General features: G+C 32.1%; 3 protein-coding genes across 5 annotated transcripts; all 3 read left to right on the top strand.

Moving 5' to 3' along the window:
- The first annotated feature begins 1,233 nt into the window (after positions 1-1,233).
- Positions 1,234-75,858, top strand: LOC139488209 (WD repeat and FYVE domain-containing protein 3-like). 3 transcript variants are annotated; one of them, XM_071273669.1, is made up of 71 exons: positions 1,234-1,362; positions 6,957-7,133; positions 8,137-8,260; positions 8,611-8,885; positions 9,478-9,670; positions 10,546-10,732; positions 11,495-11,661; positions 11,980-12,009; positions 14,218-14,273; positions 16,489-16,635; positions 17,140-17,237; positions 18,016-18,176; positions 19,201-19,296; positions 21,771-21,964; positions 22,399-22,537; positions 23,033-23,133; positions 23,484-23,629; positions 29,763-29,849; positions 30,127-30,358; positions 33,275-33,489; positions 33,844-34,238; positions 34,915-35,133; positions 35,476-35,657; positions 36,185-36,413; positions 36,749-36,888; positions 37,208-37,319; positions 37,565-37,755; positions 38,623-38,775; positions 39,353-39,426; positions 40,383-40,397; positions 43,139-43,300; positions 43,725-43,843; positions 44,146-44,254; positions 44,886-45,103; positions 45,687-45,871; positions 46,290-46,433; positions 46,855-47,058; positions 47,354-47,411; positions 48,170-48,285; positions 50,480-50,681; positions 51,306-51,377; positions 51,862-52,087; positions 53,643-53,817; positions 54,065-54,150; positions 54,833-54,938; positions 55,578-55,679; positions 56,017-56,094; positions 56,515-56,730; positions 56,904-57,066; positions 57,470-57,705; positions 58,004-58,152; positions 58,422-58,472; positions 59,035-59,181; positions 59,517-59,600; positions 60,052-60,106; positions 60,505-60,624; positions 61,087-61,204; positions 61,775-61,881; positions 62,273-62,426; positions 62,856-62,947; positions 63,404-63,616; positions 64,308-64,452; positions 65,141-65,298; positions 65,876-65,968; positions 66,354-66,587; positions 67,126-67,248; positions 67,582-67,641; positions 68,437-69,139; positions 69,425-69,536; positions 70,066-70,120; positions 71,213-75,858. In XM_071273669.1, the coding sequence occupies exons 2-71, from the start codon at positions 6,966-6,968 to the stop codon at positions 71,225-71,227; spliced, it is 10,491 nt and encodes a 3,496-aa protein (XP_071129770.1). In that variant the 5' UTR covers positions 1,234-1,362; positions 6,957-6,965; the 3' UTR covers positions 71,228-75,858. The 3 variants fall into 3 exon arrangements, with proteins under 3 accessions (XP_071129770.1, XP_071129768.1, XP_071129769.1); XM_071273667.1 differs by having other exon boundaries at positions 70,066-70,260; XM_071273668.1 differs by lacking the exon at positions 40,383-40,397 and having other exon boundaries at positions 70,066-70,260.
- Positions 75,859-81,649: 5,791 nt separating this feature from the next.
- Positions 81,650-96,692, top strand: LOC139488208 (sodium-coupled monocarboxylate transporter 2-like). The gene is made up of 15 exons (XM_071273666.1): positions 81,650-82,896; positions 84,184-84,249; positions 84,912-84,963; positions 86,341-86,408; positions 87,018-87,172; positions 88,892-89,032; positions 89,463-89,592; positions 90,528-90,616; positions 91,238-91,353; positions 92,165-92,232; positions 92,841-92,927; positions 94,243-94,475; positions 95,137-95,237; positions 95,745-95,863; positions 96,357-96,692. Exons 1-15 carry the CDS (start codon positions 82,528-82,530, stop codon positions 96,513-96,515), a joined length of 1,953 nt encoding a protein of 650 aa, XP_071129767.1. The 5' UTR covers positions 81,650-82,527; the 3' UTR covers positions 96,516-96,692.
- A 2,662-nt stretch (positions 96,693-99,354) lies between these two features.
- LOC139488207 (sodium-dependent multivitamin transporter-like) lies at positions 99,355-114,896 on the top strand. Its single transcript, XM_071273664.1, has 15 exons — positions 99,355-99,745; positions 101,454-101,519; positions 101,948-101,999; positions 102,925-102,992; positions 104,003-104,157; positions 105,302-105,442; positions 105,901-106,030; positions 106,732-106,820; positions 107,493-107,608; positions 108,896-108,963; positions 110,153-110,239; positions 110,859-111,049; positions 111,897-111,997; positions 113,185-113,303; positions 113,665-114,896. Exons 1-15 carry the CDS (start codon positions 99,404-99,406, stop codon positions 113,830-113,832), a joined length of 1,893 nt encoding a protein of 630 aa, XP_071129765.1. The 5' UTR covers positions 99,355-99,403; the 3' UTR covers positions 113,833-114,896.
- The last annotated feature ends 3,745 nt before the right edge of the window (positions 114,897-118,641 follow it).

Genomic DNA, 118,641 nt, shown 5'->3' with positions numbered 1-118,641 from the left:
AGGAGGGACGTTTTCACGATTTTAAAATTCTACCATACAGGTTTCCATTAGTAAAATTGATACCAGAATGGCAAACACCCCCATCATAACTATCAGCAATACTCTTTTCTGCAGACTCTCCAATAGTTTCTTGGCTTCCATAATTATCAGTAGAGTGAGTAACCCATATTCGCCGCATAATTAGTTCATTTCCACTTACATCCGACATACATTTGAATATTTGGAACTTTTTATGTAGGTTTCAGAAATTTAACTATATGAAAAAAATATTTGATAAAGGAATTATCTTCAAAACATTAGTTAATTGTTCTATAAATGAACGCAAACTCGAGAGGAAATCAAGTTGTTCGTGTACCATGTGAGGCACATTTTCGCCGCAATGTATGGTATGACCATCCTCATTATCCTGGTATTTTATAAAAAACGATGTTTGTAATTAGCGTGAGAGATCATTCCTATACGATTTTTCTCACAAATATTTACATTAAGACTGCCGGTGTGCATGATTGCCATATAAACCTTACATAATAGCCAAAAATTGTTTAAAAATACCTGCATATTTCTTTATATGTGCGAATAACCTTTGAAATGGGGTTAAAGAGGAATATCAACCGTTCGAACATTTCAAACAGATTTTACAATCTATTTAGGCAAGTACTGGTAAATTAAAGGCACACAAATTTTACAGAAAAAAATAGCAAAATGGCGAAAATGTGTCCATGGCGAAAATGGGCCCCCAACTCTATCATGAGTTTTTTTTGGGGGTATCCTAGCTGTTGATCCCTGACTGTTACAAGGAATGGGCAGTGGGAATGGGGATAAGTCTGGATTCAAAACATTTTTTTATCTGCTTGACCACAATTTTTCCCCCATCAAATTGGGAATCAGAAGATATTTTTTTTTGAAAAAAAACAAAACCCCCTCCCCATTATTGTATAAAAGTTGAAGTTACTGTGATGTTTTGTGAAGTTACTGTACATCACCTTGTTCTATGAAAAACTCTAGACTAAAGGCCTGAATGTACACAGTGTGTAAAATATCACAAAGGAACAAACTTTATGGTAAGTAAAACGAACATACGAAATCAACTTGTAAGATTCAATGAACAAAGGTCACAAAGGGAACTTTAATATCAGAGAGTATTATCTTATTGTTTTTTCCAAAGGATAGTTTGAATTTCGCGCATTTTATGACTTCGCCTATTTAACCGCCATCTGACGGAATTAAAAAACCGGAAATGAGATGCACGGAAGTTAACTTGCCATAATAATCAGACGCAATGGCGAAAATACACAACCCTGTATAAATATTGAATTTACCATAACATGTTCAATGACAGATTGACATTAAGATCAAATTCAAGTATGCCCACAATTTTTAGTTTTGCACATTTGATATTTAGTCTGAAACACGTCGAATTACTTCATTCAACAGTTGTACATTCCATCACTGTTCAGCTGCTGAAACAGAAAATGAAAATCGATCATACATTTGCAGATTGTAGACACATTAAAATTACAAATATTTACCACTCAATTATGAACAACTTCAGCACATTAAAACATTTACTTCTTCAGTCTTAGCATTATCAACTCACTTTTTGCAGGAGAACAACATAGTCCAAATAATTATGACGTCTTGAAAGGCTATTATAATTTTTTTCTTTGAAGCCTTAATGTAAGGCGTCAAAGAAAAAAATTATAATAGCCTTTCAAGACGTCATAATTATTTGGACTAGAGAACAACAGTGAACAGAAAAAACTTGAAAGTTTATATATTCATAAATCAAAGAAGAGTGATGTGACATTTTTGTCAGTGATTTAGCTCAAACATTATTTTAATATAATCAAACTTCACATCTTTAAAACAATATGTTATTACTACAAACCCTTAAGTAATAATATCACAAACCTAAACTGTCAAGGATGAGGGAAGTTAATGTATATAAATTTCAGAAATGTCGGAGGGCAATTCACATAGAGGATTCCCGTAGTTGAAAGAATTTGAATCAATCAAATGCAAGTAACAAGCCTAACTTAAAATTGCACAGATAAGAAGACAAATTCAGGTGTTCAACTCATCTTGTCCACTTCATGTACGCTCTGAAATTACATACTACTCATAGAATTGTTGTTTATTTCAATCTGTAGAGTGAGAATGAAAATTATCGCTAGTTTCTAAGGTCCTTAGCAACAGCGTATTAATCTAATTCATGCGCTAGAGTCTCGGCCAATCGGAAAAGATTAGCCGGAACTATAAAAAAAAATGTTATCGGATGACTGCGCTGAAATGTCAACAATAAAAGATGATTTATTCCGAGAGATATCGAGTAAATATGCAAGTCATGCAATGTCAAGGTCGTTAAAAACTTTCATTTGTTGTTGAACTGTTGACGATGAAATGTTCCATCACAGATTTTTTCCCCGCTAAGCGACACAAAGGTGTGGATTTTTATGATAAAACAATTTATAACGTTTGCATGCATTATTTTTCAATTTGTTCTGTTGTGTTTTATTAATAGTCGCGAATGAATCGATGACATAATTGTCAATTTGGTTCAAATGCACTACGCTGGATCAAAGATTCGACAGCTAGTCAATATTCCCCGATCGGGAGACAGCCTCCAGATCTAGAGATGTCTCTAAATTGGGAGACATGGAATACATTATTTGTCTCCTGATTTGATATGACCCAACAGGCCTGAATACTTCAAGCAAATACGGAAAATTTCCTACGATAAAGGAATATTTACAAATCAAATTTGCTGTCAGACAGAATCAAAAATATAATTTAATTTTGAAAAATTAAGTCACACTTAACAAGAATACATGTAATCATGACACTAAGACTTAGTAGTTAGAAAACATCAATTGAGGGGCAATACAGAATTTGAACAGTATGCTCAATTTTGTCAACGTTTAAATTATAGCAGTATTCAAACTCTTAAAATTGTGCAGACAAAATTTTTTAGAAAAAAAGTTCTGCTGGTAGTATGTCAATTTGACAAGCATGAAAAATTGTCTTAAAATTCACCAGATGCCAGGATTTTGAATCTAGATTTCAAAAAATTTTCGGGGGAAAACCCTGCTCATTTAAAGCACTTAAAAAGACACATTTTTCTAACAAAATCCATTATATTATTAATATGACAATACTTTACTTAACAGTAGTAATTATTCATGTACAAATGTACACAAATGTAGATTCATTTTGTTAATGTAGAAAATACTTTTGAAGTGACATAATCCATATGGTTCTTTCTCTCTGATGATCTTTTAGTGTTTTTTTTAATTTGAAAATAAAAAACTGTAAAGAAAAATCTTACTTTCTTGATCTTGTTTTTCAATAGCATAGGTAAATCAGTTTGTTAAAAATATTTTGTCTTTTACAATACTGATCAAAACTTAATTAAAGCACATATCTAGCAGAATGATTGGACAAAATGGATCTGATTCTATATAACTACCAGATAAAACCAACAAAAAAATACTGATAGTTTCCGCCTTCTTTCAGAATTTCGAGGGGTATAAATAATAAAGGAACAGAACTAGTTTAAATTTTGTGGCTATGAATGGAATTCTGTTAGCAACCAAACCAAAAAAATCTCAATAAGGTTTCAAGACTTCTGTTTAAGGGCATCCGATACAGTTTCTCGATATAATGTCATTTTTATAGTTTTGAAATAAGTTGTAGGCCTTGGCGAGTTATAAAATAAAACACAAAATTAAACATAGGTCACCGTGCTCGTTTTCGAAAAAATTGGGGATTTGTGCAATTTTGTAAAAAAGGTAGGCAATGTTATAAAAATTTTGGAGCAAATATTCTTCGTCGTAAATTATTAAGATCGGGTTCAATTTGAAGCTGTGATAAGTGACAATAAGGGAAAAAATAAATCCCTACACGACTGACTATACAATTATTCAAGCTTTGCTTGACATTGCGGACCAGATGTTCAAAGTGGCATTTTTTTAATCCCAAAAATATGAAAATAAAGTGTTTCTGAAAATGTCATTTTTGTCATTTTTCTGCATAAACTGCATTTTGTCATGCTTTCTCCAAATCTCAAATAAAAAATATATGTCACCGTGCTGGATTCTATGCTAAACACGATTTATCCTTAAAATTGCATCCACCCCTTTGTAACCTCAAAGTTGGTGTTAAAGTGCACGACGTCGCTGGCAGACTTTTACGACGTTATCGCTGCAAATTACCGGCGACATTTTTCAGATGTTTAAATATTGCTTGTAAAGAGCTACCTAACATGCAAAAAATTGATAGTATTGTTTTCGGAAATGAAATCAGGTAAATCATAAATACATCTCTTTGTTTGTGGTCTTAATGAGAAACATCTCAAGAAAAGTGATTAATACGGCTTTTAAAATTAAAGACTCAGCAATTTAGAACTCGACATACAGGTACATGTACTGTACACACTCGTGTATTAACTTATGTATTAATGTATACCATAGGTTGACCTCTAGATGGGTTTTTTTGTCTTGTTTTGTTTGGTGGGCTGCTGTTTCATTACAATACTTTAAATCCCCCTATTCACGTTTTAATCACTTTTTAGAATTTCACATTAACTCATGAAATTAAATTTTTATTTGGGTCAATGATAACAATTGAATAAAATTGGGAGGCTCCTAAACAGATTTTATAGCTGACTATGCGGTATGGGCTTTGCTCATGGTTGAAGACCGTACGGTGATCTATTATAGTTGTTAATTTCTGTGTGATGTTTGTCTCTTTTGGAGAGTTGTCTCATTGGCAATTATATCACATCTTCTTTTTTATGTTGTCAGAAAACAAAAACAAAATCTTATAAAGGAGAATCTTCAATATGCTAAAAGGATGTTTTTGTCCAGACAGAGAAACTATACCATAGTTTTGAAATTTTGATTTGACAAAAACGATTGAATTAATAGCGAGAGGACTGGACATATAACCTATGCGTAATTCATTGGTAAATAAATATATTTATTTTTTCACCACAGCGCGACGCATTGCGGGGTACATAAAATCTCACACGTTCATTACTCTGTCTGTCCTTCCGGATCTTATGGTTAATTAGATTTTTCAAGTGTACAATTCTTGCCAAATTTCTGTAAAACTGATAATGTATGGACACGTTCGAAAATCAGTTCATATCAACTATTCTTCAAAAGAGTTATGCCATGCGGAAATATTAATTATATTGGAAATTGCATCATATTTGCTGTCATTCCGTCATTTCTCTAATATATTTGTAAAAAAAATAAAGAACAAACTAAACAGCTGCTCTACGAGCATGCCCGTCGTGTCATGAAAAAATAATACATGTTTTTGAAATAACACGGGGTTGTACAGGAAGTCATTCGAAGTATATTCTGACTTATTCTTGCTAAAAAGGAAGTTGTATATCGCAACATGTTTCTATGATACCAAATTGAAGCTCAATAAAAAATCAATGAGAACTTAAAAATAAAAAAAAGAATCATCACGAAAGAATATACAGATCTTAAGAATAATTTAACTAACAAGAATGTGTTTTTTTTATGCAATACTTATCAATATAGTTTTTGAGATACGGCGCAACATGTGAAAAAAACCTCTTTTTTACAAGAATTCAATAACTCTAAATACAAAATTTGAATCATCCTCAAAATGTATACAGATCTTCAGATTCACATAACTAAGATTTGTGTAAAGTTTTAAGCAATAATAATAATCGTTTTTGAGATACAGCGCTGACTGTGAAAAAAACACCCGTTTTAGTTTACGACGGACAGACGGACGCCGGACATTTGTATTCCATAATATGTCCCGTCAAAATTATTGCATGAAATATTTGCCACTGGACGTTAAGCAACCAATAACCAATCAATGCATAGGGCATAGTATTGGTATTAAGCTGGCATTTATGGTAGTGCCTTCCTCATATCAAAAATGATAATTGACATGCATTATATTAGTAACACCAAAGGGGTCAGTCATCTTGAGATTACTAAATACGATATTCTGTTGAAGATCTCACAAAAACAGTTATGTGTTTTATTTCTTATGGTTTTATTAGACTGTTATCCTGTTAGAATCAAAAGCACTAATATTAATGGTGTAGAATTTAGATGCAGGAGAAACAGAAATTGGAGTATCGAAAAATCCACATTACGTTTCTTATTACAGAAAATTACATGCATTACGTCCCGCTATAAAAGTGACGTTTTGCGGGAATTCGAACGCTTAACGTCGCGAAAAGAGTTAACTCCCTTGAAACTGCATCGGATGCCCTTAAGTTTTGCGTAATCTTCGTAGGTTTGTCTGTCTGACTGCCCTTTTGCCGCCACCTATTGGTCAAACAACACATTCAGCCATTTAAGTTTGATGACCCATGTCCATAGGACTAAATATTTTTTAACCCAAATAACAAAAAATTGTAGACCATTTACCATTGTTTACCAGGGTGACTTTGTTGGCATTTTTGGAAACAATAATACTTCATCATGTTCACAGGTTCTCATTGAACCCTGATAGGATTCACAATTTCAGTATTTTCTTTCAACTGCTGGATCAATATGAACCAAACTTGGACAGATCAAAGATGGTTCTTTAAGAAAATTTCTCTTTTCATTTGGTTCAAGGATATGCATGGGTATGGTCGTGAAAAGAAATTTGTCTCTTTTTCTTTTAAATGTTTCGGCTATGATGGCCTATCAAATAAAAATAATAGTAAATTTTATTTATTGAAACAAGTCTTCTAGTTGTCTTGTGTACAATTTGGAAATTAGTATGGCGTTCATTATCACTGAACTAGTATATATTTGTTTAGGGGCCAGCTGAAGGACGCCTCCGGGTGCGGGAATTTCTCGCTACATTGAAGACCTGTTGGTGACCTACTGCTGTTGTTTTTTTCTATGGTCGGGTTGTTGTCTCTTTGGCACATTCCCCATTTCCATTCTCAATTTTAATTCTATTTTTAGGACTTAAAAATGGCTAACTTTATTAAGAAGATGATGCCAGGTAAACACCATACAGATATGAGCCTGGGATTAAATCATCTTCGAAAATTGTTTGCTGAATTCCGACACCCAAACAGAAGGGCATCTCAAGATGAACAAGAAGAAAAATTGTATACAATGATACCATTGTTTTGCAAGGTAATGTATACAACTTTTGTTTATCTGACATTTATTGCAAGTACACTGTATTCCAAACGATCCTAGAAGGAACAAGGAAATTAATTGTTGAATGATAAATTTTAGTTTCCATATGAAAGGGAACAAAGAAATACACCTAATCGCTATTCATTCCATTCCGGATAAGTTCTAAAATTACACAACTTTTTCATCCAGTTGAAGCTATCTGGGACCCTGTTTAAACAATTCACCATGCATGATATTTAAACTGTTTAAACTACCGTAAATACTATTATTACTTCAAACAAAATATTTTTTTACCTCGATTTTAATTTCGAAAAAAGTAGACCATACTCTATTAAAGTTTCTTGATGATTGCTTTCTAAAGTTTTTCCTCCCTCAGCCCACTACTGATGACCTCTATTTTCGGCGGCATGACCCAAACAGGAAGTTGTAAAATGACTGTTTTTCCCGGATTGGACTAAATAAGGATAAGGTGTATTAATTGGTGAATAATAAATGTGAATTTGCACATGAAAAAAAGTTGAAACCATTACTGTTAAATAAAGGCAATCAGACATCAGAGGTTTGAGACCAAATTAAATGATTAAAAGTCATGACTATAAAGAATCTTTTTTGGGGATACACTATCTGACAACACAAGTTTGTTGGCGCTATTAATGGAGCAGAAACTGCTTACCCTTCTGGAGCACCTGTTTTCACCATGGATTGATTTTATTCAGTATTTAGTTTTTGAAATTGTGTATTGTTATCTAATTGGATGGATATAAATTGAGGTAAATCCTATGTTTAGAATTAACTAATGATCCGAAGATATTGACAATGTTTTTGAAATGATGTTAAATGTTTGCTTAAGATTTATATATGAGTGCAGTTTCTTGTTATATGACATTTAAGTTGTAGAATTTTGAAAAACTTTAAATTGATGTGGAGAAATGCTATATTTTCTCCTACAGAAATAAATGAGGAAAAAAATCTATTAAAATGTAACATTATTTTACAGACCTTTGGAGAGGTACCATCCAGTGAAATGATGGAGAAGTTTGGTGATATTTTACAGTTTTCTAGCCACTTATCTAAATTAATGGTCACTGAGATAAGAAGGAGGGCTTCAAATCAATCTACAGGTTTGATTAACATCAGCAAGATTATCATTTATAAAATGTATCATCAAGCGTTTTGATATATTGTTCTATAAAATTAAGTTTTGATCATCTACAAAAAATTTCATTATTTTTCTGTTAAGAAATTCTATAGATATGGACGAACTAACATTCAAAGTAAAAAGATCAGACATTGCATAGGTATTTAACAACATTCCTTCTACAACAGCTGGCATTGTTGAGTAATTTGGTCTTTCCATTATAGCAAAACCATAGGCCAAACAAAAAGTTTAAAGTATTAAAAAAAGTTAAAAGGGAGCTAAATATTGTGTAATATCATCAATTAATAATGCAACATTTTTACCTTCTTACAGAAGCAGCAAGTTGTGCAATAGTGAGATTTCTAGAGATAAACTCGTCAGAAGAAGCTAGTAATGGTTGGATGTTACTTCAGGCTTTAACTCTCTTATCTTCTGGTGGACAAGCTTTGATAGACAACATGACAGGAGCTTCTCTGCCATCAACTCTTGTTAAATGTCTCTACTTATTCTTTGACCTACCAGAAATTCTTGATGGAGATGCAGTTGAACCTGGCTGCAACTTTACACACACAGAAAGAAGAATTTTATTACAGAAAGTGTTTGTTCAGGTAAACTATAATTTCAGAAATTGTTACAAATTTTTTAGTAATGCTAAAAATGCGAATGAATGAGTATGACAATAATTGAAAAATGGCAATTATAAAAAAATTGCATTCTAATATAGGATCAATATAATTGTATGCAACTATTCTGGAAATCCCAAAAATTAATCTTGCTTTTTAGTCCATTCTTTAAAATTCTCAATATTGAATGGAAGCAATAATTTCTGAATTTACTGTATCTGTTTGATAGAAGTTTTAATTAGGACTGAAAGGCTTTGTCATACTTCAGATATTACTTTGCCTTCTTTACAATTGTTTATTTACAAAATATGGCACTAGACTTTTTATATTTATTAAACTGATGCATCATCTGTTATTCACCATTGTAATACAAGGAGCTAATTCTTCTTAGAACATGTATATGGTTACTCTGTACTATCATGTCTGACTTTATTGATGCACAATCTGTTATTCACCATTGTAATACAAGGAGCTAATTCTTCTTAGAACATGTATATGGTTACTCTGCACTATCATGTCTGACTTTATTTTATGTGTTGGTATTAGGTTATGCATTTGATCTTTATCTTTTTTTCAGGTTTTGGTCAGATTATGTAATTATTCTTCCCCAGCAGAAGAACTTGCAAAAAAAGACGATCTTAGTTTACTGTTTAGTGCAATTACAAGCTGGTGCCCTCCTCATAATGTGGTATGGAGAAAAAGTGCTGGAGAAGTGTTAGTGACTCTGTCAAGACACGGACTGATCCCAAATGTAGTAAAATATATACATGGTAAATAGGATTAATAAATTTGCTTAATATTACATTAACTTTTAGACCAATTTAAAGTCATCTATTATGGGTATACACTACAATGAATTAGACAGACATCCTTCGTTGGATATATGTACAACCAACTAACAAAGTTTTAGAGGGGTATATGTTTATTGCCCTGTCTGTTGATCAGTCCGTTATTTCATCTGTCTTCCCATCTGCCTTTTAAGCACAACTTTTCCAAAAATGTGTGATGAACATTGATGAAACTTTACACAGATGCAGAACACTAGAGAATTTACATAAAGGGACATAATCCAGGTCAAACAACTGACAGGAAAAATAAACAAATATTTAATGTGTCAAGAAAAGTTGCTGCCATTTCTTGACACATTAAATCCTGACCAACAGCTGATCTGTCTTTTCTCTTACTAGAGAAGTGGACAATAGCAGTTCTGGAGTCATTGAACAGGTCTAAATACCAAAATCTCATGTTACAGTTTGTTACTACAACACTAAGTAGGTAGATGTATATAGGATTTGATTTTAAAAATGTAATTGACTTTTTACATTCATAAGCTGATATACAATGATCACTTAAGTTTCTGAATTGTCTGGAAATAAACGGGAAGTGTATTATGTTAAAAAGTTACTTTTCAGAATAGAATGGTTTCAGTTTTCCAATAGCAATTTATATAAATACAAACAGTTGACATTGTTTTTGTAATTTGATTAACATAAAAGAATGAAAAAGAAGCTGGCAACTTGTTTAAATAAACTTGCTGCTTGATATGGGCATCTAATAAAAATGTATTGTTATTTTATCTGGTAAAGGTTATTTTGTTTTACTTTTGTATTCTTATAAATTAAAATAAAAAGGTTATACTTTTCAGACAAAGGATGTGTTAGACACTGTATAGAAAACATGCAGCGTATCCAAGAGTTATCTCCCATAGAACAAGTTGAGATGTTTGTTACTGTGTTTTGTTTTCTGAAAGATTCTAGTGAAGTGTCGCAGATATTAATGGAAGACTTCAAATCTTGTCAGGGATATAACTATTTATGTGAATTTTTATTAAGGTAATTATAATTTGATCTGTTTATACATATGTAAGGTCTAAAAATAGCAACAATAAACAAACTGATTAAACAGATGATTGGTCAGCAGATGAAGTGTGTGATAATCTCCATCTTACACTAAAATATAATGTTGAATGTTATATTTTCGTTATAAAATATCTAGTTCATACTAATGAACTATTTGAGGTAAAATGTCAAACTTATAGATTAATCCTTTTATATTTCATAAGGAAGACAAAGCTAGTTTGGATGAATTGTTTTGCTGCAGATTGAAAAAAAATGCAATTATAAGAAATGAAAAACGCTGATTTTTGAAAACAGAGTTTTACTCATATTTTATGCAAAAGATTAGAAATCTCAGTTCTGTTGTCAAGTAACAATTGATTTGTTCAACCCAAGATGATATTAAACTTACTGTCTTTAGTATCCAACTGCCATGTAACAAAAGTAGTGATCATGTGAAAGTATCTTCATGACAAAAACAATGTGTTGATCTTATGCTCAAAGTAAGGTTTTCCACAGAGTAAGCATACTTAAACGATGAAGCAAATTCTGGATAGCAACACAAATTAAATATCATGTATGTCTGAGTTAAATAAATTTTCAATAAACAAAAAGAAATTAAGAAAAAGACCAACAACAACGTATGCATACTAACTGAATTGTCTAAACCACTGGATCACGGTTTTGTCCATGTTTTGAAGTAATTCAAATAATAAGGCTAAAGATGCTTTAATAACAATGTATATTTATTTACATCAGATTAGAATTGGACACTAGTATGGAATCCACACAGGCATTGAGAAATCTCTTATTACTGGTTGGTTCTTTGACAACTTGTGGCTTTGTGGAAATTAAACCAACTCAAGCTAGTTCAGGATCACTCTATCAGATGCCAGGATTTTCTCTCCCACAACCAGCAGGCAAAGGTATAGATTAGAAAAAAGATGTGATCTGTCTTTTCATTCAATATTTGTTGCAACAATATGTTAGTTATTTTTTTTTCTTTTTAGAAATATTTGTATTTAAATATTTAAGTGTAATTAATAATCTGCTTATTTCAGTTAACACACACTTTTATTTGTTTTCTTTTGTATGATGTATAATAGCACTTAATATTTTCTTGCATGAAATTTTTTTTTCAAAATATATTTATGTTTACAAGTTTTTTCAATACAAAGGCATTTTATTTTATTTTGTATAATTTGCATGTTAAGAAACCCTCAACATATTATGTGTTGTTTTAGATGTGCAAGTGAATGCAAGCCCTAGTTCCAGTTAAGTTTTGTAAAACAATATAGTCAGGGTTTTAGCTAGGATTTTGAGGGCTTTAGTCACTTTTGCGCGTGATAAAAATCAGCCTTATTTTTTTATAAAGCAAGGGATCTAGGATGTTTATCAAACTAGCTATACATATATGTCCAAGTCCTTCAAGGACTAGTCTAGGATCTTTGAAGACTTTAGGATTGCTAATGTAGGCAGTTATTTGCAATATTGAATGAATTGACTGATGTGATGCTAAGATATGAAGATAAGAACAGGGATCTGGTAATATGGTCAAAACTTCACTTCAGTTATTTTCAGGGCACACCCCTTATCAACAAAAGTTGGGTGCCTTTATTTTTAACCACTGCACAAATGAACTTGTAACGACTTTTTCACTTCACAATCATTTATATCCTTGAAAATACGTTTTAATATCTATTTGGAATCAATTTCTTTAATATTGGATAGAAGGATCTGCATCTATACTTAATGGGACAATTCTAATGACTGTAGACTGTAGATCACGTTTACTTTCGATTTTTAAACGAAATGAAATGAAAACGGGAAGTGACAATTGAATAATAATTTTAGAATAAAACCGGATTCATCTACGAACTTTTACGCATGCGCAATGCATTGAACAGGAAGCACCTGTTTGCAAGTGAAAATATTTACGTTTTGAATAAAGTTCATTCTTTTTAATCGAAGTTGTCGAAAGTTTATGATGAATATATTTATATAAAGTATGACGAAAATACGTTGAAATGACGAAACTACGACAAGCATACTGCAAATTATAATCCTAAGGGAAATATTATAATTTAAATAAAGTTGAAATGTCCGGGAAGTTTATCAATTTTGTTCAAATGACGAAAATACGACTGAACTGTGAGAAATGATTAAAATGAAATGCTGACTGACTGATTTAACTTAAATAGATTATTATGATGGTCATTTATGAGGTTTTATAATGATAATTAAGGGATTAGTGACCCATCTGATTGGCGATAAGCGGATTACTTGTCATCACAACTTTTAACACCTTTGGTAAACGTTAATTACCTGAGGGCCATAAACTTGCCAGAATCATAAAGACAGGTAGAATTCAAGTAATTTGATGTGTAAATACTTTTACAAATTTTCTAAATTTAAGTGACGAAATTGATATGAAATATTTTCGTCATTTCGAAAACCTTTTCGTAAAATACGAAAGTGACGAGCGCTAGCAAAATCACTGAATATAGTTATAGTGGCTTGTGTGGCATATAGCTTGTGATGTTATATTCTTTGTTTCATCTTTAACACTCAACGTCATAAGAAACAAAAGCTGGTCTTATTTCTCTTTCTCTAAGCTTCATGTAAACCATAAAGAATATTGCACCCATTTTGTCTAGACTTTCTCTATTTGCACAAGTAAATGCTTTAGATATTAATTTTTGGATGTGATCTTTTTATGTGTGTTATGTTTATTAAAATACACATTCATACCATTAAACCTTTTGAATCTCTAAAGAAAGAGGGGGGGGGGGGGGGTCTTTAATTCGAAAAAGAAGAAAAGGATCATTCAAAACATGACCAATTTTTTGTTTGTTTTTGGGTTTTTTGTGGTGTTTGGAGATCAGATTTGTTATTCTCTGTGTTGCATGTGTTAGATTACAAAATATCTTAACATATATAGCACTTACATGGTCAGTATGGTATTACTAGTTGAAATAGAATGTATATCTGGATAAAATGCATGTATATTATCTTTCGATTTATTATTAAATAGTGATGATAAATTACTAATACTGTATAAATTGTAGAAGGACTAAAAGTTTAAAAGATAGTTACTGTTAAGTATTAAACTATTATATTAAACACATGTGTAGTCTATATTTGGAATCAAGCTTTTTAAAAATAGTAATATATTACAGTAGTGTCTGCAATTTGGGAAGAACATTTTGGAATCAAGGACCATTTAGAACACAGCAACCAAAAACTGTGTAAAAAGTTTAATTTAAAAAAAAAATGGTTTGTTGAAAATAAAATTAGTATTGTACAGATATAGATAGATATCATTTGTTTTGTTTTACCGAAGGTTTTCTGTTTAATAAGGAAACAATTCTTCGTTATCAAAACAACTTCCTTGATCTTAAATATAAAATGACATAGAATGAATACAGGTCTAGCTAAAAATTGTAATACTATTTATTAATTATAGCTTTATTATGCTTTAGGTGTTAGTGTACGGAATATTCAAGCTTTTCAAGTGTTGCAGTCAGTTTTCCTGAAGGTTTGTAATACAATTACAGTCAAGCATCTTGATTTTCAGCTTTCAAAATTTTTTGAAATACTGTTGAAACAATATTTTGTGATAGAAGTTTGGAATAAAATTTGTTGTTAAGTCTTTACAATTAATTCATTAGTTTTGATAAAAAAAAATTCACCAACTAAGTTAGCCCTGTGCATATTTTAAAACTGATGATATTGGACATGAAATTTGACAAAATTATTTACCACCATTGAAAAGTGTTGATTTCATGTAAGCAACTTTACAATGATGATCATAACCACAAAGTTATTTGAAGTAATACATCCTTGCCTGGCCTTCTTTGATGGCTCCCATCTAAACTTTCTCTAAATGTTTTCCTGATAATTTATGGTATTAATTTTTTAGCTCACTTGGCTTTTCTCATCACTTGGCGTCCGTCGTCGTCGTCGTCCGTTAACTTTTACAAAAATCTTCTCCTCTGAAACTACTGGTCCAAATTTAACCAAACTTGGCCACAATCATTATAGGGTATCTAGTTTAAAAAATGTGTGGCGTGACCCGGCCAACCAACCAAGATGGCCACCATGGCTAAAAATAGAACATAGGGGTAAAATGCAGTTTTTGGCTTATAATTCAAAAACTAAAGTATTTAGAGCAAATCTGACATGGGGTAAAATTGTTTATCAGTTCAAGATCCATCTGGCTTTAAATTTTTAGATGAATCGGACAACCCATTGTTGGGTTGCTGCCCCTGAATTGGTAATTTTAAGGAAATTTTGCTGTGTTTGGTTATTATCTTGATTATTATTATAGATAGAGATAAACTGTAAACAGCAATAATGTTCAGCAAAGTAAGATTTACAAATAAGTCAACATGACCGAAATGGTCAGTTGACCCCTTTAAGAGTTATTGCCCTTTATAGTCAATTTTTAACTATTTTTCATAAATCTTAGTAATCTTTTACAAAAATCTTCTACTCTGAAACCACTGGGCCAAATTAATCCAAACTTGGCCACAATCATCTTTGGGGTATCTTGTTTGAAAAATGTGTCCGATGACCGGGCCATCTTACCAAGATGGCCACCACTGCTAAAAATAGAACATAGGGGTAAAATGCAGTTTTTGGCTTATAACTAAAAAAACCAAAGCATTTAGAGCAAATCTGACGGGGTTAAATAGTTTATCAGGTAAAGATCTATATGCCAGGAAATTTTCAGATTGATTGGACAACCCGTTGTTAGGTTGCTGCCCCTGAATTGGGTAATTTTAAGGAAATTTTGCTGTGTTTGGTTATTATTTTGAATATTAATATAGATAGAGATAAACTGTAAACAGCAATAATGTACAGCAAAGTAAGACCTTAAAATTAGTCAACATGACCAAAATGATCTATTGACCCCCTAAGGAGTTATTGTCCTTTATAGTCAATTTTTAACAATTTTCATAAAATTTGTAAACTTTTACTAACATTTTCCACTAAAACTACTGGGCCAAGTTCATTATAGATAGAGATAATTGTAAGCAGCAAGAATGTTCAGTTAAGTAAGATTTACATCACATCACCATCACCAAAACACAATTTTGTCATGAATCCATCTGCGTCCTTTGTTTAATATTCGCATTGGCCAAGGTGAGCGACACAGGCTCTTTAGAGCCTCTTGTTATGCCTTACCTACGATAGAAGAGGGGCATTATGTTTTCTGGTCTGTGCGTCCATACATCTGTTGGTTCGTCTGACTGTTCGTTCGTCCATTCATTCGTCCGTCTGTCCCTCTTCAGGTTAAGGTAGTTTTTGATCAACTTGAAACTTAAAACACATGTTCCTTATGACATGGTCTATCTTATTTAATGCACAATTAGATTTTTGACCACAATGTCACAGTCCACTGAACATAGTAAATGATAGTGCAAGTTTCAGGTTAAAGTTTTTGGTCAAGGTAGTTTTTGTTGAAATTGAAGTCCAATCAACTGTAAACTTAGAACACATGTACCCTGTGATATGATCTTTTTAATTTAAATGCCAAATTAGATTTTTCACTATCCATTGAATATAAAAAATGAAAGTGTGAGTGGGGCATCAATGTACTATGGGCACATTCTTGTTTATTAATTGTCCCTATTTATTAGAATATGTTGTATTATCATATGAAATAATTGGCATGTAAAATTAACTATTAATTTTCATGTTTTATTATTACATGATATAATTATTAAATAACTGAATCCCCTTTTCAGGGTTCCACAAGCTGTCTTTGTAATACCATTTTAGAGGTCATCAACAGTATATATCACCAAGACAATGCTAACTACTTCATATTAGAACCACAACATACCATGTCACAGTTTGTAGAAAAAATCTATCTGAAACCACAAGATGTTCAGGTACGTAAAAGGAAGGCTTGTTATTATTAATTTGCCTATTTATTATTTTATCTATTTATTAATTTGCCTTTTTATTAATTTATCTATTTATTAATTTGCCTATTTATTAATTTATCTATTTATTAATTTGCCTATTTATTAATTTATCTATTTATTAATTTGCCTTTTTATTAATTTATCTATTTATTAATTTGCCTTTTTATTAATTTATCTATTTATTAATTTGCCTATTTATTAATTTATCTATTTATTAATTTGCCTATTACATAAAGCTTCACAAAATACATTTAAAGGACTGTTAGACATATAGTCAGGCCAACTGCAATAATTCATCTGTCTGACCAAAAATTAATTGCAAAATATGTTATCTATAATACATTTGTATATTAAAAAGTTCTGTTTTCCTGAAGTTATAAAAATGTTTTTTCCTGAAGTCATACTGAAATACTTGTTTACTTCCCTAATATGTTCACATGTATAAATCATAAAATTCTTTTGTTACAGGAAAAGTTTTTTGAGCTCCTGGAGTTTATTGTGTATGATTTGAATTTTGTACCCTGTAAAGAACTCATCAGTATCAGCTTACTCATCAAATCTGATCAGTAAGTTTTCACATAGTTAAGTATACTCACCAAATCAGATCAGTAAGTTTTCACATAGTTAAGTATACTCATCAAATCAGATCAGTAAGTTTTCACATAGTTTAGTATACTCATCAAATCAGATCAGTAAGTTTTCCCATAGTTAAGTATACTTACAAAATCAGATCAGTAAGTTTTCACATTGTTAAGTATACTCACCAAATCAGATCAGTAAGTTTTCACATAGTTAAGAATACTCATCAAATCAGATCAGTAAGTTTTCCCATAGTTAAGTATACTCACCAAATCAGATCAGTAAGTTTTCACATTGTTAAGTATACTCACCAAATCAGATCAGTAAGTTTTCACAAAGTTCAGTATACTAAATCAGATCAGTAAGTTGTATACAGTAAGTATACTCACCAAATCAGACCAGTAAGTTTGCACATAGTTCAGTATACTAAATCAGATCAGTAAGTTGTATACAGTAAGTATACTCACCAAATCAGATCAGTAAGTTTTCACATAGTTAAGTATACTCACCAAATCAGACCAGTAAGTTTGCACATAGTTCCATTACTCTTTTGCTTTTATAACACAGTCTTCTTGCATCTCGGTCTCATGAGGTTAATAATGATGTCAAGAAATTTGGTTAAATTACCTTTTTCACAGTGTATCCACCTATTGTGGGTCACTTATTTTGAATGAAAAAATATATAAATGAAAAGATATGTAAAATTTATATACATGTACATATAAAGCACACCTCATTAATTAATTAAATAATTTTTGTTTACAGTTCCACACAGTGCAATATACTTTGTATGAAGAGTCTACTGAAGATTTTACAAACCCACACAATCTATAAAGATGTTTTCCGAGACGTTGGAATGTTAGAAGTGATGATCACATGTTTACACAGATATGCTGCTCTGTTGAAAACTCCAGATAATGATACAGGTAAATGTTTACTACAAATTACATTTTAAAGAGTTTATGCTTATTAGAATTAACATTTGTTCCAGATAAAATTACGAGATTTTAATTGATGTTGATAACATTATTTCTCAGATTACTAAGCATATAGGTTGCATTTCTGTAAATATGGACAATGCATTTTCCCATAGGAACTCCCTTTACGGCTAAAACTGTACCACTGTACTATGAGGTTTTGAAAAAATCATATCCTAGAATAGAAAGTTCATATGCACTACTATTTTTTTCAAAGGTCAAAATGTAGGGCTGTGCGGCATATTTTCAACGTTCGTATGCCCCAAAATTCTAAGAGTTTAAACTAACACTAAATTTCTTAACTATTCCTACCTCGACTGTAGGTTTACTATAGATTTCAATATAAACAATATTCACATGTATATTTTCTGGTAACTTTTCCAAGTTATGTCTTGATAAGATGCAACCTACAGATCAGAACTGGGAACCAGTATGTAAACAAAATTAATTTTCTATGAATATTCTAAATCTCCCCAAAAGAGGTGTGGTTTGAGAAACAGCTGTAATTACAAAGTGCAATCTTTAGAGATTTTGAAAATTATTTTCTTTAAATCATCAATAAATTAAAGAAAGAAACTTGTGAAAAGCATGAATACAAAAAAAAAAATAAAATCCAAATTTTGAGTCAATTGAATATAGATGCTTTGAAACACAACAAGAGCATTCTATTACCCATGCGTAAGAATTAAATTTAATTTCTGTAATGATTAAAATGTGTATTTGATGAATAAAATCAATAAAGGCAAAATTTTATATCTTTACAAATAATCCTTTGCAAACCATCTTATGATCAGAATTTATTATTTTATTTTTGTATAAAACAGTAGGACAATAAAAGCCATTATATTCCAAAGAATATGGATTAGACAAATTAAATTATGCAAAATAATCAACAAGTAATACATGCTAAAATAACTCTTGATTACTATACAACTATTATACAACGAACATTAATAATTGTATTTAATTATAGTAGAATCAGAGCCAATTGATGCTGACCAACAAGAATTAGGATCTCTGGTCATGGAGTGTCTGACAGCTCTTCTGAGTGGAAATAGTAAAAATGCTGGTGAGTCATGGCTAAACATTTATTTTAATGTTATGAAAAAAGTCACAACCTTTATTAATACTTTCATCTTCAAAACACTGAACAAAAGAAAGCTTTGCATATTTGTTTACTTCGTGTAGGGCTAATCAGTTTCATTGAATTAACTAAGTCTTAGATATTTCAGTGCTTAATGTTATAGTTATATTTCTGATTTGAAACAAAACTTTTAAAATTAACACTACTTTATATTGTCAGAGAATGCCATTCATGTTCAAAAGTGATGACAAGTCACATGTGTAAGTAATTATATTGATTATAGCTGTTTGTGTAAATAAAAAAAGCTCTGTTTTCTAATATTGATTTTCTTTTTATACGACCGCAAAAATTTTAATTTTTCGTCGTATATTGCTATCACGTTGGCGTAGTCGTCCTGCGTCGTCGTCGTTGTCCGAATACTTTTAGTTTTTCGCACTCTAATTTAAGTAAAAATGAATAGAAATCTATGAAATTTTAACACAAGGTTTATAACCACAAAAGGAAGGTTGGGATTAATTTTGGGAGTTTTGGTCCCAAAATTTTAGGAATTAGGGGCCAAAAAGGGCCCAAATAAGCATTTTCTTGGTTTTCGCACTATAACTTTAGTTTAAGTAAATCGAAATCTATGAAATTTTGACACAAGGTTTATGACCACAAAAGGAAGGTTGGGATTGATTTTGGGAGTTGAGGTCTGAACAGTTTAGGAATAAGGGGCCAAAAAAGGGCCCAAATAAGCATTAATCTTGGTTTTCGCACAATAACTTTAGTATAAGTGAAGAGAAATCAATGAAATTTAAACACAAGGTTTATGACCACAAAAGGAAGGTTGGGATTGATTTTGGGAGTTGAGGTCTGAACAGTTTAGGAATTAGGGGCCAAAAAGGGGCCCAAGTAAGCATTATTCTTGGTTTTCGCACCATAACTTTAGTATAAGTAAATAGAAATCTTTGAAATTTAAACACAAGGTTTATGACCATAAAAGGAAGGTTGGGTTTGATTTTGGGAGTTTTGGTCCAAACAGGTTTTTAGGAATAAGAGGCCCAAAGGGTCCAAAATTGAACTTTGTTTGATTTCATAAAAAATTGAATAATTGGGGTTCTTTGATATGCCGGATCTAACTGTGTATGTAGATTCTTAATTTTTGGTCCCGTTTTCCAATTGGTCTACATTAAGGTCCAAAGGGTCCAAAATTAAACTTAGTTTGATTTTAACAAAAATTGAATCCTTGGGGTTCTTTGATATGCTGAATCTAAAAATGTACTTAGATTTTTGATTATTGGCCCAGTTTTCAAGTTGGTCCAAATCGGGGTCCAAAATTAAACTTTGTTTGATTTCATCAAAAATTGAATAATTGGGGTTCTTTGATATACCAAATCTAACTGTGTATGTAGATTCTTAATTTTAAGTCCCGTTTTCAAATTGGTCTACATTAAATACCAAAGGGTCCAAAATTAAACTAAGTTTGATTTTAATAATAATTGAATTCTTTGGCTTTTTTGATATGCTGAATTTAATCATGTACTTAGATTTTTGATTATGGGCCCAGTTTTCAAGTTGGTTCAAATCAGGATCCAAAATTATTATATTAAGTATTGTGCAATAGCAAGAAATTTTCAATTGTACAGTATTCAGCAATAGCAAGAAATCTTCAATTGCACAGTATTGTGCAATAGCAAAAAATGTTCAATTGCACAGTATTGTGCAATAGCAAGAAATCTTCAATTGCACAGTATTGTGCAATAGCAAATATTTTCAATTGCACAGTATTGCGCAATAGCAAGAAATATCTAATTGCACAATATTGTGCAATAGCAAGAAATTTTCAATTGATTGGAGTTATCTTTCTTTGTCCAGAATAGTAGTTGAATCAACTTAAATCATTGTTTTATACAATGCACAATGGATATTCACTTTTACTACCAACTGATAAATTAAAACACTCTTTACCATTCAGTGATAACAAGCACTTTTTGTTACATTTTAATATTTTATGATGTATTTAAATGAGTAGTTATTGTTGCAAACTCCATTAGAAATTTGAATTTTGAGATCAGTTTTGAATAAAGGGAAAGGGGGATGTGAAAAAAATGGTGGGGGGGGGGGGGGGGTTTAATTTTTCTCATTTCAGATTTCATAAATAAATTTCTTCAAACATTTTTTTGAGAGGATTAATATTCAACAGCATAGTGATTGCTCAAAGACAAAAAAAATATTTTAAGTTCATTAGACCACATTCATTCTGTGTCCAAAACCTATGCTGTGTCAACTATTTAATCACAATCCAAATTTAGAGCTGAATCCAGCTTGAATGTTGTGTCCATACTTGCCCCAACCGTTCAGGGTTCAACCTATGCGGTCGTATAAAGCTGCGCCCTGCGGAGCATCTGGTCTTTAGATTATAATGTTCTTGAACTGCTTTATAAGATGACTTATTTTATTTCAACTTTATTGAATTTCAGATGTTTTTAGAGAGTGTGGTGGTGCTCGCTGTGCTCATACCATGATTCCACATAAGCAGTGTCGTCATCAGACTTTAAATATTGTACAACAACTAGTGCTGTCCCCTGGTGGTGATGATGACATGGGAACATTACTTGGTCTGATGCATTCTTCACCAGTGTTGTCACTTCAACTTAAAACACATATTCTAAAGGTAACTTTTAAAAAAAGATATCCAATAATAAAATTGAGAATGGAAATGGGGAATGTGCCAAAGAGACAACAACCCGACCATAGAAAAAAACAACAGCAGAAGGTCACCAACAAGTCTTCAATGTAGCGAGAAATTCCCGCAATGTATAGAATAAAAGCAAGGAAAAATATAGAAGATTTCATTTGAATAAGATTTTCTATAAAAAAAAATACTATTCTAAATCAAAGAAATATATTCCTGTCTTCTGTATTTATTTCCCACTTATTCTCAGCAAAAAGGCACTGATATTGATGTTTACATGTCTATCTTTTGTTATAATTTCTTAAACTGAAACACTGAACTATATTTTTTTTTTACAAATCTGAGATATCTCAAAATTATAATTTTTACAGTAATTCTATTGTAATTGTTTCACCAAAAACATTATGTTTTAGGCACTGCTGAATGTATTGCGAGAAAGCCACAGATCAAGAACAGTATTCCGTAGAGTAGGAGGCTTTGTGTATGTCATGTCTGTCTTAGTATCTATGGAAGGTTGTTTATGTGATCCACCTAAAGTACCCTGGGATCAAGGTAAATCTCAGTTAAAGTTAAGGTTTCCCTTTTTATGCCCCATTTATGGGCATTATGTTTTCTGGTCTGTGCTTCCGTCTGTTCGTTCGTTCGTCCGTTCGTCCGTCTGTCCCATGTCAGGTTAAAGTTTTTGGTCGAGGTAGTTTTTGATGAAGTTGAATTCCAATCAACTTGAAACTTAGTATATATGTTCTGTATGATATGATCTTTCTAATTTTAATTCCAAATTAGAGATTTAACCCCATTTTCACGGTCCACTGAACATAGAAAATGATAGTGCGGATGGGGCATCCGTGTACTGGGGACACATTCTTGTTCTTTTATATATATATTGTAAAAGTGGATATTTATTCAAATTTTATTTTCTGAGTACGATACATAAACGTTTGGTGTGGTTATTAAATTCATGAGGATTTACACTTACTAAGTATAAACTAAGATAAACTATAATGTTTATTTCCTTGTCTTATATGATTGGATTATTGAATGTTTCAGTAAGAAGAGTAGATGTATTAAGTATGTTAAAGACAGTGTTCAGTACTATAACTGTAGCCATGAGATATGAACCTGCTAATGCCAAATTCTTTGAGACTGAGGTATGTATTAAGTAAGCTGAAGACAGTTTTTTCAGTACTCTAACTGTGTGACAAATACAACAATAATGATTCTGGACATCAGCTTTATACAACTGCTTAACTATGTGAGCTTACACTTTGTTGACTTGCATTGTCGAAGTTGTCATCTATATTGTCAAACTTACATAATATATTATACCCTATTGTCTTAACATTTTTCAGTCTGTGGCAATTTAATCAAGATGACCACTAGGGCTGGTATGACACAAACATTTTGTCAATTTTGGTGTTCTAAATTTTTTAGTTTGATTTGACATAATTGAAATCATAAAATGTATTATACATTATTTTTACATTTTATTTTATAACAGGTAAGATATGATAGTCTGACAGAAGCAGTAAGATTACTAGGTTGTTTCTCCTCCACAATAGATATACAACCATCTGGTGAAGTGACGGAAGCAGAAGAACAAAAGCTACTGTTTGAAGATGTATTTGTAAATACTAAAGAAACTAAGTAAGTATTTAATTATTAAGTCCGTATCTTATGATTAGGGGTATTTTAGAATCATGTTAGGGGTTATATCACATCAATGTTGCACACATAATCAAGCGTTGTGGGTTATGGATTAAAGATTTCCTACAGTTTTAATTTTATTGGCTGTTCCTGAAAGAAAAAAAATGGAGGGTTGGGATGCATCTTTTTCACACCCACAACCCATTCATATTTAATAAGGTACCTAATTATAGAAATGGGAAGTAGTTGTATGATTGCAAATGAGATAACTCTCCACCAAAGACCAACTATATTTTACTTTTATACTTGATCAGTAATTTGATTCACTTACAAGATTTTAGATACATTTAATACATTATTATTTTTTGTACCTGTTAACTTTGCCACCAATCAAACAACTTTTCCTGATAAAATGGTACAAACATTCTTGTATACAGACATTATCATGGCAACTTTATAAATTTTATAGCTATAAATACGTTACCATCATAAATTCTGAGTGTAACCCCAATTGCGTCATAGGTCAGATGGAAAATCCCAACTAAAAATAAACGTACTCTCACTGGTCCGGACATATACCCCTGTTTGCCCATATTCTTCCATTCAATTTCCATCTGCGACATCGGTCACACGTGCACATCAAGTTTTACAGATTCAACAGAGAAGTGTTTAGTTTTTTGAATAGCTTAATTGCTTTTCATATATATTGTGTATTTTATTGGAAATATATTCCCTTGTTTTGTTTAAATTTCTAAACAAATTATTTGTGTTTTTGACTAAAGTAAAATTTATTATGGACTTTAATTTGAATAGTCCGTATGTAAGTATTCCTGGTTCGGACTATCTCTTAGATGGGTCACTACCTTTAAGTCCCCCCCAAACTACCAGTACATTGACCGGAGTTTCGACAACGGTGTCTGGTATTGCTACCTATCCGACCCTTTCACAAGGTTCGGCCATGCATTTTGGGGGGGTACCTACGTCAACTTCGGTGACTCATACTTTATCTAGGTCTGTTAATTCAGCGGGTACTATTAGTTCTGTCCCAGGTACAGCTATGGGCTTGAACTTGCCAGGTTCTAGACCCCCATTATCCTATTGTGGGTATATGCTTCCCAACACGGGCACACAACCTTTACCCTCATGGTCTCAGCCACCTTGGCCACAGTCTTACCCTTATGGTGGGTTTATGCCAAACCAACCTGGTTTTTGGCCTTATAGGGACAATTTCTATGGTCCCCCTTCTGGGGTAGCTACTGCACCACCTTTAGCTCCTGCTCTACCCGTAGCAGTATCTTTGACTTCTGCAGTAGCTCCTTCTACCACCGTACCTGACTCTCAAGCTTCTAGTTCTTCTCATGGTACTCGGGTTTCTGATCATGCATCACCTTTGGATGGTTTACAGAAGTTACTTTTAGACTTTGGTGAGTCTTTCAAGGCTGAATTTAGTACTCTATCCAGTCGTATGACTCTACTGGAAAATAGAGTTTCTTCTCATCAACCTTCTCCAGCTAAGTCTGTAGAATGTGATGAGAGGGAGGATGACGAGCTTTCTGTTTCCCCTGGGAGTCATGAAAGGGCTTTCCTCACTGATGAGGATGTTGAAAGTTCTTCTTCTCCCAAGGTATCGAAGACGGCCCCTGAGCCTTCTTCTAAGTCAGCTCAACAACCTCCCACCAAGGAGACTGAGGATCCTCCTTCCTTGAAGGATCTTAGGGATAAGGTGTATACCTTGATGAGGGATGAAGCACATATCCCTTTTCTCTCTCCTTCCAAGCCGAAGAAACCTTCTTCAACTTTTGAAGCTTCCTGTGGTATTTCTCAGGATACTGTTACTTCTCACAATTCTTTTCCTGAATCTGGCCATATGACTTTTGCTTTACAATTTATTAATGAAGGTATCGCTAATTCTGCTAGTGAAAAGGTTGCTAATAACAATATCTCAGGATTTGGAATGTCATCCTTTTCTGATCAGGTTAAGTACAAGGATTTTGATATCTTTGATTCTTCACTGGGTAGACTTGTTCCCACTTGTGACAAATCTATGTCATCTTTATTGGGAAAAAAGCCAGTAGATGGTCTTCGTCTCACTCAACCTGTTTGGTCAAAGACTGAGAATCTCCTTCGTAGTGCTTCTCAAGTTCTTGGCACAGCCGAACATTTTCTAGCTGCAACCGGACATTTGCTTAACAGCGAAGATTCGGTTGTTCCAGCAGAAGTACGATCCTTCTTACTTCAACTGGATAAAGCTTTAGGTTCATCTCAGTTGCTTTTAATGGGTTCTATTGCTAATTGCACCCTATCTAAAAGAGCAGAGTTTCTTGAAAACATTTCTATCGCTGAGCCTTTGAAAGATTCTTTACTGAAATCTCCACTCTCTGACAAGATGTTTGGTTTACCCTTACAGCGGGTTCAAGAGGAACTCAGCAAAAACCCTCCTCCAGTCAAAGTTAGTGTACAAGTTACTAATGGCAAGAGGTCGGTTAATGCTACATCTAGTTCTAATAGTACTTCTGCTTCAGGTGGTCCCCCTTCTTCTGCTAAGAAAAGGAAGAATAACTACGGCAAACCGCAGAACAAACCCAATAACTCAGGAAAAAGCTCAGGTAAGCCTTCTGGTGGTTTTAAGGGTTCCAAGAAACCTGGGTCTAGTACCTAGGTTCTTGCCCCCTCGTACGTTATTGACAGCTTCCCCAGGGGAAAATTTACAACAAGTTCCTCAAAAATCAATACCAGTAGGGGGGAGGTTAAGTTTTTTCCTAAATCAGTGGAAGAAAATTACCTCAGACTGTTATGTGCTGTCAATAATTCGAGGGGGATTAACACTTCAGTTCAAGAACCCACCTCCTCTATCTGCAGTTCCAATAAGTTTGTCTCATACACAAGACCCAGTCAAGTGTCAACTTCTATCAGTAGAAGTGGACACTATGTTACAAAAAGCTGCAATAGAGGAGGTGTCGATCTTAACTCTGTCTCCGGGATTTTATTCCCGTCTTTTTCTGGTTCCAAAGAAGACTGGAGGAATGAGGCCAGTCATAGACCTATCTATTCTGAACAAATTTCTTATTGTTCCCCACTTCAAAATGGAAACAAACAGATCCATCAGGGCTTCAATCCTTCCAGGAATGTGGACTACTTCTCTGGATCTTTCAGACGCGTATTTCCACATTCCCATTTCCAAAACTTACAGGAAATACCTTCGCTTCGTTTGGAACAACAAAGTTTTCCAGTTCAAGGCTCTCCCTTTTGGCCTGTCTACAGCCCCTTTGGCTTTTACCAAAATCATGCAGGCAGCTATAGCTCACCTACATTCCCTGTCTATTCAGATTCATTCCTATCTGGACGATTCCCTTCTCAAGGAATTTTGCCCAATCAAATTGAGGGTTCAGACAGACTTGGTCATCAATTGTTTTCTGTCCCTAGGCTTCCTTATCTCTTGGAAAAAGTCAGAGATAATTCCGTCTCAAGACTTTGTTTTCCTGGGAGAACATTTCCTAACCAGTGTAGGCCTAGTCCTCCCACCAGAGGAGAAATTTACAAAACTATGTCAGAAAATACTTTTATTCCTGACGGTTCAATCAGTCACAGCACGTCAATTCTTGCAACTTCTGGGTCTATTGAACTCTCTGGCAGATGTAATTCCATTGGGACGACTTCACATTCGTCCGCTTCAGTTTTATCTGCACAAGTTATGGATTGCAGCTTCACAAGAATGGGAAGCATTGATTCCAATCACTCAGCCTTTATTTCCACACCTTCAATGGTGGTTAGTACGGGAAAATGTAATGAGGGGCCTATGTCTGTCCCCTCAAGTTCCCAGTCTAACATTATTCACAGATGCCTCCACCCTCGGTTGGGGAGCATATCTGGAGGGGCTTACAATCTCGGGAGTCTGGAGTCCAGATCTTTTGGAAGAGCATATCAATGTATTGGAAATGAAAGCAGTTCTGTTTGCACTGAATCATTTCCAAATGTCTCTAAAGAATCAGTCTGTCATTCTGGCCACGGACAACACAACAGTTGTAGCTTATCTCAAGAATCAGGGAGGAACTCATTCACCTTCTCTTTATCAGATAGCCAGAGACATTCTCCTTCTGTGTTTTCAACTCCAGGTTCATCTAGTGGTGAGACATATTGCGGGGCACCTCAATATTCTAGCCGACACTCTATCCAGATCCCTTGCTCCAGTAAACACGGAGTGGGAACTACTTCAAGTAGTTTTCAAAGCTGTGACTCTTCATTGGGGGTCACCTCAGATAGATCTGTTTGCGACCAGTCTCAATCACAAACTTCTAACATTTGTGTCTCCGGTTCCAGATCCAAAATCTTTTGCGGTAGACGCAATGAGCCTATCTTGGAAAGGAATGTTCGGGTACGCCTTCCCTCCTTTCAGGTTTCTCTCCCCAGTACTTCAGAAAATAGCAGGGGAAAATTGCAAGATCATAGTTATTGCTCCAGCATGGCCAAAACAGTCTTGGTTTCCAGACCTTCTGCGCCTATCATGTGCTTGTCCTCTGGTTCTACCTCTGAGACCAGACCTTCTGTCTCAAATCAAGGGCAAGGTTCTTTATCAAAATCCAGAAAAACTTCAACTACACGCCTGGCTTCTCTCAGGGTTAGCCTCAGAAAGAGAGGTTTTTCTGAAGGAGCAACCAAGCATCTCACAAAGTCTGTCAGAGACTCCACTAGCATTGTCTATGATGCAAAATGGTCAATCTTCTCAGATTGGTGTAGTGAGCGGGAAATTGATCCTTTCCAAGTCACTGTACAACAATTAGCAGACTTTCTAGTTTTTCTTTTTGAATCCAAAGGATTATGTCCCTCTACTATTAAGGGATATAGATCAGCTATCTCAAGAACTATTCATATTTCTGGTGGCCCAGATTTTGGAATCAATGAGCATATTTCTCTTTTGGTTCGTAGTTTTAGTCTTGAAAGACCAAGACAAAAAACTTTAGTTCCTAAGTGGGACCTTGGACTAGTTTTATCCTTTTTAAAACTTCCTCCTTTTGAACCAGCAGAAACAATAGATTTAAGGTTTCTTTCCTATAAATGCTGTTTTCTTTTAGCTTTGGCTTCTGGACGGAGAAGGAGTGAAATCCATGCCTTCTCTATTTCTGATGCTTGCCTTCGATTTAACAGGGATAAATCTTCTGTTACTCTTTTAACGGATCCTGCTTTTTTGGCAAAGAATCAGATTCCAGATAAGGGTGCAGAACCAGTTGTGATTCCTGCACTCCCTAGCGATTCTATTTCTGTACTTTTATGTCCAGTAAGAATCCTATCTATTTATCTGGAAAGAACGTGTAGTTTACGTTCTGTTTCTAACTCAAGACTCTTTATTCCTATTAAAAAAGGAATCTCAGATCTTTCTGTTAAAACTATTTCTACTTGGATATGCAAATGCATATCTTTAGCTTATGGTTCTTCTAAGGCAGAACTTTTAAATAGTTTTAATGTTAAAGCTCATGATGTTAGGGGTATCTCTACATCCTGGGCTCTGTTTAACAGTGCATCTCTAGAAGAGGTACTGTCTGCAGGTTTCTGGAGAAATGAGAACTCTTTTTTATCTCACTACCTCCAATCTATGGCTACTTTTGCCGAAAGTTTATACTCTCTTGGACCTATAGTTTCAGCACAAAGATTGAACTTTCCTCCTGTTTCTTCTGTTACAGGGGATTCAGCTTTACGTTAGATTCTGTTACTCAGAATTTATGATGGTAACGTATTTATAGCTATAAAATATTCAAATTTTAAAGTAAATTTGGATTTTATTAGATAAATACTTACCATCATAAATTATAGGTCCCACCCACCTCCCCTTCATCCCCTTTCCTTATGTTTCTGTCTTGAGGAAATTGAATGGAAGAATATGGGCAAACAGGGGTATATGTCCGGACCAGTGAGAGTACGTTTATTTTTAGTTGGGATTTTCCATCTGACCTATGACGCAATTGGGGTTACACTCAGAATTTATGATGGTAAGTATTTATCTAATAAAATCCAAATTTACTTTAAAATTTGAATAATTTATACACTCAATGGCTCAGTGCATTTTCACAGCTCAAATAAAAAACAATGAAATTTGAAATTAAATTAAGGCTCTGCCTATCTGAAATCTTTTCTTTTACAGGGATTACAATGGCATTCCCATGACACTGTTATCTGCTTGTGTAATGTTAAAGTACTTGTACAACATGGCTCAGGATATCTTTGATAAGTAAGTGTTTTTAGTTTGCTAATAATTATAGATAGTCTGTGTGACTTGATACCTTAAACTGCAGCTAAATATGCCAAAATAGAAGAGCAGTGTTTAACCTTGAAAATTCATAATTATTGGTTAAACAGTCTGATTTAAAAGTGTATAGGAATATCAGAAAAATAATTTCATTATATCTTTCAAAAGTTAAAATATCTTTGTTTGAGATCATAGATAACAAGTTGTTGTCTCTTTGACACATTCACCATTTCCATTCTCAATTTTATCTACATTTTAGACCAACATCTAGCCAAGCTAAGACAGATTCCCCATCATTAAAGAGGTTTACAATGATTTATAATAGAGATAGTAGTGGTTCTCCCCAGTCCTCACCCAAACAGAAGCGGGCCAGTACAGGAAGTATACCAGAGGCATCACATGTCAGTGCAGATCAAATTATTGTACATCCTGGTGCTGTCTTGTCTTTGTTCCACCTACTACCTGCCATAGAACATGATGATGACAAAAAGGTCAGTACTTGATTAAAACCTTGATAAATGTTAGTTTAACATAAGAATAAAATGTGGTATGAGTGCCAATGAGACAACTCTCTATCCAAGTGACAATGTATTAAAAGTTTTCAATTATAGGTCAAAGTACGGCCTTCAACACAGAGACTTGGCTCACCCCAAACAGCAAGCTATAAAGGGCCCTAAAATGACTGGTGTAGAAGAATTCAAACAGGAAAACCAATGGTCAAATCTATAAAAAAAAAAACAACCACAAAACTCTTATGAACCATACCAATAAATAACAATCACTGAACAACAGGCTCCTGATGTAGGACAGGTACATAAAAATGCAACATGTCTTTTCCATCATGTCCATATTGTATGTTAGTACATGTATCCACACACTTCCATTTAAATTGGTTTTCATGTATTGAAACTAATTCTGTGATCTTAAGATAGCTCATTAAGAGTAGCCATGGAAGTCAGGGGTTTAATCCTCAGCTGAGTCAAACCAGAGACTTGGTTCTTAAACTTTTTATACGACCGCAAAATTTGAAAAATTTTTCTTCGTATATTGCTATCACGTTGGCGTCGTCGTCGTCGTCGTCCGAATACTTTTAGTTTTCGCACTCTAACTTTAATAAAAGTGAATGGAAATCTATGAAATTTTAACACAAGGTTTATGACTACAAAAGGAAGGTTGGTATTGATTTTGGGAGTTTTGGTCCCAACAGTTTAGGAATTAGGGGCCAAAAAGGGCCCAAATAAGCATTTTCTTGGTTTTCGCACTATAACTTTAGTTTAAGTTAATAGAAATCTATGAAATTTTGACACAAGGTTTATGACCACAAAAGAACGGTTGGGATTGATTTTGGGAGTTTTGGTTTCAACAGTTTAGGAATTAGGGGCCAAAAAAGGGCCCAAATAAGCATTATTTTTGGTTTTCGCACAATAACTTTAGTTTAAGTGAATAGAAATCAATGAAATTTAAACACAATGTTAATGACTACAAAAGGAAGGTTGGTATTGATTTTGGGAGTTTAGGTCCCAACAGTTTAGGAATTAGGGGCCAAAAAGGGACCCAAATAAGCATTTTTCTTGGTTTTCGCACCATAACGTTAGTATAAGTAAATAGAAATCTATGAAATTTAAACACAAGGTTTATTACCATAAAAGGAAGGTTGGTATTGATTTTGGGAGTTTTGGTCCCAACAGAATAAGGGGCCCAAAGGGTCCAAAATTAAACTTTGTTTGATTTCATCAAAATTGAATAATTGGGGTTCATTGATATGCCGAATCTAACTATGTATGTAGATTCTTAATTTTTGGTCCAGTTTTCAAATTGGTCTACATTAAGGTCCACAGGGTCCAAAATTAAACTTAGTTTGATTTTAACAAAAATTGAATCCTTGGGGTTCTTTGATATGCTGAATTTAAAAATGTACTTAGATTTTTAATTATTGGCCTAGTTTTCAAGTTGGTCCAAATGGGGGTCCAAAATTAAACTTTGTTTGATTTCATCAAAAATTGAATAAATGGGTTCTTTGATATGCCAAATCTAACTGTGTATGTAGATTCTTAATTTTTGGTCCAGTTTTCAAATTGGTCTACATTATAAGGTCCAAAGGGTCCAAAATTAAACTAAGTTTGATTTTAACAAAAATTAAATTCTTGGGCTTATTTGATATGCTTTATCTAAATATGTACTTTGATTTTTGATTATGGGCCCAGTTTTCAAATTGGTCCAAATCAGGATTCCATATCAAGTATTGTGCAATAGCAAGAAATTTTCAATTGCACAGTTTTGCACAATAGCAAGAAATATCTAATTGCACAATATTGTGCAATAACAATTAATTTTCAATTGGAGTTATCTTTCTTTGTATAGAATAGTAGTTGATAATATATGTTGGAAATTTGCCAGACATGACTATGATGTCATTTTCTATTTTTATTTGCCAATAACTTTATGTAAATAACTACATTGGAAATTTGCCAATATTAAATGTTGCTGATGAAGCTTTTTTTCCTTATCTTATCTAAAATGTTTTTAGATAATGTATGTTGGACATTTGCCAGACATGACTATGATGTCATTTTCTATTTTTATTTGCCAATAACTTTATGTAAATAACTTCATTGGAAATTTGCCAATATAAAATGTTGCTGATGAAGTTTTTTTTATTGTTTTATACAATAAACAATGTATATTCACTTTTACTACCAACCAATCTTTACCATTCAGTGATAACAAGCACTTTATTTTACATTTTAATATTTTATGATGTATTTAAAAGAGTAGTTATTGTTGCAAACTCCATTAGAAATTTGAATTGATATCAGTTTTGGAAAAAGGGAAACGGGGATGTAAAAAAAAAGGGGGGGGTTTAAATTTTTCTCATTTCAGATTTCATAAATAAAAACAAAATTTCTTCAAACATTTTTTTGAGGTGATTAATATTCAACAGCATAGTGAATTGCTCAAAGGCAAAAAAAAAAAAGTTCATTAGACCACATTCATTCTGTGTCAGAAACCTATGCTGTGTCAACTATTTAATTTTAGATTTAAAAAGTTTGAAGAAGAAATCTTTAATTGATTTGTAAAATCTTGACATTTGTTTTGTGTAAAAAAAACCCATGTAATGGCAAAAATTTGATCACAATCCAAATTCAGAGCTGTATCACGCTTGAATGTTTTGTCCATACTTTCCCCAACTGTTCAGGGTTCGACCTCTGCGGTCGTATAAAGCTGCGCCCTGCGGAGCACCTGGTTAATCATGTAGTATAATATAGCATTTTTGTTTCAATTTTATAATGTCTATGTAGCCTCAAACTTGTGTTACATAAAATTTCATCTACTTTATTATCTTTTATATCCCAGTTGACATAAATATGAGTCAAAACCTTACTCACAAATTATTATTTCCATTATAGCCTGCCCTAGCCCTCCAAATCAATACAGCAGAACTATTGAAAAGTCTGTTACACACAGAGAGGAACCAACAGATAATGTGTGAATATGGATATCCTCATGAACTTTTGAGTCATGGATATATAGCACTAGCTGATGAGACACACCCACTCCATCCTTCACTCAGATCTATGTTTGAAAGGCTGGCATCACAATCTCTAACACCTAGAGACTTGAGGTATTGTAGACATCAATGAAGAGATCAATAGTTTATAGAATAAGGTTTTAAGATTGTAAAATGTAAAACTTGGTATCAAAACCTACAAATTGGGAATTTAAGAATACATAAACATAATATTTTTTTTTCTTTTATTTGTTAAATTTTAAATGAGATCAGTTTTTGGTATGTGTAGGCATAAATTGTTCAAATTTGCATATGAAGAAAATCTATTGCCCTGATGAGATATTTCTACATGATATAGATGTTTCATATAGTCAAACTGGTGTGAAACAAAATTTAGTGTGGTTTAAAAAATGAATTCAGTTAAATTAGAACATCAGACTCATTAGTGTTTATGTTTAATTTTTTCAGAGATTTTTTACGATTGGGATCTCCATTGAATTGTCGGCCTATGGACAATGACTATGATATAGGTTCTAACAATTGGAGTTGTAACTGGCCAGTCAGTAGGGCCTCTAGTGTTGAGGAAAGAAAAACACCTGTTGAGGTAGAAAGAAAACTGAAAACTGCTGGTGAAGCTGTACCATTGACCAGAGTCAAATGTTTAGTTTCAATGACAACACCTAAAGATGCCAGAATGCACGGATCAGCAGTGACACCATCGTTTGTAGAGTTTGATATGACAGCTGAGGGATTTGGATGTCTATATTTACCCAGTATAGCCCCCCAGGGACCTCCAACCCCATCTGTAGTCAGTGGTGTAGTTGGAGGTAATGATCCTGCAGTTATAGGAGGAATTGGAACAGGTATTGCTTTCACTCTAAAATAACAAAAATAGGAGCAGAATACCTATCAGTGGCAAACATCCTACTTTAATCAGATTTTTTTTAAAAACCTGCCTTCCTATGCTTGAAACACATGTAGTTAAGGATGTACTTAGGTGAGGTTAGGTAAAAGTTAATAAATTAAGAAGTTAAAATTGATACTATAAGCTGGTAGAGCATCAATTAAGGATAAAAGTAAGCTAAAAATATTGATAGGTCACTTCCTTTTCGAGATAATTGAGATTTAAAATATGGCGGGAAAAGGCTGACTCCGACTTTTACCTTATATTTGCATTGATATTATTGGCTGAAATATTTACATTACAAAACATAAATCCTATAAGTTCATACATTGTAAATTCTAAAATTGTTGTGAGGTTTTTCTAAATGAAATAATGTGACTGATTGAGTATTGCAACAGTAAGAACTCACATTCTAATATCGAATAGATACATCTGAACTCAGCTTTTCCAAAAATTACAATAATTAATCTGCATTATTGTCCTTTCTTAAAAAATCGCAATAACACATGCACACACTAGATTAGAAATTACAAAAGATTATAAGCTAACTTAAAATGGTAATTTACTCAGAATATAATGAAAACACAATGTCTTTCTTGTTATGTTATTTTTGAAATTTGTTTTTCGTTTTGTAGGAGAAAGAGTATTTCCACCCCAGGCAGGGATGACATTTTCCACATGGTTTTGTGTAGATAAGTTCAGTAGTAGGTCAGATCCACATCCAGTCAGACTTCTTACACTAGTCAGGAATTTACAGGGTAGAGAAGAAAATTTGATATGTCTCAGTGTTATATTGACATCTAGGGAAAGGGCATTGATAGTGTCAACGGAGGAACATTTGTTACCTAATACAGGTAAGATCTATGGAATATATCTTGTTAATAGTAGCTAAACATGTATACTATTAGAAAGAATAATGTGTGTGTAAAAATCAATATGTTGAAGAGACAGCAAGAAAAACATGTAATTTGAAAAATATAATGTGCATTGATCGATTCAATATTCTGTAAGATTCACCAATAGCTATATATGAACTTTCTTTTGCAGTTGATTATCTTGGGCTTAGAGTTAAAACTTACTTTTACTAAGACAGCAGTAGCAAAATATGACATCAACATCAAATTCTAAATGGACAAAACATCTTTTGAAGTTGCAAACTTTATGATTTTATATTATTAACTCCTTTACTTTGTTAGTTACAGGGTCAGAAATAGATGAAGAATTATCTTTAAATGACAATAGAGTGAGATTCTGGTATCCTGAACTAACACAGGAAGGACAGTGGCACCATCTGGTGTTAATATTTCACAGAGCAGGAATAATGAAGAATAGTAGTGTTGGTCTGTTTGTTGATGGTGATCATGTGAATACTCAGAAGGTATCTCAATTAATATTGTTTAAGTAACATACATGCATCTTTCTTTTGAAAAATTATTAGGATTTTTAAAGGATATTGGGTATCTATTCATGATACAAAATCAATGCATGCACAGCAACAACAACAAAAAAACTAACAAAAAGCAAAGGAACAGTGCTTTTTTTGATGTTCTTCATCTCAAAATCACAATGAGGCGTTCTACAAATTCTCCTACTTCACTGCAAGTTTAAGACAGCCCCTAGCACCGGCTTGAGAGGAATTATTTTAAAAAATAATTTGGATAGACTTTTTATATGATTTATGTTTTTTTATTTAAAGAAAACAACCAACTCCTTCTTTTGCATTGTTTTTTGTGTGTGGATATGTAGGGAGGGATGAGGAAACTGTTGTCAAATATATGTGTTGAAGGCCGTACATTGACCTATAATGGTTTACTTTTATAAATTGTTATTTGGATGGAGAGTTGTCTCATTGGCACTCATACCACATCTTCCTATATCTATGTATGGTTGTTGTGTAATTTTCAGCTACACTATGTATCCCCTAACCTTGGAGTTGGAGGAACAGCTAGTCCCACAGCCTTTACCTCAGTTTTTGCTTACATTGGAAGTCCTCCTCAGGTCAGACGTAACTCAAGACTTACTTGGAGACAGGGTCCATGTCATCTTATGGAGGATATAGTCAGCTTCAATGTCATCAGAAATATCTACAACCTTGGACCCATTTATATAGGCAGTTTCCAAGCACCAAATATGGGTAATATGCAGTTATTAGATTACAAATTAAATATGTTTTGAGTTTTGTGACACTATATCACTGTACATGCTCTTACTAAACAATATATTTTCAACAAAAAAAACGTTGTTACTGATTAGTTTTTTCATCAAAGTATGCGTCCAATTGATCAAAAACATGTAAAACATTGTCACTTATTTCTACTGGATGGGTTCTGTATTAGAGGAGATATGTTTAAAACTTGAAACAGGTCTAGCTAAAACACTTATTTCCAGATTGTGATTTAAAAAATTCTTTCAACCATTCATTTGCTTTTAGAAAGGAAACCCTTAAAACACATATTTTATATTTCATAGATGAAGTTGACTTCCAAGGACCATATATCAACGAAGAGAAAGTAATGTATGGGGTACATGCACATACTGTACTGCAAATGACCGTATCAAAGATCAGAAAGGCTTACAACAAAATAGATAGTAAATCTATTGCCAAGCAGGTAACCGCCTTATTTCAATGGTTTAGACTTTTTTTTAAACATTAACTTTATCATAAATTTGATAAATTTTGTATTTTTAAGTTCATTTTTTCAAAATTTACAAACAGAGCTAATGCAGGAATTCGATTATTGTAATTTGAATTAAACAAAAAATGTATGTACACTGCAAATATCACTGATAACTTTGTAATGCCAAAAAACTATCTTAAAAATGAATCTTAGGTTTATCTGAAACTAATATCTTCTTTTATTTATGCATGAAAAGTTCAAACTACTGCCATACAATAACATAAAAGTAAAAGTTATATTGTGTTTTCAGCTAGCCATGTCAGCACATGATAATGCTACACCTATTAGAATCCTGCCAAATTCAGCTGGTCATATGAATGGGCCTGCCAGAAGTCTAGGAGCTATACTGATTGGATATTTAGGTAAGGAAACATAAAACATTAATCATATCATCATTATACAAATGAACTAGACCTTAATGAAACAAAGATATGAGAATTCTGGTTATTGAATTTATATAGTAGATGATAAAATTTTCTTATAAAGGGAAGTAGTCGGTGGTGGGGTGGGTGGAGGGAATGGGAAAGTTTACTTATCATTGCAAACATTGTAATATTAATGCCATTTTAGGACATGTTACAGATTATTATATAATTGTCTGTTACAGGTGTTAGGACATTTTGTCCAAAAGCTGTAGCTAAGATGTTAGAGAATGTGGGTGGAGCCTCTGCATTATTGGGGTTAATTGCCATGGCAACAGATGTAGAAGAGCTGTATGCTGCAGTTAAGGCCCTTGTGTGTGTTGTCAAGAGCAACAAAAACATTTTGAAAGACATGGACAGAATACAAGGATATCAGGTATTCATGTTTAAATTTAGAAGAACACTTGTATTCAATGAGTTATGGTGATGTACATCCACGCTGAAAACTTATTGTAAATATTTTACATTGTTAATTCTGTTCATATTTAATATGACATTCATGTATTTTAAAAACCTTCCCTGAAAAACATCACCTTATTTTATTTTCTTTATTCGATATAAACATATCTTTTTATGCCCAATTTATGGGCATTAGGCCTAAATTAATATATTGTTTGTTTCCCCAATCCCGACCCTGCCGAGCCAGGTGTGGGTAGGTAGGTAGGGAAACAATTTTATTTTTCCAAAAAGCTTGAACATTATCAGACGATCCAGCAAGCCTGTAAATCAGAAATGAATAAAATAATATTTGACTTAGTTTTGACAATAAAATTTTATGAGTAGTACCATTTTTGCAGGGTCGGTCGGGATTGGGGGAAACAAACAATATTTTATTTTAGGCCTTATGTCTTCTGGTCTGTTTGTTCGTCTGTTCGTTCGTCTGTTTGTCCGTCTGTCTGTCCCGTTTCAGGTTAAAGTTTTGGTTAAAGTTTTTGGTAGAGGTAGTTTTTGATGAAGTTGAAGTCCGATCAACTTGAAACTTAGCAAACATGTTCCCTATGATATGATCTTTCTAATTTTAATTCCAAATTAGAGATTTTATCCTATTTTCACGGTCCATTGAACATAGAAAATGATAGTGCGGATGGGGCATCCGTGTACTTGGGACACATTCTTGTTTTCTTTATTTGATATGAAACTTTTATATTGAAGACACTTTCCATGCTTTATAAGAAGAAACAGTATCTATTGAACAGTCATATCTTATTATTTTCTTATTCAATATGCTATTTGTATATTTTAGACACTGTCCATGCTTTATAAGAAGAAACAACACCTATTGAACAGTCATATCTTACACCTGACTTTCTCACTGATTGGTACTGTAGACAGTGGTAAAGAAAGTTCAGTCATTCCCAATAAAAAGGCTTTTGAAGATTTACTCTGTGATTTGGAGGTAAGTTTAATTCTGTGATATTTAAAAGGATTTATTTTCCATTTTATATTGTTTATTTGTTAAACACAATATTATAAACAGGCATCAAATAAAGTTTAAATAGCAGACTGAAACTGAATACAAAATAATCTTATGATTTTGAATAGTGCACTGCAAATCATTTATTAAAGAGATATAGAAAGATGTGGTATGATTGCCAATGAGACAACTCTCCATCAAAGTAACAATTTATAAAAGTAAAGCATTATAAGTCAAAGTAAGGCCTTCAACACAGAGCTTTGGATCACCAGAAACAGCAAGCTATAAAGGGCCCCAAAAATTAAAGCTTGTTTGAAAAAGATTTACATTGACTGCAATTTTGTCAAAATAATCGTACTATTGAATAATTTATACACAGATTGTACTATTATTGTTATTTGAAAAAAAAGATCATACAAGAGAAATTTTTGTGGTAATTATAATTCCTGCATTTCATACTTGTGTATATTGTGTGATAAAATATTTCTTGATTCTCTATACCTTAAGTTTCAAATTTTAAAAAATTCCTTGAATATTTTTTTTTATTATCATCCAATAGGTTTGGCATGAGGCACCATTTGATCTACAGAAATCCCTTTATGAACATTTCTTTGAACTTTTAACTGAATCAAGGTATGTATTTGATAGAACATTTCAGGTGATTTACTCATCTTTTTATAACTTGCATGTGATGGTTGAATGCTTTATTTATCATTCCTTATTTTAAAATGTAATTATATGCTAATTTATCATTGAATTATAAATATATTATAATTATGTCTTATAATTTTTTAATTGCTTTTGATATTGATATTTTGTTGTCCTTGATAATTTTAAATCCTGTTTTTATGCCCCACCTACGATAGTAGAGGGGCATTATGTTTTCTGGTCTGTGCGTCCGTCCGTTCGTCTGTTCGTCCGTTCGTTCGTCCGTCTGTCCCACTTCAGGTTAAAGTTTTTGATGAAACTGAAGTCCAATCAACTTGAAACTTAGTATACATGTGCCCTATGATATGATCTTTCTAATTTAAATGCCAAATTAGAGTTTTGACCCCAATTTTACGGTTCACTGAACATAGAAAACGATATTGCAAATTTCAGGTTAAAGTTTTTGGTCAAGGTAGTTTTTGATAAAGTAGAAGTCCAATCAACTTGAAACTTAGTATACATGTTCCCTTTGATAAGATCATTCTAATTTTAATGCCAAATTAGAGAATTTATTCCAATTTCCCGGTCCACTAAACATAGAAAATGATAGTGCGAGTGGGGCATCCGTGTACTGTGGACACATTCTTGTTAATTAATATTTTGTTGTCCTTTTATGATAGTGGAGAAATATGAGTTAAATTTAGTCAAACCTGTTAAGAAGGTCACCTCTTTTCAGGGAAAACCTGTCTTGTCAGGTTGTTGTCTTCTTGTCTCACTGTAGTTATAACATTTTTAACCTTAATTCAAAGGTCATCTCTCTTTTAAGATCACATTACTTTAGTCCCAATGGTGACCTTTATATACAGGTTTGAATGTAATTCAGTTTCTAATATTGGTATTTAACAAGATTATACTGTAATTTACTGGATTTCTATAAATAGATGCATTGATAATAGGTAAGAAAGAGTTCACCTTTGGTAGTGGTTCACTAACCAGTGTTGACAACATTTTGTACTCTTTATAAGTGTACTGTTTCCTGTTCTTTCAATGTTGTTGAAGTTTTACATGTTTTACTATACAGCTATAAAAGCTAAACTTTATGTTAAGAGTTGCTTTTTATTATTTTAAATTACCAGTATTTAAAACAATGCATGATATATTTCAAATGTTGGTACAATCTATATATTTATCAATCTGCTAATTTATGTGGTCATTTTATTGTATCGTTTTTGTCAATCTGTAGAAGATATATTTTCATATCATCTTGAAAGTATTGTTGAGTGATCCTTATGAAATTTTAACACTGTGTTCCTCCTCTCCACATAGAATGGCATTAATTTTGATGATAGAGGCTAACATATTGTTTTCATTAGTTATGATGTACACACTTTTATTGAATAACATTGACATTTTTTGGATATATACTGTTATCGCACCGCGGGTAAATTATCACGTTGTGATTGGTTTAATGCCGTCACGTGGTGACCCCCTATGAGACCGTAGGGGGGTAGTAAATTTCATAGGGGGTTCATGACGCGTTAATGGTGACGTCATCTATTAATGTTGTTGTGTTTCATTGTTTATTTAAACAAAACGCAGCAGAAAAAGTCTAGCGTGCGATAAATTCGTTATACGGTTAACTACTGACCCCTTACAGATCCATAGAGGGTGAATGAAATCCATAGGGGACTCGGCCTCAGGTTTCACCCTCTATGGATCCGTAGGGGGTCAATAGCGAACCATATAACTTATATTAGAGGTCATAGTCCAAATGAGATATATTAAAATTTTAAAAGTAAAACTGCCCTTTAGAGAGTATTTTACTAAGAAATTATTGATGCTCATATATGAAATAGAATAGTTGGAAAAATCCCTGTTGGGAATTGCATGAAGTTTAATAACAATATTTATATATATAACCTATTATATGCATGAAAAATTTATGCACTAGTTTAAAGAGTATAATTTCTTATGAACCATTGTATTAAATAGATCTGATGAAATATGTTTTTTACTTGCAACTGATCAAATGACAGGCTAGTATAATGGTAGCTGGTAGTTTTGCTCATCCTATAAGTCCTTTCATTTAACGTTATGTTAGCAAAATGAATAGTATGAATTGGACAATAGAAATTACTATGGCGTGGATTGTTGCAGGTTGTATTATCATTTTTCTCTCATCCAGTAAAGAAGTACAATATACAGAAGATGTTCCTATATTGTCATTGTAATACACATTTGTAAAACATTAAAGTCGTATGAAACGAGTGACTGGTGAAAAAAAATGTTTATCCAATTCTTGAACCAATGCATACAAACATCACAAACTTAGTCTTCTGTGAACGAATTTATCATTTTTTTCGCATAAATTTCGTATAATCGTAAAAAAAATATGTCAATTGGTCAGTGTTGTTGTGAAAATATGGCAGCTCATTAGTGGTCGTGTTTAGAAGCCAAAGTTTAATGATTGTCACCTGCTTGTAAACAATTAACAAAAAAGCATGGATATTCAGGTAAGCGGGTACAATAAGATACAGTTTATCATGATGATTGAGCAATGTTAACGTTTGGGTTTCCATTCGCAATTGTGAGTTGTGATCATCAGATTTTTAGGAGAAAAGTCATGCTGCATACGGAAAACACTTCAGTGAATTGTTTGCTGGAAGCAAGCTATTAAAAAAAGTAAACTTCTTCTAAATTTTGACAAACTATAGAATTTTCTTGAGAAAAAAGTATATGTACATAAGTTTTATAATAAAAACCAGCCATTTAGTTATAAAAAACATATGCATATTTTTTTTTTAATTTGAAGTTTCATATGACTTTAACATTATTGTAATTGTATGTTTAAACATGTTTTCTCTAATTTTCAACTGATTTACCTGATGACATCTCACACAATTACACACTCTTTTTGCTATTCATTTAAAAAAGAAAGATAAAGTTTACTCCATATTTCTGATATCAAATTGATTGATGTCTGAGAACTAATTTAATAATCAAGATTTGAATATCATTAGCATACTTATGATGTTGTTGCCAAGAATAGTGGTTTGAACATAGTGTTGTAATTTTTGTGTGGGTATGTCATCGTTCTCTAGCTTTCAGTTATTAAATGATTTTGTCTGGCTATGCATTACTTTTTAAGTTGGGGACTTTTTTAGTAAGATCTTTAGTATTTAGATACATTGTATTAACATATATATAAGGGCAAAAGAGTACAGAATAAAAATTGAGTTATTGCTGGAATCTGTCTTGCATCGACAGTTGGTTGTAATTTCAAAAGTCAATCTTTGTAGACTTAACTACAGCTGTAACATACATAAGTCAAAATACTACTCCTTTGAAATGGGCACAGGACATTTTAACGAATAATTTAGAACTACTTTGGGCATGTAAGCCCAGACATCATATCTCATTTTTGAGCTTGATTAATCCATTCAGCTGTATTTTCAATAGCCCATATTAGAGAAAACATACCTGGTTGAATAATACTTATTATACTAAAATTGTGATCAGTAAGTTATGCTAGCTTAATGTTAAAGTTGATTGCAATTAAAATTTGGTTTCAACAATGTGATGTAAGCTACTGTATATTCATAAGAATGTATCCTTGCCAAAAAATATAAAACAATGTTTGTAGAAGTGTAGAAAATGACTTGCCTATATACTGATATATGGTGATTTTGTGTTACAGTGAACAGATTAGTAATTTCCAATTGATGAGAGACATTGGCTTGGTATCAAGACTATTACACATCCTAAAAGACAACAAACTGACTCAAGCATCAATAGACACAATAACAAGTGTGATACATGTACTCCTACAGAGCCCTCCAGATAATCATTCCTTACTTAGGTGAGTTTGTAGAGAACAGTCCACTAAAACTGTGACACACGCATTGTTACATAGCTTTCCTGGGTATGACCTAAAAACCAACTCATGTGGGATACCTTCAATTCACTACAGGTCATGTTGACATGTCGCAATATAAGCACTAAACCTAGTGGTAACTAATCATGTTAAACAGAAACTCCGATATCATCAGCCATTTAATTAGTGAGTCAGGGTTTAAACACCAAGGCAAGTATGATGCAGAAACTAAAACTATCAGCAATCATAAGTGAATTCATACACTGTAATTAATATAAAACTCCAGCAGTTATAAGCTTTTATTAATACTTAAAAATTCACATGATAGTAAAGTTAAAAAAAGGAGCAATGAAAAGGTTATGCACTTTCTGTGCTTGTTCTTACCTATTTGTAATTATGAAATTTTCAGATTTGGTCAGTTTATTGTATCAACATTACCACAGATGTCTAATTCAGAGAAAAATGTGGCTCTCAATGGACTAAAGGTACCAGCTGAAGAGACACAAGAAGATCGCATATCACTATCAGGTATTTTTAATAAAACTACAATTATACAATATCTGTTTTGTTTTTTTTAAAATCAAAGACAATAAGATTCTAAAAAGTTCTTAACATACTCAACAGAAATCAAAATATTCGGCTGAATAATTATGTATGTGATCAGTTTTGATATTAGCATGAATTAATTTGAAGTGATAAAATTTTTGTTGTAACAAAGCAACTAATTTTTTTTATTGAGGCTAGAATATGCAAAGGAACCCATTCTACCAATCATAATAAATCCCAAATGTTTGTTTATTTACCTCATGGTTTTCTTTTTGACTTTATAGATGATGAACAAGTGTCATCCTACACAATTAAACTAAGGAACATCTGTTTAAATGTGATACACCAGTTGATACTGAACACAGAAGTAGAACCTATACAACTTAATACTCAGTAAGTCTTTAACACAGTTTTTATTATTGCCAATACAGATTTGGGATGGCACATTTGATTCAATGCTTGTCTAATACAATGATCAACTTGTCCTTGAGATTTGGACAAAAATAATTAACTTGTTAAATTAATATAAGCCCTTGTTGCTTGTTTCTGAATCCTATTTGTGAATGTGTTTATAATTGTTTCTGAATCCTATTTGTGAATGTGTTTATAATCATACTTGTATTATTCATAATAAAATATTGTTTACACCAACTCGTTCTTATGGTGTAAAAGGAATGTACATTTGGCCTTTCTATATGCTACATATTGATGCAGATAATATTTTTGTCTTGAAAACGCCATTGTATTAAAATTATATTTGGTATTAGATATAACCACGATATAATAGGTCAAGAACAAGTGAAGTCATATTTTTTTTTCTGTATTACTATTTTTTTCTGTCTGTATTTTCTTGTATTACATTTCTGTCTGCATTATCTTGTATTGCTATAACTATGTACTAGAGACTCAACATGTGAACAGTTCATCTATAGGTTAACTAAATGGTTTGGCATTTGCTTCTGTCCAAATATTTAACATATGCAATGGTCCAATTGTTTATATTACTAATTTTCATACATTCTAGAATGTCAGATGAGATTCAGAAAGTGCTAGGATTTGATTGGTTACTGCTGTTTATGCAAGGTCACATTCACCCTTCAACAGTTGTCAAGGCATCCCTGATCCTACTGACCATGCTACAGAGCCAATCAGCAACACAGAAGTTCAGAGAGGGTAGTCTGGGAGGTGGATGGCTAAAAGGAACAGAACCAGTCCTTAAACAACATGTGGGAGTTATGTTAGGTAAATTGATCTTTATAGTCAACTTTCTATTCTTATTTAACATTACAACTTTGGGTTGATAGTTTTGTTTGCTTCTTCTATGTAGGAATTTCAAGTTTAAAATATAATGTAAAGAAAATGATATGTTTCAATTGTATCAGTTTGAAGTCTGATACATATAACAGACAACTTGTAACTTTGCCATTATCTGTTGTTTTCCAACTTAATTTCTTAAGATACCCTTTAAAATCATAGAACACTTTTTTATTTCGATTAGATTTACAGACAAGCTGACTTTTTAAACTATATTATGTTTTGTCTGAATGATAGTAAATGTTTGACACTTTGAACATTTTATTAAAAATAAGTTAATGCAGCATTTATTTTCTCAACTCAGAAGCAAGGAACTTAGTACACTAAGTCATGAAAGCCTGAATATACCCCATACACATGCAATTGAATTGAAAGAGGTTGGTCTGGTTTATGGAATTTCAGACCTCTTTTGTCTGTTCCAATCTTTGAAAGAATACCAACTCATAATAAAAACCAGTTTTAAAGTTTATATGAGTCCCTATGCTCATATGCTGTGTTATTCTATCAACAGGTTTGAACATAGGAACAAGCAATAAAGGTCAGAAAAGGGCCCTAAACAGAGAGGTGTGTCAAGTCCCGGGATTTACTATAGTACAATGGTTGCTACCAAAACATGCTAATGTGGCAGAAATATACTTCATACTGATGGCAATGTTAATGGGTCAACATATTAAAGATCTGCCTTCTGATGTACAGGTAATTATATCATGTGACAGAACTTTACATACTTACTGACATGTTCTGCTAATATCACAATGTGAGAGAGTTTGACTTTAACTGAATAAGTGAACATAAAGTGAACTTTCTTATAGCTGTATTGATGCTTTAGTAAGTTCACAATTATAACAAGACTCAAGAGCACTGCTTATTATTGTAGGTATAAGAAGAAATACTTAGTTAAAATTATTTCATCTCATGATATTGTAACATAGTTGGGAATTATATTTGTCAACATCTTTAAACTGGCACTGTGTTGTCAACTTTGTTATTGAGAGAGAGAAGAACCTAATTTGAGATGACTGGTAGATAAAAGTTATGACAAGCTTTTATCAAGCACAGAATTGACAGTTTAAATTTATGCCAATTGATTATAGTTTTTTTTTTTTCCTTTCAGTTAAACTTGGATCAAGTATGGACAGTGATATTCGGTGTCCCTGCCAGTAAACCTGTTTCAGCCATAGCTAAGGAAAAACAGGCTGAACTGTGTCCTGATGCTGCCCTAGTGTTGCTAGCTCTTATCAGACACATGCTGAATCAGGTGGGTAACAGATATAAAGAGAGAGTTCTTGCAGTGGAAAAACATTGTTGTGGAAATGCCTTGTTTATCAATAAACTAAATACAATTTTTTCACAGAAGTGAACAATGTTAATAAACAATGTGTGCAAGTTTACAGATTTAATAATTTTATGCTTGTATAAAGTATAAACCCTTGGAAAGTAAAATTATTCAGGGACAAGTATTTAGGGATACAAGACTTTAGAAATATAGGCCATGTATAACATTGAATAATTGTTTCTTTTTGATGAACAGCACAAGTGCTTCCAACAGACATTTTTATTAAATTTTAAAAGATAATAAAAACAACTCAATTTGTGCAACTCTTATAATTTTTCAATTAAAACACAGTTGAATGTTTGAGTTTAAATAAAATAGTTCAATTTCAAATCCTCTTTTACAGGAGTCTGACCAGAAATGTAGTACATGGTTACAAGAATACCCAGTAACACTGATGCAGTTTCTGTTGTTTCTGTACCACAACCAGCCAGACTTTATCTCTTTGTCAATCACATCAGAATTTATCTCAGGACTGGTAGCAACACTGTTCCCATCCACCAATGTATCCACAGAAAGTAAAGTGACTACACCACAGGACGAATACATGGTAAGAATGTTCTTAAATTTTTTAATTTATTTCTTTAGAAGAAATGTTACTACATAGAAAGATATTTTAATCATGGCATTTTCTTCAAATACAACAGTGAATCTTGCATTTGTATGTGGAAGTTGACTCATGACCCATAGACACATTCTCCATTTATGTTCATTTTAGTTCAAATGAAAATCTATTTGATTAATGTATTTCAATATCTCATTTCTAGTTAAAACTTAAGTATGATATTATTTATATACACTCAGTCATTCAGAATAGATTTATGAAATGTTTAATGTTATTTCAGCCATTCCCAGATGCAGATGGATATATTCACATAAAAACTCCAGACCCTTCAAGAGCAAGTAAGTATTTCTAGTTGCTGCTACATTTTGTTATTCTAAAATGTTTTACTTGTTCATTCTTGTTTACTGGTGGAGGCAAAAAATGAATAAGATAAAGAAGTATTTGTTCCTCAGGAAGTTAGGGTGAAAATGTAAATATTATCAGAAATTTATTTGTTTGCATCATTTAGTTATGAAGAAAAAGAATTGTAAGGTTAACATAAATGAGCAACTCGAAGACGAAAGTAACCAATATAAATCTTTAATATTGTATCAAGCTCTTATAGTATATTTGGTCTGTGCAAAATTTTAATCTACATAAACTAACATAGTCTGCTAATGTTTTAAAACTCCTCATGGTTTTGTGTCTATCTTTACATTTAAAAATCAAACCTTTGGTATGTCAGAGATGGAGGCTGAGTATCAGTACAAAATAACCCATTTTTATGCCCCATTTATGGGCATTATGTTTTCTGGTCTGTGTGTCTGTCCGTCCATTCATTCATTTGTCTGTTCGTCCGTTCATCCTGTTTCAGGTTAAAGTTTTTGGTTGAGGTAGTTTTTGATGAAGTTGAAGTCCGATCAACTTGAAACTTAGTAAACATGTTCCCTATGATATGATCTTTCTAATTTTAATGCCAAATTAGAGATTTTATTCCATTTTCATGGTCCACCAAACATAGAAAATGATAGTGCGGATGGGGCATCCGTGTACTTGGGACACATTCTTGTTTTCAGAGAATCAGAACAAATTGTAAAATATTTATTCCATATTTCAGGTGTTTTAAGTGAACATCCAGCCAGAAAGTTTGTAGTAGATTTCCTACGGACAATTATACTGGACAGTTTCTCCCAGCAGTACTCTCCTAAACCAGTACTAGATGTGGTTCTAGATGTAAGTCGTTTATATGATATTGCTTTAACAATATTAGAATATGGGCGTGTAATTGGTATTGATGCCTGTCATTTAGATTTGATGCTAATGTTAACAGAGGAAATCAGTAGTATTAACAAACAATTGTAATGGAAAAAGAATTAATTATGATTTTTAGCTCACCTGGCCCGAAGGGCCAAGTGAGCTTTTCTCACCACTTGGCGTCCGTCGTCCGTCGTCGTCGTCGTCCGTCGTCGTCGTCGTTAACAATTTACATTTTAAACTTCTTCTAGAGAACCACTGAATGGAATGGAACCAAACATGGCATGAATGTTCCTTATGAGGTGCTGACCAAGTGTTGTTACTTTGTAGCCGATCCATCATCCAAGATGGCCGCCAGCGGGGGACTTAGTTTAACATAGACCCTATGGGAAATGCATACAAATGACTTCTTTTAGAGAACCACTGAATGGAATGAAACCAAACATGGCATGAATGTTCCTTATGAGGTACTGACCAAGTGTTGTTACTTTGTTGCCGATCCATCATCCAAGATGGCTGCTAGCCGGGGACTTAGTTTAACATAGGACCCTATGGGAAATGCATACAAATGACTTCTTTTAGAGAACCACTGAATTGAATGAAACCAAACATGGCATGAATGTTCCTTATGAGGTGCTGACCAAGTGTTGTTATTTTGTTGCCGATCCATCATCCAAGATGGCCGCCAGCCGGGAACTTAGTTTAACATAGGACCCTATGGGAAATGCATACAAATGACTTCTTCTAGAGAACCACTAAATGGAATGAAACCAAACATAGCATGAATGTTCCTTATGGAGTGCTGACCAAGTGTTGTTACTTTGTAGCCAATCCATCATCCAAGATGGCCGCCAGCGGGGGACTTAGTTTAACATAGGACCCTATGGGAAATGCATACAAATGACTTATTTTAGAGAACCACTGAATGGAATGAAATCAAACATGGCATGAATGTTCCTAATGTGGTGCTGACCAAGTGTTGTTACTTTGTAGCTGATCCATTATCCAAGATGGACGCCAGCGGGGGACTTAGTTTAACATAGGACGTACCCTATGGGAAATGCATACAAATGATTTCTTTTAGAGAACCACTGAATGGAATGAAACCAAACATTGCATGAATGTTCCTTATGCCGTGCTGACCATGTGTTGTTACTTTGTAGCCCATCCATCATCCAAGATGGACGCCAGCATGGGACTTAGTTTAACATAGGACCCTATGGGAAATGCATACAAATGACTTCTTTTAGAGAACCACTGAATGGAATGAAATCAAACATGGCATGAATGTTCCTAATGTGGTGCTGACCAAGTGTTGTTACTTTGTAGCCGATCCATTATCCAAGATGGCCGCCAGCAGGGACTTAGTTTAACATAGGACCCTATTGAAAATGCATACAAATGACTTCTTTTAGAGAACCACTGAATGGAATAAAACTAAACATTGCATGAATGTTCCTTATGAGGTGCTGACCAAGTGTTGTTACTTTGTAGCAGATCCATCATCCAAGATGGCCGCCAGCAGGGGACTTAGTTTAACATAGGACCCTATGGGAAATGCATACAAATGACTTCTTTTAGAGATCCACTGAATGGAATAAAACCAAACATGGCATGAATGTTCCTTATGAGGTGCTGACCAAGTGTTGTTACTTTGTAGCCGATCCGCCATCCAAGATGGCCGCCAGTGGGGGACTTTTGAATGAAATTAAACATGTTCCTTTCCTTATCAATGAGGTTGTGTTGTCACTTTTAGCCAAATTTTATATTTTTTCATATGATTTCAAAAACCCAAGTAGAATCAGGTGAGCGATACAGGCTCTTGAGAGCCTCTAGTTTTGTTGTAATTACCAAACTACTATAATGTACACCTACATCCAGCAAAAAAAAATTTGAGGTGAAACACAAATTTTTAATTATTATATCTAGATTTTTATACTTATAGGCCTCTCCTCATACAATGTCTTTAAAAATTCCTGACAAATGAAACAAGAAAGTTGATTTCTTTTCAATTAGAATTTATAATTATGAAGGGGTACATTACATTTTTCTTTTCTAAGAACATTCAAAATTTCCTGCACTCATTTCTAGAATTCTTCAAAAACATCGTTCTGTTAAATTTATGTATGAAAATAATAGGAACATGCTGTTTTATCTTGATACTGTATTTCAGGCTTCTCCAGACAATGCCAGTAGACAACAGAGACATGAGTTTCAGACAGAGATAATGAAGACTATCATGGAACACTTAGTAGCTGCTGATGTTTTGTTAGGGGAACAAGCTGCTCTACCTATAGCTACAGGTGGTAGCTATGTCAGCATGGCTAATAATGTATTCTACTTTGCCAGTAGGGTTGTGGATAAGTTATGGCAGAGTAAGTGTTCTGTACAATTCATTAAGTTTCAAATGAATTCTTCAAGTTTCTATACTTGAAAAATCAGTACAGTACATTCACAGAAATCATTAACAAAATCGTCCGTCTGTGCGTCCGTCTGTGCGTCCGTTCGCCTCAGGTTAAAGTTTTTGGTCAAGGTAGTTTTTGAAGAAGTTGAAGTTCAATCAATTTAAAAATTAGTACACATGTTCCCCATGATATGATCTTTCTAATTTTAATGCCAAAATATAGTTTTGACCCCAATATCAGGGTCCACTGAACAAAGAAAATGATAGTGTGAAGTTCAGGTTAAAGTTTTTGGTCAAGGTAGTTTTTGATGAAGTTAAAGTTACATCAACTTGAAACTTAGTACACATGTTCCCTATGATATGATCTTTCTAATTTTAATTCCAAATTTAAGTTTTGACCCCAATTTCATGGTCCACTGAACATAGAAAATGATTGTGCGAGTGGGGCATCCGTGTACTATGGACACATTCTTGTTTGCTTCTTTTTTTCTAAACAATTTTGAACACTATGTTGAATTTGATTAATTGATTTAAAGTACATGTACTATCAAAGAAATACACATGCATCTGTTTAATCTACATGTATGTTTTACAGGTGTATTTATGAGAGAATCAAAGGAAGTTTTTGAATTCATCAGCAAGTTGATTGCTCAGGCAAAGAGAAAAGGTATTGTATACTGACATATAAAGAACATATTTCATACCACAATTAAAAAAATATGATTCAATCTTTGATGCTTTAAAAGGGGTCAGTGTTTGACTGTCTTTGCCAGCATCATTCTGTTAAATCTACATATCAGAATCTGAAATTGCCAGTACCGGTATATTTTAGTTCTGCTGTGACAAAATGTAATTCAAATATTTGAAACAAAAGAATGACAGACACTTTTTTTCTGGAAACCATGTAATCTGTAATGATTAATACAAATAAGTTTTAAACATTTATGACATAATGAAAGTCTGTAACTTTTAAAATACTAAAGTAAATGATCAATCCTCCCTCCTAAACAAAAATAAATTTATTGTAAACTCATTTTCTTAATATTTGATACATATTATTCTAATCAGTTCTTCTTAAATTGACAAATATGACTTTAATTATTAGTTCATTAGAAGTAATTACATATACTAAATGATTGTTTCTTTTTTAGCTTCTGGTGTATCTCTGGATCTGATCTACAAATCTTTAAACAGAACCATTCTTTACCAGCTGTCTCGCCCGCTCACCAATGTAGCCTCATCAACAGGTGTACTGGATGCCCTACACAAACTGACCAGTAACAGAAGTCTTGTGTTTGGACCAAACAATTATGATACAGAGTTCCTTGTGTGTCTGTGTTACTGTTTGTTACAACTTACTGAGGATCCAGAGAAAGGGTAAGGTCTTTGTAACATGCTAAATTTTAAATTTCAATGAATGGGAATTCAACTGTGCTTATGGCTATTAGGCTGATTAGAAAATGAAAAGTCATATACATTTACTGCTTTATTTACTGTAAAAGATATTTTTTGCAGGGTCATTTGTGCTATTTCATCTTTTACAATATATAATACATTTTGCAGATGTTTGATTTTTCAAGCATTAATGTGGTCTATCATGGAATTTTCTTAAAGAATGTCACAATGTTTTTAAATGAAGTTTCTACGAAATTAATAAAATTAAATTTCCAAGTTATATGTAATTTTTCTGCTATTTCAGTGGGATAAAGAATGGGGTATACAATTTGCCTAAAATTTTATCATTCATCAGTATAAAAAATACTGCTTTTTCAAAAACAATCAATGCAGATAGAGAAAGCCCCCAAAAAGTCAAGAAGTCCAGTAAAGTTCTGTACAACTAAAGCACTATGTTAAAACTTCATCAATTAAAGTGAAGAGAACATTGTTACTCATTAATTCTTTTTAAACAAGATTTCTATTTTTTTTACAACAGTTACAGGTAAGTAAATCATGTGATAAATGATTATCTTAACTGGATACATGTATAAGACTCACTCACCTTGCTTTAATTGCTTATTTAATATTGGTATATTTATAATCTATACTGTGACAGTTTACAATCACTTTGCTGTGTTTTCTCACTTGTTAAGGCTGTGGTACTCAAGTATCCATTGTTCAAGTATTCAAGCTTTTTCACATTTGTAGCAAATATATTATAAATACTGACGGCAAAAAAGTGTTTTGGTTTTAAAATTAACGGTGCATTTGTAGTGTATATATTTCACCTGATCTAAATTGTAATCGCCTTTCTGCTCAAAAGACTTATATCCATGTATATATTTATATACACTCTCTACTTTGTCACTGTTAACTACAGCTGCTGAATAGTATTTTCTATAAATGAAAGATCTTTGGTATGCCCTTCTATCCTTTGTCTGGTTACAAAAGAATCAGAAACTTATCAAACATGATTTGTAATCAGGACTTGCTTAAAATGTACATGTATTATCAAATGTCCTAATGATAAAACAAACCTTGGCTTTATGTCTAGCAAAGTTACTTAGTTGTCAAAGGGAAGGGACATTTCAAAACAAAGTCAGTGCAACAAATTAGTTATTGAGTTCTTTGTTTTAATTTGATATTTATTTGATTTGTTTACAATTTGTTTGAGGGATATTCACAAACAGATTTTTTTGTCTCTACCATTGGATTAAGACATGAATAGACAAAAATGATGTTTACTTTCATGGTGATATGGATATAGTGTTCCAATATAAGAAATAAAAATGTAAACCATATTTTTTTAAATAACTACACAGAAATTGTAGAATGTAGTTTTATATGAAAGGAATGTTATTTTCTGAATTGATCAGTTGTTATCAGTGCATCAGATTGTGAATCTTTAGTTGGAGTCTTGTCAAAAATAATGTTAATATCAGAAACATTAAAAAAGGGACAGAATAAGTTTTAATCAGTAGATCATTATTTTCAGGTCAATTAACTTACATGGAGGACAAGCTATGACAACAACATGGCATGTAAACTTAGGAGAAGAAGATCCTTACAACGATTTTGTCATAGAGGGCAGTGCAGTACCAGAGGGTCATTTGTTGGTCTGCAAAGCATCAAAGAGAGTCTGGGAAGAACTATATGCACACAAGAAACCTGTAAGTATTTGTAGTTCACTTCACTCATACACTAACATTTGCAAAGCTTTAAATGTGTATAGGACACAATAGGACACAATATGACAATAAATAAAATATATCTTTTCTGGGTATATACTATACAAAGACATGTGTAGGGTTGAAAAATCTTACTCATCTTCATCTTCAAAATAATTGAGTGTAGATAATTATTCTGATCTTTATTGTATTATTTTTTTTTATACATCTTTTACCTATCTATTTGCAGGCTCTAGAAGAAGTATTTAAGACACAGTTAAATAATATTGACTCTATGAGTACAGACTTCACATCACCAGATTTGAATACTGTCAGGTAGGAATATTCATGATTCGCTATAGTGTTTTCAACTCATAGGTATTGGCTAATGGTTATATCTTTTTAGAATAAAATTAGGTTAACCGCATGATAAAATATATCGTTGCTGGGCTTCCAAAACGTTGTGAATTACAAATTTTTCAAGAAAAAAAAATATCTCACAAACAGGCTTTGAAAATTTTGGCAAAATGCATGCTTCCAAAATGTCGTATGTGAACTTGAACATTTTTGTGAATACCAATGAAATAAAAACTTTGACATTTCTGTATTATCTGAGAACTTAAATTATTTTCACAGAAATAAAGAAATGTATAATTATTTTATTCCCAAAGCCATTATACAACGATTTTCAAGTTTTCATACAAAATTTTGGAAGTAAATTTTACAAACAACTGACATTGGCAATTTTGTAATATGTCTTATTTCAAACATTTTGATTGGTCTAACTGTATGCTATTTTGTAATACAATGTACCAAAGATTTCCTCCTGCCGAGACCATTGGTGTCAAAAAGTATTTTTAGCCAAAAAAGTCATATACCACATTTTGGAAGCCCAGCGACGATATTTAGTACACACACAACAACATGTAGATTAATCTTTCAATAATTGATTCAGTACAATGACTTGAGTGTGTAGGTAAAGGTAATATCTTTGCTAATACAAATGTTAATATTTCAGAGGGTTAATACAGGAATCAGCTTCCAAAGTGTGGGTCCAGTATGTTGAGAATGAAAGAAAATGTAACTTCTCTTACACAGATAGAATACCAGCTCAAATACAATCTGTAAGTTTAATTCTCTTACACAGATAGAATACCAGCTCAAATACAATCTGTAAGTTTAATTCTCTTACACAGATAGAATACCAGCTCAAATACAATCTGTAAGTTTAATTCTCTTACACAGATAGAATACCAGCTCAAATACAATCTGTAAGTTTAATTCTCTTACACAGATAGAATACCAGCTCAAATACAATCTGTAAGTTAATTCTCTTACACAGATAGAATACCAGCTCAAATACAATCTGTAAGTTTAATTTGTACCTTACTTGGATGTTTTTTGCTGAATATTTTAAATTATGATTGATCCAAATATAAAACAATCTTCTCGGCTCTGTATATTCTTTAACAATATAATTATTCCTGGATACCAATTTATGTGGATTTCGTAGATATAGATGAATCACTTTGACAAAGTATAAATCAACTATGAGCTGATATTCAGCCTTTGGGAAAATAACAAATCAAAATATCTGAATTTTTCTCAATCCTTGAAAATTGGTACTCTTGAATCCCAAGTTTTTGAAATGGCTGCTATGTTTAAAGCAAAATACATCAATGAGTGCGATATTCTGTGAAATTTCTTTATTTATATACAACATTTATTTTTGTTGCTCCATAATTAAAAACATTTTTTTTTAGAAAATAGCAAAAATGGGAAATGCTGTTCTGAAGTTTTCAGTAAGGAAGAATAAAAAAGATCTACCACTAAAATCTTCTCCCTCATCTACAGTTCATATGACAGTAAGTATGTTGTTCATTGTAATTCTTTAAAATAGTCGAATAAAAAGTATGTTGTATGGGTTTTTTTCCTTCACAAGATAGTTTTAACAAATATAAAAATATTAAGGACATTTTACTGATCTTCACAAACTTGTTAAAATTGATTAAGTCACATATTGCTAATGACTGATTTTATAAATCGTATTGCAACTTTGTATTTAAGGTTAGTGTTTATATTTTGTTTTATAAACCAAAGATATTATCGTAATTTAAATGATGCAACTTTAAAACAATTGATTTCCATTGAGTTCCCTTATCCTTGAATTTAAAATGTTATTTCTTTATTCTTTTTTATTAGGACTACATTTCCTGGACATTGACACACATGGCAGTAGTCAGAGATTTAGTACACTTACAGTTTCAACAGTATCTTCAGGTAGGACAGTAATCTAATACTAGAGGCAACTATTACAGTTACATTGAGATTTTAACTTGTATCCCTTATATAGTTTGCAAATGTAAATATTTAAGGAGAATCTGTTTTCAATTGATACAAGCATATAGACCAATTTCGATTTTTTTTTAATTAATGAGTTATACCAATGGACCCAAGTTTAAGCACCGTAAATAAGGTTATTGAACAGCTCGTACTGTATAGTAATAACTAAACATTGTGACATAAAAAATGTACACGAAAATGCTGGAATTTGAAAGTCTTCTATTGCATAAAATTTAGAAAGGCAGATTTTTTTCATCATTTAATAAGATGAAACACTATTAAGCTGAGGGATATACATTTGACATACAATTTTATTAAGCTGAGGGATATACATTTGACATACAACTTTTATTACAGGGACATGAACACATGGAGAGATACCTGGTAGAAGAATGGGAACAGTCTGAGAATGAGTTATTAAGAGAGAAAGGTCTATGGGGTCCATATGTTGGGTCCAGGTTTGACAAATGGTCGTTAGATGTAACAGAGGGACCATGTAGGATGAGGAAGAAAATGGTGTTCAATGATTTGTTTTACACTCACTATCCTTATAGACCTGATTTGGAGAACAGTGTAAGTCCCTATATGTAAGCTAGGGAATGCAGGTTCTGTTGAATTGGAAAGTGTAAATAAAAAAGAAATACCCAAAAAATAAATGTTTTTTAATCTTTTCTTTCTTTGTGTTTGTAATCATTTATATGGGGGAAAACTATGTGTCTATTAACTATAGTTATTTTATTTTGCAGCCACTGAAGTATAAGGTAGCAATGTGCATAGACAGTAGAGAATATTATGAGAGGTACTTGCCCAAGACATTGATAGGATTAGGCAATGAAAAATTGCCCATACAGATTGGTACAAATGTTGGCAGTGGTAGTGAAGACAGTGCAGAGGAAAGGTCACCTGAAGGTCAGTATTAAAGACGAGAAGGATTTATAAATAAATTACCTGTGTTATTAGTAAAACTTGTTATTACTACTGTTGCTAGTAACAGACATGTAACATGATGGTAAAAGCAAACCCCCAAAAATCACTGGTATTCAAAACCTGACTTAGCTGATATGTGATCCCTGATCCCTTCAGGTTGAAGATAGAAATACATTTCTACTGACCAGTTTTTTGGCATGTCACTCTCTAGAATTTACTGACTCACCCAATTTTTTTTTATGTTATAGGTGAATGAATAATGCTATTGATTTTTAGCCTGTTTCTACTTTAATTTTAGTCTTGTATAACTCATATCTAAAATCAGATATAAAGAATCATAAAACAGATATTTGACATGTTTATTATATTACAACTTTGTTTCCAGATATTTTGCCAAAGTTAGTACCTAGAAAATCAGATCAGAAATCCACCGATCTGGACGAAGATTTAGAGGAAACAATTACAGCTGATAACAATACAGAAACAGACAAAACAGATGGTCCTATTGAAGGACAAGGTGATCAAACCGATGGTAAATCTGATAATCAAACAGATGTACAAACCAACAGCAAGTCCGATAATAACCAAGCTATATTTAGGATTCTTGGGGAAGGAGAAAAGGTATATTTTTATTCATTATACTATTTAGAAACTGATTTTGTTTTGATAGTTCCAATTTTTTTGGCACCAGATTCTCATTTCGAAAAATAAATGTCTATTCAGTGATACATGAGGCCAAAATATTTGAAAATCTAAACTTATTTAAAAAATGTAGATCTTATAAATCAATAAGGACAAAAAGTATAGCCAAAGCCAGGCTACAATTTAAGAAAAATCTATGAAACCAAGAAAAAGTTTTAAATGTGTTAATTATTCATGGAATGTCATTTGAAAGTTGAGACAAGTTTAATTCTTTCAGATCACCAACATTTTCCGATGTGCCAGGATCCAGGGTTTAGACACAGCAGAAGGATTGTTGCTGTTTGGGAAGGAATACTTTTATATTATAGATGGCTTGACCATGTTAAAATCTAGAGAAATTAGAGATATTGACAGTTTACCTCTTGAGTAAGAAAATTATTTAATTAAGATATTATATATAAGATTTTAAGAAATGGTATTTGAATTAATTTCCATGCAAGAAAAAAGACATTTCAGAAACAGCAACTTGGATGACCATTTAAATCATTCATTTATTCAAGAAGTGTATTAATTATCAATACCTTGATATAGAAGACTTTTTACTGAGGATGGCAACAATTTTTAATATTTTATTATGAGAAAATTAATTTAATTGTTATAACTATATATTTAATGATGTTTTTCTTCATTTTCAGCCTTCATGATCCTATCATACCATCTAAGGGATCCTGTTCACACAAGCGAACGTAAGTATTTTATACGTAATTGATTTGAAAAACTGTTGAAGACAGATTTTCATTGTAGTGTTAGGGAAATTTCATTTGGTATGATTTTGCAGAATAATTTGATTCTTTCTTACTAAAATAAAAACCATATTAATTTTAATCATGAACTGTTAAATACTGTTGATCAATAGTGCGTAACAGTAAAAATGGCAGATAAAATGCCTTTCCCACTGAAAGGAAATGAAGGATTCCCAAGATAATATTTAATAAGATATGATTAATTTGAAATCAAGTACACTATAGTAGTGTTTAAGAAAACTGACCAAGGTAATCAAGCATTTGAAAGGGCAATTATGAATGTCACTAGAAATGCACATGGTAACTCAAAGAATGAAGTGTACACAATAACTGAAAACTATAGGAATTAAAAATGAAAATTTCACAAGTCAACAAATCTTAAAAAATACTTCAGGAAGCCATTCCTGACATTGTGACAAGTAACTAGTTCATGTTCTGGTTCTGAATGGAATATAATGCTATATCTCAATTACATTGTTTAATCATATATCTTTGGTTTAAACAGGAACAGTAAATTTGCTTATGATGATATCAAGGAAGTTCACAAGAGACGGTATTTGTTACAACCAATAGCAGTAGAAGTCTTCTCTTCTGATGGAAGAAATTATCTATTAGCATTTCCACGAAAGCTAAGGAATAAAGTCTATGCAAAGTAAGTATGACACATAGACAATTGTAAGAAAATCAGTTGAAAGCTATAGCTAAAAGCATGGAGATAATGGGGTGCAAGATGTTTGTTCAGTAAACAGTAGTGGCTGTTCAGTGAATTAATTCATTATTTTTCCTGCATATAAAATTTTATACTAGGATTTCAAAATTTATCCATTTCTGGCATGTGATACATTATAATGCTGTTTTATATCAACCTCCTCCTGGTTGAAATTATATATATTTTAAACCGTAAATTGAGCACTGCTATTCTCTAAAACATACAATTAAAGGAACAGATTTGTAATAAATAGCTTATTTTACCTCTTTGTATTACAGATTTATGTCAGTGGCCAATGAGATGACAGATAATGCTCAGCAGTCAGTATCAGGACAAAAAGTCGGAGCCAAAATTGAAGCAAGGTAAAAATAATTCCATTAAATAGTAGAACTATTGAATGGGTCAGCTTAGAGAAACATGGAATAGTTTGATGGATTTAAAGAATAAAAGTTACTTGAATATGATTGAAAAATTGGTGTTTAACACTACTTTCAGCATTATTGTGTTTTTTTGAGGTGGTCAGTTTTTAATGATGGAGAAGCGGCAGGGAATCAGAAATCTTCAGTGTGAAATCTGCCACATGAGTGATTCCAAAACACAACCTCAGTGTCGATACAGTAGTTCAACTACTTTAACCACTCGGCCACCAAGGCCCCTTTTACTTGAATATCAAAAAATTATATATGTTTTTAGATAGATCATTACTTACACAAAATAATATTTGAGATACTGACTCTTTTCAACATTTAATTGTTATGATGATGTTTATGCAATAGAAAGATCCATTGTCAAAATAATGTTTTCTCGTTTCAGTTCTGGTTTGATAAGTTCCTTTATGGGTGAGAAATCTGTTACACAGAGATGGGAGGTAATTATTTGTTGATTTTATTATTAAAAGTAAAAGTTGATATGCTAATTCAGTATGCTTCATCATATTACATGCAATTTACCCGAGATAGAGTACTTAGAAAAACTACTAGTTTGGCAAGTCTTGAATTAACCAAATATAAGACCTCAATCTTTTTGAAAGGGAATAGTTAGGCAAAGTAATGTTATTTATCGTTTCGTTAAGAGTGCAGAAAACTGTCAAAACATTATAAAATTTTCAAATTTTGTGAATTGTTCAACATTATAAATGTTTATTGTCTCTAGACAGTTATAAAAATGTTAATATTTTAATTAGTTGATATAAGTATGTACCCGTATGTGTGATACTTTGAGTCATTTGTAGAATTGTGTTTTATATATAATCTTGTGTATTTGTAGAGAGGAGAAATAAACAATTTCCAGTACTTAATGCACCTGAACACATTAGCTGGACGTTCTTACAATGATCTGATGCAGTATCCTGTCTTTCCATGGGTTGTGGCAGATTATGATTCTGAAGTAAGTTTAAACAGTTTCAAATTATATTGTTGTAAAATAAACAGTGTTACTATAATGATCTTCAAGCTGTTCTTTGAAAGATAGATTGTATATGCCAGGTAACTGGAAATTTGCTTAAATTTATCATTGGCATATTTGTCTGGTTATAGTCTTATTTATTTATTCAATGACAATTTGCAAGACAGTTTTGATTCATTAGATTTGCTATTAAATTCATAAATAAGTCCATACCATTCATAAAGAATATTTACTGAAGAACAGTAGAAACACACCACTACTGTTCACTTGGATTAAAAGAGTCAAGAATGAATAGATGTGTTAAAAATTTATTGTTTTCTGTATTTCAGAATTATCATTATTCAATTCTCATTTTTTTTACATTCAAAATTAGAAAAAAATATGTTTTTAATTTTAAACTGTTGGAAAATTTATAAGAAAGAGTGTTAATCTATTTATTTTCAGGAATTAGATCTGTATAGTGAAGTTACATTTAGAGATCTGGCTAAACCAATGGGAGCACAAACACCAAACAGACTGGGACAGTTTAGAAAAAGATATACTGACTGGGATGATCCTCAAGGTAAGTTCTCAAAGAAAGTATTTTCTTTTTACCAAGTGTTGTTTTAAATGTAATGAGTATAGCCTCTGAAGTGAAGTTTATAGTTTAAATGACATTGTGTACCTCTTGTTATATGTTTTAATTAAAGATAAGTTTTAAAGTTTCCTAAAAGAACATGACTGTATCTAATGAATAGAGAGACATCTTGTTTCTGCAACTTCTTTGACAACATTGACTGGATTTCAATGAAACTCCTTTGTAATCCCTTTATGTATATCAAATTCTGTTATGGACTTAAAACTCATGGTGTATGGTTTCACTTTAAAAACACGTAGGCGGATCCAGGGGGGCCCGGGCATCCCTTCTTCGTGGGAAAAATTTGGTTGATTATATACGGAATCATTGAAGCATGACTGGAGCCCCCCCCCTTTAGGTCAGTCAGGCCCCCCCCCCCTTAGGAAAAGTTCTGGATCCGCCACTGAAACATGAATTTCCCTTTTAGTTATGGTACATTTGTCTCCCCTCATTTCCTTGTGATAATTTGAGCACAATAAATTCCTGCCAACTTTTAACCTAAGTTTGTTTTTGTAGGTGAAACTCCACCCTACCACTATGGAACTCATTATTCTTCAGCCATGATTGTAGCTTCTTATCTAGTCAGAATGGAACCATTTACACAACACTTTCTCAAATTACAGGTATTTATTTACTTTTTAGTTTACTATATATGTTACCTATATTGTAATGTCCAGTAACATTGAATTCTGGTGAACTGACTGTTTAAAATTTGAACTTCGTTCAAAAGGGTTAGAATTAATTCAAAAATGGATGTATCCATAGTATGAAGATTAAAGTTTTATAGTAGATTGCAGTTCTGTTAATTGGGCTCTGACTGTTTACTAGGGAAAAAATACAACATTTTAGAAATCTAGTCTTTACAATCCACATATGTCAGTAATAATAATGTCACATATACTTTAAAAAAAATATCACATGTTTATTTGTCTCTTGTTTTCAAGGATGTAGTTTTCATTGAATTGATATGAATTTCTTTTATTTGAAAAAAAACATGTATGTTTATTGTTGTAGGGTGGTCACTTTGACCTTGCTGATAGAATGTTTCACAGTATTAAAGAGGGATGGTGTTCTGCTTCCAAAAACAACATGGCTGATGTTAAGGAACTTATTCCAGAATTCTTCTATCTCCCAGAATTCCTTAGTAATTCTAACAACTTTGATTTAGGTATAAAATAATTCAGAATCATTGACATTAATGTCAGCTGTATGTCTATAGATCGTATGAGATACAAACAATCTATTTAAATACATTTGGATATATTTTTGTCTTTTGTCATCAAGATGATCCCCTATTTGCATGCTAGTGTAAATTACAAATCAGATAATAAAGATGAAATGTCAAGTCATAATTTTAACTTGAATATCAAAATAATAAATATGAACTGTGATTTTTTTTACCAATGAGGAGCTCATGCCCAATCATGCCATACATTGCTGGAAGGTGTAGATAAGCTTTAAAGAATTCGTAAAACAAATTAAGGAAGAATCGGAACTACAATATGATGTAAAAAAAAACATTACAATATTGAAAAAGTAGATTTAACATATGGTTATTTTTGGTTTGTGGAATATTGATTCTAACATTATTAAATAGGGATGAAACAAAGTGGTGTACAGTTAGATAATGTGATGCTTCCAAAGTGGGCAAAAGAAGATACAAGGGAATATATCAGAGCACATAGAGAGGTATGACAATATTATGATAACACTTGATATTGCAGTGTGTATGAGATATTGCAGTTTATAAGCACTAAATAGTTAAGCCCAATTTTACCAAGAAAGTGATTATGATGGCAGATGGGTATTGAAGGTATGGATGAAAGGATGATATATATCAATGAGACAGCAACAAAACATGATTAACAAACACCTGTAGAGGCTTTTAGTTGGTAAACACCTTCTTTTTATGACAGGGTGGAGTGGGGGTAAAGGCTAGCATGCCACCATGATATTGACAGACAATTTTATATTGCTCCTAACAGATCATTCCATAATACAAAGCTCATCATATTATTTATATCTGTTGTAGTTGCCTTATGGAACCATATAGGAAGTCATACCCATTTGACACTCATTCTAGCTTGTTTTTCAATGGCAGAAAACAATTCTATAATTTTACATTATTTCATGAATCTATTTCAGGCCCTTGAGTGTGATTATGTGAGTGCCCATCTACATGAATGGATTGATTTGATATTTGGTTGTAAACAACAAGGCCAGGCAGCTGTGGAGGCAGTTAATGTGTTCCATCATCTGTTCTATGAAGGGAATGTAGATATATATAATATAGACGATCCACTAAAGAAACATGCCACCATTGGTTTTATAAACAACTTTGGACAAATACCAAAACAAGTGAGCATTAGACTAGCATTTCTATTAAGTAATTTTATAAATTGACTTTTCATGATTTTTTAGGTAAAGATTGCATGAAATGCAATGAAAACCTTATGTTCCAAGGCTGATCACTACCTTTTTTTATCATAACATTCTAGACAAACTATCCATGAATATTTCCAGAAATTTATCGATGTAATATATGCTCAGATATTCAAGGCACAAAAATGATGGTTCACTTGTCAAGAAAATTGCATAACTTTTGCAAGGTGCAAGGTGCAGGAATCTAATATCTGTTCTAAAAATCTGAATTATGTCATTGTTAACCTCTTCTTTAAAAATTGGAGTTATCTTCCTTTGTCTAGAATAGCTGTTAAACCAACAACAGCAATACAATACTTTGATTTTACTTCCCACTGATAAATTGAAGCAATCTTTACCGTTCAATGCTTTCAAGCACTTTGATTATACTATTTTTTTGGCAAACATTTTCTCCTGCTATTTTATTACGCCATGAATTAAAAAAAAAACCATACTGTTGTTGCATCAAAGTTAAAACATGAAATAAACTATACATACCAATTGAAAAGTTTGATTGATTACTAGTAGCTAATTTAACTTGTAAACTGGTAATTTAAAGATTGGATAGTAGAAACTGTCATTATGCAAATTTTCTATAAATAACACATTTTTTATACTATATAAACAGCTGTTTAAGAAACCTCATCCACAGAAGAAGTTAGCTTTAAGACTTGGTGATGCCATACCAATGGGACCACTACCACCTAATGCCAATGATAAGTTATTTTTCCACAACGTAGACAATCTCAGACCAACAAAACAAGCAATTAAAGGTATGTACTACATAATATAGTAACTTTGTAAAATATAGTAATAACTTATTCATTTAATTGTTTTTGCCAAAATTGTTGGTTCAGTCACATGTGAAATTATCTGTTTTTCTTCGACTTGAATATTACAGTACCTGGTTGCAACCAATATAATAAAGTATATTATTGGTTTTTTGAAAGACAGATAATGCAATACTGACTTTAATTAAAACACTTCCTACATTTGGATGAACACAGTTAAAAGGTATTGAAAATGATAGTAATCAAATATGTTATGAGTCATTTAAAAAGTAAAATCACAAAAATACTGAACTCCGAGGAAAATTCAGAACGGAAAGTCTCTAATCAAATGGCAAAATCAAATGATAAAACACATCAAATGAATGGACAACAACTGTCATATTCCTGACTTGGTACAGGCATTTTCAAATGTATGACAGTCGTATCAAGTTCTATTATATTTACAACGATAGTGAACAAAACAGACATAATAGCTAGGTAAAACAGTCACAAAATGGAGAGCAGTCATCAGTGTGTCACAATCTCAAAACAAATAAATATTTTACAAAAAAGCACAAAAAGCATCTATAAAATTTAAACCATAGCTTTATATGCAATACCTATAAATAATAAACTCAAGCTAACTTCTATTCTAGAATAAATTTATATATTTTTTTCTTTTTTTGAGTAGAATTGAAAGGTGCAGTTGGACAGATTATTCACCATGAGAGTAAGAATGTGTTAGCTGTAGAACAGAACAAAGTACTGATACCTCCTCAGTATAACAAATATTTATCATGGGGATTCTCCGATCTCAGTGTTAGAATAGGCAACTATGAATCAGAAAAAGTAAGTATGAAAGTAACCATAGATATTTATTTAAAATATGCTATTTACAAATTGCAACATTTGGGTTATTTATTGATCAAGCAACAAGGTATGATCATTGAGATACAAGGGAAAAATTTTAAGCCAAAAATTATTTGTGTTTACAATCTCAACCAAAAGAGTTTTATTTTAAGGTCAGAAATCGAATATCAAGATGATGAGTTTTGGCAGCTAAATCAAAACATTTCATCATATGACCTCAGCAATTGAAGGATACACAATATTGCAAGTAGTTTGTGACTGATTTATCAATTTTCAAGGTTAAAGAAAAAATTCAAATCTGATTTGGTTGGTGGGAATGTTAATATCAAGATGATGAGTTTTGGCAGCTAAATCAAAACATTTCATCATTATGACCTCAGCAATTGAAGGATACACAATATTGCAAGTAGTTTGTGACTGTTTTATCAATTTTCAAGGTTAAAGAAATAATTCAAATCTGATTTGGTTGGTGGGAATGTTAAGTTTTGCAGACCCAATATTCATTGTTACAAATTTTATATCAAAAGATTCAAATATTTTTATTTTTTGTTTATAGGCTTTACATGTTTTTGAGAACCTAGATAATGGAGAAATCCTGTGTGCTTCCTATCCCAATGCCAAGACATTTATAACTGGAGGTACCAGCACTGTAAGTATACTCTATAAAATAGTTTGCACAGAGAAACTAATTTTGAGCAATGTTTCTGTGGAGCCAAAAAATATTAAAAATTGAATGAAAGAAGGAAAACTTACTATGTGAAATAATCCAAATAAATTAAAAATATTACAGACCAAATTTAGTTTACACAGAGAAATTAATTTTAATTAAAGACATGTTTCTGTAGAGGAAAAGAAATAGAGAAATTTATAAACTTGAACGAAACATGATGTACTGTGTAAAATAATCTAAATAAATTCAAAATACGTACCAAATTTACTGTCTTCTTTTCTTTCTGACATTATAAAAATGTAAGCAGACATGGTTAAAAATAAATCAACCTCATAGATATGATTCATCACAATTCCAAATACAGGTTGTTAATGTCTGGGAACTGAAACCAAAGAGTAAGAAAGTTTGTCTGAAGCAGCCATTGTATGGACATACAGAAACAGTGACCTGTCTAGCATCCTCTCAGGCCTACAATGTGATAGTTAGTGGGTCCAGAGATAGAACATGTATTATATGGGACCTAAGTAGATTGGTCTATGTCAAACAACTGAGGGGTCATGCAGCTCCAGTAGCTGCTGTGTGTATTAATGAACTGACGGTAGGTACTAAGAAATACCATCAATTTACTCTGTTATTCAAATCTTGTACCAGGAGTCAGTCATAGTATTAAACAACATTGCACCTGTTGAATGAGAACCCTTATTTGTAAAGTGTAAAAAAACACCAATCAGCTTGTAATTTCTTGAAGAACATCAGGAGCCTGTAATTCAGTGGTTGTCGTTTGTTTATGTGTTACATATTTGTTTTTACGTTCATTTTTATATATAAGTAAGGCTGTTAGTTTTCTTGTTTGGTTTGAATTGTTTTACATTGTCATTTCGGGGCCTTTTATAGCTGACTTTGCGGTATGGGCATTGTTGAAGGCCGTATGGTGACCTATTGTTGTTAATTTCTTTGTCATTTAGGTCTCTTGTGGAGAGTTGTCTCATTAGCAATAATACCACATCTTCTGAAATTGTGTTTTTACAAAGAAGATTTTTCTAAGGAAATTAAAAAATAGAAATGCAATAAGATAAACTGATAATTGTTGATATGATTTAAAATAAAACATTACAAGAATATATATGTATTTACAGGGTGATATAGCAACATGTGCAGGAACATACCTTTATGTTTGGTCTATAAATGGTGAAGAGATTGCCTGTGTAAACACAGCTTCATTGCGAAGTCAACAGATACTTTGCCTTGCTATGTCACAGGTAAAGTTTTCTTCTTCACAATAACTTTTATAAGAAAGTATAAATAGTGGTACCGATTAACCATTTTACCTGAGGGACACATAAATTTTTTGTCAGGATATTTTTAAGGAAAAAAAGAGAGAAAATGGTATTTCCATCTTCAGTAAGGAAAGTTGCTTCATAGAAAACTAGTTTCATACTATTGCAGAATCAAATGGCTATTTGACTATAACTGTCATTTTACAACAAAAGCTAGGAAAGTTTGCAATTTCAATAATTGGGTAACTTTTCTTTTAAAGTTGAATATTGAGCCTATGTATAGTATCATATATATTTACATTTATATTTTTTCAGATCCTAGAGTGGGATAACAGAAATGTAGTATTAACCGGCAGTGGTGATGGTGTTGTAAGGGTAAGTCATTTATATCAGACAGATATAGGAAGATGTGGTATGAGTGCCAATGAGACAACTCTCCATCCAAATCACAATTTATAGAAGTAAACCTTATGGGGTCAAGGTACTGTCTTCAAAACAGAGCCTTGGCTCAAACCAAACAGCAAACTATAAGCTATAAAGGGCCCTAAAAGATACTAGAGTAAAACCATTTAAATAAAAAAAACAATAGTCTAATCTATAAAGAAAAACGAGAAACACTTGTGAACCACATCAATAAACAACAACTATTGAACATCAGATTCCTGACTTAGGACAGGTGCGAACATTTGCAGTTTAAATGTTTTATATCCTAGCTTGAATTATTTACACAGAAATACATACATTGTAATAGTGTATGGTCAAGGATTAAATTTAATGCAATGTTTCGTGATAGGACTCTATTTATCTATGCAGAGGATTCTTGTTATCTTGAAACCAACTGGACCTGAGAAATATTTTGAGATACTCTTAGTTTGACTCCAACAAATACTGGAAGTTTGACAGACCAAGGGACACAACACTTGCTTTGTAAGGCTAAGATAAATCCAGAGGAATATTGGAATACTTTTGTGTCTCCTAATTTTATCCATTAGCCTTGTAAGTGAACTGGTAGTGATGATAGTGATGATTGTGATGAAAGTTTACACAGTATTAGAAAATTACTGGAGCTTGTGCTCAAATAATGTAAATCCAACATTGTCCAATATGTTAAAGGGGAGATAATTATCTCTTATTGTTCCAATGCATTAAACATTATTTTTGTACTTTTAGATGTATTCGATTGAATATGTACAGGTTCCTGTTGAAGAGAGACCTTCTAAAGATGCACAGAATGACAGTAGTGATACAATGACAAAGGGAACAGGAGGGGATGTTACAAGTCCTACCTCCAAACTCTCACGGCAGGTATCTTGTAATAGTTATGGACTACAACAGAATTCAGCCATAGAAAGGTTACAGGAATTCAGAGAGCCAAATCTTGTAGACATTAGTAGTTCTTTAGATAGTGAAAGTACTATGACAAAACTCATTGGGTTAAAGGGTAAAAGTATACTTCCTGGTAACCTGGACAGGGAGGACAGTACTACCAGTAGTGCTAGTGACTTTCAATACAGTCGGACAGGATATAGTGACAATTTCATTAGCGATGATACACATTCCATTAAATCAGCTGATTTATCTATAGACACAGCTGTGGAAGCTTACGATGAAATGGTTCAATCAAACATCAGTGATACTCAACTTCCTAGCCTATCTGAACCTAATTTGGTTAGTCTGGCAGAGGGGGCTGGAATGGATAAGAGTCAGAGTCATCCTGATCTTAAGACAGGGGAGGTAGATAAACCTGATTTTGGAAGATCTGGATCTTCAGAATTTGAAATAATATCTGACAAGGAAGCAAGAAATTCTCCAAAAACAGTAGAAGACATTCTTAAAAAATACAGACCAAGAACTCGACATGCTTTAAGAGAAGGTAAATTTGATCTGTCATCACATATTTTCCATGGTTATCTTTTTCACAGATGTCACTAAAGTTGGGTTTTTTTTACAATTGTAATATGAATACAAAATTGCTACTTTTGTTATTCTTTTATAATAATGGATAAATTATTCTGTTCTATATCTAAAAACTCAACCCCTCTAGATACAGATAAAGCCTTTCTATTTTTTGTGGTTGAAAATTACCAGAGACAATTAGATATTTGAATTTATTTTGAGGTGTGAAAAGATTTAGCTTAATAATAGAATTATTTTTCAGGTTTTAGATGGCAGAGACAGTTGGTATTTAGAAATAAATTAACAATGCACACAGCATTTGAACGTAAAGACAACAAAGACCCAGCATCTGTCACTTCTATAGCTATTTCCAAGTAAGATTTTTTTGCCTTTGACACTTCAATGAAGGGAACAAACAAACCAAGATATCATTATTTATCATACCAAAAATTATACAGATTTGTATGTTTGTAGATGATTGATTATCTTTGATGAATCATTTCTTAACTGTGTTTTCTTTCCTCACCTCAATAGTTACAGAATGGGAGACATAAGAGATGCAAATCTGGTGACAGCAATATTAACTAATTGTGTAAAGCGTTACATTTCAGAAGCCAAATAGCTAAAAATTCACAATTTGTATAATAATAATTTATGGTCTGAAATGTCTTTCTGAAAAAAAGGTTGTAGATAACAAGAAAACATGTTGAAGACGTCGCAGTCACATGACAAAATTATGTCTATAAGCTGATAGACAAAACACAATCAACCAATTAGAAGACTTGTTACATCCAAAATTAAATTGTTTAAAGATAAACTCATTTAAACATGTAAAATGATGTCATCAGCTTTCTCTTTTATACATAAACAGTCATTTATATATTATATTATTTTGCTTTTTAGGGATCACAAGACAGTGTATGTGGGAGATAACAAAGGTCGTATCTTCAGCTGGACGGTAAGTGACCAGCCTGGCCGTGTTGTAGCTGACCACTGGATGAAAGATGAAGTAGCCGATGCTTGTCAATGTGGTGTTAAATTCTCATTTTCAGATAGACGACATCACTGTCGAGATTGTGGAAATGTCTTCTGTGCAAAGTGTGTACAAATTCTTCCTTCATTAGACAGCTGAATGCTTCACCCTATATTCTTGCATACTGTCTCTTACTCTGTCTTCCCTTGCACGTATATACACTGATTTCTATGATAAGTCTAGAAACATACAAAACATATTTTTGTTTACACATAATTTTCCCTCCTGTTAGTAAGATTAAATCTCTACATTTATTGATATAGAAAGTTAGTATTAGTTTTAGTGTCACTTCTAATTATTAGAAAAATATTTTAAAGTGCTACTTATAGTCAGATTAGGGAAAATAATGAATTTCTTGAACAATAATTAGTCATCAAATTATATGGATATTTATATATCATAGTTGCTTCTATCATGTAAATCAGTTACTTTTTCTTAAAATTATATATTTACTTTACAGAATGTATTATAATAAGCAAGTTTATCGCCCATCCCTACACCTATATCACCCTGCTCAGTCGCTCCGTAATTCTCGTATCACGATTTTGAGACGAGAGCAAGCATTATCAGTGACGTCACAATGTGAGAGGATATGTTATTAAGCTTGCTTTTGTCAAGCGTAACACTGGGGAGGGGGAAAAGACCAGTAATACAAAGATAAACAGATAATGGAGGTTTCTTCGTAAAGATATCGTAAAATATCAGCCAATCGGCACAATGTGAAGTGTTTTTTTAAGCTTGTTTGCTTACTCACCAAGAAAGATCACATTGTGGCTTGCAGCTGATACCCCAAGAAAGATCACATTGTGGCTTGCAGCTGATATTTTATGATGTCGATGTGTAGAAAACCTGATAATCTTGAATTAGCAGTTGTTTTTGACAAAGTTATGAAACATGATAAGATATGTGCTATTGCAAGTCGTATCGACAACTTATTACAACACAAGTTCATGTGATAATGAAGAACATATAAAGTCTTATGGTAAAGTTTTAGAAAACATTCTTTTTCTTTTACAGGTGCACAAGATATGAAACAGAAATAAGAAGACGGATGATATTACGACCAGTACGAGTATGTAAAGAATGTTATAAATCTATCAAGGGAGACAAGTCATGATCTGAGTCGATGATCTTCTCTACAAAAATCTAGTCATTATTGTAAATTAGAATTATTTGTACATTTTTACATAGAGATATAAATTATAAAGTATTATTTTGTTGTTTAGAAAAAAACTTAAGATTTTTATTTAACAAAGTATGTAAGTTAGTGATAGTAAACATGTCGGCATATTAATTTGATCATGGCATTTTCAGACAAATTGTTTTTTTTTTGTCATTCTTGTAAGAATACTTCATACTGGCATTGTTACTTTTTTCTATGGCATTTCATTCCATATTGTCAGATTGCTAAATATATTTATGCATGTCAGCAGTGCTTATTTTTACTTCTTCTAAATATTAAGTTATATTTCATTTATGTTTAAATTCTTTAGTATTTTTAAACCACTTATATAGTTGATGCTGAATTAATGTTAATTATATTCCATTTTTTTGTGATATTTGGTTGTGATAGAACTAGATTGTAATATAATATCACATTCCATTTTGACCTACAAGACAAGGCAGTTCTTTGAAATGTTGTGTGATTACACAAATCTGTTGTCTCATATTGGTTCTGATATATTGAAAAATTAATTGAAACTGTAATTTTAAAGAGCTAATTTTCAGAAGTTGCTTTCTGCTACTACGAGTATGCATTCAAGCATGTCCCTTTTATAAGTACATGATAAAAATGGCAAAAAACAAAATAAATTTGTGCAAATTTTAAAAGAATTTTTCATCCATATTAAAACAATTTTAGTTTGAAATAATGGGGTCCTTAGTCTTTAATCTGAGTTCATCGCAACAAAGGACAGACATTGTCTCCAAAAGGAAGTCTATAATTTTGTCTGTAGAAAGATTTCTATTAAACTGTTGTTATACTTGAAGAAAATTGTATGTCAAATTTAACTTTTCTATGAGGACAGAAGTAGCTGTGATCAGATTAATTATAAATGTCCTACTTCAAATTTAGTAGGTAAATACAGACTTTATACTTGGAAATCTGAATTTGTAAGGCTCTATTGATAGATTGTCCTGTCAGGGGATGAAACTAGAAGATCTTATTGAGGTTATTTGTTATATGTCAATTTTTAGTTGGTTAGAACCATTTCGACAAAAAACGTATTAAAAAATGGTACAACTGAAAAATCATAGATTCATTTATGTGATGGTTTCGAGTGTGAATTTTACAGTTGAAAAAATATAAAACCCTGACTTGCAACTTTTCAAAAAAAAAAGTAGATTGAAATAAAATAAAAGTATTCAGAGTTGATTTAAAGTTAAAAAAAAATCTTTTGACATTTATGTTGCTTGTGAATTAGTTTATATGATAGGTAAACTAATGAAAAAAATAAAACCAAGAAATGATAAAACCTTCCCATTCCATTATTGTGCCATTTAAATCAATTTCATTCCGACTTTCAAAAAGTCTCAATTTAGATAACCATTAATTACTGCTGAAGCTTAGCTTGTTACTAGTAAATCAGATATTGTAAATGTTAAAATAACAAAAAAATACTAGTTTCTTGTGAAGTCAATGTTTCTTCCTTTTAAAGCCACAGAACTAATTGTTGATAAAAGTGCAATAACTATAATTATTGCATAGCAATATAATATTTCTCACAGAAAGTAACCAAAAGTTAGCGTGCAATAAATTCTTATATTGCACTAGTGCAATAAATCTTTTAAATTCATGACGTCATCAACGACAAAATCTTAGTTCAAACCAATTTTTACTTTCAAATATTATATTGCTATACAATAAAAGGATTATTGCATGAATATTGGGGAATATTGTCCCTCGTCGAACATATATTGCACTCTCAAGCTCGTGCAATATAAAATTCTACTCTGGACAATATTCCCCAATATTCATGCAATAACCCTATAATATATATACATATGTATGTACCTATTGTTTGATTATACTGTAAATATTTGTTAGCATCTTAGAAGTGTTGTTTGAACATTCCTTGTACTAAAACAGGAATAATTGTCAAATTACTGGAAATTGTTAGGATAATATTAATGTGTTATGGCTTGGAGACTTGAGGTTTGCAACCTGTGTCTCGATTAAATTTCAAGGCATTTTTAAACAGGCCCTGAAATCATTTTCAAGGTTGAAACAAATTGTTATGTAGATTTGCTAGTTAACATTATAACATCGTCTGTGATAATTGTTTTATACATTTTTGTACCTGCTGTATATATCCATGCTTTGTAGCAAAATGTCTCATTGTAGTAGGTAGTCTGTGTGTAATACAGGGTGCGAAATAGATCAATACTAAATACTGTAAATTCAGAAATTAATGCGATGTTTTTGTTATTGCAAAATATTCGAAAGGGTTATAATCACAATAATTAAAACTTGCATTTTGACATTTTTTATATGAATCAAATAAAATATTTCTGAATATTGCAAAAAATTAAAATCGCATTTTAGTCTTCAAATTAAAGAATTGTAAAAATAAATGCATGCAATAATTTCTGAATATATAGTACATGAATCTCATTAGGTGAGTAACTTTCATGTGATGTTTCAGAGTTAGCTGACTAACACGTAATATAAGAATTCTCTATAAAAGCATAATATATTCCAATCGAACAATTAATACAAAATTGTAATCAGTGAATAATAAAATTGTGATATGTTTTGTAATTGTGAAATTTATGTACATGTACAATGTCAATTGTTTATAAAGCTAAAAATAAAATTTAACAAATTTATAAATCAAAAGAAGAAAATGGATGATATTGATATCAGTACACATGTTTTTAGAAGAAGTCCATCAGTTTTATTTCAGACCAAAAGTATGAGACCATGATTCCAGAGTAAATTCTGTGATTTCAAGAACCAAACTATTTTTTGGGGGATTCAGTTTTAACATTTTTATTGTCCCTGATTGTAATCCTTCTTAATTATCAAATTCACCCAAAGGAATCAAAGGATTGAAGGAACAAAGCTGAACAGTTTAAAAAACTGAAACCTTGTCTGAGGATGAAACCACAATAATTATAGCATAATTGTTATCAGTAAGGCTTGTGACCAAATTTTGGAACATCAAAAATAGGTAAAATATAACTCTTTAAGATGAGAAATTTAAAATCAGATTTGAAAGACACTATTGAATTCAGTAATTTAGAAATTGTAGTTCAGTTAACAAGATTTCAATTTCAAGACTTATACATTTATATTGATTTTTTTCTTTGCTTAAAAAAAAATGTTATTTTTCTCATAAATGCTTAAGGGTTGTATTTAAGAACTGTTTTTGCTTGTCTGGATGACAATTTTACATTATCAATAGGGCCTATATTTTGAAGTAATTCAATAATATGTATCAATACAGCAGCATACATATACCAGTTCTTATTGTCATGCATTACCTTTCCAAATTCAGTAGAACCTGGGACTAATTGATAATTGGTTCAATGTTTTAGTCCCAGACTTACAGATCAGGTCTTGTGTTTTATTTGTCTCAGTAGATTTGTACTAGTCTCTATAATAAGGCTTCTAAATGCTTGGACCATCCATACCGGACATCACTTATATAAAGACATTACTACAAGGGTAAAATCTTCCATTCATTATCTTCATCCTACGCATTTGTTGTATATAGTTCGTTGTTCAGTATCTATAAGATAAATAGAATGTGAGTGAAGCTTAATAAATAGATAAACACATATATGTAGTAAATCAAAGATGGATGCAAAACTTGTGTGTTAATTTATGTGTCAACTGTGTACATTTGTTTTACAATAATTTATTGTTATGTGCAATATAAACCATATATATGTCTAAAGTAGATTGATATACACAGTTTAAAGTACATTGTAGTAGTGGTGTATTTTTACGGTTGAATAAATCCCAATGAAGGAAGGTATCTTGGAAAGCTGACTGCTTTATTATATTTTTTGTAGGCTCTTAAAAAATACTAAGCTTTAATGGATTGTTGTAAGAGAATTAAAACCCATAGTATATTTGGTTAACAATACCAGCTTGCTTTTCAATTTAAAAAGGTAGTTCGAACAAAATTTTAAACTATTGTGCAAATTTCTCATTATATTGGGAGTTGTGAATATTATACAAGTAATATTTCTGAAGCGTAAGCAGTTGTAGAGCATTAATGCTACACATGATGATTTTGGTTGTGGTTACTTATAACATTCAGTTATATAGTCTCATGCTTTATATTTTAAAAATAAATCTCATTTCATTAATGATATTATTTTAAGGATGTAGTTAGGTGAAATTAAAACAATCTAGAATTTAAAATTGATACTATAAGTCGGAAGATCACCTGTAAAGTGAAAGTAACATGTACAAGATGAAGAGTGAGCCTCTTGTTATTTTACTTTATATTGGAAGGACATATATTCCATTGCATATAATTGATAACAGATAGTAGTTTATTATATGTTTATGATCCATGATAATAGTTAATAGTAGAATGGGTAGAGAACCACAAGAATACTCGTCTACCCACCCTGTGTTCATTGTTGATGTCATCTTGTTTGTGATACTGTAATTGTTAATTATATCATGATAAACAATACAACATATATACATTTGTTTTTTTATTTATTACAAAAATTGGAGATTTATTGTTTTTGCTCACCTTTTTCCTTCTTCTTCTTTCTAAAAGGTCAAGGATTGGAACTTTACTTAAATATGTGGTCACAATAAATGGGATGAAGACCCTTTTTGATTTTGAGGTCAACATGTCAAAGGTCAAGGACATAGTTACAAAGAATAGACCGAACTTAGTACTGGAAAGTAGTTTCTATATGCTCAATCAAATACAAATTGTATTGCATAAGGGATTTCAATCTATCTTGGAAATACGGTTATATATATTAAGGAGATTTTGAGGTCAGTACTTTAGACATAAAGGTCAAATTACTTTAACGTAAAGTGGATTTTGGATGCTGAATCAAACACTACATATTTGATTGCAACCTGACGTGGAATTTCCATATTGTAACATATAATTTGTTTACAGAACACAGAAATGGGGGTTCAGGTTGCTGAATCAAAACTACATATGGGATTACAATCTTTGGATAGAGCATGATGGAAGCTTAAAGTAACAGGAAGATCCAGTTTACTATTGGAGTCACTTGGTTTAAGTCATAGATTCTATGGCTTTCTAAACTCATAGCAAAAATAGAACTGTACCTAAAGTGAGACAACATATTATGTCACTATAGGCTCTCCCCCTTTATTTGTTGTTTGGGTAAACTTACTTTTACTGAAGGTTCTTTCATTTATTTATTTATCTAATTATCCTACTTTGTCTCCGATAATAGAGGAGAGAGTTTTTGAAATCAGTTACATTTACAGGTAATCGATTGTTTTTTTAAGCCTGAGGGTAACAATCTCTATCATCTGCCTTCACAGAACAAAACTTTGTGCTTATTGCATACTTCAGCTTTTGTGTTTTAAAACAGTCAAACAAACAAACATACCAGACATTTCTTTCTCCACAGAGTTCTGCACAATTTTTATGTAATGAAACCTCTTACAAGACCAAGTTTCCGATCATACCCATCATTCCCTCTTTTTCTAGTTTTCCTGGTAGAACCTCTGCCTACAGTACATTATTAGTTTAATGAATTATCTTCTTGCATATGTATGCTTCATTTGATCAGGCCCAAGCCCCCCCTTTTATGGGAAAAATTTGGTTGATTATATAGGGAATCACTGAACCATGACTGGAGAGGGGCCCCCTTAGGTCAGTCAGATGGCCCCCCCTTAGGAAAAGTTCTGGATCCGCCATTGAGGAACATATATATTGATATACTGTAACCAGATTTGAAACAAGAATAAATGAACAGCTACTGCAAGTTATTTTCTGGTGGATACCACCATTACTTATCCGTTAGCAAGGACGTATATTAGAGTCAATTTCCTAATGCATTTGGTTGGCTTGCTTGCCTTGCTTGGTTAGTTTGTATTAATGTTTGCGCAAGCATTGTAAAGGGGGGGGGGGGGGGGGCAAGGGGGGGGTCCCAATAACAGCAAAACAGCAAATTGATTAGGCTTATAACAGATAACAAGGATTTAAAATGGACAAAAACAGATAACAGTAAATGAGATATTAAAATAATTCGAGTCCTTGACAAATCCAGTATTTCTTATTACGGGTATAATCCTTTGTAATGAATTCCATTAGCTATGAACATGGTTTTTAGAATTGTGTATCTAGATATGTATTTGGTATATTCTTGTCCGTCAGTCGTCAACATGTCGGACACTAACTCAAACACTCTTTAACCAATTTACATAAAACTTTGGAAAATTGTTTATATCTATTGACGTGATCTCCCTATCGTTTTTTTTATAAATTTTAGATTTTAAGTTTCTGAGTAATGGGGTTTTATTCAATAAAAATGGTGTTTTTTTTTTCAGTTTTCTGATAATATCTCAAAAATCCTTTCACAAACTTCCAAGTAATTTTGGTGAATTGTTTAGATCTATTGACATGAGCTCCCTTTCAATTTTTATAAATTTTAGATTTAACGCTTCCGAGTTAAAGGGGTTTTATTAATTAAAAGGGGGATTTTCTAGTTTTCGGGGATTAACACAAAAACGTTTTCAGCAGTTCTCATGAAACTTTGCTGAATTGTTTATATCTATTGTTGTAAGCAAACTTTCGATTTTTATTTTTTTTCAATTTGATGTTATTCAGTTAAGGGGTTGTTGATTCATTAAAAAAGATGGTATTTTCCAGTTTTCGGACAATAACTCAAAAATGTTTTCAGCAGTTCTCATGAAACTTTGGTGTATTGATTATATACATGATATATATTGACTGATTTTTATAAATATTTGATATGACATTGAGAAGTTATTGAATATTTCAAAAAGGTGACGGGCGTATCATGCGCTCATGGCGTAGCTGTTTATTTGTTGAAGCATACTTTTTCAGCATTTTTTTTTTGTACAGTTATAGAAACTCACACATGCTTGTAATTTAAATAGTGAGTAATAAATTGAGAATGAAAATGAGGAATATGTCAAAGAGACAAAAAAGATATCTAGTAAAAATTCAAGGGCAGTAACGGTATCAAAGTAGGTCCAATTGACATAGTTCTTGTGTTTGTTGCTACTAAAAAATGACCTAAAAGAGTTTGAATATATATATTCCCATTCTGACTTTTTTAAATGCCCATTTAATGAGGTGTGTGATTTTTTTCTGAATAAGACTATGGGGCAAAGTTGTATATAGGGTAGAAAAATCAAAAGCCCCAATTATAAGCATGCAATTTATCAAGTACCTCGAACCAATTTTGACACTCCAAAAGTAATTTATTCCACTATTTTCAAAGGCCTTACTTGAACAATTTGTTATCAGGTTTTTGATTGTACCAAGTATACTAATAAGTAGAGTACATAGTTTAGTAGTGGAACGATGGCTTGAAGATGAAATAAATCTTTGTTTGTAAAGAGTTATGTGTAGCTTCTGAACCCAGTACATGGTGGGAACTTTCATTGTACAATGTATTTGGTTCTGCTATGAAAAGAGCTGAGTCTTATTTGTCTATGTACCATATAATATAAAAGGTTAACTGGTTGTAATGACTTAGTCCTTAATTTAGATCCTTGTCAGATATTCCTGGTCATATGTTTTCCTTTTTGTCATATTAAGAATAGTTCTAATTTAACATGTTCGTTCGTGGCTGTCAAAAATTGCTAACATTTCAATTTTCTATAACAGTTAACAGCAAATACATTATCACAATAACAGATAACAAAAAAACTAAAAGCCCAATAACAGCTAACAGCAAATATATTTTCAGAATAACAGATAACAAAGAATTAAAATGCCCCATAACAGCATAACAGCTAAACCTCTTGCCCCCCCCCCCCCCCCCCCCCCCCCTCATTGTAATTAAGATGGACATCTGCAAACAATATAATAAAGCGAGTTTATTTATATTGTTTTGAGATGTCACTCTAAATTACAATGCTTGAGCAAACATTAATAAAAACTAAGCAAGAAAGCCAACCAGTCTTAAACTACACACATTAGGAAATTAGATCTAGCTCCACGTCCGGCTTGCTTCAGTATTGGTAAAGGTGAGATTTGATCATTTGGCAACACAAAATCTTCAACGGGTTTGATTTTAGAGACACTTTAAAAACATTCTCTAAACAGTCAATTCTAGACTCGAATCATTTAGTGAATTTATAAATCATTTTATCCTGGTATCATTGGTTCACCTAAGTTGAGCAAAGAATAATTAAAGAAAAACATTATTAAGTTAAAAACAGAGATGTTTCATCTTGGATATTTTACAAGATTTTCCTTGAAACACTGGACGTTAAGCAACCAACAATCAATCGATCAAACCAATAGCATAAACATATTGCTCTGCCAATAATAAACAACCCGTAAAACGTTTTTGCTTTAATACAAATCTAACATATTCCAGGCATGGTATAGACTATATTAGCAAAAAAAACTTTTTAATTAACCTACGTTTATGCTTGTTCACGGATTTGTTTAGTGTAAAACAGGTTAGGGGGGTGTCATTGTGTTGATATCCAACAACCATTGAGACAATTTTTTTAAGTTATAATAAATCGAAAATAATAAGTGTTTATGAAATCTGAATAGCGATACATATGGATAACTACTGTTTTAATCATAAACTTAACGTTTGTGTTATCTATACTGATTTCATGTTGAAGCTTAATTCATTCTTTTAAATGCAGACATCAACATTTTTGGGTCATTGAACTAGTTCACGCAGCTAATACATGCAAATACGCCGTACATATATGTTATTATAGTGTGCACTCCTCGATTTAGTGACATCTACATGCATGCTGTTTATACGGGGGAAAGTTTGAAAGTATGTTTACTGGTATTTGATTCGATATTTTTTCTTACATCAGTTAATTGTCCGAATTGACGAGATATCCGCCAATATGTATAAGTGATCATAAGTATATCAAGTATTTTGTAGTGTTGATATGTTTTTGTTACTGTCGTGATGAAAATACGCAATAATTATCTTCGACATTCGGGAAATTATATTTATTTTAAAGTGAATGGTGAGTGACTTACAAAAACCACCTAAACCAGTTTCACTGTCTGATAAATAATAGAAATAAACGGAAACAAAAACAGAAAATGGAAGGAAGGAGCCTAATAATATATGTTATGTAACTTATATTGATGTAAAACAAACAGTTTAAGATATAATATTGATAATGTATCTGGGATAATATTTATCATATCTTTTAAGTGAGCTCACTATCTCTTATCACTGATTTGAGGTGCAATATTTTTTCACGGTATTTTGGGTTTCTACATCAATCAATGTTCAGCGTCTTTTTGTATTATTTTTTAAACGCTATAACTGAAGTATAAAACATATTTAGGTTTTCTAGAAATGCAACAAATAAATTCGATCGATATTACACATCACAACCGAACAGCTACCTCTTCTTTTGACAGTTGCATATAATATAAAGCAAACACGCAATTTGGATGAGCTTAACCTTTGGGGCGTTTTTGTCCCCTCCCTGCACCAATCTGTCCACGGAGCAGCAAACAACAACCTGGGACTTATTTAAACTGATTTCTAGACGGAATACTTCGGTAATCTGATCTTTTAGAATCCGACAGTAGCAGTCGTACATTCGGTGCGCTCATTCTGTTAATTCGGGATGCATAAATACACTGACGCGTTCTTTTGGAGTAGAAGTATTGAATTCGATTAAAAAATCCATTGAAAAGTTTTAGAGGGATCATTAGATGCCCGTTTGAAAGGTAACATTTCTGTCTAACTCTTGAAACGTAACCTCGGTGCGAGATTGTCTCGCTGCGTTGAAGACCCATTGGTGGCCTTTAGCTGTTGTCTACTCTTTGGTCGGGTTGTTGGCTCTTTGACACATTCTCCATTTCCATTCTCAATTTTATCTTTCTCTTTCTTGATTTGATATTTGCCACTGTACTTTTAGCAAGCAACAGTAAATCAATCTTCTAAAATCTAACACTCAAACATCATTCCTCATCGAAGTTGTTCTATGAAACTTTTTATGCTCTATTTAAAAAAAAATTAAATTCAGATGATTATGCATGTTTTGTCCGTTTAAAAAGATTATTTCACTGTAGTTACCTTTGCTCGTGGAAAATGTGAAATTTTATGTGCGATACGGGAAGGATTAACTGTTTACAGGAAAACATGATTGCCCTTCACATTCCGACCCCCCCCCCCCCACCCCCCCCCCAAAAAAAGATCAGCTACTATAGCATTAATTGTATTTTATAAGTAGCTATTAAATCCTTCTTTACTATCGGTATTTGTCAAACTCATTTTTGTCAAATGTTTTGAACCCAGAACATTTTTAAGATAGTATTATGATGAAAATTTGGCGGTTATTATATGTAATCTGCCTTTATTAAAACCGTGTATGTGTATGGCCATTTCCCTGACTATGACTGTGGCTTGTGATATATTAATACATTAAAGTGATTATACATTTATATATGAGTGTCAAAACCATCTGTCAACTCCATTACATATATTAGTGTATTAAATTACTTGCTTTTCCCTGCCCCTAAATAGTATAAAAATATCTGATTTTATCTTATTAGTTTTAAGCGAAAATTGAGAGCTACCAAAGTTAGACATAAATATGTGCATTCGAAAAACTCATTTGTTATAACCATCTGAAAAAAGTGACAAATTTAACTGATGAGTTGCATTATCAATGTGCTGTTTGTATATTAACTTAAAAAGGCAAAGAATATATATTCTTTATATAATCTGTTAAAATTTAGGGTAACTTTGACTAGATTTGAAACCAGATTTGAAACAACGTTCGTCTTTTACAGTTAAACCATGTGACTTATCTGTTTTACAGATATGTTATGTCCGTATGCTTGCCCCACAAGAGCCCTCGAGGTCAGATATTACAGCCTTGACATTTACAAGACCAGGGATGACCACCTGGATGTCACGGTGTATTATAAATAATGTAGTATAATAAACTTTTGTTCGGAGATTCATTATCGACTAAACTCTCTTAAGAAGTGTAAGGAAGTACACATTTAAACTGTTTATCAATGTAGCACACATATTTGTTGAGTAAACACTTCACAGCGTTGCTTTCAACTTTGTACCGAATAAAAATTTAGCAGAGGTTGTTTTGCGCTCTAATTACGCAGAGTGCATCAAGTTAGTTAGATTTTTTGCGTTAAAAATATTATTCAACAATGGAGGATAAATCTTACAGTTTTGTAACAGGCAGGAGAAACACATTTCATGTTTTGGATTATGTATTTTTCATTGGAACTTTGGTTGTTTCTTTACTCATCGGAATATTCTTCGGATATAGAGGGAGAACCAAACATAGTACAAAAGAAGTGCTTCTTGCAGGAGGAAAAATGCATTTTATACCTGTATCAATGTCGCTTTTGGCAAGTTTCATGTCGGCTATAACATTGCTCGGTACACCAGCAGAAATGTATAACTTTACCACCATGTACTGGTACATAGGAATCTCGTATTTCTTTGTTATGTTCATGGCAGCACATATCTACCTTCCCGTCTTCTATAACCTCGGGGTCACCAGTGTATATGAGGTTAGTATTCTATACTTAAACACGCTATGATTTCCCGCTCAATTTTCATAAATCTGACACTAGCTATATAGTAGTCATTTAAATCATAATCGATATGTAGTTTCTTTTATACACGTACCGTACGTAACACTATAAGAAAATTCTATATCTTAAGCAATGTTTGTTATGAAAACGTAGCCAGCCTTTTTATTTTGATTTTTATGTACGTGGCTCATTATAAATGCTGCTATCTTTAAACATACTCATATTACCGTTGTCACTATAACAGCATTTTCTTGATCTTCGTTAAAGTTTTTAATATTTTTTTAAAAAGTAACAACCGTTATCATGGTTATAGAAAACTATGGAATAGAATCTCATCCTATTTTATTTAAATTTTGGTTATTCAATTACACTACACGGTTTTCAGTGACCAAGTTTTTGTTAATAAAAAAAAACCTTTGAGTGACAATCAGTGACATTGACCAAGTCTATCCTTAAGCTTTTATCATGACATCTAGGCTTTACATATCAAATGTAAAATATTTTATTAGATAAAGCACATATAATAAATATGACATTGCGTAATACAAGTTTACAAACATAACAATAATTTATACATAAATTTGTTTATAGATTATTTGTAATGTTGTATATGTCATGTAAAAAATAAAATAGAGAGGTCATAACTATCAATTACATATACGTAAATATCATTTACTAAACTTTTGACGTCGATAAAAGAAATTACCGTTTCTTAATTGACTATTTGCGTAGGTATCCTGTAGGTATCCCGCAGATTATGTTTTCAAATGACATAATCAGCAGCTTTAAATCTCCGAAACACACGAAACATGATAATATACTGGAGTAAAAAATACTGGCGTATATCCTGCAATTTGATTCGTTACATGACATGGTATAGGCCCTGTGAACAAACCCAAAGATCAAAATGTAATAAAAAACACTCCATTATAATGTAATTCACAGAAGCTATTGCCGTTCATATTCCCTGTCAATGCCCGATATCCCCTTTACCTGGCTGTTCAGGAGGTGAAATAACACTGATTCAACATACCGTGTGAAGATTCCAAAAGTTAGACATATTATTTTGTCCTTGAACTCTTCATAATACATAATGCTACTTTGTTTTTTAATTGCTACATCATATACATGTAGCTATAGTACTGATAATAAAATCAAAGTTCATTTCCTAATTCATTATCTGCTCAACTTCTTTTACTGAATGCAAGATTATTCTAAATAACCCATTTATTCACTTAGTAAACAAATGTTATTTTCTTGTAGTATTTGGAACATCGGTTCAGCAAAGGTGTCAGAACAGCAGGCATGTGTATATTCTCACTGCAAATGGTGGGTATATGAATTTAGATGTCATCAACTATAATTTTAAAATTCAGTTTACATATATGTGATATAAAAGAGGGGCGAAAGATACCAGAGATACTCATAGATCGAAAATAAACTGAAAACGCCATGGCTAAAACAGACAAAGACGAACAGACAAATAATAGTACACAAGACACAACATAGAAAACTAAAGACTATATAAGCAACACAAACCCTACTAAAAACTGGATACGACTCTTTGCTCACACTTAGCATGCTAAAGATGTCGTACTTTACAGACTTTTCCATACAATTCATGTTAGACTTTTATCCCGATAATAGCTTCGTATGCACCATTTTATTTGTAAGCGTTGTTTTCATTGTTTTTAAAATCTCTTTATAATGTTATAAGACGTGGTTTCTTCTTCAGATTATAGGAACTGTAAAGATAAGAAACGGGTAAAAATCATTGTTGATAGTGATGTTCCCCCACTTTGTAACAGGGTTAAAATCACGGCTGATTTTTTACTCACTCTCCTCTTGTTTCCCAGCAATTACACCATCTTTAAAAAGTTATCTTACAACTTTCAATCGTAGATAAAACTTTTTTTTTTATAAAAGAAATAAATATAAAGTTAACATTTATTTCATGCACATGATGTATTCTTTTCTTTTGTTTTTTGTAGATGATCTACATGTCAATTGTTTTGTATGGACCATCATTAGCATTAAATGCAGGTAGGTTTTGGTTATCGTAAATCCGTTAGGAATTTATTTTTGCTTTGAAAAAGCAATATTCCCATTAGTTCTATCATTTTCACATGATTATTGGAATTGCCAAATGGATAAATGTATAAATGTACAATGCAGATGTTCCAACCGTTTCTACAGTCAATAGTTTTCCTGAGACAAGTGCGTGTGACCATCCACAAGATCGTGTGGGCCTCCGATGTTCAGTACTCCAGTACTTTGGTTGTTGTTTTGTAACGTGTTCAGGGCTTCATCCGTTTCGTAGGGTGAATGACCTAGCAGAAGGCCATCTGGTTATGACAAGTAATTGGAAAACTAATAACATACTGATGGGGGTTCCAGAAGGATATGATTTCAATATAATCTAAAAGCAATTTCATCTAAATGATTTTAAAAGTACTAGTCTAGTGCAACTACCTGCTTGTTTAGACTATGGGTTATAAAAATTAGAATTTAAGAGTCCAAAAACGATTAATATTTATTGATGTACATGGTATGAAGTGAAAGAATAAATTCGGATATTTCATAATCTAGAATTGACCATAATTTACATTTAAATAAACTTACGAACTCGATTTCTGAGAATAAAATATTTATTTTATGATTATAAAATTATTGCCTGAATTGTAGCAATTCCGTTTTTCAATGACACCAATTTCACAATGACTAGTGCAAATTATTTGCAACAATTTTGTCAGCAAGTAATACATATATATTGCATATTCAGAAAAATCAATTTTGATTTAAGAATGGAAAGCCTCTTTTTGTTTTTTATTGGGATGCAAAAAGCGTTGACCGAAGCAAACTGTACACACGATCAATACTGTAACAATCCTATCAAATTACAAAAAGAAGCATTTTATTCTTATGATCACATTTATACGGTTTTTGAAAATACATGTTATATGACAGAGAAATATCGGGCGTCCGTCCGTCGTACCGTCCGGTCTTGTTAGCGTTGTGATGTGTAAAACTCGGATTTGAATCGCATTGTATTATATATATTCGCTCTGATGCTTTAATTTCTCTAAGAATTTTATAAAAAACTTGAAAGAACATTTAGTGATGTCCTTGTACCTTGGATAGAAAAATATGTGCAACGCGGGGGACACTGGCATTCTGTTCTTATACTTTTTGATTTTCTTAAGGATTGCGATGACGTTTTCACGGGAAGCACATTCTGTCATTTTATTGCATTTTATTTGGAAAAAAAATCTAATATTGGAATGCCTATCTATTGTTGTTAGCCAATCATAAATACGAATTCTTATGAAACATACATGTTATCAAGGATTTATATAATCTTACTTTACACATCCTTGATGTGATTATTAAATAATTCCACATATTTATTTATTTTTGCAGTGACTGGTTTATCGTTGTGGGGTGCTGTTGCTTCGGTTGGTATTGTCTGTATGATTTATACTGCACTGGTAAGAAATGTTCTACAAATAAAGAACTAGGTATTCAAAAATAAAGTGTACATTAGTAAAAAAAAAAAGTTAACAGTGAAACAACAAAAACAAGGTATAATAACGCATAGCTACAGTAGAAAAAATTTAAATAAAACCAATACTTCGTACAAGCTGTAGCAATCCTGCATATATATACAATTAATATTACAATTCAAGCATATACCCAAGTCTAACTAACAAACCGCTAACAAAACAACGATTTTCTTTAAGAATAAATTTGCACCAAGTGACAACATTGTTGAAATCTTTCTTCATTTCACATCTAATCTGGGTAAACTTTATGCTCGGTCCTAAAATTGTGTGTGAAATCTAAACAATACCAGTTCAAATCAAAATTCAATTGAATTGAATAATTCGACAAATGGTTGTCTTAAACTGTTTTCGGAGGATAAAATAAGAAGTTTTGAACATATTTACTTATGTCGCAAACCCTGGGGAATTTTTCATGTTTTGTTTTAATCCAACTATTGTAATTTTCAAGAAATAACCACATTTACTAGAGATCACAATCCTGGGCATACATTCTACAGTCGTTTGATGAAAGTTTAACTTATTGTGTATTTGTAGGGTGGAATGAAAGCAGTGTTATGGACGGATTCTTTCCAAGTAATAATGATGATAACTGGTGTGTTAGCTACACTGATACAAGGCTCTATAGAGGTGGGAGGATTTGCCAAAGCATGGGAAATAGCAGCTGATAATGAGAGAGTATGGTTTACAGAGTAAGTTTCTTAAAAGATCTGTCCAGAATTATTATACATATATATTATATGGTAATTCATATATATTATATGGTATATACGTTTGACTACAAAAGCTAGAACTAAAAAAAACCAACAAAATAGGTGTCTATTTCTAATCTAAGTGGGACCTACCTACCCTGTACACCTTTAAATGTACCACCAAATCGGATCTGAAATGAGTAAGTGAAAATTTTGAGAACACGGAGTCTCAAACAAACATGACAGACACGATATATATGATAAATAATAAACTGCATAAATCTGGATTAAAAATTACGATTATTTATTTGAAAAAAATATAATATTTTACATGTTAGACTTAAAAGATATAAGTATGATGAATATTTATTGGAAACTATATTCTTTCTTCACTTTCTGTAACAAACCTTATTTGGTTTTAAGTGTTCCTATTCAGAGACATCGACGTATACTGTAGAAACAGGAAATAACAAATCAATTCAGATCTCCAACAGATGATAACATTAATCATCTCATCCTGAACTTCATCTTTTGTGTAAGAGAATATGTCTGGGCGACACAAATTGCTAGTAAAGTGTCCATGGTTACATAATTTACTTGTATTTTTAGTCCGATGTCAGTTTTTAATGTAGTGTAACAGAATGATAAGGACGTTATATATGTGTCCAAAATTTATGTAAACTCAGTATCTGTCACAATAAATGTCCATAGATTTATTTTTGTTATGTTCACAACTTTAAAAGGAACACTCCTTGTTCTGAAAGAAAATAATTCAGATGTAAATTATACAATGTTTTATTTCAAGGTTTGGTATGTGATCATTTTATCTTTAATTATTTTCCGAAGATATGTTTACGTTTTGTTTTATAACTGCACCATACCCATTTTCCGAGCAACTGATTGATAGCTACAACAAGTAGGCCACTACTCAAATATTCGTTACACAATTTAAAAACAATGTGGGAAAATGTTGAGGGACTTTTTTTCCCCAAAAAAATTGTGAACAGGAACTATTATACCATCAACTTTTTTTTACATGGTTAACTTTTTTTCAAACATTACCAGTGTTTCTGTGGTCTGCTCTGTGTAAGTCTCGGACTTTGTTTCATATTTGTACTAGTGAATGTTTCATGTTTTGTAAGAACATGACATTTCTCATTAGCAGCGTTATACGTTTACTGTTTTGTCTATTTTTGGTAAATGAATGTCCATTTGACGTGGTTCGGTACTTATACTTCTCATCATTGTGTTGTTGTGCTCTGGTGATTTTTTGTATTCTTGTCTTTCGTTTTTGTTGGTGTGCTTTTCTGTATATATGCCTTTTTGTGTTTCTTGGTTGACATATTTGTTTGTTTTTGTAGTGATAAAGATTGAAACACAATGTTGAGTGCAGTATCCCTATTTTTGACATTTTTACCTATTATGTCGTTTTGTTTTGTTCACATATCGTTTTAAATATAATGGAATTGTATGCGACTGTTGTACAGTGAGAGGTTTGATTAGCTACGAAACCAGGTTGAATCCAGCATTTTCTACATAAGAATGCCTGTTTCAAGTCAGTAATATGACAGTTGTTATCCATTCGTTTGATGTGTTTGAGCTTTTGATTTTGTCATTTGATTTATATGGACCTTCTGTTTTGAATTTTCATCGGAGTTCGATATATTTGTTGTTTTACTTTTTATAAAACACATGGACTAATTTGAAACATTATTTCAGTTTTAGAGTAGATCCATCTGTGCGTCATAGTGCCTGGGCTTTAGTTATTGGTGGATCATTTCTATGGGTATCAGTCTATGGTACTAACCAAGCACAAGTCCAACGGGCTCTTACATGTAAATCACTAAGAGATGCTAAAATGTAAGTATACTGAAAGGGACTCAAGCTAAAAAATATAATTATAGTATTATAGTATTGGTACGCGACTAATTGACGAAAGAGGTTCAAAAACATATTGTTTAAAATATAGATTACCGGCGTGATATAACAAAAAAATAATAAATCAATCAATTTCTTAAATTATTGGTTATCAAAATACTCCAATTCTGTAGGATTTACATGCGCCAAATTGAAATAAATTAATAGTTTTTAGTCGTACAAATTATACTGTCAAATGCTACATGTATACCGTTGACATTAACTTTAAACCAAATGTATCTTTAAGATGAAAAAGCACTGTGATGAATAATTTAAAATGACTATATATGTATTGCAACTATGTTAACTATTCAATTGATAAATAATTATCTCATTATTAATTTGTCAATGCATGTTTTATTGTAATTTTCAGAGCACTATGGTTGAATTTTCCAGGCCTGTGTATTATTCTATATTTGTGTTGTTTGGTTGGCATTGTGCTATATGCATTTTACAGACACTGTGACCCAGTGACATATGGCCTCATTATGGCGTCAGATCAGGTTAGTTGTCCTCCTGATATTTTGATAATGATCATGTGCTATCTGGATTAAGCCTCGAACAAGCGCTTTCTATGTGCAAACTGAGACTACTTAGTAGTAGCCTCAGTTGCAATTGAACATTTTGATGGCTTCGGGTACCGTGCTCGCCAAGAGTTCACGAGATTGTTCGAATACTGACTGGGTAAACAAAACCTTTACATGAAAAAAATGATATACACGTACGCTGCTGTTCATGCTAATAACACAGAACAATAAGTAAGAGGAACATCTTGATGTTTCGGTGTCAGAACAATGTCTACAGGTAGACCGACACGTTTCTATACGATTGGTACCTTGTGATTTAGTCATGAAATGTAAACTCAGCCCTTTGGTCTAGTACAAAGCAAGACATTTTGTAAAATTCAATATATCTTCTACTGGACGTTTAGCATCTATTGCTAATACATATTCAGTGGCGTAGCAGTGTAGAATAAAAAGGTTGGAGAGGGGACAAACCATTGAAAGTGACAAGCAAACAAAAACACCCCAAACTTTTCTACAGTTTAATATGCTAGTTTATCGTTAACCCTATTTTTTATTTATGTCAATATTTTTTTATTTTCCAAAAAAGTAGTAGGGCAGTTATCCTCCTTGCCTCCAAGCTCATACGCCAGTGATATTCAAACAACTGAAATGCTGCAATATGCAATGCATATTATAGTATTTGGGCATTAATGACATTCCAACTATAAGAAAACTATAAAAATAAACATAAATGATTGGAACGGTGCTACTTTAAAAAAAAAAACCGGCAAAGGATCATATATCAGTAAATACTTGGAGTTAAATAAACTCCTGGCTTCATATTCGAACAGTAACCCATTGTTTCTATCAGACTACTATTGTATAAACAATCAAATTATTACTAGAAAAAATAAAAACGTTTGTTTTTTTAGCTTTACCCTCTGTTTGTGATGGATATTATGGGACATGTTCCTGGTGTTCCTGGATTGTTTGTTGCCTCCATTTTCAGTGGAAGTTTAAGGTACACCAAATACAAACCATTAGAATAAATTGCATTTGACCATGAAACGTATTAATTTTAGCAGTAATTTGGTCGACAATTTAGGGTAAATTTACACGTAATTTATTAATTTAGACACTTTCTATTTTGAATCTGTTTTTTTCCTATTTCAATATTAAAATTAACATAGTTGCATATAATTGCTTACATCCACTTTATTTGAACTTTGCTGGCTAGTTGTATCTTTGCAATCATACCTCATCTCCTTATTTTTTATATTGAACACAAATTGTTCGTTTATATTTAGTATTATTTTACTCCATTCCTGTTCCAACGGTTATTTTTTACGCGCGCAACATACTGGAACACGTGAGCTAGAAAAACAGGTTTCATCCACCATTTTCTACTCAAGGAAATGCCCGTACCAAGTCAGGAATTCGACATTTTTATTCATTTGATTGATGTATACGAGCTTTTGAATTTCCCACTTGTTAAAGGACTTTCCGTTTTGAATTTTCATTGGGGTTCGGTATTTTTGTAATTACCATTACAAAAATCTTGCTTCCAGAATTTTCTTTGCCCTCAAAACAATGTATCGAGTACAATAAAAGCAATAGCGGTTTTTTTTAAATTTAATTTCAGCACATTGTCTTCTGGGTTAAACTCATTGTCAGCTGTTTTATTACAAGACATCGTTAAAGTATATATAGCTCCAGATATTACTGATCAGAGAGCAGCATTACTCACCAAAGTCTTTGGTTAGTTTAATTTAGATATATGAACAAAATGAGTTACATTACTTATTTTGAAAATTTGTAAACTTCCAGAAATAGGAAAAAAATATAATGGACCAAACTTTCCTCCAAATATTTTTTTTATTAGAATTTAAGCAGCATTTACATATATGCATGGTCTTTCATGACGGTTTCACGATATTTTGATATAACTTGTAAAAATTAAACATATTTGCCAATGAAGTTACAAAATCCACTGCAGACCAATAATTTGACTTCATCTTGTTAATATAAAAAGACAGAGTTGAGGTTTCCAAATACTATCTATTTTTACCTATTATGTCTGTTTGTTTCGTTCACACATCGTGGTCAATCGAATGTAATTTAATGCGACTGTCATTCAAGTGAGCTAGCTATAAAATAAGGTTTAATCCACCATTTTATACATAAGAAAACATCTGTACCAAGTCAGGGATATAACAGTTGTTATCCATTCATTTGATGGGTTCCAGCTTTCGATTTTTGCGTTTCGATTAGGGACTTTCAGTTTTGAATTTTCCTCGGATTTCAGTATTCTTGTGATTTTACTTTTTAGTATGGTGGTTTATGTGATCATTAGGTTTCATAATTATTCGCCAAGGCACATGCGGTATACATACCATCACTGTCAATTGCTTAGATAATGACAATGAGCAGTTGGGGAGAATATAATATTCGAATTAATGAGTTCCATGCCTTCTTCCCTTTTTGCGTATATTCGTTATACACCAATATTTTTTTGGAATTCACGATATTATTTTACTGGTGAGGATATTCATGATATTTTCTTTTTTAGCTGTCATGTTTGGAATTATTTGTTTAAGTCTTACATACGTAGCATCTTTACTGGGAGGAATTCTACAGGTATGTCATTTTATTCTGACTCCATTAAAATTTTATTTGAGTATTTAGTTTGTTAAGGTACACATGTATTCTAAAAAAATATGCTTTATATGGTTGAATTACCACATGAACTCATGGCAATGGAATGATGCATTTGTTGGCGTGAAATAAATTTGCTTTTCACACTATTATTGAAAAAAACCATGCAAACAATGAACACTCCTAAAAACAGCGTCAGGATCAGATCATTTCAACAACAAAAAAAAACTACCCAAAACAACAACAACAACAACAAAAAACACAAGCAAGCGAAGACAAGAAACATATGTCAAATAGAAAATTTCGATTCAAACTAATAAAGATCAGCAAACGACGAAAAACCAGTGTAATGTAACAACCTTCGATTCATCTGTTGTTTTTACTGTTGTATAAGGCATGGATACAAACGAATGTTAAATCCAATGATACATCCGGTTTTAGATTAAAATACATATAATTACAGCGCTATATGTATCTATCAAACAAAACTTTATTTATTTATTTACGGTAACATGCTTAAATTACATTTTGTGTTGTATTCATTAACGGTAACATGTCTAAATTACATTTTGTGTTGTTTCAAATTTCAGGCAGCCTTGGCTATATTTGGCATGTTGGGAGCTCCCATGCTTGGTCTCTTCACCCTTGGTATGCTATTCCCTTGGGCAAATAAATGGGTTGGTATTTTTGTCTGTAATAGATAAAGATGTATCTGTGTTATGTCATCTTTATTCAGCTTTAATAAAAATGCAGACACACGTAATAACAGTAATATAACCGTTCTTTATAATCCTCGATCTTTAATCTCTGTCGGGTAATTGTATCATTGACAATCATACCACATTACCTTATTTTACAGAAATTGAGGAAGGAAGAATTTTATGAAGGTGTGTTTTTCAATGGTTTACGAAACGTCTCACCGATGCAAATGTGACCCAGGGTCAAATCGATTTAAATTTTTAGTCAGTTATAAGCAGCATAGAATAATCGCTATCACCGTTGGTTTATGAATGCCTTCAGGTATTACATAATTATGAGGAAAAATCTATCCTTCTCATCCTGACTGTACCTTATTATTTAACAATGCTGTGATTTTGAGAAGTCGGAAATATTTAAATTGCTATTTTGGATATATAGATCCGCATTGCTAAGGAACAGAAGAATCGGTAAAGTATTAGCCAATTAAACCTCCGATTACTGAAATATGATTCAAGCAACGCTGAAGAGTTTTTTGTTTAAGAAATGCTCGTCTGGCGTACAACGTTTTAATCCTGGTATTGTTGATGAGTGTATGTGCGAGCATACTATATAGTCTATTCCCAAAAATCTCACTAGTTATGAGGGAGTATCAAATTTCTAAATTTGTTATGGTTATTTGCAGACAGTTTCTGCAAATTGTTACCTGTAGCACCCCACTGAGCTTGTAGTATGTATAAGAGTATCAGTGTCAAATATAATCTAACGGTTGTTTTGACCTGATATTATAAAGAAAAAGATAGAGAAAGAGAAAGGCAGATACTTTTAACAGCAATCGCAATTCTAAATGATTCTATCCTGTAATCTCTGTCATTATTATTATAATTTTGCACAAAGTTTCCTGATTGAATGTTATTCCCCATATTAAAGTAAATCTGTATTTACGTTTAAACAAAATAGACAAGAAATCAACGATAAAAAAAAAAATGAAAAAAAAAGAAATCAACGATTTTATCTGATGATTTTGTTTTCAGAATGATTAGTAACTACGAACCAAAGCACAATGTTACTGACTAACTCCAAACTCATCACCTATTAGAACTTTGGCGATTGACTTATTAATGATGTATGATGTGTAAAAATGTGGATTCTGTCACTTAAAGGAAATGTGTATCTTCCATCAATAGTGACACTTACAAAATGTCATAAATATATTTAAGTTTGGAAAATTCTGTAATAAAACAATTGCTCAGCAATTTTGCATTAAAACATTTATTAATATATTTACCTTAATAGGGAGCCTATAGTGGTCTTGGCTGCAGTTTGATAATGATGTTCTGGATCGGAATAGGAGCGTATGTAACCAAACCAGACTTGGGAAAAGCTCCGATCTCGTTAGCAGGATGTCCAAACTTTACTGTATTTTCAAATGGAACAGATACATATGTAGAATATGCCAATTATTCAATGTTGTATAACTCCACAATAGATATGACTACTTCTATAGCAAATCTACCTGTAGATGACTCGTAAGTAAATCCACGATCTCACGAATATCAATATCAAAACATTAAGTGCGTAGACCTTCGTGTATCTTCCATTTTAAATTCTTTAGTTATTTTAAAAAATGATTTAAAAACATGCAATTGTGGCAAAACATTTTGAATTTTATGCGACTATCATACAAGTGAGAGGTTTAGCTAGATATGAAAAAAAACATATTTAATCCACCATTTTCTACATCAAGTCAGAAACATGACAGTTTTTTCCATTCGTTTGATATGTTTGATATGTTTGAGGTTTTGATTTTGCCATTTGATAAGGAATCTTCCGTTTAGAATTATCGTTGGAGTCTGGTATATTTGCTATTTGCCTTTTCTTATATAAAACCGATTTCTATTGATCAGTGATTCTTACTTGTCGACCAGTGGTAAACGATATTCTATCACAGTGCTTGTAATAATTGTAGAAACACAAAGTTTGTTACCTTTCAAATGTACACATATTTGATAATTTAAGTTGTTACACAAAAGCTAAAATGGTTAGAGCTCACTTTGACAGTTTCATAAAAGGTATGCAAAATACATGCCTTATCTATAAATTCATGCTAAGAATGATTTCTGAATCCATGCTGGATATCTCAAATTGTATACATATAGGTCGTTTTTATATTATTTTCTATTACCACAGGAACCCAGTAGATAAGTTGTATACCCTGTCGTATGTATGGTACAGTTTTACAGCCGTGTTAATTGTTGTTTTTGTTGGGATGATTGTAACAATGATAACTGGTAATATTTTATAATTAATTAATATAACAATACAATTTTGAGTAATAATGAAAGCCAAAAGAGGGACTAAAGCTACCAGATAGACAGTCAGACTCATAGATCGAAAATAAACCGACAACACCTTGGCCAAAAAAGTAAAAGACAAACAGACAAACTACAGTACACAAGACACAACATAGAAAACTAAAGACTAAGAAACACGCACCCAATCAAAAACCGGGGGAGCTCTCAGATGCTCCATAAATGTATTTTATTTATGTATACAGTAAATGGTTTATATGAGATCCTGATATTAATTTGTCTGTATAGGCGAACATCTTTAACTTATCTCAGCAAATGATAAGACATCAGTACGATTTATGGAATACATTTCACATTATTCGGATTTTAATTTCAGATTAAAAATTAATAGGCAAAGCTTGAATTTTTCGGATACATGTTCCTGTGAGTTGATGTGATATTGTTTGGTTATAACTTTGCTAATTAAAGAATTACTTTTTCTTGCAGGTAAAAAAGATCCAAAGACCATAGATGCCAGATTGATTTGTCCAGTTTTTGACGTTGTCTTTCCGTATCTTCCAGAAAAAATACTCAAACCACTCAGATTTGGAGTCAATCATAAAGGGGTAAAGTTTTTTTTATTTAAGATTGTAAAAAAAATAGTTCAGTGAATAATATTTTTTTATATATTGATGAAGAACTTTTACTTTTAAATGTTTTCTTTTCTCTTTTAAAACACAGTTAGTGGTTCGTTTTTATTATGAGATGGTAAAAATTAAACCTTTGTTAAGTCATAGCTGTACATGCAGTCATGTGGTACGTGTAATGGTGTATACATGTACGATTCTAACGATCTTCTCGTATTGTTGGAACCATTATCTGTATAAATTTGGTTAAAGTATTATTTATTTCAATAAATCCGAAAAATAATTACACACGCAAAATAACATGGTTAAAGGATGAGTCGAGCGATGGACATGTTTTGTTTATCTAATCGACATAGTTTGTTATAACAATACATATTTTTATAATATTTATTTACTAAAATAACATTACAAATAAATGAGTGAACTGTTTTATCCATCGCTCTTTGCTGACATGGTATTTTCTTTATTTCAGAAATATGAAATCAAACCAACACCTTCTGAAATGCCTTTAAAGGACAAGAATCCTAGCGTTGGAAATACAGACCAGCTGGTCAATGGTATTGACACTGAAATGGAAATTATGATTCAAAAGCCGGATGAAAAAGAAAAAGGAGATGTCAAATTTGTGTAAGAGAATGACAAATTTGGGAAAGAGACAATCCACCAGAACAGTATTCTAATCAAACATTCATTGTAACTGAAATAAAAGAAACTTTATTAAGATTAATATTCATTTCTAAATAAATAGTCATCATCTTTTTTTTACTTGTACATATAGGACAAACCTAAATAAAAATGATTTTGTATATAAGCATAGTTTGCTATTTGTATGGTTAGATTAAGCATCAACGCCTTCAATAAATATATAGTTGAATATAATACTATATAATGAGAGAAAGTTGCAATATATTATCAAACGGGTTGCTTATATATCTCCCAATTGATATGAGTATTATCATTCTAGAGCACTTGTCGATGAGATTACACCTGGTAATAAGTGGGGTTCGTGTTGCTACGTTTTTGGGTTTGTATGTTGTTATTGGTAGAAAGCTGATTTTCGAAACTTATAAACTACATTCTTTGATACGTAATTGACGAAATGTGGGGTGACAGAAGACATGAAGGAAACTCTTGCGATATTTTAGTCGATACTTTAACCAAGAGTTATAACTGCATGTCTAAGAGAGGAAACTTTGATTGTTTATAATGTAGTTTAGGTTAGTCGTCTATATAATGGAATTTTATGCGACTGTCATACAAGTGAGAGGTTTATGTTGCTATGAATTCAGGTTTAATTCAACATTTTCTACATTAGAAAATGTCTGTACCAAATCAGTAATATGACATTTGTTATCCATTTGTTTGATACGTTTTATCTTTTGATCTTGCCATTGATTAGGTACTTTCCTGTTTGAATTTTCCTCGGAGTTCGGTATTTTTGTGATTATTTTTTACATACTATATAGTATTCTGAAACAACTGTTTATTTTTTCTCTACCGTTTAATTTCTATACATCCCCAATCGTCTCTTTACATTTACAAGTTAATTTCAAAGGTGACATATGTTTAGTACTTTTATGAATTAATAAAATTATAAGCACTGAAATTTGTCTTCCCTAAAAATCTTTTTGGCTATCATGACACCCCTATCATTGTCATCACAATAAAGAGAACATGTATACTTGATTGCACGTCATCTGGGATAGGTCATCACGTATAGATATGACAAATATATATAACAGAACAAAAATACAAACTATATCTCTTATTATTGCATAGCAATATAATATTTCCCACAGAAAGTAACCAAAAGTAAGCGTGCAATAAATTCCAATATTGCACTAGTGCAATAAATCTTCAAAATTCATGACGTCATCAACGGCAAAATCTTAGTTTAAACCAATTTTTACTTTCAAATATTATATTGCTATACAATATAATGGTTATTGCATGAATATTTGTGAATATTGTCCCTCGTAGAATATAACATTCTACTTGGGACAATATTCCCCAATATTCATGCAATAACCCTATATTATCGAATTTTGTTTCGATTGCTCATCTCGGTCGTTTTATAGAAATAAATGATATAAAAAATCTTGTCGAAATATAATATTTTAAAGGTTTGAACAACGTATTTACCATGCATGGTTTACTAATGCCATATGGGACACAATAATCATTGACATCGATTTTGGTATTCAAGAACAGGGAACGAGAAAATACAACACACACAATCATCTATAAGACAATACACAAAAAAAACCATTATGCAGGTATAATAAGAGTTGAACTCACGCACTGGTTCAGGTATACACAAAATAACGAGCGTATTTCTCTTGGTAAAAACGAACAATAAAGGACACAAAATACTGCGAATATTCGTAGTCAATCATGTAATTTTTGATAGAAACACGATGCTGGAAAATTACGATGATCCAACACATGAAGGCGATGCTAGAATGTTGTTTCACTGAATTTTTCGTGTTTGTTATTTGAATTTCGTTGTCGTCAGACCATCATCGTCAATTGCACATATTTGTTTTTTATATCAACAATAGTCTCGGTTATCAGCTCTACTGAGAAGGCGTTGGGTAATAAATTATAATCTTGGTATCTTTGCTTACTATTTGCTAATTTCATCATTGTCCGTTTCCACACGTCTGAAATTCTTTCATTCCTTGTCCATTAGTTGAATCATGCGATATATTTGGCTTTGGTTAACCATTTGCGTTCGAAGGTTATCAGTATTTATAATAAGCGCCACTGATGGTGGAGATTTATTTCCCCGAGGGTATCACAAGCCCAGTAGTCAGCACTTTTTGTGCTGACATGAATTATCATTGATATTGTTATATTTATAAATTAACTGTTTACAAAATTTTGAATTTTTTGAAATAATAAGGGCTTTTCTACCTCAGGTATAGATTACCTTAGCTGTATTTGGCAACACTTTTAGGAATTTTGGATCTCAATGCTCTTCAACTTTGTACTTTATTTGGCTTTTTTAAAACTTTTTTGGATTCGAGCGTCACTGATGAGTCTTTTGTAGACGAAACGCGCGTCTGGCGTATATACAAAATTTAGTCCTGGTATCTATGATGAGTTTATTTCCTCCTTCATTTAACATGTAAAACAGACTTATTGTAAGGGCCAAACAAAAAACAAACAACTGTCAAATGGTTTGGACATGGGGATACACAGATAATTGAATTCGTCGAAAGATTGGTTGTCTAGATCTCTTCTTGATCTTGCAGTTCTCAATCATTTATATATATGTGTCTTAATTTGTTTGAAGCGTTTGAGGCAGGAGTAATTTTCATATACTGTCACTTTGATATTCGAATATGAAATATTTTGCATGTACTTAGTATCACATTTAGTTATCGGACTGTGTAATGAAGTATCCGAGTGATAATACATGTTAACGCATTCTTAAGTTCATTTATATCCCGTTCGAACTCATTTAACATACTTTAGTAGAACACAGTATCTTTTATCAACACCAACCGTTGGACGATGTATCACAGAAATGAATTTGCCACACTTGACTATGTAATATTTGCAGCGACCCTTCTGGTGTCTCTTAGTATAGGAATATACAATGCTTTCAAAAACAGAAATAAGCAAAGTACCAAGGAAATTCTATTGGCCGGCGGGAATATGGGAGTGCTGCCTGTTGCTTTATCATTGTTCGCTAGTTTTATGTCTTCCATTGCCATTATTGGAGTGCCTGCTGAAGTATATGTGTATGACACGATGTTTATGTGGAGTGTAGTTTCGTTTCCAATAGCAATATTCCTATCGGCTCATGTGCATATTCCGATTTTCTATAATTTAAAACTAACAAGTGCATACGAGGTAAATCTTTGCTATTAACTATTCTTTATTGAACAAATATTATGCTTTAGTTTATCCTTTACGTTATGTTGGTGCAACTTAAAAAACCAAACTCAAACAATTAGCATACTTATGAAAGATAATATGTTTCTGTTGTGTCGTGATAGAATTAAATAACCAACACTGGCACAATTTATTAGTGGCCAATTAGAGCAAATGTTAACCCCCTCTACACTCGAATCATAAGCACGGGCTCCGCAGTTCATCAGCACGGACTTAAGTCTTAGATGCATGATTTTTTGTTATTAGTTATTAGTGGCTTTTTGTCCATCTGTCAGATAACTGCGAGTACTGTCGGATCTGTTCCTAGTGTATTTGTTGTCGGGATGTACAAGTACCCGGCCACGTCCACTTGTATTTTTGTCCTTCTGACTATGCGGTTTGGTCTTTGCTCATTGTTGAAGGCCGTACGGTGACCTATAGTTGTTAATGTCTGTCATTTTGGTCTCTTGAGGACAGTTGTCAAATTGGCAATCATACCACATCTTCTTTTTTAAATCTACAGTTCATCAGCACGTGTCGTGAACCTCGTAGCCCTATATCACTGTAGCTTGGGACCCTATTAGTGGAGCCTGGTGCCCAACATCATTGATCACAGTAGCACAGGGCTCATAAGGTTGCAATAAACAGTTAGGGGAAAATATTAAAATTTGCCCTTATAAATTTTACCATCCCCTTTTCATTGCTTTCTTGCAATATCAAGCTTTACTGTTTGTATCATATATGGGCATATGTATGTAATCAGAATCTTCCATAGATTTTATATCCAGTATATAAAATGGTAAAATATAATTTCTTTTGGGTGGGTGTATCCATGGCAACAATCTGCATTTATTTGTTATATAATATTGCAAAAAGGAGGGAAAAGATGTCACATATTTCCCCAAAATTTGGCTAAAAGTAGAATTTCAATTGCTTGAAGTAATACCTTTTCTGAAACTGTGTACATATATCATTCAGCAAATCCAATGAAAATCATATGTCTTTCATCTCATTTTTTTGTAAAATTGCGTCAAAAACTTCGTGTAGAAAAAAAGTGTTTGTAAACATAACATTAATTTCTGGACCGATGGCCGGTCTAGCTATGCAAATACGGATTGTCAAACAGAAAACAGCCCATAAAACATGTAAAAATAATCTTGATGCTCTTATAAACCATCTTTGAAGGCTAAATTAGCACTCAGCTGCCTAAAAATGAATTTTATTACACAATAATTTTCCTATTTGAAAAATCCACAGGGGCCAAAATGCGAAACTAAACTCCTAACTGTGTATTGCTACCTAATAGGGAACCAAACTCCGAAACAGCGGTTACGTCCTCTTTACTACGCTACGTTGACTTTAAATAGTTTAGCGAAGCAACGTCACCACTGTTTCGGAGTTTGATAGGGAACCTGAAATCCAAAGATAAAATAAGGATGGATTCCGGAGCCAGAGGTATCCCCAAATCTTATACCAAACAAGAGCCAATGGATGTAACATTATTTTTTTTTCGCTCTCCATATACTTATGTCTTTATTACATTAAATCTGTTGGAGTGATACTAATTAATTTTCTTCATGGAAAACATGGTATAAAAATCACGCGTTAATCTTGCGAAATATATCTGTGTCTCAATTATATCGATGTGAAAAAACACTTTGAATAATCATTTTTTAATATTTTTCAGTATCTTGAATTGCGATTTAGTAGAAGTGTGAGAATTCTTGTGACGATTTGTTTCTGCATGTATATGGTATGTATTTTTGAAGCAATACACTAAAAGCATCAAAGTAAAGTTAACTGTCAATTTGATTTGAACAAAAAAATATAATGGGATATCGAGTCAACTTATAAATATTTTATCTACGTGCATATAGTTCTGGGATATTTCTACATAAAAATGGAAAGTTCTGAAATGGGAAAACCCAATTGTTGTCCATTTTGTTTATAGTCGCAAATAAAGTTTGAATCAGATCAAACTCGAATGAAATTTATCAGCAAAGCTACTACATATTAGTTATGCTTTTTATATGGTTGTTCCTTCTCGAGGAGAGGACACGTAGTTTTGTCCATGTTATTTTTGATTTTTTTTTTGCACTCGAAAAATGGAATATCATTTAAAATACGTTAAATACAAATGTATAACACTACATCTCTTAACCATATTTTTTTTATTGGCAGATAATGTATATGTCTATTGTTCTGTATGCACCAGCTCTCGCGTTTAATGCAGGTAATTAAAACTACTTTTAAAACATTTAAGGAATGACTGTAATATTTTTTCTGTCTATTCGAAATAACATAAAAAAAATTGGTGCACACTGAATAACGCGCGTAGCGGGTCATTTAACAGTGTGCACCACATTTTTTATGTTATTTCTTCATAGACAGAAAAAATATTACAGTCATTTCTTATAATTAATTCTAAATTCCATTTTAAACCGTAGAAAACCATGAAAAAACGTTGATGACGTCACGGTCACATGACTAAATTATGTCTATGTGCTCATAACAAAATAACGTCAGCCAATCAGAAGACGCGTTACATCCACAATTAAATTATTGTTAAATATTTCAAAGAAAAGCTGAAAAGGTGAAGATACGAAATCTAAGAACTAAAAGGATATTAGGTAATCAACGGATGTTGCAGTTTCATTTTTGTTTTAACGAAGATCACTTGAAGATTTTCTTCTTGATTGGACCAGGTTTCAATGGAAAATTATTTAATTTATTTCTACACGAATATCGTCGTTTAATGAAAACCTTACATACGATTTTGTTTTCTTTTTTTGTCTAAAACTTAATATCAAACACTTTTGCATACTTTATATCTTAGAACGCTTTAATAAAAACTAAATTAATTAATGTTACAAAATAGAGCGATCTATCGTCTGCTTTCTTCTCCAAAAAAAAAGAGGTAATAAGAGGATGTATTGGTATATTCATGTATAGTATATAGCCAAATGTCGTTGTAAAATGCATGTATCTTTTACTTTTTCTTATACTCTTTATCAACGTTACCTATAAATCCTTTTGCTATTTAAACAAATTATCCTATAACATCAACATATTTCGATGCAAGACTTCCTATAACTATTCTCAGAATCTGTATTTTAAACTGTATGTATACTGCATACATTGCTATTTTCTATTGTAAGTTACTGGATTTTCATTATGGGGAGCTATTTTATCAGTTGGAACAGTGTGTACTGTATATACCGCTATCGTAAGTATATTCAGTGATTAAGTTATATACATTATATACAATATAACAAGATATGGAGAATACGTCATTGAAACAGCAACACAAGACTATAAACCATAAGACACTGGATGTTCTCTTCAAAACAGCACATATAGTTTAGCTCAGTCACATTTTTAAAAAGCCCATCTGGGTGAATGAAAGTATGGTCACTTTTGGTCTTTTTCCGACCGTGACGTGAGTAAAACTGTTTCCGAAGTGGTGCGTCTGTATGGCTGTGCGGCATGTATAAGTTTATGCAGTCATGTCCGGTTGGTATGCGTGCGTTAAATCCAATACCTCGTCTAGAGAGAGTGTGACGCTCTTTCAAGGGTCATTGGTGTTCTTATGCAATATATATATCTAAAATACCCTCATTTGCCAGTGGCAGTTTTATTTTTGGTTGATTTGTTCTCGTCTCGAACATGTATGTAATATTTGCCACTGGACATAAAACTACCTACAACCAATCATTTGTTCAAAATTGCAACATAACCAATATGACTTTTCATGGATTTATTGTTTTCAAATAACATTTGGAGACTGCAATGTGAGGCGAATAAGGGATATTCACTCAGCTTTATGGTTGCTTCTATATTACTGCAATGATAGCCACGACATTGTCTTTTTTTTCTTCGACTTATCGACAATATATATATTGATATAGTCCCATTGTCCAGTTTTTACTTTGTATTTTTATATATTTTGAGTGATTTTTTTTATCAAGACCTTTGAAAATTTAACAAACCAGTAAGTATTTGTGCAGAAAAAGAAAACTAAATACGTATTTTCTCGATTTAAATTTCCCATTTAATGCGCGCAATGACATCCCATCTTTTTCAACCGTTCAGTTATATATCATGTATATATGTATATCTCCCGTGGCAACATTGTTAATGTGTACAAAGAGCAATATCTTAAATATTTTCATCAGTTTGATCTATTGTTCTATGTAAATTTTGAACTAATAGAATTTGATTACCTTGACCTTTTAGGGAGGTATGAAAGCAGTATTGTGGACTGACTGTTTCCAGGCCGTTCTCATGTTTATTGGTGTCATAGTAACCCTGATTTGGGGGTTCATCAAAGCTGGAGGAATGTCCGAAGTCTGGAGAATTGCAGAAGAACACGAGAGAATTAAATTCATTGAGTAAATGTATAATGCAAAATGGAGAGGAAAAGCATGTACTCTCTATTACCTGATAATCTCATGTTATGGAAGAAATTTATGAGAAAACGGTTATTTTGAATTATTTTACTATAATTCTTTGGGACAACGATTTGAAAATTCTTTAATTATAGTAGTTAAAATGAGACATTATGAATCTGCTATAAGTGTGTTTCCTTTCATTTTAGTTAGTAGTCATATTATCGGTAGCGTGACTTACCACTGTCAGGTTTATCATAATACAGGATTGTGTTTTAAAGTATATGATATAGATAGCCAAGAGTATTTGTATGCATGTCAAACTAGTTTTATCCCACCATATTTTGTGCTTGGACAAAGGCGGGCTCTCTGATTCGTTGTTTGTTCGTTTATTAACCAAGTCGCGTATATCGATGCTTAATGCAGACATATCAATTGTAAGGTTGCTTCGTTGCTTTGAATATTGACATGTTTGACCCGTTATAATAGTTATTTGGACCAAAGGTTTTGTATAAAAGTAGATACGAGTCCAAGCCCTTTTCGCAAAGTTATATTCCCAAACTAAATATCTTTTTACTATAAGACATCTTGTATTAAACTATAATTTTGGAGAAGACTGTGGTTCACATTTAACTACAAGATTACAAAAAGATGTTATTTTTGCAAGAACGTTTTTTATAAGATGCAAGACATTTGAAGCCTTAATGTAAATGTGTTTTTATAATGTCATTTGATATATTTATAGATTCATACAATGTAAACGCAAAACAACTATGGGCATCTATCCCATCCCCACACAGATAAAAGAACGGACTTTTCAAATCGCTACTGCTAAACTTGTTAATCATATAAAAATTAGTTGGTCTTTTTTAATATCTGTCAAAAAGAATAAAGGGAAAGTGCAAAACATATGATATTCTAAAATATTGCCGAACTAATAGAAATTATAACAATAATAAGTACATTAGGCACTAATATCTACATTAAAGTATATATATATACCTATGGATCTTCAGAACGCTGGCACTGTTGCACCAATATATTCTGCTCTTATATATTATATAAATTGAAGGAAAACAAGTTCATAACAATATATTGAATTCAAGACAGTAAACATAGTTGTTAATTAAAACGCTTCAATATTTAGTTTTAGTTTTGACCATTCTACACGTTATACTGTATGGACTGGTGTTTTTGGTCAAGCAATGATGTGGACAACACTGTTCGGAACGAACCAGGCGCAAATACAAAGAACTCTGACATGTGCTACACTTAAAAATGCTCAAAAGTAAGCAAATTAAAGGAAGATATTACTCAACAATATGTAGAAATCTTTTTATCTCTTCATTACACAGGAATTATTACAGTGTTGCTACTACTATTGCAGGATTTATTAATTAATTGATGGATGCATAACATCTAGCGGCAAATATAACATGCATATTCAGGACGACAGCATGTTTATAAGGTATGTGTGTGTCATAATTATGCTGTTGCTGTGATTTCTTCGTTTCATGATAAATATTCATTCTTTGTCATTTGAGTAACGGAATCACTCTAGCCCAGAGTAATATACACTCTACTGATTGTTTTTTTTTATTCCGTCTCGATTGCAATTTACATTGCGTGATATACTATTTGTACTGTATACCCCCTAAACGTAAGTTTTTATTTCAATTCGGAGAGAGATAGAGCTTCAACGATGTTATACAACATGTTTGACCCTCTGTTTTAAATCTCCTTTAGGGCCTTGTGGTTTTGTATGCCAGGATTAGTGATCATAATCACAATGGGATGTTTGAATGGTCTAGTAGCCTTTGCCTACTACCAAACCTGCGACCCATTATCGGCGGGAATTATCAAAGCAGGAGATCAGGTTTGTAGTCTAATGACTGAAAACACGTCTGGGGTATTAAATTATAATCCTGGTACCTTTGATAACTATTTACACCATTGGGTCGATGCCACTGCTTGCTGGTGGACGTTTCGTCCCCGATGGTATCACCAGCCCAGTAGTCAGCACTCCGGTGTTGACATGAACATCAATTATATGGTCATTTTTATAACTTTCATGTTTCAAAACTTTTAATTTGTCGAAAACTAAGGATGTTCTTATCCCACGAAAAGATTACCTTCGCCGTATTTGGCACAACTTTTGTGGCTTTATAACTATTTTGATCTGAGCGTCACTGATGAGTCTTATGTAGACGAAACGCGCGTCTGGCGTATAAATTATAATCCTGGTACCCTTTATAACTAATTGTAATTGAATTATTTTATGTACGGTTACAAAACATTCGAGTGAAATCATGTTAATTGTGTTTGCCTTCTAACAAAATGACTGCTTTTTTTTTAGTTTGTTCCTATATAGCAAAATAATGAGTACGCTAATCAGAAAGTTTTCACTTTTATAACTAAAAATACCGTAAAGATGTATACACTTATCAGAAAGTTTTCACTTTTATAACTAAAAATACCGTAAAGATGTATACACTTATCAGAAAGTTTTCACTTTTAGAATTAAATACCATAAAGATTGGTACACTAATCAGACCATTTTCACTTTTATAATTATAGCTTCTGCCGCTATTTGTTATGGAGATCATGGGAAGTATTCCTGGGTTACCTGGTATATTCATAGCAGCAGTATTTAGTGGCTCGCTAAGGTAAATTGTGTATGGTTACATGTAGCTAGTATATTCATAGCAGCAGTGTTGAGTGGCTCGCTAAGGTAAATTGTATATGGTTACCTGCAGCTGGCATATTCATAGCAGCAGTTTTTAGTGACTCACTAAGGTATATTGTATAGGGTTACAGCAGTGTTTAATGGCTCGCTAAGGTATATTTTACATGGTTACCTTGTATATTCACAGTAGCAATGAGTGTTTTGTGACTCGATTAGGTATAGTTTTCAGAGGTACCAGGTATATTCATAGCATCAGTGTTTAGTGGCTCATTAAAGTATATTGTATATGGTCACAGGCTTTTGACAAACTATAGTTTTAAAACTGCATCATAATATTCATAGCATTTCATAAGTTTGTTAATGAAAGTTCATTATTGGCATTTTTCATTGTGTAATGTTTAATTATGTAAAATCTGTATTCTTATTTATATTCTAACTTACACACAGTCTTGAAACTAAAAAAAGAAATACATACGAACATTCAGTCTGTTTGTCTCATGAAACCAAATTTACTTTAGTACTGTTTTATCTGGTCTTATTTACTTTAGTACTGTGTGATACTTTATAGTACTGTGTCATTTGTTATTATTTACCTAATAGTACTGTGTGATACTTTGAAGTACTGTGGCATTTGTTATTATTTACTTTGTAGTACTGTGTCATCTGGTCTGAACTCAATGTCAGCAGTCCTTCTACAAGATATTGTTAAACCGTTTATAGCACCTACCATCAGCGATAAAAAGGCAGCTAATGTGTCTAAGATAATGGGTAACTAAAATTAACATATAAAACATTTAATATTGTTACCAACTTGAATCAACAGTGTTAGAACAATAGTTATCAAAGGAACCTTTGAACAAAATTGTCGATGGAAAAGACATTTGCAATATTCAATAAAAACATAATATTGTTAGCACTGTAAATATTTAATATTTAACATTAATTTGTTCAGGTAGTAAGTTACAATGTCACATAACCTTGTGTCAAGCTAGAGTGAAATATAAACACATACGTTTTAATGAAACATATATGTAAACAAGTAAAAAGCTGACACCGCCAACTGATGATACATAAACTGCACATTTTAGTTAAAAAAACGACAGTGTTATTTTAAGTATACAACATACTGACAAAAATGAGTATATTATATCGTCAAGGAACAATTCACAAGATCAAGAAACTAACTATTACAATACGATTGTTTTCGTTGCTATAGCATATATGTGCTTTTTGCAATAACGTATTCATTCATTCAAACTTCTGAATTCTCACAGTTTAGTAGCCATATGAAATACACATGTTCTTGCTTATTTTTCATCTGTGTAAGTGTGTTTCATAGTGGAATACCATCACGAAACCAACTTAATTTTTGTTTGTTTTTGCAATTGATTTTTGACAAATTGCCCTTAAAATAAATATGCTACTTTTTTGATTTTTGTAATATATATTCCATCTCTATCAGTAACATGATAATAAAGCAAATGATACTTATTTGTATACCAGAACCCTGTTTTTAAAAACCTTTTTTTCCCTTTTAGTAATAGTGACATAGACTTCTCCTTACATATATCTTTCAACTGTATACGTTTCAGTTAAATCAAGGAATGGAAACCCAAGTTGACATCAGGAAACAATCTACACATACAGGCTTTACGTTCAAAGTCCGAGTCCCAAAGTTGTGTTCAATTAAATGATTCAATTAATACAGCTTTTATTTTAATGTCTGGTCAGAAACCAAAAAAATAAAAACAAACAAACAAACAAAATTATGATGATTGAAAACAGGTATGCTATACAATGAGTTGATTTCTTTGACAACAGAGCTGTATTAAAGATATGTATCGATAAGTTGTTCACAATGAGCGCTCTCGAATGTATTTAACATCATTTTACAAAAAATTATGTCATTGTACAATTACATACATACTGTACCAAATGCTACCATTTCTTAAGTCAAAACTAATTTATAACTTTTGAAGTTTAGATTGTGTACTGTTACAATGACAAACATCTTATTTATTTCTTATACATTCTCTTTACTTTCGTTCCTTTTAGCATTGGTTTTGGGAATTGTGTGTTTGCTGTTTTCGTATGTCGCATCGGAGCTTGGTAGTGTTGTCAAGGTAACACGTAAATATGTCAATTGTAAACAGTTAAGTGATGCGCTTAAACCATTTTTTTAGTAGCATTATAATTTTAACGTTATCATGTAGAGGTTGGTGATCACTCTTAATAAAAAATATAGTTGTGCCAAAGATGTAGCACATATTTAAGTAAAACCTAGAGTTAAACCGAGTTGAGAATAAACATTTGAAAAAGTTCAAACACCCTCGATAAATAAGACAACACAAGACATATTAATAACAGATAAAATTCAGTTTTTCCACTGAATTTACACCAATATCGACTATAGAGGCAAGCACTGTACAGCATGACATACCGAAACAAAACACTCATTTGAAATTATTACAGGGAAATGACGCGACTTATTCCAACTTTGTTGTATAAAGCTAGACACAAGAGCAACTTCACACAACCAATGATAAAACTACAAATCGATGGTATATTTACATTGTACTCAAACTCGACCCAACGGTATCTAAAACGACAAAAGAACCAGATTTGACAAGACTTCACTTGGCACCTTGAATTTCAAAATAAAACCGTATAACAAATATTTCAAATAAGATTTCACTAACAGTAGATTTGATTTGTTTGCATTTAATCAGATAAATAGGTCGGAGACCACAATTTTCGTCCCTTGATTTTCGTTGTCCACGAATGTCGTCCCTAGTGTGGACAGTGTGTTACATGCCAATTTTTTGTATACCCCTTCCAAATGTATTTCTCCATGTTTTATGTCTCAAATAGCAAGTCAAGGGATGAAAATTTGGGTCATGAATTTTAAAGTAAAGTAGTGACTTGGTTCAGTTGAAAAAGGTTAAAAAAAAAATTAAATTAAAAGCGCAGGTGGGATTTTTTTTAATTTGCATTTATTGTCTAAAAGAAATGCACTACGAAATTTTTGTGGTCTCGGACCAACATGCAAAAAAATGCAGACATTGTCTTGTTTTGGATCACGTAGAGAAGACATATTCTTTCGAGTTGTCTTGTCATTCCAGTAAGTTAATTATACGTTTAGAGGAAATCATAGAGACATAAGTGATGTTAACCAAACCGTTCATCAGACAGTGTTTTTGTTCAGCCTTTTCACTGTGTTGTTTATACTTTTTTTGTACACCCGTTCACAAAGTAAAAAAATCCTTTACCGATTAATTATATAATTATCCGTGATTTATTTCATCATTTCAGGCAGCTCTTTCAATGTTTGGGATTATGGGATCACCTGTGCATGGTGTCATTACCTTAGGGATGATATTCCCATGGGCCAACGCAAAGGTATTAATGAGTTTTTTCTAACGATATTTTGGTTCGCAAATGACAAATTGGTCAAAGCTTTGTTTGTCTAATGCCACTGTATTAGTGACGACAAGGGTCAACAACTAGAATTAAGCGTATTTTGTAGATACACCGCTTAAGTTGCATATAATACAGTCCCTTATTTCGACAGTTTCATGTGGATCTCTGGAGTTAGTATGTATTGCTAAAATAATCAAATATGGAACCATGTATATGAATATAATACGGAATTTCCTAATAAATCTTATTCAAGATGTAGTGCATACTTTAATTGCAGATTAACATTCATACACTACTTTTATTTACAATTAATTCATAGAGTTTAATGTTATCTAAATTAATACAGCTTTAGTTGACCATGGCCATACAAGTATGACTGGCCATAACAATAAAATCTGAGGGCAGAATTCATTACATATTATGAATAAATATACCCCCCTTTTCCCCAGTTTTAATATCATATGTTTTACCAACTTCTTTCACATTTAGTATAGCTTAGATACAGGTAAATACTTAGATATTGCACAATCATAATTACACAAATCGCAGAAAATTCTACTAAATATAAAAAAATATATATATTATGTTTTAATTGAAGGGAGCATTTGCTGGTACTATAACCAGTATGGGTATAATGATGTGGATAGGTATTGGTTCATTCATGTACAAAGTATATCCAATGTCTCCCATGTCTACAGAAGGATGTCCGAACAACTTAACAGGAATTTGGAATAACTCTTCAACATTTAGCAGCATAGCAATGACCACTTTACCAACACAGAGTGAAAGGTTTGGTTATAAAAATAAAACTTTTACATAACTTTTTTGTATAATTAACTATGTAACACATTTTGTTTAGATTCATTTTTGAAAGCTCGTGAATTGCAAAGATATTTCAACAAAATCGAAAGAAAAATAAGCGTCTAACACACACTCTGGGTTGTTTCTCCCTTGTTGCTTTTCAAATTTCCACAGCTTTCCAAAGAAAACAAAACACAAACTCCATCGACATTTGATGAAGAAAAAATAAATAAATAACCACACACATAATCAAAGGAAAACTGTAAGAATATAATATTACCTAGAGAATCAACACTTTTAGATATTGTGAATACATTGTACAGGATTTTAGTTTCTAATCACATTTTAATCTGATGCATTAAAACTGAGTTCTTTTTTCATATCGACTCTATATCTATAGAATAAGAATGTATAAATATTTAAGAATTCGGAGCTGTACAGGTATAAAATTTGAGTTACTCTATTTTATAAGTCCAATTTGAAACCCCACCTTTTTTTTTATCAGATTCTTGTAAAAATTTCCACGTGTTCCTTCTTCGGATTCTTTTTAAAAATAAATCTGGGGACCATCTTATAATTCAATTAACATGATTTGTGTAAAAGGGATGGCGCTTAGAAAGTTTTCACTTATTTTACACACATTCTATGCAAGCGCTTCAATTTTCAGAAATTTTTCGATATTATTTTAGGAAATAAAAAAGCATCATCCATTTTGTTGTTAGCATTTATGATCAATATGCTAAAAGTAAACAGAAATTATTATAACAGTTGTGATAAAGCAAATTTACTGCACCTTGGTCTTAATTTGTTAAAAATATTTTCTTTTTTCTTTCAGCAACACAATTTTTCCTCTGTACGACTTATCATTTACATATTATATGCTTTTGGCACCTGCGATAGTTTTAGTGGTTGGCCTAGCAGTGAGTTTTCTAACAGGTAGTTTTCTTTCATTAATTACAATTCCACCGAAAGTTTAGTATGAGCTTTTATAAACAATAGTTGTGTGAATCTAACGTCCAGTGGCTAATATTGTGTACATTAATATTATGAAGAAAGTCAATGAAGGCTGTGTAAAGTGGATTGAACAAGATAAAGGATTGTAAATTTGGAGCGCCACTGGAAAAATGAGAACTTGTTAAATAGGGACATAAATTTTGCTATGGAGCATTTTAACAAAAAAAAAAAAAACAGCATAACACTCTCCATAAACAAAGTATCGAGTTCCGACTAGACAAGTCTGATTATTTATATCTGATAATAATGGTCACTAGACATGCACATTCAAGAAGCACAAACTGTGTTATGCATATGACTTTTGGCACGATGATTTCATCTATCATCTGTCAGTGGCGAATCCAGAACTTTTAGTATGGGGTGTGGGGCGCTGACGGACTTAAATGGTAAGTGGGGAAGTGTTCAGTCATGCTTTAGTGATAATAAAATTAACGGTACCAATTTTCTTGCACCAGATGCGCATTTCGACAATACATGTCTCTTCAGTGATGCTCGTGACCAAAATATTTGAAATCCAAAGCTTATATAAAAGATGAAGAGCTATAATCCAAAAGGTCCAAAAGTATAGCCAAATCCGTGAAAGGAATCAGAGCTTTGCATGAGGGAGATACATTCCTTAATTTATAATAATTTCTATCATTTTGTATCAGTAAATTTTAATAACACAAAAAAATCCGTATTTTCATTACTGGGGTGGTGATACCCTCGGGGACTAATAGTCCACCAGCAGAGGCATCGACCATATATACCTATATAATCATCATTTTTTTCCACAATGAAGGGCCCCCAGGCCCACCTAAATCCGCCTTTGTATGTTGAAATCTTATTTTACGCGCGAAGTCGAAACGGAATGAAGAATAAGCTATCATAAGGTAAAAAACATTGAAATGTTTTTATTGATCAATGATAATGAATTCAACTAAAAATAATGATGTCGATGGTTAAAGAACTTGTTCAATCGGTAGTTGACGCTGACATTTTCGATTCACCCAAATTTTCCCTCATTTAGATTATATGTGGTTCCGACAGGTTTTCCTCGTGTTCTTTTTAAATTATAAATGAAATTACGAGTTTGAACATAAGTAATCTAGTGTTGCCTTTTTTTACAGGACACAATGATCCAAAGTCTGTAGATCCACGACTGATCTGTCCAATATTTGATGTTTTGTGTCCATACCTTCCTGAAAAGATCCGAAAGCCTCTTCGATTCGGGATAATACACAAAGATGTAAGCTTTAATACTTTTTGAAAAAAAAACTTAGTCGATAACTGATAGAACCATTACTACATTATGTCCTTTTAGATTAAAGGTTAGGGTCGAAATAATAAGTAAGAACCGTCAAAGATTTTTCAAAGGTAGAACCTTTTCTACATAATAACATTACTTAAGAAACTATTACAACAAGAAGTGTTATAAATAGGAATGATTCGAAGCATTTGTACTCGGAGCGAGAGAAGAAATAAAAAACCCATTTGATCATCATAATACGTGAAAGGTGCAACCGCTGATCTTCTTATTTCATAACCTTATAGGATAAGACATAAAGATACATTTATATTGTAATTTTACTCTTATTCCATTGATACAGAAATATAAAATTCAAAGCAAAATGGCAGGGATGATCACAGAAGCTCAACTTATAACTTTGAACCCAGATGATGTTAAAGACCAGCAGGAAAGGGAAATGTTTATAGATGTTAACCCTAGTGATACTTCCGAAACTTTAATGAACGGTGCAAAGCAGCATATTAATTAAAAAAATATAATACACACGAACATCATATTATATTGTTTTTAAATAGTATGAAATGAAATGAAATGAAAAAAATTTACTTTGTTTAAAGACTAGTATTTGCAAAACCAGAGTCGAGAGCAGGTTAGTTAGAGCTTTTCAGTTGAGTCTGTCCGTATGTATACACTTAAAAAGTACACTGTCCGTTTGTATACACTTAAATAGTACATTGTTTGGGTCATCTGTAACTGCACCTTGGATGGACTTTATTTTTTCCTGAGTTTTTCACATGTGGAATATAATCATTTTGTTCAATGAATGCGATAGATAGTACGCTCTTAATTTATGACATGTGGTTCTTACTATATTATTCAAACTGAAAACTAATCTCACATATAACGTAGATGCCCCTTCTTTTGATTTGAACATACTTGAATACTAACATTAATTAATATCTAGGATAACACTCTGAAAGACTATCTATACCTGGGTGCAGATAAAGTCTAGCGTTTTGAATATTGATACCCATGGGACAAGACAGGAGGTGGTTTTAAAACTCATTATAGATCGTTAAATAAAGACAACAGTAGTATACCGTTGTTCAAAAGGCATAAATCGATGAAGCAAAAACAAATTCGGGTCATAAACACAACCAGAGAGAAACTCATCAACTATTGAGGAAAAAAAAACCCCGAAAAAAACCACTGAAATGCCACAAAAACAAATGCCAACAAATATTGAAACGGACTATTTGATACCAGGTTAGAAATTTGGTGCGACAGACGCGTGTTTGGGTAGTTAGACTCATCAGCGGCGCCAGAACCTGATCAGATTCAAAGCTAAAACAAAAAGTAAGAAGATGAAGAGCATTAACGACCGAGATTTCCAAAAAGTTTTGCCAAATACAGCTAATGGTATCTATACATGGGAGTGACAAAACCTTAGTTTTTTTTTATTTTATAAAAGTTAAAATTCAAAATGATGTGGCTTGAAATAAATACGATATAGATAAGGAATTGACCATTGGTCGGTATTTTTGTATATCAATTTTAATTATTCATTTGTATTAAAGATTTTCAAGACGGCTTTGCAACTTATCATGTTTTACTGCGTATTTAAATAAAGAAGTCATTGTGCAGATTAATTTTCAATGGAAATTTCTTCCGAGTTTTTAAGTCTATGATAAACACTCACAAAGAGAATACGAATGTGCATATTATCGCTAACAGTTTGTATTTAGTGATCCAAAAACTCCATCATTTAGACATGTCTGTTCACACACGTTTGCTATCATGTAAAAGATGTAATTTTTTACTAGTGCAATTGACAAAATTCTTGATGCATCAAATCCATGCCAAATAAACTCATCATAGATACCAGGACTAAAATTTACACTTACGCCAGGTGCGCGTTTCGTCTACAAAAAAATCACCAGTGACGATCGAATCAAAAAATGTTTAAAAGGCCAAATAAAGTAAGAAGTTGAAGAGCATTTAGGACCAAAATTTCTTAAAAGTTTTGCCAAATACAGCTAAGATAATCTATTCCTGAGGTAGAAAAGCCTTAGCATTTCAAAAATTCAAAGTTTTGTTAACAGTTTATTTATTATTATGAACATATCAATAACTCAAGTCAAAACAGAAGTGCTGATTACTGGGCTGGTGATACCCTCGGAGAAATAAATCTCTACCAGCAGTGGCATCGACCCAGTGGTATTAAATAAACTCATCATAGATACCAGGACTAAAATTTGACACTTACGCCAGACGCGCGTTTTGTCTATAAATTTACAGATGAGTTTCTGGAAGGAGTTTACATATTTTACGCACAGTATATAATGGATTAAAATGCATTTCAAAACTTAAAAAAAAATCTGTTTTTAATTGTTATTGACTGGTCTATTACATTTCTTCCACATTTATTTATAGAAAAAGTTTCTGATCTGTTTGGACAGAAATATGTTTCATGTCAGAGAGATTTCAAAGTTTTTCTGATATTTAAATCATTGAACAATATCATTCCTTTAAAAGGCAATTAAGAACAAGCAGAGGCTGAAAATGTAAGGATTCATCGTTTTTCGCATTTTTGAGGTCAAGGTCACAATGGCGTAAAGCGACGTACATTTTGTTTTTAAATGATTCAGTTTTGTTTACCTAATACGCATTTCTGATTTTAATTAATTAAGTTTCCAACTGTTATACGAAAGTTAAACTAAGCAGGAAGTACAGCAATGTCAATTGTTTCTAGTATTTGTAATATTCATTATTCCTTTTTACAAGGTCAATTGCATAAAATTGAGAATGGAAATGGGGAATGTGTCAAAGAGACAACAACCCGCCCAAATAAAAAACAACAGCAGAGGGTCACCAACAGGTCTTCAATGTAGCGAGAAATTCCCGCACCCGGAGGCGTCCTTCAGCTGGCCCCTAAACAAATATATACTAGTCCAGTGATAATGAACGCCATACTAATTTCCAATTTGTACACAAGAAACTAAAATTAAAATAATACAAGACTAACAAAGGCCAGAGGCTCCTGACTTGGGACAGGCGCAAAAATGCGGCGGGGTTAAACATGTTTGTGAGATCTCAACCCTCCCCCTATACCTCTAACCAATGTAGTAAAGTAAACGCATAACAATACGCACATTAAAATTCAGTTCAAGAGAAATCCGAGTCTGATGTCAGAAGATGTAACCAAAGAAAATAAACAAAATGACAATAATACATAAATAACAACAGACTACTAGCAGTTAACTGACATGCCAGCTCCAGACTTCAACTAAACTGACTGAAAGATTATGATTTCATCATATGAACATCAGGCACAATCCTTCCCGTTAGGGGTTTAGTATCATACCATCATAACATATATGAGAAGAACATAACCCGTGTCATGCCAACAACTGTTTTTAGAATAAATGTGTTTAGTTCCGATGCAAAGACCTTATCAGTGACTCAATATTAACGCCAAAATATGCAATCTTTAATGACTTGACAACAGTATCGTAATTATATCCCTTCTTAATAAGTCTATTCAAAGGTTTTGTAAGTTTCTGAGGTGAATACTGACACCTTTGTGCTTTATAAAGAATATTACCATAAAAAATTGGATGTGAAATACCTGAACGTATTAGAAGTCTGCATGTTGAGCTATATTTTATATTTACGAATGATGTCTTTATACCGATGATAAAATTTAGTAAATGTTTTGACTAGTTTGTGATATCGAAAACCCTGGTGTAATAATTTTTCAGTAATACATAAATTTCTCTCGTTAAAATCTAAAACATTGTTACATACACGAGCGAATCGTACAAGTTGAGATATATAAACACCGTAAGATGGTGACAAGGGAACGTCACCATCTAAAAACGGATAATTAACGATAGGAAATGAAAAATCATCCCTTTTATCATAAATTTTAGTATTCAGCTTTCCATTAGTGATATAGATATCAAGATCGAGAAAAGGGCAATGGTCATTGTTAGTATTAGCTTTATTTAAAGTAAGTTCAACAGGATAAATTTCATTAATATATATACTGAAGTCGTCATTATTGCATGCAGACATAATGATAAAAGATGTATTTTTTTCTTCTTGAAAAGGTAATAAACCTATCATGTTTTATGATTTAAATGCTGTTATGACTATATCTGTCTGTTCTTGGAAAATTATTAAAACCCCCAAAATGCATGTGTGTCGTTTGTTTTATATTTCAAACCTATAATAATTATAATTTTGTTAGATTTAATGGACATTTGAAATATGTTACTTTTACTTCAATCATAACATAATAAGAAATCACCATTAAATGTTCTATTTCACATTCTGTACTTTCACTGCAAAATTACAAAAAAAACTTACATTGTTACGAGTTGGATATTTTAGTGCTTATTTTAACAACTTCTGTTTCCATAGCAACCGGCAATATGATCGCTCATTTAATATACTAAAAGTATTTTAGTTACATCCCTATGATACCTGTAATTATATTTTAAATCTACTGAGTCTAGCATGAATGCTCTGTGGCCTCGATGGCCGAGTGGTCTAAGTAGTTACTAAGTAGTCAATTGTATGAGAAAATAAATGTTGCATTTGTTTATTTAATAAAATGTCCAAAGTGAAAAATTTAGATTTTTTAAATATTTACTATCATTCAGACACTATAAACATGTAAGGCTTTAAATATGACCAAATTGAAAAAAATACATACTCATTTACAGTAAATTGAAGGACCTTGTGTATTCATTGTGAAATGCTACCAATACAAAATAAAATGATGTGCAAAAGAAGATGAAACCATGTTTTCACTCTGTAGATACGAGAAAATGCTAACACGATTGTATGTCTCTCATCTTCTTTGTGAATGTTTATTTTTTAAAAGGTTCTTAATTGACACACAGATCAATATCCTTTAAGTAGCTTTAATATATATATTATATATATAAATTGGAATTGGGTCTAATATTTCATAACAGAAATGAACCATTAAGGTACCAGAAATCAAAGTTTTCTTAAAAACTAAGATATTCAGATGCTTCTACAACAGAGTTAAAAAATAAATGGTGTTATTACTTGTAATACTATTTGAAAATTAATGCATGTTTTTATCCAGGTTAAAATTGATGAAAATTTTAAAAACTTGAAAGTATTGCTGACATTGATTTTCTACTGAAATATACAATGAAAATGCGATTTTACATAAATGAAGGACGTTTTTTTTGGCATAAGTAAAACTTTGGTATTAGTTTCTGTATTAACAGTAAAATTCATGTTTAAAACCATTATCGCTATTTTGTGCATTTTTCCTTTGATCTATTTTTGTGATAAT

This window comes from Mytilus edulis, chromosome 9 (genome assembly GCF_963676685.1).
Source record: "Mytilus edulis chromosome 9, xbMytEdul2.2, whole genome shotgun sequence".
NCBI classification, from domain to species: Eukaryota; Metazoa; Mollusca; class Bivalvia; order Mytilida; family Mytilidae; genus Mytilus; species Mytilus edulis.
This window is presented reverse-complemented; position numbering and strand designations above follow the sequence as displayed.

Coding starts and splice junctions, on each gene's coding strand:
- LOC139488208 (XM_071273666.1), top strand. CDS start 82,528: ATGGAGGATAAATCTTACAGTTTTGTAACAGGCAGGAGAAACACATTT. Junction 84,250..84,911: donor GTATATTCTCACTGCAAATG/GTGGGTATATGA, acceptor TGTTTTTTGTAG/ATGATCTACATGTCAATTGT. Junction 92,233..92,840: donor TACTGGGAGGAATTCTACAG/GTATGTCATTTT, acceptor TTCAAATTTCAG/GCAGCCTTGGCTATATTTGG.
- LOC139488207 (XM_071273664.1), top strand. CDS start 99,404: ATGTATCACAGAAATGAATTTGCCACACTTGACTATGTAATATTTGCA. Junction 104,158..105,301: donor GAGAGAATTAAATTCATTGA/GTAAATGTATAA, acceptor TTCAATATTTAG/TTTTAGTTTTGACCATTCTA. Junction 105,443..105,900: donor ACACTTAAAAATGCTCAAAA/GTAAGCAAATTA, acceptor AATCTCCTTTAG/GGCCTTGTGGTTTTGTATGC.
- LOC139488209 (XM_071273667.1), top strand. CDS start 6,966: ATGGCTAACTTTATTAAGAAGATGATGCCAGGTAAACACCATACAGAT. Junction 8,261..8,610: donor GGCTTCAAATCAATCTACAG/GTTTGATTAACA, acceptor ACCTTCTTACAG/AAGCAGCAAGTTGTGCAATA. Junction 45,104..45,686: donor ACATGTGGGAGTTATGTTAG/GTAAATTGATCT, acceptor TTCTATCAACAG/GTTTGAACATAGGAACAAGC.